The sequence below is a fragment of the Dendropsophus ebraccatus genome, chromosome 2 (assembly GCF_027789765.1).
Source record: "Dendropsophus ebraccatus isolate aDenEbr1 chromosome 2, aDenEbr1.pat, whole genome shotgun sequence".
Lineage (NCBI taxonomy): Eukaryota > Metazoa > Chordata > Amphibia > Anura > Hylidae > Dendropsophus > Dendropsophus ebraccatus.
The window spans coordinates 95,539,214-95,661,643 of NC_091455.1; the positions used below are offsets into that span (position 1 = coordinate 95,539,214).

The following is a 122,430-nucleotide window of genomic DNA, read 5'->3' on the forward strand; positions in this document are numbered from 1 at the left end:
AAATAGCATACAGGGACCAAATATGGAGAGCCAGCGGTCCAATAGCCTAACACATCAGCGTACGGCAGAGATGACTGTGTGTATAGCAATGGTGTTACCGTGATTCAGTAGTTCTCACTGGTCAGAGTTACCGGTCGGCGGACTAATCTTCTGCGTCCAACGCGTTTCCTGCATAAGCATTCATCAGGGACAAAGCTAGGAGCTGTGTGGACAATGGTGTCTGCATGGCTCTGATGGCGGCCATGTACTAATGTCAGTGGTACAGGTTTATATAGCCTGAGCGCGGCACGCAATCCGCCTATTCTGTGTGTCAGCTGATCCGAGAAGCCCGGTCACGTGATAGTGACGTATGAGGCTCCCGGTCATGTGCTTCTGACGTATGATGCAGGGGGCGGGCGGCCGGTCTCATAATGATGCAACTGGGATCGTGGGGAATCTACGCCCCGTTCCCGGCTAATGATATGGCAGAGTAAAATAAATGGCATCGGCATCGGTGAGTATGGTGTCTTGATAACGGCAAGTCTAGAATGCGCAGTGGTGGTAAATATATCGTAATGTTAACAGTGATCTGGAAGCAATCATGGGGATATAGCTAGGGGTATAGGGGAGTCACAGATATATAGCAACAAGGGAGCAAGTGCATGTAGTAAACAATGATACAAACGTATCTGTAGCTGACACATAGCAAATAAGTAGTGGCTGCGTACCACATATATAGCAATAGGTAGTGTCATGGTCTTACATAGGTCTATGGGCAGACATAGATATGCACAGTGGCAGCTGCGTAATCCATGTTAAGCAATAGGTGGTGACATGGTGGTACATAGGTCTATGTGCAGCCAGGCAGACCTACACATGCAAAGTGTGTATCCGTAGATCCACCCACGTACCCCGTGGGCAGTATAACGCCTACATGTCATAGTTGGTCAACGGGTTAATGTATCATAGTCTTTAACTATGCATGTATCCATGGGGCGATTGGGACCCTGCCATGGTCGGTTCTTGCCACTAGATATAGTCTGTGTGTCCAATTGTATATCAGCATATGTTTGCACACATAGTCATATGGTGTCCATCTAGTGGTTCTTGTTCATACGCGCTAAATGAAGCTGCTGTATTGAATATAGTCATTTAGTCCATGCGGTTTAAGAGATCTCATTTTAAATGTCCACTCAGCTTCTTTGCGCAGAATCAGATTTTCCCAGTCACCGCCTCTCACATTAGTTTTGATGACATCAAGGACCTGAAATGAGATATGTCTAGGGTCACAATTATGTACATCTTTGCAATGCAGCCCTATCGGGGTATCTCTCCCGTGTGTCACGTCACCCACATGCTCTCTCATCCTCTCTCTTAGGGGTCTGATCGTCTTCCCCACATAATTCAGGGGGCAAGAACATGTAAGTACGTATACTACCCCTCTCGTGGAGCAATTTGTGAACTCTTTTATGGGGTAATGGATGCCCGTGGCTGTGCTCACTACTATTTTGCTTTGGTTAACAAACTTGCACATAGAGCAATGCCCGCATCTAAATGTACCCGGTGTCTGTCTGTCTAGCCATGTGCCTGGCTTCTGAATAGGTGGTAGATAACTCGCAGTCAGTCTGTCCTTAAGGTTAGAGCCCTTCCTATATGTGATCTGCGGTTTAGATGAGATCATAGTAACTACGTCAGGGTCTCTTTGCAGGATATGCCAATATCTAGTGATGATATCTCGCACTTCATTGGCCTGGGCATCAAAGGTCCCAATAATCCTGCTGGGATTGTCATTGTTTATGTCACTCTTGGGGGTCAGGAGTGCCTGTCTGTCAGTCATGAGTGCCCTATTGTATGCTTGTCGTAAAGCTTTATTGGGGTATCCTCTGCTCTGTAGTTTAAGTCGGAGTTCGTGGGCCTGATCCCTAAAGTCTGTCAGATTGCTACAGTTCCGCCTTACTCTGAGATACTGTCCCGTGGGTATGCCCCTTTTAAGGGGGGTAGGGTGGCAGCTGTCCCACATAAGTAGTGTATTGGTGGCTGTAGCTTTTCTGTAGACTTTGGTCGCTAGGGTGCCTTCCTGATCTTTCCATATTTTAAGATCAAGGAATGTAATCTCTTGTTTGTCTGCCACATATGTGAAGTGGAGTCCAAGGTCATTAGTGTTAAGAATGCCCACGAATTCCCTGAAGAGGTCCATCGACGACGTCCATAGAATAAGGACGTCGTCGATGTACCTAAGCCAGAGCGGTATGTTTACCGTGAACCGGGATAAAACGTCATTGAAGACGATTTGGTCCTCCCACCACCCGAGGTACAAATTAGCATATGTGGGGGCACATGGGCTCCCCATAGCGGTACCCCGGCGCTGGTGGAAGGACCGCCCCTCAAATAGGAAGAAGTTGGAGGTCAGAGTGAATTCCAGTAGCTGAAGGAGGAAAGTGTTGTGAGGTTCGTACTGTCTCCCCCGTGTGCCTAGGAAGTGTTTGACAGCCAGAAGTCCCTTATCATGGGGTATAGATGAATATAATGCCTCAACGTCAAGACTAATGAGGAATGTTTCTCTATCAGACGTGATGCCGTCAATCCTTCTCAGAACGTCCATCGTGTCTCGGACATAGGACGGTAGACTCACCACAAATGGTCGCAATAACTGATCTATGTATATACTGACGTTTTGAGTGATATTATCAATCCCTGACACGATGGGACGTCCTTTTAATGGGTGTGTGCCTTTGTGGATTTTAGGTGTACAGTAGAAGACGGATGTACGTGGGTGTTCTGGGTCCATGAAGTCAAGTTCGTTGGTGCTAATCAATTTTTGTCGGTGTGCGTCGGTGAGTATCTTATGGAGTTGTTCCTGATATTTGCGTTTAGGATCAGTGGTAAGGGGGGTGTAGCAGTTTGTGTCATTAAGTATGTCAGTACACATTTTAACATACGTGTCCCTGTTCATGACTACAATGTTTCCCCCTTTGTCAGAGGGTTTGATGATAATAGATTTATCTCTTTCCAGTGACTGTAGGGCAAGTGATTCTGCGTATGTGATGTTATGTTCTATGTTTTTTCTCTCCCCTAGCATTCTCAATTCCTCTGTGACGGATTCAATGAACAGGTCTATCCTTGTGTAGTCGCCCATTGGAGGTGGCCTCCTACTCTTCGGTTTCAGGTGAGTAAATGGTCCTTCCCCCTCCGTCCTGTCCCCCTCTCTCGCTAGATCCTGCATGTCTTGAAGTAGCCCATAGTCCCTTTCCTCTATTCCCATGTCTGCACACTGTCTTCTACTCGTTTGGAGAAAATACTTTCTCCATTTAAGTTTCCTACCAAAAAGATTAATATCCTTGGTCCAGTTAAACGCATTAAATCTAACTGTGGGTATGTATGACAGCCCTTTTCTAAGGATACTCATCTCATTAATGGATAACATTCTCGAGGACAGATTGATGACCTGCATGTCGTCTGTTATTCGTCTTGTCTGTCTAGCCGGTTCCTGAGGGGGTATTGGGGTACTGTTTTGCCTAAAAAATTCTGATTGCCAGTCGTTCTTCCCTGGGTTCCTCTGCCTCTTCCCCTGGTGTATCCTCTATTCACGTTTTTGCCTCTCTGGTATGTAGTTGCCGGTCTCTCAGTATCGGAGGCTTCGTATTCAGATGAGGAAATATCGGTATCAGGGTTTTTCTTGCTCTGCTGTTGCTGTATACTCTCGTATACCCGTTTATCTTTAAAATCCTGTACGTCACGTTTGAATTGGTTGTGCTTCCTTTCCTTGATATGCGCAGTAAATCTGGTGATGGCGTCCTCCAGTAATTTTTCTTTTTTTGTATAGGAAGGGTCCTGTTTAAATTGGTTGGTCTGTTCAATAGCTTCGTTGAGCTGTGCTGTTAGTGTTTCAGACAGGACTTTTTCTTCCTCAAGAAGAATGTGCATCAGCCGCAAAGAGCCAGCAGTCGCCTCTTTCTCCCACCTCTCCTTAACTTTGGCGGTCCGTAGCCTTGAGGCGGGTACTAGTGGGTTCCTTAGTCCTCTTGGTACAATATTTTGTTTAATATAGTTTTCCAGACTCTGGATTTCCCAGTAGGAGCGTATATGTTCCTTATAGCATTTGGTGACTGTTTTAAATGCTGCTTTGCACGATGTAGTATTGGTACTAAAGGAGACTTCTTTTTCAGAGAACACCTCATTCACATCAGCCTGCCATTTAGTTGTATCCACTTTGCCAGTTAATAGCCCAGCCATGCCTTCCACAAAGGCGTATTAGACAGTCTAAATTAGAGTCTCTTTAATGTATATATTGGTTTTCATTTACTTCAAGCAGGTAAAGACAGTGGAACATGAAAACTGATATTTGCAAAAGTGTGAGTTTATTTACAGTGATAGAACGGTACACATTAGTATCGTACTGTACCAGTACAAAGTCCAGCCTATGACCAAATAGCATACAGGGACCAAATATGGAGAGCCAGCGGTCCAATAGCCTAACACATCAGCGTACGGCAGAGATGACTGTGTGTATAGCAATGGTGTTACCGTGATTCAGTAGTTCTCACTGGTCAGAGTTACCGGTCGGCGGACTAATCTCCTGCGTCCAACGCGTTTCCTGCATAAGCATTCATCAGGGACAAAGCTAGGAGCTGTGTGGAGAATGGTGTCTGCATGGCTCTGATGGCGGCCATGTACTAATGTCAGTGGTACAGGTTTATATAGCCTGAGCGCGGCACGCAATCCGCCTATTCTGTGTGTCAGCTGATCCGAGAAGCCCGGTCACGTGATAGTGACGTATGAGGCTCCCGGTCATGTGCTTCTGACGTATGATGCAGGGGGCGGGCGGCCGGTCTCATAATGATGCAACTGGGATCGTGGGGAATCTACGCCCCGTTCCCGGCTAATGATATGGCAGAGTAAAATAAATGGCATCGGCATCGGTGAGTATGGTGTCTTGATAACGGCAAGTCTAGAATGCGCAGTGGTGGTAAATATATCGTAATGTTAACAGTGATCTGGAAGCAGGAAACGCGTTGGACGCAGGAGATTAGTCCGCCGACCGGTAACTCTGACCAGTGAGGACCCTTATAATTACCCCGTGCACTAATTCCCGCTTTTGGACTAGCTCCTGTTGCCGAGATATCGTCGTCAGAAGCCGTGCGCACGCTCCCAAAGATGAGTCCGACGCTCATAGAAAATGACAATGACGGCTCCATTCATTCTCTGTGAGCATCGGACTCATCTCTTATCAGCGTGCGCTGGGATTCCGACGGCGATATCTCGGCAACGGGAGTGGGTCCAGAAGCGGGACCTAATGCACGGGGTAAGTATAAGGGTCTCCATCAGGTGGTCGGCCGGGATCTGCCCCGGCACGGGGGGTGACAGGTCCTCTTTAACTAAAAAAAGGAAGTTAAATTAAATTGGTAAATTGGATTGAAGACAATATCCCCCATTTCTTGTACTTAGAGCATGAATACCAATATCTTCTATTAAGGGAACATGAAATGTGCTACTATTGACAACACTATATGTGAATAAATATCCACATTTAGCCTTAAAAAGCAACTTTAGTGACAACTGATACTAGTGTGAATGGTACCATTATATAAAAAGTCTCATTTTGCTTTCAAATTTGTAAGCATTTGTAACTTTTTACCACCCATTTCATGGTGTGAAGTTAAACATCCAAATTCTTTACATAAGAGTAATTAGAGTATAACATCCATGTGACATGTACAAATCAAGTGGTTTACTATCTAAAAATCTAAATTGACAGAATAGTAAGATAAATATCAGAAAGCGGAAACTGCAGATCTGAGTGAGGCTATGTTCACACAATGTCAAAAATAGAGTAAAGGTGGCCGTTTTTGATATTTAAAATAACGTCCGTTATTGCCACCATTTACTGACTGGAATGGCAATGCATTGAAGTCAATGGGAAAACAGACATCCAATGCACACAATGTATTGAATAACGGATGTTTTTACCGCGGACGTCAAAATAATGAACATGATCATTATTTTCAGACGTCTTTTGCAAACAGCGGACTTTTTTTATTAGTTGTTCACACAGTTTTACTTTTGTCACCGTTCTTTCTCCATTTTTACTTTTAAATTCAATGGACTTTTCAATTAAGACACATCCAAAGGCCAATTAGTAACCCAAACTAGAATAATGTATTTATACATTATTTTAGACTCAAAATGACGGACGTCTTTTTAAATGGAGCAGAAAAAACATTGTGTGAACATAGCCTACGAGTGGCCCAGGATATAATTTTTAAGGGTAACTCAAGAGTTCCCTGATGGCGGACACTGGAAAAAAAGGAAGGATCTGACATGTTGCAGAGGCCATAAGTGAGTAAGAGTACTATGAATGATTGGCTTCACTCTGCAAAGATGGAGAGAAAAGATGTAGAGCCAAGATAGAGAGAATAAGGACAATCATTATTACAGGAGATGAGCGAACCGGGTTTGGGTTCGAGTCCATCCGAACCCGATCGTTCGGCATTTGATTAGCGGTGGCTGCTGAAGTTGGATAAAGCTCTAAGGTTGTCTGGAAAACATGGATACCGCCAATGACTATATCCATGTTTTTCACATAGCCTTAGGGCTTTATCCAACTTCAGCAGCCACCGCTAATCAAATGCCGAACGTTCGGGTTCGGATGGACTCGAGCATGCTCGAGGTTCGCTCATCTCTAATTATTACCAAAAATAGTTGTGTGGAGTTATAAGAAAACAATTACTGAAATGACAACTTTCTTAAAATGTATGGGATTAGTAAACATATAGGGGGGAATTTATGAAGACGGGCAGACAAGTACGCCGGTCTTATATTAAGCCCCGCCCCCTTTCACAGCAGCATTCACTAAGAGGCATAAACCTCTTAGTGAATCCTGACGGCCGGGCGCCTGAATCTGCGCCCGGCATACCAAATCTACGCCTGCTTCCAGCAAGTGTAGATTTGCGTCATGATTTGTGCCTGCGAGCACACGCCTCCTCCCTGCCTCATCACGCCCCCGCAAGCTCCGCTGGCCCGCCCATCAGGTGAGCGGGGCGCGGGAGGAGTACACCAGGGAGAAGGGGCAAATCTGCACCTTCTCCCTGGCGTACGCCTCTCGCGTAAGCTTCATAAATCCCCCCCGAAAGGTTTACCTGTAGTACATTCAATTTATCAATTAAATAGAACTCTTCAAAATTAGTTCAGTCCAAATCTCTACAAAACAATATTTGTGTTATATTAGGGTACAATATTTTATCCAGTCACTCGCTCTTGACTGTATTTGATGGCTTTGACACTTGCTCTTAACCTTTGCCTTTTCAAGCTCCCTAATTCAGATTCCTAGGTAATCATTTCTGATCTTTCAACACATATTTTCTCTTATTTGCACATTCTTTGAGTGGTTTCTAACTTTTCAAAAAAATAGTTTGATGAACTGATACCTGTGAAGTCATTATTAGAGTACCACTATACTCACAATTATCCTGCCCGTACATATAGCGGGAGTGTGCTGCACATAAAGTAGGGACAAGCACACAAAGTTTAACCATAAATTCTTGCAAAGGTTTTCGACCATACAGCTTGTAGCAATGAAGCACAATGAAACCATGTGCTTTATCTGTAAACGCTGCATGAGTAAAAATCACTTTCTCCAAAACCATGGCTAGTCACAGGAGAGCCCTGTGTGGCTGTGCAGCACATCGCCACAAACAGTAACGAAAGCCTTGTTCCAATGCTTGGGCATTTTGTACCAATAAAAACATCCAATTTTTATACACACAGCAAAGGGGTTTTCCAGGTAAAACTCATCGCTTTATTTTGCCCAGAAAAAAACTTTCATTTTATGGCCGTAAAATAAGTGTTATGGTATTTAGGTGTGTATTAAGGGCATTTTTGGGGCTATAACTTTTGCTATAGGGATTAAAAATACAACCAAAAATAGTAGCTCAACAATAGTTAAAAGAAATTTGCCAAAAAAAACAGCTTTTAAAAAAAACAAAACAAAATGGCTAAAAATGCAGTTGAAATTTCAGTTTTTTCTTTTTAGTTTAAAAATGCTTTTTTTTAAAGCAACTCTGTACCCACAATCTGACCCCCCAAAACGCTTGTTCCTTCGGATAGCAGCTTTTAATCCAATCATCTGCCAAATCAGGCAGATGTCTCCCTGTGTAATAGACACATCGATTAGCTTTTGAGCACAGTCTTTTAATCTGTCAAAAGATCATTGGCCTCTGCCCGCAAATAGCTCTGTGTAATAGGTGGCGCGCCGCCAACAGCTTAATAAAGCGAGGGCTTTAGAGATAGACATCACTAACAATGTCTGTGCAGCCATGCCTACACAAGTATAAAGCTGTGTAATAGGCAATTGGAATAAGTAATAGGATCTAGCAGATTGGCACCGACTGCGGGTCAGGCCTTCTAATATGCCCTGTCCATATTAAAAGTTTTAATCCCCCCCCCTATTTTATGAATAAAAATGAAATAAACATATTTGCTATAGCCACCAGTGGAATTGCCCGAAGTATTAACTTATCACATTCCTAAATAGTGTAAGCCCCAAAAAAAGGCAAAGTGCAACATTGCTGATTTTTGGTCACATCAAATCCCCAAAAAAATTGAATCAAAAGTGATCAAAAAGTCACACAAACGTAAGCAAGCTACCGATAGAGAGTACAAATCATGTGGCCCAATACACACAAAAAAAAAATTGAAGCCTTATAGGGATCAAAATAGAGCAATTTTAAACACATTTTTTTTTTTTTTTTAAGGTTTAAATTTTTAAAAGCCGTGACATAAAATAAGTAATATAAATTGTCTGTCCTTGTAATCTTAGTAATCTTACTGACTTGAGGAAGAAAGATAACATGACGGTTTTACCATAGGGTGAATTGTGTAAACACAAATGCCCTAAAATTTAAATTATTGCTTTTTTTTTCTCAATTTCACTATGCAAATAATTTTGTTTTGTTTTGCAGCATATTTGTGAGTGTTCCTTTTAGATCAATAGATGTTCACATATGAATATGCAACAAAACCAAGCCATGCACATTCAAATAACAATGGGAGAAGCTCCTTCAATACCAATAGTTACTGTATAAGTGCAAACTTAATGAGTGAAAAGCGCCACCTAGTGTCACTGACAATCATAGCTAGCAAAGTTTCCAAATGCGGTCAGACAAAAAAAAGAGAAAACATCAATTGTCCATAACTGTGTTTTCTGCTTGTTGTGAGGGTAAAAATCTAAAAATTCTAACAATTTCTATTTTTTGCCTTCAGGGTAACTAGCGCTTTAATAAATTTTCCAGGATAACTGTATTGTAAATAGCTATTAAAACAGAAGTCTGGTATTAATAAGGGCTGCAGAATCTGTTGGCGCTATACAAATAAATATTATTATTATATTATTATTAATATAAATGGTGTACAGATAAGATAACTGCATTCCTGTAATAGGTGAGGGTGGGTGCACTAGTGGCAAGACTTCACCCGCCTTAATAAAAAAACAAACAAAAAAAAACCAAAAACACACCAATAAAAATGCCATTCCCCCCTAACTAAAAAAAAAAAAAAGCCAGTGGACAGATGTTAGCTGGAACACAACGGAAGTTTATGATTTGCCTTACACGCCTGGCGGGTTTGGACTGAGGTATAGAATAAAGGTATCATGTCAGTTTCATGTAAGTGCATTACATAGACGTGGGAACCCCCCAAAAGTTCAATAATATTTTTGGGGTTCCATCATACATTTTATGGTATAAAAAATAAAACCAGTGTTAGAGTCACAATACGGCAATTTTAATCACAATTATTTGCAAACAAAAACAAAACAGTTTTACGATGAAAGTAAATAAATAGTGTAGGGATCTTCCCGGGGGATGGTGTGTTTGGACACAGTTCACAGCAGACTTGGACTTGTAAAATAACAGCTTGGCGTTTATTTGCAGCATAAACAGTCCATCAAACAGAAATACAGCATCACCGTGCTTTATCCCCTTCACGTCAGCCATCTGTATATATACGTTCCTTTTGCAAATGCCCCGTGCAGTAGGAATGTACATATACGTTCCGGCTTTGACGGGGCTTTGTGATGAGAACGGGATCGCTGCAGGGACAGCGATCCCGCTCTCATCTGTGTACAGCACCGGAGATAATGAGGATCAGCTGCGATTCCGCAGCTGACCCCCATTAACCCCTTAGTGACCGCCGAAACGGGGGTCACTAATGGGCCGGTGCCGCCGCTGTATTTCATCTCCCCCCACCGTGAATCCACGGTGGGGGGAGATGAAATATGTAAAAATCAGACCCCAGATCAGCCCCCTAGTGCCCCAGTCACTAACCCCCCCTCCCGCGGCGGCCATCGGATCCAAGATGGCCGCCGCGATCACTGTGAACAGACTAATGTCTGCTCACAGTGATCAAAAAAGAAAAATGAATGAAAACCCCATGCTCTCCGCCACCGGAGGTAGCGGAGAGCATGGGGCAGTCATCGGGACCCCCCCTATATACCGCTGATCGCTTGTGCCATGTGCCGCCGGCACTTTTTATCCCCTGTCACCATGAATGATTGGTGACAGGGGATAAAAAGTGATGTCCCCCCACCCCCCAAGTCGCCCCCCACCCCCCCCCTGTCACCCCCGTCCCTCAGTCACCCCCCCCCCCCTTCCCCATGTACTCACCGGATCCACGGAGCTCCTTCCTCCTCGGCGTCCTGGCTGGTTATGAAGTGCGCATGCGCTCTACAACCAGTCAAGCTCTGAAAATTTAAAGTGACAGAAACCAATTTGGTCTCTGGCACTGAACTATGATTACTGTGATAGAAAATATCACAGTAATCATAGTAATAAAGTGAAAATGAATGTATAAAGTACAAAAAGTGACAAACATACAAAAAAATAAAACACACACTTTTTATTATAGTAATAATTGCAGTTTACTCCCAAATTACCCCTAACCCCCCCCCCAGATTACCCGTAACCACCGCAGGTTGCCCGTAACCACCGCACGTTGCCCGTAACCACCCCAGGTTGTCCGTAATCACGTCAGATTGCACGTAACCCCCCAGATTACCCGTAACCACCGCACGTTGCCCATAACCACCGCACGTTGCCTGTAACCACCGCACGTTGCCCGTAACCACCGCACGTTGCCAGTGACCCCCTCCAGATTGTCCGTAATCACCCCAGATTGCCTGTAACCACCCCAAATTACATGTAACCACCCCAGATTAGCTATAAGCACTTCACTCTATCCGTAACAATTCTAGATTGTCTGTAACCCCTCCAGGTTGCCCCTAACCACCGCAGGTTGGGCATAACCACCCCAGATTGCCCGTAATCATGCCAGATTACATGTAACCCCCCAGATTGCACGCAACCACCGCAGGTTGCCTCTGACCACCGCACCTTGCCTCTGACCACTGCACGTCGCCTCTGACCACCGCACGTCGTCTCTGACCACCGCACGTCGCCTCTGACCACCGCACGTCGCCTCTGACCACCGCACCTTGCCTCTGACCACCGCACGTCGCCTATGACCACCGCACCTTGCATCTGACCACCGCACCTTGCCTCTGAACACTGCACCTTGCCTCTAACCACCCCAAATTGCCAGTGACCCCCTCCAGATTGCCCGTAACCACGCCAGATTACAGGTACCCACCTCAGATTACCTATTAGCACTTCAGTTTATCCGTAACCACAGCAGGTTGCCTGTAACCACCCCAGATTGTCCGCAACCACCCCAGATTGTCCGTAACCACAGCAGGTTGCCTGTAACCATACCAGATTGTCTGTAACCACAGCAGGTTGTCCGTATTCACCCCACGTTGCCCATAACCACCCCAGGTTGCCTCTAACCACCCCAGGTTGCCTCTAACCACACCAGGTTGCCTGTAACCACCCCAGGTTGCCGTAACCACAGCAGGTTGCCTGTGACCACCCCATGTTGACCGTATCCACCCCAGATTATCCGTAACCACCCCAGATTACCCGTAACCACCTCAGACTGTCCGTAACCACCCCAGACTGCCCGTAACCACCCCAGACTGCCCGTAACCACCCCAGACTGCCCGTAACCACCCCAGACTGCCCGTAACCACCCCAGACTGCCCGTAACCCCCTCAGACTGCCCGTAACCACCTCAGACTGCCCGTAACCACCTCTAGATTACCCGGAACCACCCCAGACTGTCCGTAACCACCCCACATTACCTGTAATCTAATTTTTTTTATTGTATTTTAGTAACTGCGCTATTCTAATAACTGTTACTAGCTGCGGTTTTGCTCCAGCAAATTGGCGCTCCTTCCCTTCTGAGCCCTGCTGTGTGCCCATACAGTGGTTTATGCCCACACCGTTGTACTCAGGAGAACCTGCGTTACAGATTTTGGGGTAGATTTTTTCTCCTGTTCCTTGTGAAATTTAGAAATTTCAAACTAAACCAACATATTATTGGAAAAATTCAAGTTTTTCATTTTTACTGGCCAATTTTGAATACTTTTCTCTAATACCTGTGGGGCCAAAATGCTCATCCTACCCCAAGATGAATTCTTTGAGGGGTGTACTTTCCGAAATGGAGTGACTTTTGGGGGATTCTATTCTGTAGACATTACAGGGGCTCTGCAAACGCACCTGGTGCTCAGAAACTTCTTCAGAAAAATCTGCAGAGAAAATGCTAATTGGCACTCCTTCCCTTCTGAGCCCGGCTGTGTGCCCATACAGTGGTTTATGCCCACATATGGAGTACCGTTCTACTCAGGAGACCCTGCGTTACAGATTTTGGGGTGAATTTCCTCTCCTGTTCCTCGTGAAATTGAGAAATTTCAAACTAAAGGAACATATTATTGGAAAAATTGGAAATGTCTACTTTTGAATACTTTCCTCTAATACCTGTGGGGTCAAAATGCTCACCACACACCAAGATGAATTCTTTGAGGGGTGCACTTTCCAAAATGGGGTGACTTATGGCGAGATTTTACTCTGCTGGCACTACAGGGGCACTGCAAACCCACCTGGCGCTCAGAAACTTCTTCAGCAAAATCTGCATTGAAAAAGCTAATTGGCGCTCCTTCCCTTCTGAGCCCTGATGTGTGCCCATACAGTGGTTTATACCGACATATGAGGTACCTTTTTACTCAGGTACTGGGGTACTTTTTTTCTCTTGTTTCTCGTGAAATTGAGACATTTCAAACTAAACGAACATATTATTGGAAAAATTTGAGTTTTTCATTTTTACTGTCTACTTTTGAATACTTTCCTCTAATACCTGTGGGGTCAAAATGCTCACCACACCCCAAAATGAATTCTTTGAGGGGTGCACTTTCCAAAATGGGGTGACTTATGGCGAGATTTTACTCCGCTGGCACTACAGGGGCTCTGCAAACACACCTGACGCTCGGAAACTTCTTCAGCAAAATCTGCATTGAAAAAGCTAATTGGCGCTCCTTCCCTTCTGAGCCCCGCTGTGTGCCCATGCAGTGGTTTATGCTCACATATGAGGTACCGTTATACTCAGGAGAACCTGCGTTACAAATTTTGGGGTACTTTTTTTCTCTTGTTCCTCGTGAAATTGAAAAATTTCAAACTAAAGGAACATATTATTGGAAAAAATTTGAGTTTTTCATTTTTACTGTCTAATTTTGAATACTTTCCTCTAACACCTGTGGGGTCAAATTGCTCATCCTACCCCAAGATGAATTCTTTGAGGGGTGTACTTTCCAAAATAGGGTGACTTTTGGTTTTTTTCTCTCTGCTGACACTACAGGGGCTCTGCAAATGCACCTGGTGCTCGGAAACTTCTTCAGCAAAATCTGCAATGGAAAAGCTAATTGGCGCTCCTTCCCTTCTGAGCCCCGCTGTGTGCCCATGCAGTGGTTTACGCCCACATATGGGGTACCGTAGTACTCAAGAGAACATGTGTTAAAAATTTTGGGGTGCTTTTTCTCTCATGTTCCTTTTGAAAATGAGAAACTTTAATCTAAATGTATATATTATTGGAAAATTTTAATTTTTCATTTTTGGTGAATACTTTCCTCCAGCCCCTGTAGGGTTAAAATGCTCATTATACCCCTAGATTAATTCTTTAAGGTGTCTAGTTTCCAAAATGGGGTCACTTATGGGGGTTTCCAGTATACAAACCTCCTAAATCAACTTAAAATAAGAACTGGTCCCTAAAAAAATCAGTTTTGGAAACTTTCACGAAAATGTGGTAATTTGCTGATACATTTCTAACCCCCGTAACACCCTAAAAAAGTAAAATATGTTTATGAAATGAAGCCAGAATAAAGAGGACATATTGGTAATGTGACTTAGTAACTAATTTATGTAATACAACTTTCTTTTTTTAGGAGCAGAGAATTTCAAAGTTCATAAAATGCAAATTTTTTAAATTTTTCATGATATTTTGATGTTTTTCACAAAAAACACACAAAGTAGTGACCAAATTTTGCCACTAATATAAAGTGCCATATGTGACGAAAAAACAATCTCAGAATCGCTAGCATACGTTAAAGCATCACTGAGCTATAAGCGCATAAAGTGAGACAGGTCAGATTTTGAAAAATGAGCCTGGTCTTTTAGGTGCAAATTGGCTTGGTCTTGAAGGGGTTAAGAATAAAACAAACAAAAAGGTCCTGCCCATCTGGGCACTTACTAACAAAACAGATCACCTATCTGTCACTTCGATAAACAATATCGCAGGGTATGAATAAGCCCCAGCAGCGGTGGTATCCCTTGCTCCCAGCAAACAGAGCATGCAGGCTGTTCACTCCTGGCTGAGAGCAAGGACCTGTACCCTCTGCAGGGCTTTTACCTTCTGAGGCTGATTAGGGTGAGATCTCACCTGATCCCAAAACCTGAACTGGATCAGGGGGAGGGAATGGCAAGTCCCACTACCAACCTACCCGCCATTCCAGTAAATCCAGGCCCGGTAACAATAAATAACACCTCAGCAGCATAATACTGCTGAGTAACAGATCTCTCCCAGATTTACCATCTCACACTAAGCAGTAACCTAGGTGAGATGTACCTCCCCTCGAACACTTTACCAGTGACATGTCCACAATAGTAAGAAATTAGAAGAGCTATAAAAACATGCATATCGCTAAATTCAGGCTGACCTATATATGATGTCAGTTTTACGTAAACACTGAAACCACCAAAAGTTAAAAAATATTATTTTTGGGGTTCTGTCGTACATTTTATGGTAGATTACAGAACACCACTTGTTTCTGGAAAAAAAACAAGCCCTCACATGGCCCGGTAGATGTGAATGTGCTATAGCTCTTAGAAGGAAGAGGAGGAGGAAGAAACAAAAATACAAAAATGAAAATTGGCCTGATCATTTATGCCATTTTGGGCTTGGTCACGAAAGGGTTAAAAAATGGGAAAGGGTGTAATTTTTTTAATTAGCTGATGGTTTATATTGTTTTACATTTTTAACCCTTTCAAGACAGCCAATTTTCATTTTTGCACTTTTGCTTTTCGCTCCTTTAAATGGCCATAGCATTTGCATTTTGTCACTTACAGACCCATATGACCCCTATTTTCGCATGAAATATGCTGTAAAACAAAACAAAATTTTTGAACAGCGAAATTGAAAAAAAAAAGTCCCCCCCAATTCTGGGGGTTTCGTCTTTATTTTGTTCACCCTGTGGTAAAACTGACATGCTATGTTCCTCAATACGTCAGTACAATTATCAATTATATAAGATGATCAATTTATATGTTTAATTTTATTTGACTGCTTTTAAAAAATTAAAACCCTTTTTTAAATAAACTAAAGGTGTTTAAAATTGCTCTATTACCCTCCTCATAACATATAATTTTAAGGTCTATGGGGCTGTGTGAGATGTCATTTTTTGACCCATGGTTAGTACTTTCTATCAGTAGCTTGCTTTCATATATGCAACTTTTTGTCCACTTTTTATTGAAAATTTTAAGGGCATTTAAATGTTGCTGTCAGTTTTGACAACAACATTTAATTGGTTAAAGTGACTGTTCAACCCGCCCTCCTCAAAACCCTAAACTAAAGTAATCTGTAAGTAGGATAAAGGATGCTGATTCCAAATCTGTAATTTGTAGCTTTCTTCTCCTTTGTATTTCCCTGATGTAAGCCTACAAGCTGGGCATGCTGATGCATAGAGAGGACTACTTAGCTCAAGAATATAATGGAGAGGACTACTTAGACTCCTTCATATGTGGGCTTATAGCAAAGGAATGCCAGAACATAGAAAGATAAAAATTGCATCAGCGGTGTATACTCTACTGACGTATTATCTACTGATAAGTTTAGTAGTTATTTTGGAGATGACAGAGTCTCTTTAAATAGCTGGCGCAAACGATGGGTTTGTGCCGGCTATTAGCCGCAGTCCCCAGCAATAAGTGATAACAGCCGACACCAAAAATGTATGAAGCAGGCTTAGTGACATGAAAAGGTTAAAAGGGTGTAAATTTTTATTTTGTATTCATCATTTATACTAAGCTGACATATTCTGTAGCACTAAACAGAGATTATCACATTGGACCCTGTCCCAACTGGGCATCATTTACAATGTAAGCTTGATATTTTTTATGTACTGTGGGACAAAACCAAAGTACCCAAAGGAACTCCATGCAAACATAGGGAGAACATACAATCTCTATGCAGCATCTTTATATATTTCATTGTATTCAATAAGGGTCTAACATTTTGTCCTCAGAATGAAGAAGATTGGTTGCAATTAGAATTGGACTTGAATGATTTGTAAAGATTGCTGAAACTTAAAGCGTGGTTCTCTGATAAGGAACAAATAGTCTTGACAAACACAAGTGAATTGTGTCTGGGGGATACATGGTTGCGTAGAAAATGTAATTTTACTCCACCTGTACATAATTCATGGATTTATAGTTTTGCCATTAATGTTAGCAAACAAATTGGTTGCCTTAAGGACTTTTACCAGAGAGATAAGCACACTAACTTGACTGTCATACATAGGGTTGCTCTACAAGGTCAACAGAACAAGTCCATCATTATTAAATGCATTGACAAGGGCCCTGCTTTGTTGGTGATGGACACTGCTTACTATTTAGAAGAAATTCAGAGACTTGTCACTGACACTGAGTTATATGATGTTTTAGACTCAGACCCAAAATCCAGAATTAAGAGATTGAGGGAATTGCAGAGGAGACATACCCACTTAATATCATTGATAACAACCTTAAAAGTAGCACACCCTATTACACCTGTTCTATACTGTCTCCCAAAAATTTATAATGACATGTCCAGACCCCCAGGATGACCGATTGTGTCCAGAGGGGGTTCTGTATTTGGTCCAAGTGCTATATACCTTGACATGGTTTTCAGAGGGTTTGTCACCTGTACACAATCATACACATGCCATCTCAACGTCAGTGAGCTAGCCAGACCTTCCCCAGTAGCCAGAATCCTACTCCACACTGATGAGGGGCAAATACCCCAAAACAGCTGTCTGTGGATGGATACCTTGCTTGGGTGGCTTCCTTGACTGGAGGCATTCCTTGGCTTGGTTGTTTCTTCCCAGAGGAAGGTCTGGCTAGCTCACTGACGTCGAGACATGTGATGGTGTCTCTGCAGTGTTTTTTGCACTCTGCCTCATCCTTTTGTACTGTTATCTCTTGTGCTCAACCTTGGACTGGACTCTGTTAACCCATTGCTTGCCTATTTTGATTTTGATGTTACCTCCTGTTGCAGACTCGGACTGCCTGACCTGTTTATAAATGTCTGTGTGTTCTGTTTACCACCCCGTGTCCCTAGTTAGGCTAGGGACTGTCAGCCAGTTGCTGCCCTTGGGTTAGCCTAGGGGGCAAGTAGGCAGAAACAGGGGTTTCGGGTCAAGAGAAGGGACTGCCATCTTCCCAGACCCCAGGACTCCCTAACACATAGCCTTTATACTGGTAATTCTCTTAACCCAATTTAGTGGCATATAGCACACATTTCCGCATCCTAAAGATGGTTCCCGTAACATCAGGGTATGTTCTGCACATGTGCCGGCCATTCGATATGATGGGCTACAGCATGCATGCCCGGCCAACCCACATTGACTTACTAGAGCACCATAACACAGGAGCATGATTCAAGGTTATCGTTGTTTAATTTTCACTGTATATCACGAGCACTGTCCTAATTTAGCACATAGTGACATAAATGCTTGGGAATATGTTATAATAGGGTTTGGCACTAACATACGGATCTTATATGATGCTTTATATATTATGATCCTTTATATATTATGACAGATTTTTCTTTAATTATTATATTTATCAAATATTTTGAACTAATTTGTTGTCTGAATTATTTTATTAATTTGTTTTCACCTGAAGTGCATTGCATTTATATTGGACTTTATCTGGACGGCTGGGTTCCGTTTGGTGAGGCGTGCACTCTTATATATACTTGGACATTGTCGCTAACCTGTGCTGTTCTAATCTGTGGATTGTCTTTATATATTTCATCACAAGGTTGGGCAGTAGGTAGAAAAAGTCTTTGCAATGCCTTATCACAAGAGTTAGTAAACAATACTATTATTTAGGCTATGTTCACACTACGTAAAATGCCTTATTTTCAATGGGATCCCGGACGGAGCGTATACATGTCACTTTTCTGCGGCCGCAATTCAATTAATTGCGGCCGTAGGAAACCCTGTCAGTTCACACAATAAAGCGAGCGGCTCCGGCCGCTTGCTTCATTGTGTGCCATGGGAAACTCTGATGCGGGCGCATGCTGATGCGCCCGCATCAGAGCTCTGTGGCCAGAAAGACCACCTGGCCGGTACAGGTACGGGCAGAGAATGGCCGTTCCGTGACCCGGCTGGGGTCACGGAGCGGCCGGTTGTTCACGTTGAGTCAACATAACCTCAAAGTGACTCTGTACCCACAATCTGACCCCCCAAACCACTTGTACCTTTGGATAGCTGCTTTTAATCCAAGATCTGTCCTGAGGTCCGTTCGGCAGGTGATGCAGTTATTGTTCTAAAAAACTACTTTTAAACTGGCAGCCCGTGCCCTACGGAGTGGCCTAGATTGTGTATGCATTAGGCTGGCACAACCTCTGTCCCTCCTCCCCGCCCTCCTCATCATTAGTAATGCATAGAGATACATAGCTTTCTTGATCTTAGGGTTCTACTACACGAAACGATTATTGGCCGTACGCTCAGACACTCTAAAGATCGACCGGGGGTGCAGGGAGCTGCAGGAGTGGCTGCCCAGATGATGTAAGGGTTCGATTACTGGCTGGCATGTTCTAAAATCATGATAGCCCGTTGCTCTGTGTAATAGAAGCAGCGGCAACAGACTGCTAATTTCTTTTATGGGCCACCTGGGCACTCTAAAGATCGAGCGGAGGGGTGGGGACAGGGGGGTGCAGGGAGCTGCAGGAGGGACTGCCCAGAAAATCTAAAGGTCCTATTACACAAGATGATTATTGGTCGTACTAGGCCGATTACCGGCCGTTCTGGCCAATAACTATTTTGAGTAATAGCACATAGTTAAAAGGCAACGATCAGCCAACGTACACAATCCGCCGGCCCCCGGTGTGAAGATCTCCCCTCTCCTCTGTTACACGGCTTCATTAATTCTAATGGAGCTATGTCACAGAGGGAAGGGGGTTTCGTCACACTGGGGTCAGTGGATTGTGTACTCAGGAGTGGGTGGGTGTTCGAGAATAGAAAGGCGTTGTGCGCGGGAAGCGGGGCGACAATTCAAAAAAAGGATCGCAGCCCCGGCATTAACGTGCCAGCACTGCTGTTAATTTAAAAAACTCAAAGCAATGTACTTGGTGGTATATTCGCTCAATGATTTACTTACTATCAGTAAAAATTCTAATCCTGAACCTAAGCAGCTACATCATGTTGCATGCCATGAATGCATTATTCACTAAAACTATCAATAATATATAAACTCATACAGCTTACAAGTTCATATATGTTTTTTTATGAGACTGATGAAATTATTTATTTCCCTTTCAATATGTGTCAGAATAGTGTACTTCAAAAAGTCACCTCCTATGATACAATTGTTTTAAGGATTGGGGCAGTTTTGAACTGCTTGAACTGCTCATGAAGTATTCTTCTAGTTCAATTTATAGATATACAAATGGAGATCACTTTGCATTGTATAATTACGATGCATGTTCAACATCATTGTGCTTCCTCAGGTGGTTGATATTTTACAAGTTTAATACATAATGACAACAAAGTATACTTAAAAGATGTTTTACTTAGATTTGTAACTAGCAATAATGAATCTCTGCTTTACATCACTTACACAATGATGTCACTTATTGCAGTGATGTCAATGGAGATAGATGAGCTGACTCCCAGATATTTTTGATGACTATTCCAGGTGTACAGCACTGAATAAGGTCAGAAAATTAATTATTCCTCATAAATGGTTTTATTAAAGGTGAGTGAACCTGCCAAAAGTTCAGGTTTGCATGAACCTGAATGATCTGCATTTGAATGCTGCTGCTTAGAGAAGGTGGACTCAGCCTGAAAAATAGCCTGGAAAACATGGATACAGCCTACGGCTGATGATCAGGAAAGACTTAAAGGGGTTATCGTAAAGGCAGTCTGTATCTTAAAGGAGAAGTCCGGCCAAAATTATTATTTTATATGTTATTACTTATGGAAAGTTATACAATTTTGTAATGTACATTAATTATGGAAATGTGCATATACTGCTATTTCCCTTAATTTAGTGTATCAGGAAGTGTTAGAATTCTCTCAGATCCAGTGACGTCACGACGAATGGTGTAATTCCTATGGAGTGTCCAGCAGGGGGCGCTCTCTATATAGAAGTCAATGAGTACCATTGACTTCTATATATAGTGCGCCCCTGCTGGACACTCCATAGGAATTAAAGTGTATGTGAATGTAATGTTATGTACTGTACTTTTGTGACTTCATGAATACATTTATGGAATACTTTGGGGAGCAAGTGTCCTTGCTCCCAAAAGTATCCCATAAATGTATTCAATGAATACATTTGCAGGGCACCGAGCAGGGAGGGAGAGAAGTGCCATCTACCTCCCCCCTCCCTGCTTGGTGCTGGGCACATATACAAAGTACTACTCCCCCATTATCTGCATATAATGGGGGAGTAGTACCTGTGCTATCCACATCACATTGCCGCCGCTCACACAGGGGCTGCTTTTCATGCCCCCCGCCGCTCCCCCTCCTCCTCCCGGCTTCCCACCGCCCGCGCCGCTCCTCACTATCCGGCCGGCCGCTGCCGGCCCTCCCGCCCCGTTCCTCACACTATCTGGCCGGCCGCCGCTCTCTGCTCTTGCATGCCGGCCGCGTCAGCCCGCCCCCACCCCGGCCGGGGACACCAGGACACTTCTCTCCCTTCCTGCTTGGTGCCCTGCAAATGTATTCAGTGAATACATTTATGGGATACTTTGGGGAGCAAGGACACTTGCTCCCCAAAGTATTCCATAAATGTATTCATGAAGTCACAAAAGTACAGTACATAACATTACATTCACATACACTGTAATTCCTATGGAGTGTCCAGCAGGGGCGCACTATATATAGAAGTCAATGGTACTCATTGACTTCTATATAGAGAGCGCCCCCTGCTGGACACTCCATAGGAATTACACCATTCGTTGTGACGTCACTGGATCTGAGAGAATTCTAACATTTCCTGATACACTAAATTAAGGGAAATAGCAGTATATGAGCATTTCCCATAATTAATGCACATTAGAAAATTGTATAACTTTCCATAAGTAATAACATATAAAATAATAATTTTAGCCGGACTTCTCCTTTAATGAAGTCTATTTATGAAGATACAGACTGCCTTTGCATTCTGTATCTTATGCCTTACCTACTCCTCTGTACCGATGCAGCAAGGCTGGCGCCGCCATCTTGATGACGTTACTTGCGTTCCAGCGCTGAAACGCAAGTTATGTCATCAAGATGGTGACGCCGGCCTTGCTGCACAGAACTGAGGAGTAGGTAAAGTAAAAGATACAGACTGCAAAGGCAGTCTGTATCTTTATGAATAGATAACAGGAACACTAGATAATACACAGCAATCGTGCGCTGTATAGCGCAAGATCACTGTGTATTGATGGAGCAGCGGGCAAAGGATCATGGTAACCTTTCCCGCCGCTCGGCATGATGGGAGTTTCCTGTCTCATGCCGGCTCTTTTGACAAGAGTTGGCGTAAGACCGTGAAGGAAAGGCAAATTAATTAAAAACGGGCCACAAAATGAATTAATTATATTTGTAGATGTTCATAAAAAAAAGAGATTTAAATTTAATGAAATAATAAAAAAATTTGAGAAATCTGCCGTGATTGCTTCTCTTTAAGCAAAATAGATGTTCAATAATCCCCCCCCCCCCCCCCAGAGACTAACAGTCTGTTGAATAATTATTAGCAAATTAGTCTTAAGAGTTCTGACTGACCTCCCTTCTACAGAAGACAGTGTTTGAGGATTCCTCTGTGTCCCACCATGAACTCCTTCTTCCCCCTCCCTTCGAGGACGCTCATGTGAACAGTTTCCCTGACTGGCTGTCTCTGCAATCTGTGATGCTGGCCAGTCACCGGCAACTTGACCCAGGAGGGGGCTGACCGCAATCACAGAGTGCTGAGACAGTTGGTAAATTTCCATATTGACATACGTACGGCAGAGGAGTAATGCTTTTCTCTGACCTGTTCGATCTGAGATTTTCTCATAGAGTGCCTCTATGTGTACACTGCTGATAATACTGAGCAATGCTATGCATGGTTGTTCATATAAGTCCTCTAGGGGATTATAAAGTAAAAAAAGTAATAATTTTGAAAATATTTTTTAAAAACCCTCCCCAATAAAAGTTTAAATCACTCCATTTTCCATTATACAAATAAAAAAAAGTAATAAAATAAAAATGAAAAATCAATAAAAAGCAAATAAAAAAATTTAATTTTCAAAAAAGCTGGTCACACCTAATGTAAAAAAAACACCAGAAACAATGCCAAGATAATCTTTGGCAGTTTTTCTGAAGACCAGAAAAACGCCACAAAAAAGCTGTCTGGGGGCATCCTTATTGCTCTTAGAAGGCGAGAAAGAACACTGATTCAGTGTGACCTGGACATTGGGGCATCAATGACCTTTGGTCATGAAGGGGTTAAACAACATTCACATGTCCCTAGGGAGGGGAGGCTGATGGTAGAAGTTAACATGTCTGTTTTGCAAGACTCCCTTCTTATTTAAAAAAAAAGCTGTGGATGACCCCCACTTCCAAATAAGTGGTGTGTGATGTGTTATTTTCCCAATAATGGGCATTCACTAGAGATGAGCGAGCCGGCATTTGAATCCTGCTGTTTTCCCGTTCTGTGGGGAAGGTGGAGACATCCTAAGTCCCACCAGGAAAATAGGAATACAACCTAGGTCATAGGCTGTATCCCTGTTTTCCAGGCGGGACTAAGGCTGTCTTCACCTTCCGCACGGAACAGGCATTCACAGATTTGTTATTAACCCCTTAAGGACAGAGCCTGAAATGGCCTTAATGACAGAGACAAATTTTATGAATATGACCAGTGTCACTTTAGTCATTAATAACTTCGGGATGCTTTTACCTATCCGGCTGATTCTGAGATTGTTTTCTCGTGACATATTGTACTTTACATTTCTGGTAAATTGGAGTCGATACTCATAACAAATCTTTATGAAAAAAACCCAAATAATGTGAAAAAATGTGAAAAAATGCATTTTTCCAACTTTGAAACTTCTTTGCGTATACAGAAAGTGGTTATACCACATAAATTATATATTAAATAGCATTAGCAACATGTCTACTTTATGTTGGCGGCATTTATTAAACTATCTTTCATTTTTTTTAGACGATAGGAAGCTTAAAACATTAGCAGCAAATTTCCAAATTTTCAGTAAAATTTCAAAATCAGATATTTTTAGGGACCTGTTCAGATATAAAGTGTATTTGAGGGGCCTGTATGTTAGAAAGCCCCACAAAGCACCCCATTTCAGAAACTGCACCCACCAAACTCTGCAAAAGCACATCCAGAAAGTGTTTTAACCCTTTAGGGGAGTCACAGAAATAAAAGCTAAGTGTGTAAGGAATTTGAAAATTTTAATTTTCTGTGCAGAGATTTTATTGTAATCCAATATTTTTCATAATTATAAACCTATTACCAGAGAAATGCACCCCAATAATTATTGCCCCGTTTCTGCAGTTTATAGAAATACCCCATATGTGGCCCTATTGCGCTATTTGACGCAACCACAAGCCTCAGATATAAGGGAGCGCCTAGTGAATTTCAACGCCTCCGTTATATTTGGTCATTTTTGACTGTACCACTTCAGGTTGGCAGAGGCTCTGGGGTGTCAAAACCTAAAAAACACCCCTAAAGGGACACCATTTAGAAAACTACACCCCTCAAGGAATGTAACAAGGGGTGCGGTGAGCATCTGGACCCCACAGGTGCTTCACAGATTTTCCGAACAATATGGCGTGAAAAAAGAAAAATTTATTTTTTACACTAAAACGTTGTTCTAGCCTTCAATTTTTCATTTTCTTAAAGGGATAAGAGGCAAAAAAAGACAAAAAATGTGTAGCGCAGTTTCTCCCGAGTACAGAAATACCCCACATGTGGCGATAGAGTGCCAAGGGGGCGCAGGACGAGCCTCCAAAGGGAAGGAGCGCCAATTGGCTTTTGGAAGCTGAATTTCACTGAAAGGATTTCAAGGGCCATGTCGCATTTACAGAGCCCTCGTGCTGCCAAGACACTGGAAACCCCCCACAAGTGATTCCATTCTGGAAACTACACCCCTCAAGGAATCTAACAAGGGGTGCAGTGAGCATATGGACCCCACTGGTGACGGGCACAAATGTGGAACAATGTGACGTGAAAGGGAAAAATTTCATTTTTTCACTTTCATGGCACAAATGTGCCCGTCATCAAGGGGTCCATATCCTCACTGCACCCCTTGTTAGATTCCTTGAGGGGTGCAGTTTCCAGAATGGGGGGTTTCCAGTGTTTTGGCAGCACGAGGGCTCTGTAAATGCGACATGGCGTTCATCATCCATTCTAGCCAAATCCAACCTCCAAAATCCAAATGGCGCTCCTTCCCTTCGGAGGCTTGCCCTGCGCCCACATGGCGCTTTATGTCCACATGTGGGGTATTTACGGACTCGGGGGAAATTGCTCTACACATATTGTGTGTTTTTTTCTCTTTTAACCCCTTGTGAAAATGATAAATTCAAGGCTAAACCAACATTATAGTGTAAAAAATGTAATATTTCATTTTCACGCCACATTGTTCCACATTTGTGCCCGTCACCAGTGGGGTCCATATGCTCACTACACCCCTTGTTACATTCCCTGAGGGGTGTAGTTTCCATAATGGGGTCACTTGTGGGGGGTTTCAACTGTCTTGGCAACACAGAGGCCTTTTGAATGCAACATGGCCCCTCAAAATCCATTCCATCTAAATCCAGCCTTCAAAAACGAAATGGCGCTCCTTCCCTTCGGAGGCTTGCCCTGCGCCCACATGGCGCTTTATGTCCACATGTGGGGTATTTACGGACTCGGGGGAAATTGCGCTACACATTTTGTTTTTTTTCTCCTCTTTTAACCCCTTGTGAAAATGATATATTCAAGGCTAAACCAACATTATAGTGTAAAAAATGTAATATTTCATTTTCACGCCACATTGTTCCACATTTGTGTCCGTCACCAGTGGGGTCCATATGCTCACTACACCCCTTGTTACATTCCTTGAGGGGTGCAGTTTCCATAATGGGGTCACTTGTGGGGGGTTTCAACTGTCTTGGCAAAACAGGGGCCTTTTGAATGCAACATGGCCCCTCGAAATCCATTCCATCCAAATCCAGCCTTCAAAAACCAAATGGCGCTTCTTCCCTTCGGAGGCTTTCCCTGCACCCGCATGGCGCTTTATGTCCACATGTGGGGTATTTCCGTACTCAGGGGAAATTGCGCTACACATTAAATGTTTTTTTTTATCTTTTAACCCCTTGTGAAAATGAAAAAACATGACAAGATTAATGATTTAGAGTAAAAATTTTACAAAAATTACACTAAATGTTGGTCTAGCCTTGATTTTTTTCCATTTCCACAAGGGGTTTAAAAAGAAAATGAACACAAAACGTGTAGGGTAGTTTCCCCTGAGTACGAAAATACCCCACATGTGGGCATAATGTGCCATATGGGCACAGGGCAAGTCACCAAAGGGACAGAGCGCCATTTAGAGGCTGGAATGGAGGATGGAGGCCATGTCGCAATTACAAAGCTCCTGTGCTGCCAGGACAGTAGAAATCCCCGACAAGTGACCCCATTCTGGAAACTACACCCCATAAGGAATCTAACAAGGGGTGCAGTGAGCATATGGACCCCACTGGTGACGGGCACTTACGTAGAACATGTGCCGAGAAAATAAAAAATACAATTTTTTTCATTTTCACGTCCCAAATGTGGCCGTCACCAGGGGGCCATATCCCCGCTGCCCCCCTTCTTAGATTCCTTATGGGGTGTAGTTTCCAGAATGGGGTCACTTGTGGGGGGTTTCTACTGTCCTGGCCGCACAGAGGCTTTGTAATTGCATCATGGCCTCCTCTAATGGGAATGGCGGCCATACCTACTTAGCTGGGGAAAAGGGACAATTCTAATTTATTTGGGGGTATTAGGCCAATTATTAGTTTATAAGGTTGAAAATGACAGGTGTCCATCAAATTCAACCTGTGTTGATCCAGAGGAAGGCAAAAACCCCTCGTGAGGCAGACGACAGTAGCCTCATCACAGGGGAAAATTCCTTCCCGACTCCATAATGGCGATCAGAATAATCCCTGGATCAACGTGACCCCTGAAATAGGAATAAGGGACAGAATTTAGATAATGTAGAACCCCAATGACGTGTGGTGCGCCTTGGAGCGATCCAGTATGCAGAGGCCGGGGTGATCAGGACAGGTGTCACACTGGAAAATGGTGTCCTTCCTGATCCCCCTGTTACCCCACACTCTGCACTTCTTCTGGGGTCTCCCTTTCTCCAGTGTGGGGGACGTCACCTGGAAAATGTTTCCCTGGTGCGATACGGGGTCCCTCATATCCAGAAGCGCTGGGTCCGCTCCATGGCTACTAAATATTAGGGCGCTATTACTGCTTCTGATATTTTCGGATCGTTCCGCAAGCTACAGTAGCTCGGGCAGCGAGGGACCAGAAGAGGGGGCGCTGGTATAAAAGTTATCCCCGTACAGGTGGTGACCTTTATCCAGCAGTGGGAAGATCAGTTCCCAAACGATCTCCCCACTAACTCCGAGGATCGGGGGGGAGGGGGCATCTGGGGGCTGCATTCGGGTGTCCCTTCCTACATACACTCTAAGGGTACGTGCACACTGCGGAATCGCGACAGATAACCCTTCGTGCATTCCACAGTTGGCACCCGCCGGCGGAGTGATGCAGGCGCACGTCTCCGTCCGTGTCATAGACTCCATTCTATGCACGGGCGGATTCCGCTCTCTGTCCAACGTGTTCGTTCTTTGAATGGACGACGGAATCCGCCCATGCATAACATGGAGTCTATGACACGGGTGGAGACACGCGCCCGCATCAGTCCGCCGGCGGGTGCCAGCTGCGGAATGCACAAAGGGTTATCCTTCGCCATTCCGCAGTGTGCACGTACCCGAAATCTGTAAGTGTACCCTGAGGTACTGTCACAGAGTGTGTAGAATTTCACACCATACCGTCATCTCTTATTGGGACGGTACTGGCGGAAAAGACGTGTCTGGGGGGCAGCGTACTCTACGCTACCCCCAGACACGTCACTGGATGATGAGGATGAATGGAGGAAAGAAGGATCCCCCCCATTTATCCTCACTGGCTGTTTCGGTGTCGGGGGTAATAATAACGTATCCCTCTGACGCCGAAAACACCCTGGGGGCCATTTGTATACGGGGATTGGTATATGGGGTATGTAGTGGTGTAGTGTCAAACTTTATTCAATGTAGTGTGGTGTAATGTAGTGTTTTTTTACATGTTTTTTTTACAGTAAGTATAAAAAAAAACCTACGCCAACAAAGGAGTTGCTGATAAATGCCGCACTTATGTGCGGCACTTATCAGCAGACCGTGGCAGTAGAATATAGAAAAAAAACACCCTACGCCAAAAAGGAGGAGTTGCTGATTAGCAGCGCACTTTCGTGCGATGCTGATCAACACTCAGCGGCGATAGGGTGCGGAAAATAGAAAAAAAAAAATTTGAAAAAAAAATAAATAAAATTTTTTTTCTACATTCTGAACCTGTAGCTGCTGATAAGTGTATTACACATATCAGCCGCTAGAGGGCAGCAGAGCGCAAAATACGGAAAGAGCCGACGCTGGAGCCGAAAATAGGCGAGAGAAGCCGAACGTGACGTCACGGAAGAAGCCGAAGACCCGAACGAAGACGAGGATGCCGCGAACCCGGAAGACGCCGATCAGGAGCCCGGGACAGGTGAGTAATGTACAAATACCTGCTCTGGACCCCTCGGCTACCTAGCTGAGGGGTCCAGGGCAGGTATTTACTATATTGTGGGACTCTGATCGCCGTGCCACCGGCCCGATCGCCGTGAACGGCCGGCCGGCCGTTCACGGCGATCGGGCCGGTGGCACGGCGATCACCATTCCTTTTTACAGTAATGGCGGTCGGTGCCGTCCTCGGACAGCACCGACCGCCATTTTTTCCTTTCGCCGATGACCCGGAAAGGTTCCGATCGCCGCTATTGGCTGATCTGAATTGATCAGCCTATAGCGGCGATCGTAAGCACGGGGGGTGTTAACCACCCCCCGTGCCGTGAAGCTAAGATGGCCTGCTATGATTTATAGCAGGCCATCTTCCCCGACCGCTGTGTGTGAACACGCAGCGATCGGGGAAACATCGGGCGTAAATTTACGCCCTGATGCGCCAAGTACCAGGGCGCGAGGGCGTAAGTTTACGCCCGATGTCGTTAAGGGGTTAAAGTTGCTCTTTATAGCATTGTTAAGGATGGGTCATGGTGTTTATGTCGTTTACATGGTCAGATTAGAAAAAATAACATGGTTTAGTTCTGGTTTTGTCTCTAATTAGTTAAAGAAAAATCTAGACAAATCATCCGCTTTTAAAAAGGTTTGTCACCACAAATGAGATTATTCCAGTTTCCTCAGTGTAAATAAACAAACTATTCAAAAAAAATAAATGAGGGAGGATTTGCAAATCGACATGTCAATTCTTTGAGTGGAAAGCCACAGAGAGCTCAGTATGAACAGGCCATAATGGTGGAGAAAATACAGCTCCAATCCTCCCAGCTTCTTCACCTACATTTACTTTTTCAGGCTTTGTTCATACTACGTAAAAGTACGGCCATTGTTGCCATCGGCAACAACGGCCGTACTTTGTACGGGGTGGAACACTGCCTATTCTTGTATGGGATCCCAGCCGGGGCGTAAACGCATCGTATACGGGATCCCATGCGGAGCTGCAAACAACTGACATGTCAGTTTTCTGCATCCGCAATTCAGTGAATTGCGGCCGCAGAAAGACCTGTCAGTTAACACAATGAAGCGAGCGGCTCCAGCTGTTTGCCTCATTGTGTGCTATGGGAAGTTCTGATGCAGGGGCGTGCTGATGCACCCGCATCTGAGCACTGCGGCCGGAAAGATGATCTTTGAAGAGACCGACCGTTCCATGACTCAGCCGGGTCACGGAACGGCCGGTCTCTTTTGAAGTGGGAACATAGCCTCACTTCTGTTGTTTTTTCCTGCTTACTGGTGTTTTTGCCTGGGTGAGGGAAATAAAATTTAATTCCGCTCAAACATAACTTTTGATATATTGCTGCCCATGGTGGGACTAACAATTTATTACATACTTCTTATTATATATTCAGTTTCCTTTCCCAGTTCTCAGCTGCAGTTTTCTGCTGAAATCACAAAAATCTGTGTGTGAGCTTTTTTTTCCGTCTCCCCCTACTCCCCCCTCCCTTCTGAGACAGCTGATATAAACACATGCCTGACTGGCTTATCTGCAACATTACAGCTTCTGCTGGGAGGGTTAATCACAGTGAGTTCATGAGCAATTTGACCTCAGACTAAGGGTGCCTTTACACAAAGAGATTTATCTGACAGATTTTAGAAGCCAAAGCCAGTAACAGACTACAAACAGAGAACAGGTCATAAAGGAAAGGCTGAAATTTCTGCTCTTTTCATATCCATTCCTCGTTTTGGCTTCGAAAATCTGTCAGATAAATCTCTCTGTGTAAAGGCACCCTAACCCTCCCAGCAATACAAAGAAGCTACAATATTGCAGATAAAGCCAGTCAGGCATTTGTTTACATCAGCTGTCTCAGAAGGAAGGGGAAAAAGGAGAAAGAGAGAAAAGCTCACACAGATTTTGTGATTTTAGCAGAAAGCAGCAGCTCAGTACTGGGGGAAGGAGAATGAATATATAATGATAAATATGGAATGGATTGTTAGGCTCACCATGGGCAGCAACATATCAAAAATTTTGTTTGAGTGGCATACCCCTTTAGGGTACCTTCACACGTACCGGATCTGCAGCGGATTTCACGCTGCAAGTTTGCAGCGAAATCCGCTGCGGATCCTGTTATAGTGAAGGCCTATAGGGTCAGATACCTGCAGCAATTTTCATTCAGTTGCAGATATGTGACCCGGCCCCTTTAACCCCCGGCCGCCTGCAGCATACATTACCTGCTCGGTGCTGTGGCTGTGTGAAGCTCCCGACTTCCCTCACTCCTCATCAGCCAATCAGTGCTGCCGTGCACTGATTGGCTGATGAGGAGCGACAAGAGCCGGGAGCTTCACACAGCCGTGGCGCAGAGCAGGTAATGTATGCTCTGGGCATTTATCACCTGCTCCTGCATGCTTTGGAGCCTCCTGGCATCTCCCGGCGGTCAGCCAATTGGTGCTCTGCGGCGGGGTAGCGCACTGATTGGCTGACCGCTGGGAGATGCTGGGAGGCCCCGAAGCAAGCAGGAGCCTGGAGCAGGTTATGTATACTCCAGGTCGGGGGCTGCGGGGGTTAAAGGAGCCGGGTTACATATCCGCAGCGGAATGAAAATGATATGTAACCCCATAGACCTTCACACTACCAGGATCCGCAGCAGATTTCGCTGCAAACTTGCAGCGTGAAATCCGCTGCGGATCCGGAACGTGCGAAGGTACCTATAATATGTATTACTAATTCACACATACTACTGATTTATGCAGGAAAATATACTGATTTATGCAGGAAAATATAATAGAATGTACAGGCCATACCTGGTTTATTAGCGTGTATACCACATGACCTTATAAACCATTTAACAGCTTTGAAAAGGATCCTGATATAGTTTCCATCACTTCTCAGAAAACTGAGGACATTAGATTGCACTTCCCAGACTCCATCCCACATTAGATTGATTCTGTCAATTCATAGAGTAAAGAAAGCAAATGAAAGCAATCTTAGAAGTGATTTCCGCTAAATGAGTTTCAAGCATACAAACATATTTTTCAACTACAAAGGGATAAAGGACTCCTAGAATGAAAAGCTTTTATGATGCAAGTTAGAGAACAAGTTTTAAGTGAACCATTTACAAAGAAATATTACTCTCAGCCATAGGAAAGAGCATTTTGTATATCATAAAAAGCCACCATAACCTGTAAAAGAAGTAACATGACAGGATAAGTGTGTACTTTTCCCTGGACACATACTTTCTTTTAACAAAGGATGTTTATGAATGTACAATAATACAATAAATAGAGCTATAACATGCTTTTTATGCTGGATGCCTAGAGCTCTTCATTTCAAGCAGAACTGTAGACCCTCAGCCATCATCCCTTGGGCCAAAGCAGGAACAATAGATAAAGTGCAGTTCCACAAACCATCTTGGTAACCATGTTTATATAATCCAACAGCTGGCTACAGGAAAAAATGTAAAACTCTGACCCTGATGTTATTTCCTTACTCTTTTTTAACCTCAAATGACTAAAAGACAACTCATTGACTGCATTTCACTTTTTCTGGCTGTGTTTTTTTTTTTTTTTTTGGGGGGGGGGGGGGGGTCATCTTATAAGTTTTATATAATTTTATCTTATTTGACTGCTTTGAAAAAATTTCTACTTTTTTGTTTAAAATTGCTGTATTATGATCCTTATAGCGCATTTATGTTTTGGTCTATTTGAAGTGTCATGTTTGTCGCCATGATTTGTACTTTTTTTATCAGCATGTTGCTCATGTATATGAAACTTTAGGATTACAGTTTTTCTGAATATGAAAAAATCTGCAACTTGGGGTGTTTTTTTTGTGCTTATGCCATTTGCCATGTTAGATCAGAAATATGATCATTTAATAGTCCAGGTAATTCTGCACTTGTTCATTTACCTATTTATAGGTGGTCTTTTATAGAAATAATTTAGTCAGCTTGTCATGATTTATATCCTCAGTGCACAGACCATAATCACAGAAGGCTGAGGGCCGGGAAGCCACAGAAGCCTGTAACTTGTTCCTACACTGCTCTGTTAGGTTATGTTCCCACATAGTAAACCAGGAGTGGTATGAAAACACAGAAAGGCTATATTCACACCCTGTTGAAATTTAGTGGATGGCCGCCATTTAATGGCAAATCTTGCAGATATCTAATCCACGCTTTGAAAAAGGTCTAAACATATTTTACTTTTTTAGCGTGTTAGGGTGCGTTCACACCTACAGGATCCGCAGCAGATCTGCAGCAGATTTGATGGTGCAGATTTGATGCTGTGTTCAGTTATTTAAATGAAATCTGCTGCGGATCCGCAGCAGAAAATATGCTGCGGATCCGGTAAGTGTGAACGTACCCTTACAGGGCTTAGAAATGTATCAACAAATTATCAAATTTTCATTAAAGTTTCCAAAACTGATTTGTTAGGAACCAGTTCATTTTTTAAATGGATTTAGGAGGCTTATATAATGGAAACACATAAATAGAAAATGTAAATTTTCCAATAATATATACGTTTAGATTAAAGTTTCTCATTTTTACAAGAAACATGAGAGAAAAGCACCCTAAAATTTGTAACGCAGGTTCTCTTGGGTACAACAGTACCCCATATGTGGGCATAAACCACTGTATGGGCACACAGAGCCAGGTGCATTTGCAGTGCCCCTGTAGTGCCAACAGAGTGAAACCCCCCAACAGTCATTCCATTTTGCGGGGGAAAGATCAGAAGCAATGTGAGAAAATATTATTTTACTGAAAGAGTAGTAGATACCTGGAACAAACTTCCAGCAGAAGTGGTTGGTAAATCTACAATAACAGAATTTAAACACGCCTGGGATAAACATACATCTATCCTAAGATAATAAGAAAGGGAATACTAAAAGGGCAGACTAGATGGACCCAGTGGTCTTTTTCTGCCGACAATCTTCTATGTTTCTAAGTACACCCCTCAAAGAATTCATCTTGGGGTGTGGTGAGCATTTTAGAGGAAAGTATTCAAAATTAGACAGTAAAAATAAAAAAGTTTTCCAATAATATGTTTGTTTAGTTAGAAATGTCTTAATTTAATGAGGAACAGGAGAGAAAAGGCACACCAAACTTTGTAACGCAGGTTCTCTTGAGTACAATGGTACCCCATATGTGGGCACAAACCACTGTATGGGCACACAGCCGGGCTCAGAAGGGAAGGAGCGTCATTTTGCTGGAGCAAAACTGCAGCTAGTAACCGTTATTAGAATAGCGCAGTTACTAAAAAAAAAAAATATATATATATATATATATATATATATATATATATTGTAAACATGTCACTGGAGATGTGTTCGAGGGGGTGTACATCTCACCTAGGCTGATGCATAGTGTGAGATGGTAAGTCCAGGAGGGATCTGTTGCTCAGCAGTGCTATGCTGCTGAGTTATTATTTATTTTTACCGGGCCTGGATTTACATGGAATGGCAGGTAGGTTTTGGTAGTGGGACTTGCCATTCTCTCCCCCCGATCCAGTTTGGGTTTTGCCATCAGGTGAGCAATCAGCCTGAGAAGGTAAGAGCTCCACAGAGATGCAGGTGGGGGCTCTCAGCCAGGGGTGAACAGCCTGCATGCTGGTTCTCCTGGGAGCAAGGAATACAGACGCTGCTGGAGCATATATATACCCTGCGGTATCCAGGTGAAAGACGCACTGTTTGTCTAGTGTCAGATAGGTGAAGAAACCTGTTAGTAAGCGCCCAGACGGGCAAGACCTTTTTGTTTGTTTTATTCTTAAAGCACGGTGCTGCTGGGTTTTGTTTGATGGACTGTTTATGCTGCAAATAAACGCCAAGCTGTTATTTTACAAGTCCAAGTCTGCTGTGAACTGTGTCCAAACACACCATCCCCCGGGAAGATCCCTACAATTGGTGCTGCGGAGCGGGCAAATCGGTTGCTAGGGGCAACGGTGTGCATCAACTTGGCTACAGCTGCTTATGTCCTGGGTGAAGGCTGCTGCTTCACTCCAAAAACAGACAAGCAACATGGAGGAGATGATGAAGCAGCTAATGCAAGTGAGTTTGCAACAACAACAGGCTCAGGCAGCCGCTAAACAGGATCAGGCGGCCGCTAACCTTCGCCATGAGCAGGCTAATAGGCTGCAACAACAGGCTCTGACAGATGCTAACCTGCGCCATGAACAGGCTCTGACCGCCGCTAACCTACGCCATGAACAGGCGATGGCTCAACAACAGAAACTTATTGAGCACTTGATAGCAAAGCAAGAGGCGTCTGCAGGTGCTAATCCCCAGCCGGTGGCAGCAGCCGCGCCAGAGACTTTGTCTATGAGAAGAGCTGTGCAGCGTGCGCTGTAAAAGATGACTGCTGATGACGATGTTGAGGCCTACTTAACTGTCTTTGAACGTGTGGCTGAGCGAGAAAAGCTACCCTCCACTGAGTGGGCAGAGGTCATTGCTCCCTATTTAACAGGTGAACCTCAAAAGGCCTACTATGACCTCAGTGAGCAAGAGGTCAAGGACTACCCTCGGCTAAGAGCAGAGATACTTGCCCGACTAGGAGTTACTGCTGCTGTCTGTGCCCGGAGGGTCCGCAACTGGAGCTACAGTCTGGACAAGTCAGCGAGGTCCCAGATGTATGACCTGATTCATCTGGCAAGAAAATGGTTGGAGCCAGACACCTCTACTCCTGCACAGATCCTAGAGAGGGTCGTGATGGATCGCTACCTCCGCGCACTTCCTGCGGATCTGCAACGCTTGGTGGGACAAGGCGACCTTAAGAGTGCCGACGAACTTGTCAACCTTGTGGAGAGGTTCCAGGCGACTGAGGACTACCTCCGTGATGTTCCTGCAGCACCTTCACCTCCCCGGAGTGCCAGACCTGTGCCATCAGCTGGTAAGAGACTTCCATCTATTGGGGGAGTGTGAAGGGGTGCTTATAGAGGGAAGAGCGCTCAGGAGGTGTCTCAGGGGCAAAAGACTGGTGATGGTCCCCGGTGGCTAAGTGGCCCTAAAAAGGACTCCCTGCCAAGGAGACCAGGCCCTATCCAGTGCTGGAGATGCCATGAGACGGGACATATGTCTGCCCATTGCCCTCTTACCACTGAGCCCATGGAGTGTGACTCTAGCTGGCGTCAGTCGCTATTTGCGGAACCGTCTTTTGTTGCGGTCACTGGACTAGAGACTGAACCGCAAGTCTGCCACATTACTGTCAATGACTTCCCTGTTAAGGCGTTGCTGGACTCAGGAAGCCTTGTCACCTTGGTGCATGCCAGTCTGGTGACTGGGGACTTTGTGTCCAACAAACATATGAGTGTGGTGTGCATACATGGTGATACAAAGGTTTACCCTATAGTACTGGCTAATGTCGGGACTGAACTAGGCGCTGTACAATATGAAATGGGTGTGGTTAAAAACCTTATGCATAATGTAATATTGGGGCGTGATTTTCCATTGTTCTGGGCTCTATGGGGAAAACAACAATCCCCTGAAAGGAGTGAGGAGACCCCTAAGTCTATTGCATTACCCACTGTAAATGATAAAAATGTACAGGATGAAAATGATACTTTTCCTTTGCAGGTCCTGGCTGGTGAGGAAGAGGCTCCTCCCACTGACCAGAATGTTCCAGACTTAGAGGTGTCTAGGGATAATTTTGGTACTGCACAGTTGCAGGACCCCACTCTCAGAAATGCGAGAGAGCAGGTCACTGTTATGAATGGGGTACCTCAGGAACCAGAAGCTGAGAAAAAGTTTCCACATTTTTCTGTGACTAACGATCTCTACTATAGAGTCACTAAGATTAATGATGAGGTTGTGGAACAGCTTCTGGTGCCTAAGTCGTACCGGCGTCAGGTACTTGACATGGCCCATAGTCATGTCCTTGGGGGCCACTTGGGGACGGATAAAACGCAGGAGAGAGTCCTCCAGAGGTTTTATTGGCCTGCGATTTACAATGACATAAAAAAATACTGTGAGTCGTGCCCCACATGTCAGCTTAGCGCTCCAGTGTCGCATTTCCGCAGTCCTTTGGTTTCGCTCCCCATCATAGAGGTACCTTTTGACCGGATCGCAATGGACTTGGTGGGTCCCATTGTAAAGTCGGCTAGGGGTCACCAGTACATTCTAGTTGTATTAGACTACGCGACCCGCTATCCTGAGGCTGTACCCCTAAAAAACACTGCCTCTAAAACAATTGCACGGGAATTGTTTTATATGTTTTCCAGGGTGGGGATCCCCAAGGAAATCTTGACTGACCAAGGTACACCATTTATGTCAAAGGTGATGAAAGAGCTATGCAAACTGTTTAAAATCTCACACCTACGTACCTCTGTATATCACCCACAGACAGACTGGTTAGTGGAGAGGTTTAATAAAACCCTGAAACATATGTTAAAGAAAGTGGTGGAAAAAGATGGGCGTGATTGGGATCACTTACTACCTTACCTGATGTTTTCTATTAGGGAAGTGCCCCAATCATCCACAGGGTTCTCTCCCTTCGAATTGGTCTATGGTCGTCACCCTAGGGGTTTATTGGATATAGCGAAAGAGACATGGGAAAGTGAGTCCACCCCATACAAGAGTGTTATAGAGCATGTAGCACAAATGCAGGACCGTATAGCCACTGTAATGCCCCTAGTAAGGGAACACCTCCAGAGGGCGCAAGAGGGCCAAAGCAGAATTTACAATCGTTCTGCAAGAATCAGGACATTTAGCCCAGGTGACCGGGTACTCATTCTTGTTCCCACGGTAGAAAGCAAATTCTTAGCAAAGTGGCAGGGTCCCTATGAAATTGTAGAGAAGGTCAGTGAGGTCAACTACAAGATACACCAACCAGGTAGAAGAAAGCCTTTCCAAGTTTATCACGTAAACTTGATCAAGCCCTGGAAAGACAGGGAATCCTTGGTGGCGACAAATCCTGTTGGTCATCTGTCACCACCAATCCCTCCGTTCAAGTCTGGTGACACCCTATCAGTGTCACAGAAGCAGGAAGCTAAGGAGTTCCTGCAGAAAAATAAAGACAAGTTTTCTGACCTCCCAGGGCGTACGCATCTCATTAGTCATCATATTGAAACTGAGCCTAGAAGCAGAGTAAACCTTAAGCCCTATAGGATACCAGAAGCACGGAGGGAGGCGGTATCATCCGAGGTAAAACGTATGCTTGACCTAGGAGTCATTGAGGTGTTCCAGGGCGAGTGGTCCAGCCCGATTGTGTTAATCCCAAAGCCCAATGGAACTTGGAGGTTCTGTAATGACTTTAGAAAGTTAAATGAGATCTCCAAGTTCGATGCCTACCCCATGCCCAGGGTAGATGAGTTGATAGAAAGGATGGGTAATGCCAGGTACATAACTACCCTTGATCTCACTAAGGGCTACTGGCAGATCCCCCTCACTCCTGAGGCTAAAGAGAAGACTGCATTCTCCACCCCTGATGGGCTCTTCCTATACGTAGTGATGCCATTCGGGTTACATGGAGCCCCTGCCACTTTTCAGAGGTTGATGGACTTGATCCTGCGACCACATCGGGATTACTCCGCTGCCTACCTAGATGATGTGGTCATTTTTAGCCCGGATTGGGAAAGTCACCTCTGTAAGGTCCAGGCGGTGTTAGATGCCATAAATGATGCGGGGTTAACCATCAATGCAGAGAAGTGTGCACTAGCCTTAGAGGAGGCCAAATACTTGGGCTACATTATTGGGAGGGGGTTAGTGAAACCACAACTAAATAAAATTGAGGCAATACAGAATTGGCCTCAACCCCTCACAAAGAGACAGGTCAGAGCTTTCCTGGGTATTTGCTTCAGTTGCAGCCCCGCTAACTGACCTGACAAAGGGTGCGAAGTCAGCAATGGTGACATGGACTCCAGAGGCTGAGAAGGCTTTTCAAAGCCTTAAGTCTGCCTTGTGCCAACAGCCTGTGCTAGTTACCCCTGACTTTAGGCGAGAGTTTCTAGTACAGACAGATGCCTCTAACACAGGGTTAGGTGCCGTCCTCTCACAGGTCGTGAATGGCGAGGAGCACCAGGGTGATGTACTTGAGTAGAAAGCTATCCCCGGCTGAGAAAAACTACGCCATTGTGGAGCGAGAATGTCTGGCAGTGAAGTGGGCCCTAGAGTCCCTGAGGTACTACTTACTAGGCAGGAAATTCAAGTTAGTGACAGACCATGCCCCCCTAACATGGATGAAGCTTAACAAAGAGAAAAACGCGAGGGTGACTAGATGGTTTCTGTCCCTACAAAACTTCAATTTCACTGTGGAACACCGGCCAGGGAAATTACAGGCGAATGCTGACGCCCTATCAAGGGTACACTGTCTGTGGGGACGAAACGCTCAGCCCTCCGGTCTGAAAAAGAGGGGGGGGATATGTAGACATGTCACTGGAGATGTGTTCGAGGGGGTGTACATCTCACCTAGGCTGATGCATAGTGTGAGATGGTAAGTCTAGGAGGGATCTGTTACTCAGCAGTGCTATGCTGCTGAGTTATTATTTATTTTTACCGGGCCTGGATTTACATGGAATGGCAGGTAGGTTTTGGTAGTGGGACTTGCCATTCCCTCCCCCCGATCCAGTTTGGGTTTTGCCATCAGGTGAGCAATCAGCCTGAGAAGGTAAGAGCTCCACAGAGATGCAGGTGGGGGCTCTCAGCCAGGGGTGAACAGCCTGCATGCTGGTTCTCCTGGGAGCAAGGAATACAGATGCTGCTGGAGCATATATATACCCTGCGGTATCCAGGTGAAAGACGCACTGTTTGTCTAGTGTCAGATAGGTGAAGAAACCTGTTAGTAAGCGCCCAGACGGGCAAGACCTTTTTGTTTGTTTTATTCTTAAAGCACGGTGCTGCTGGGTTTTGTTTGATGGACTGTTTATGCTGCAAATAAACGCCAAGCTGTTATTTTACAAGTCCAAGTCTGCTGTGAACTGTGTCCAAACACACCATCCCCCGGGAAGATCCCTACAATATATATATATATATATATATATATATATTATAGGTCAGGGGTCCTCAACTGGCGGACCGCGAAGGCCAGCTATCAAGACCCCTGCTGCAGCTCAGTATACCTGTACACTGAGCTGCGCTCTGCGCAGTAACGAGCGCTCATAGTTACCGTGCAGCAGCACTGCCAGAGAGGGAGCCATTGGCTCCCTCCCTGTCAGTCACTCTTGTGGCCGCAGCGGTCACAAGAGGCCACACTGTACCTCTGGTTTCGGCACTCGAGTGACGTCACTGGAGTGCTGATGCCAGGACAAGGGAAGAGCGGCCTCTAGTGACTGCTGCACTGTGGCCACAAGAGCAGAAGAAAATAGTTGACGCCCAGACCCAGGTGAGTATAAGTGTTTGTTTTTTTATGTTATACTATATGGGAGGGAGGGGGCGTACAGGAGGGCTTTATACTACTTGGGGAGCGCAGGGGGGGATATATACTACTGGGGGAGCGCACAGGGGGCTATATACTACTGGGGGGAGCTCACAGAAGGGCTATATACTACTGAGGGGGGCTATATACTACAGGGGGGGGAGCTCACAAGGGGCTATATACTACTGGGGGAAAGCTCACAGGGGGGCTATATACTACTGAGGGGGCTATATACTACTGGGGAGCGCACAGGGGGGCTATATACTACTGGGGGGGAGCGCACAGGGGGCTATATACTACTGGGGGAGCGCACGGGGGCTATATACTACTTGGGGGAGCTATATACTACTGGGGGGAGGTCACAGGGGGGCTATATACTACAGGGGGAGAGCGCACAGGGGGGCTATATACTACTGGTGGAGCGCACAGGGGGGCTATATACTACTGAAGGGGGCTATATACTACTGGGGGGAGTGCACAGGGGGGCTATATACTACTGGGGGGGAGCTCACAGGGGGGCTACATACTACTGGGGGAGCTCATTTTAGTGACGGGATCCAAATTGGTCCCTGTCACTTTGAAATTTCTGCCTCTGCAGTGCATGTACAGTCATGGCCAAAAGTTTTGAGAATAATACAAACATTCATTTTTAAGTCTACTGCTTCAGTTTTTAAAATGGTAATTTGCATATACTCCAGAATGTTATAAAGAGTGATCAGCTTAACAGCAATTATCAACCAAAGAAAAAATTGCAAAACTAATACATGAATAAAACATATTTCTTTATTTAAATCAATAATAAATTACATAATTATCACCATGAGATACACAGAAGTACAAAACTGGAGAGGGGAATGGATGTCAGTGGGGTATATGTGACTAAGGACAAATGATGAATAAGCAGTATAAAGGGGAACACCCTGTGTAAGGCACAGCTATATATATATATATATATCTCCTGTATGTGCAGGGCCAACACACAGGGCAAACACAAGTGTGTATAGTGGAACAAAGTAAACCCACTAATCTGCCCAGCAAACAATGATCTCCTGATGAAGTGAACGAAACGTACGTTGGGCTGTCTGTGCTCCAGAGTGGTAAGATGTCAGTGTGGTAACTGGTGCTCACCCCCCTCCTTTCTGTGTTTGACTATTTTATTTCTCACTTCTTCTGTCTATAATTTGGGCTTGTACTTATTGTTTGCTGGGCAGATTAGTGGGTTTACTTTGTTCCACTATACACTCTAGGGGGGACATTTATTAAGTCCGGCGTTTTTTACGCCGGACTTAAAAATGTCCCCGCATCTCCATCGCTACGGGGATTTATGTAGAGGCTGACTGCCTCTACATAAATCCCGTGTGCTCGGCCGAAAAGCTACGCCAGCTGAGGACTGGAGTAGGTTTTCTGCGTATCTTTTGGCGGAACGGATGGTGAATCGCACGGACTCTGAGTCCGCCCCCATTCGTTCCACCCCTTCACACCCCCTCCCGGCGGAAAGTGCCGATTTGCGAATATTTTAATTCGCAAATCGACCATTTGCGAATAAAATAATGCGCAAATCTTCACTTTCCGCCGAAAATAATCTGTACGCCGGATGATACATGTCCCCCTAGGTGTTTGCCCTGTGTGTTGGCCCTGCACATACAGGAGGTCATCTAATCTATATATATATAGCTGTGCCTTACACGGGGTGTTTCCCTTTACTGTTTATTTATCATTTGTCCGTAGTCACATATACCCCACTGACATCTATTCCCCTCTCCAGTTTTGTGCTTCTGTGTATCTCATGGTCATAATTATGTAATTTATTATTGATTTAAATAAAGAAATAAGTTTTATTAATGTATTAGTTCTTTTTCTTTGGTTGATATTTAATATTTGAATTGCAAACTTATTATTTTGTGGCAGACTTTTTTGGGCTTTCTGTCTTAACAGCAATTAATTGCAAAGTCAATATTTGCCTAGAAAATTAACTTCATCCCCCAAAACACATTTCAACATCATTGCAGCCCTGCCTTAAAAGGACCAGCTAACATTGTTTCAGTGATTGCTCCATTAACAAAGGTGTGGGTGTTGAGGAGGACAGGGCTGGAGATCAATCTGTCATGATTAAGTAAGAATGACACCACTGGACACTTTAAAAGGAGACTTGGCATCAATGTTTCTCTTCTGTTAACCATGGTTATCTCTAAAGAAACACATGCAGTCATCATTGCACTGCACAAAAATGGCCTAACAGGGAAGAGTATCGCAGCTAGAAAGATTGCACCTCAGTCAACAATCTATCGCATCATCAGGAACTTCAAGGAGAGAGGTTCCATTGTTGCCAAAAAGGCTCCAGGGCGCCCAAGAAAGACCAGCAAGCGCCAGGGCCGTCTCTTAAAAGTGTTTCAGCTGCGGGATCGGGCTACCAGCAGTGCAGAGCTTGCTCAGGAATAGATAAGAAGTGGAAGTCCACAGCTCAAAGTAAAATGTAAAGTCTTTATTTAGAAATCCTCTTAAAATCCAAACATAACAATAAAAAACACACCGACGCGTTTCAGGACACTGGTGCCTTAATCATGGCAAATTTATACTGAACATTACAGACTTTTATAAGAGGATATGACCAGTATGTTACAAGAAATACGCCCCCCAAAAGGGAGGAGAAAAACATCACATGATGCTAACAGGTGTTTGCTGATAGTTGAAATAAACACATTTATACACTTAACATATACAATATAAATATATACAAGAGTAAATTACAAATACAAAAAAGAAAAAGAAAAATAATCTAATGAATGAAGGAGAGATCATTTCTGTAATTAAGACCCTGGGGAATGTGCATAACCGCAAGATCCAAAACGCCTCTCGCTTTCTCAGTGTGTGAACAAGGTCCCCACCTCTCAAGGGTGGACGGACTTGCTCAATAGCACACATAGAGACATTATTGCACACGCCCCCATGCACTTCAGCAAAATGCTTGGACAAACCAGACATAGACTTACTGGATGTGCAAGTGTTTTATGTTCAGATTGTTGGCTGCCCCATGGGAGCTAAATTCTCCCCTTCGTTAGCCAATCTGTACATGTCCTACTGGGAGGAGGTCGTCATATACAATACCAACAATCCCTTTTTTACAGTATATCTCCTGGTACGGGAGGTATATAGACGACCACCTCCTAGTTTGGACAGGTACAGTTGGTGAGGCTCATGATTTTGTTACATTTCTTAATACCAACAGTTTGAATTTAAAGTTCACTTTTCAGTTTGATTCAGAAAAAAATTCTTTTTTGGATGTTCTGTTGTTTTTTTCAGGGAGGCAAGATACACAGTACCCTATATCGCAAACCCAGTGCAGGCAATGGCCTTTTGCATGCGTCTAGCCACCATCCACCCCATGTTGTTGAAAACTTACCCATTGGAGAATTTATAAGGACCATTCGGAGTTGCTCCGATCGTTCCTTATATGATTCAGCCTGTAGGGATCTTACGTATCGCCTCAAGTCCAGGGGTTACCCCATGTCTATTATAAATAGAGCTAAAACCATAGCTGAGAAAAACACCAGATCGTTTCATTTACAGGATAGAGCTACACGCAATAAACATCTTTCTAGCCCCTCCCATAATATACCCTCTTTGGTATTCTCTACACCATTTAGCCCACAATACAAAACTATTTGCAACATTGTTCGTAAATATATACCTTTGTTATATCAAGATGCTACATGCGAAACCATTCTATCCACAGGGATTAAATGTGTAGCTCGTAGAGGGGTTACTTTGGGCAATGTACTTTCGCCGAGTGTACTTCCAGAGAACAAGCCAGTCAGTCAAACATGGCTACATATTCTAGGCTGCCATAAGTGTGCTTTATCTCGTTGTCCCTTATGTCGTTTTATTACTAACCAGTCTGTTTTTTGTTCTACTGCAACCGGCATTTCTTACCCTATTAAATCCTTTCTCAATTGTAATTCTACCTTTGTAATTTATCTGGCGGAATGTAGACAATGCCGTTTGCAATATGTGGGTTCCACAAAACGTAAGCTCAAAACCAGATTTGCTGAACATCTTTCTGATGCGGTTTCTATACGTACCCGCACATCCAGCAAGTCTATGTCTGGTTTGTCCAAGCATTTTGCTGAAGTGCATGGGGGCGTGTGCAATAGTCTCTCTATGTGTGCTATTGAGCAAGTCCGTCCACCCTTGAGAGGTGGGGACCTTGTTCAGACACTGAGAAAGCGAGAGGCGTTTTGGATCTTGCGGTTATGCACACGCATTCCCCAGCGTCTTAATTACAGAAATGATCTCTCCTTCATTCATTAGATTCTTTTTCTTTTTTTGTATTTGTAATTTACTCTTGTATATATTTATCTATATCATAAAAATGAAAGTCTGTCTGTCCTTCTGTCTGTCTGTCCTCTATAGACTTCCAAACGCCTGAACCGTTTGACCCCAAATTTGGCACACAGATACATTGGGTGCCCGGGAAGGTTATTGCGAAGGTCCCGTCCCCGCCAGATGTACAGGAGAGGAGGGGGAGGGGAAAGAGCGGCGCCCCATAGAGATGAATGGGAAAATCTCCTCACTGCAAACACAGGTGATATAATTAGCTGCAGCAGACACAGCAGTTGGAGCCTTAGCAACCAATAGGATTACTGCTTTCATTTTCACAGGGAGCAATGGTTGCTAGGGAAGCTGCCTCACAACATCCACAGTAATAACTGGTAGACCCCCTACTCCATCTATACAGTACATGTATATACAGGACCCCCTACTCCATCTATACAGTACATGTATATACAGGACCCCCTACTCCATCTATACAGGACATGTATATACAGGGCCCCCTACTCCAACTATACAGTACATGTATAAACAGGGCCCCCTACTCCATCTATACAGTACATGTATATACAGGACCCCCTACTCCAACTATACAGTACATGTATATACAGGAGCCCCTACTCCATCTATACAGTACATGTATATACAGGAGCCCCTACTCCATCTATACAGTACATGTATATACAGGACCCCCTACTCCATCTATACAGTACATGTATATACAGGGCCCCCTACTCCATCCATACAGTACATGTATATACAGGGCCCCCTACTCCATCTATACAGTACATGTATATACAGGAGCCCCCTACTCCATCTATACAGTACATGTATATACAGGAGCCCCTACTCCATCTATACAGTACATGTATATACAGGAGCCCCTACTCCATCTATACAGTACATGTATATACAGGAGCCCCTACTCCATCTATACAGTACATGTATATACAGGAGCCCCTACTCCATCTATACAGTACATGTATATACAGGAGCCCCTACTCCATCTATACAGTACATGTATATACAGGGCACTACAGGTATACCAAACTGTGACTGGGTAACACCGCCACACCAGACCTGACCAATACCGCTATACTGTGCTGGATAACACCGTCATACCAGACCTGACCAATACCGCCATACTGTGACTGGATAACACCATCATACCAGACCTGACCAATACCGCCATACTGTGACTGGATAACACCATCATATCAGACCTGACCAATACCGCCATACTGTGACTGGATAACACTGCCACACCAGACCTGACCAATACCGGCAAACTGTGACTGGGTAACATCGCCACACCAGACCTGACCAATACCACCATACTGTGACTGGATAACACCATCATATCAGACCTGACCAATACTGCCATACTGTTACTGGATAACACCGCCATACCAGACCTGACCAATACCGCCATACTGTGACTGGATAACACCATCATATCAGACCTGACCAATACCGCCATACTGTGACTGGATAACACCGCCATACCAGACCTGACCAATACCACCATACCGTGACTGGATCACACCGCCACACCAGACCTGACCAATACCGCCATACCGTGACTGAATAACACCGCCACACCAGACCTGACCAATACCGCCGTACTGTGACTGGATAACACAGCCACACCAGACCTGACCAATACCGACACACTGTGACTGAATAACACTGCCATACGGGTAAATACAACCCTGCAGGTATACAAGACACTACAGGTATACAGGACCCCAAAACTATACACTACAGGTATACAGGACCTCCGCCAACTATATACTTCAGGTATACAGGACCTCCACCAACTATATACTACAGGTATACAGGACCCCAAACTATACACTACAGGTATACAGGACCCTAAAACTATACACTACAGGTATACAGGAACTCCACCAACTATATACTACAGGTATATAGGACTCCAAACTATACACTACAGGTATACAGGACCTCAAAACTATACACTACAGGTATACAGGACCTACACCAACTCTATAATACAGGTATACAGCACCTTCACCAGCTCTATACTACAAGTATACAGGACCCCAAAGCTGTATACTACAGGTATACAGGAACTCCACCAGCTATATACTACAGGTGTATAGGACCCCAAACTATACACTACAGGTATACAGGACCTCCACCAACTCTATACTATAGTTATACAGGACCTTCACCAACTGTACACTGCAGGTATACAGGACCTCCCTCAACTATACACTACAGGTATACAGCCCCCCCCAACTACACACTACAGGTATACAGGACCCCCCCCACCTATACACTATAGGTATACAGCCCCCCCAACTATGCACTACAGATATGCGAGACCACTAAAAACTATACATTGTGGGTATACAGAACCCCTCCAACTATGCACTACAGGTATACACTAATTCCACTGATTAACTCAGATGAAACAATACCTTTAGCTTGGCCTCCTGGGCACCTTAGAACAAATCTAATTAACACACTGACACTTTATACCCGGGCAGCGCCGGGTACATTTTCTAGTATTGTATATGTTAAGTGTATAAATGTGTTTATTTCAACTATCAGCACACACCTGTTAGCATCATGTGATGTTTTTCTCCTCCCTTTTGGGGGGCGTATTTCTTGTAACATACTGGTCATATCCTCTTATAAAAGTCTGTAATGTTCAGTATAAATTTGCCATGATTAAGGGACCAGTGTCCTGAAACGCGTCGGAGTGTTTTTTATTGTTATGTTTGGATTTTAAGAGGATTTCTAAATAAAGACTTTACATTTTACTCGGAGCTGTTGACTTCCACTTCTTATCTATTGCCACCGGAAAATGGCCCGGATTTCTGTTTCCTTCCACCTGCTCCAGACATAATTGAGGACCAGCACCACTGATTTTTGCACACATGGTGAGCTGATTTGCCTTTTACATTCCCATTGCTCAGGAATGGCAGCAGGCAGGTGTGAGTGCATCTGCACGCACTGTGAGGCGGAGACTCTTGGAGCAAGGCCTGGTCTCAAGGAGGGCAACAAATAAGCCACTTCTCTCCAGAAAACACATCAGGGAGACTGATATTCTGCAAAAGGTACAGGGAGTGGACTGCTGAGGACTGGGGTAAAGTCATTTTCTCTGATGAATTCCCTTTTTCATTGTTTGGGACATCTGGAAAACAGCTTTTTCGGAGAAGACGAGGTGAGCGCTACAACCAGTCTTGTCTCATGCCAACTGTACAGCATCCTGAAACCATTCATGTGTGGGGTTGCTTCTTAACCAAGGGAATCGTCTCTCTCACAGTCTTGTCTAAAAACACAGCCATGAATAAAGAATGGTACCAGAATGTCCTCCAAGAGCAACTTCTCCCAACCGTCCAAGAGCAGTTTGGCGATCAACAATGCCTTTTCCAGCATGATGGAGCACCTTGCCATAAAGCAAAGGTGAAAACTAAATGGCTCAGGAAACAAAACATAGATATTTTGGGTCCATGGCCTGGAAACTCCCCAGATCCTAATCCCATTGAGAACTTGTGGTCAATCATCAAGAGACGGTTGGACGAACAAAAACCAACAAGTTCTGACAAAATGCAAGCATTAATTGTGCAAGAATGGACTGCTATCAGTCATGATTTGGTCCAGAAGTTGATTCAGAGCATGCCAGGGAGAATTGCAGAGGTCCTGAAGAAGACTTGCTGCATTAACTCATTCTAACTGTCAATATAAGCTTTTGTTACTCATAATATGATGGCAATTATATTTCTGTATGTGATAAAAACATCTGACAAACACACAAAAACCAGAGGGCAGCAGATCATGTGAAAATATTATATTTGTGTCACTCTCAAAACTTTTGGCCATGACTGTACACTTCAGAGGCAGTCTGGTTGCAGAAGAGGAAGGCTCTCACTGCTCCAGGGGGATCTGTTGAGCATCTCCTCTGGGGGAATGGGGGGCAACTTGGGGGGATGGAGGAACAACGCTGAGGGGGGGGGGGGGGGGGGCACTTTTTTTTCCTCGTCACCAATGATTTATGGTGACAGGGGATAAAAAGTACCAGGCAGCACTTGGAACAAGCCATCAGTGGTATACCGCTGATCGCTTGTACCAGGACCATCAGGAATTGACGTGACAATTCTTTCGGCGGAATGCGGAATCAGTCGGCCCATAGAATGGTGTCTATGGAGCTGGCAGGAAAAGCGCGCGGCCGTGAGCGTGTACAGGCGACGAAATTCCGCTGAATTTATCCGCGAGAATTATGTAGTCTGAACCCGCCCTTAGACTGTGTTCACACTCAGGGGCGGAGTAAGGGTACCATGGGCCCCGGGCAGTTCAGAAATTGTGGGCCCTCTGTTAGCCACGCCCCAACTGAGGAAAAATGGCAAATGTCCTCTGCAGTGAATTATTATCTCTCATCTATCTACAGTATAGCCCTGTAGACAATCCCTCTGTAGCAAGCCCCCTTCCCTGAAAGCAATGCCCCCTCCCAATAGGTGATGCTCACTGTACGCCTTCCCTGTCATGTAGATATCTATCCCCCTATAAGTAATTTCCCCCATGCAGTAAGCCTCCCCCACCTCAGTCCCAATAACCATGTAAAACAGATAGAAAAAAACAAACATACATACTAAGCTGACTCCTGAGCCGGCTGACCACCTCATCTTCTCCTTCCTCTTTCTGCACTAGTAGCACGTCACACGTGTACTGGGGAGCTGAGGGAGGGAGCGGCCTCTTGTGGCTGGAGGTATATTGCTGCCTCCGGTCACAAGAGTTACTGGCTGAGTAAAGGGCCAATCGTAACCCTTAGCTGCACCAGGACGTTACTGAACGTCCTGGTGCCACTAGAGGATTTTGGAGGGGGGTCGTGCAGCAATTAGTAGGCACGGTCCGATCGCCGTGCCCGCTAATAAAGTATTTAGATGCAGCTGTCAAAGTTGACAGCTGCATCCAAATACTTACTGTCCCCCTTCCCTGCTGGCCGTAATGGCGCTGATCCCAGCTCAACACCCTATTGCTGTGTTCGCACACTCTGTATGCGAACTGCTAGGCTTTGTGCTCCACCTTAATGCCTTCCAGTGGTACTGTCAGCGGCCTGGAACGGCCATGGGGACGCCGGTAGCCCCAGCTTTTGCAAATTTATTTCTGGTGGAGTTTGAGGATGATGTCACTTTTACAACACTAAATAGCTTTATGTCTAAAATTAAGTTATATCGATGATATCCTCATTGTTTGGTCAGGTGCTGAGATGGAGTTACAGCAGTTAGTATATTACATTAACAACAATAACTATGGTATGCGCTTTACATCCCACTTTGGAAATGATCAATTAGACTTCATAGATGCCCATTTAGAAATTGTTTCAGGTAAATTGGAGTTAGGAGGCTTTCGTAAGCCCACATCCACGTACATGCGCCTAAATTATGCAAGCTACCATGCAGCTCTTGTTAAGAGCGATGTGCAGTACGGCTAGTTCGTGCGGCTTAGGCGTATTAACAGTAATGATGTAGGCTTTGAAACTCAGGCTCTCGAGCTGAGTGGTTGCTTGCAAGAGCGGGGCTATCCACAGGATTTAATTCATCAATCTTGACTGTAATCAGTTAATACGAAAAAATAAGAAAAAAACGCATGGAGAGTCTAAGGGCCCTATTCCACGGGACGATTATTGTTCGCATGATCGTTAACGATAAACGACCATGCCCCTCCCCCACTCAGTACAGGGAGCTCTTAAACCAAAGCAAAGTTCTTACACCAAGTTACAATTTTGAAAATCTGTGAGCTCTTAAACCAAGGTAGCACTGTAAATGTTTTTTTATTAATAAAAAAAACCCTCCCCTAATAAAAGTCAGAATCACCCCCCTTCCCCATTTTATAAATAAAAATATATAAATAAACAAACATGTTTGGTATCGCATTATCTCATTCCCAATCTCGCACGGTAAACGGCATAAGCCCAAAAAAATCCAAAGTGCAAAATTGTGCATTTTTGGTTGCATCAAATGTAGAAAAATTGTACTAAAAAACTATCAAAAAGTCGCATATATGCAAACAAGGTACGGATAGAAAGTACAGATCATGGCGCAAAAAATGACACCTCACACAGCCCCATAGACCAAAGGATAAAAACGTTATAATCCTGGGAATAGAGCGATTTTAAAGGGGTAGTGCAGCGTTTAACTTTTATTCACTAAATAACACACATTACAACGTTATACAACTTTGTAACGTGTGTTATGTAAGTGAATGGCCCTCTTCCCCGTTTTCCCCCCATCCCGGAAGTAGTGATGTCACGATACCAGAATTTTGAGTTCGATACCAATACTAATTTTTTATTTCGATACTCGATACCAATTCGATACCAAAGTATGAGAAAAAGCTACACCCCCAACTGTTTTTACGCTGTTAAGGTCTTCAGGTCTGCACTATTATGGTGACATCAGGTTATGGGCTTTTTATTTTATTTTACTATCTTAGAAATAGTTTACATTTTTTTAAAATAAAATAGCTTAAAAGTTGTCCTACTCTGACATCTGTGACTACTCTAACCTTTCATGTTTTGCCCTGTATGGCTGTGGTGTGCGGGATTATTTTCTGCACTGTGATCTGCAGTTTTATTTGGTATCATGTTTGTATATATGTGACCTTTTGATCACTTAATGAATTTTTTGGGGGGGTGTGATGTGACCAAAAATCATAGTAAAAATATAGTAACCTATATGTAGCTATCCCTCTCGTAGGTAGCCCACAGAGTAGTCAGCTCCCTGTAGTAAGCACCCCCTCTATAGTCAATCCCCCTGTAGTGCTGCAGACTGGAGAGGTGATTCTGCTGAGGGTTGTAGTACATCAGACAGGAAGTATTCACAATGCTGGGAGTGATGGTGCTTGTAATATTCTGTTAGTTAAGATCCAGATGTCTACAGGTTAGTGTTCCCCAAACAGGAAACATTATGGTGGGAATGTTAGTGTCCCAAGCAGGACTGATTATCTGCTGAGACTTGTGGTGCCCCCAGCAGAGGAGACCCCTTTAATAACATGTCAGGTAGAAGAGGTTAAAAAAAAGATAAAAAGAAGAACAAAGTGGGCCCCACAGGTATACACAATAATAAGAAAGGGTGCTACCGTGTACCCTATAGACTAATACCAATGGAACAAAACAAAAAATGACAGAGAAATATAGGATATATAAATCACAGTGCACACCAATGAAATATAATTAAAATAGCTTTATTAAGCCGGCTAATGGTGCGTTTACACAGACAGATTTATCTGACAGATTTTTTAAGCCAAAGCCAGAAACAGACTATAAACAGGAGACGGGTCATAAAGGAAAGACTAAGATTTCTCCTCTTTTCAAATCCATTCCTGGCTTTGGCTTCCAGAATCTGTCAGATAAATCTCTCTGTGTGCAGGCACCATTACAAAAGAAATGATAAAAGCAATTAAAATGGTATGAATGGCAGCAGCCTCATAATGCAGGCTGTGCTACACTACTACAAGTCTTGCCACATGCAAGCCTTTACCTAAGAGGACGATAGAGCAAATCGTCAGAAAATGCATAATGGTATATAACAATGGTATATAACAAAAAAATTCAAATGATATCACATGCAATACTGACAAAATACCACCTGCTAAGTCTATGTCCCCATGTAGTAGTGGAGGAGAAAACTGAACGGGTATCGACACCACGTCCTGACGAAGCCATAATATGGTGGCGATACCCTAGAGTTTTTCCTCCACTACTACATGGGGACATAGGCTTAGCAGGTGGTATTTTGTCAGTATTGCATGTGATATCAATTGAATTTTTTTGTTATATACCATTATGCATTTTCTGACGATTTGCTCCTCTTAGGTAAAGGCTCTTAGGTAAAGGCTTGCATGTGGCAAGACTTGTAGTAGTGTAGCACAGCCTGCATTATGAGGCTGCTGCCGTTCATACCATTTTAATTGCTTTTATCAGGTAGGAGAGATCATATATAGGGGAGGTGGGAGGGGTGACACAATGCTGTCAGGACGGCCCTGGCCCGTCTTCCTGCTCTGATGAACCTTGGACACACACACCGGAGTCCTTGCCGGCAGAATGGAGAAAGGAGGCTATCATTACAGGAGCCGATAGGGTTAAAGACCAAAACACAAGACATGTGTGCCTTATCACCCCCTGCACTGATAACCTCTGACCTCCATTCTGAGGCTGCCGGGAAGCTGCGGGACCCTGGCAGGGGCGCCGCAATAATGAGGCGACCTGAATCGTCTGCCTCAGGCGGCGCCACCAGCTATCTTCATGGGGGCGGCATTCAGTGGCAGATTATAATATGAGCGGTTCGGGCGGCCGCCCACATTATAATCCGCCACTGACTGTACCCAGGGCCGCTTTAACCAGAGGGCACATGGTGCACGTGCACCGGGCCCACTGGTTAAAGGGGCCCCCCCGAGCAGGCCGGCCGTTGCTATGTGCGACCAGTGCGGTCGCACAGGGCTCCGGCCACCAGCCTGTCAGGGGGGAGCGCCATGGATGGGTAATCTACTTACCCCTCCATGGCGCCCCCTGCAGGGCCCCCCCGTCCGCCGCTGCCCCCGTCCGCTGCTGCTGCGGCGCTTCAGCGCTGCAGCAGCAGCGACACTGACAGAGAGAGAGCCATTGGCTCCCTCCCTGTCACTCACTCTTGTGGCCGCACTTCCTGTGGTCACAAGAGGCCGCACTCTCCCTCTAGCGCCCGACGTCACTGGAGCGTCGGCGCGAGGGTAAGGGGAGTGCAGCCTCTTGTGACCGCAGGAAGTGCGGCCACAGGAGGGAAGAGAAGAGGATCGCCTGGACCCAGGTGAGTAACAGTTTGTTTTTTTCAATGTTATATGGGAGGGGGAGCTATATACTATTGGGGAGCACAGGGGGCTATATACTATGGAGGGGGCACAGGGGGGCTATATACTATGGGGGAGAACGGGGGCTATATACTATTGGGGAGCACAGGGGGGCTATATACTATGGGGGAGAACGGGGGCTATATACTATTGGGGAGCACAGGGGGGCTATATACTATGGGGGAGCACAGGGGAGCTATATACTATTGGGAAGCACAGGGGGCTATATACTATTGGGGAGCACAGGGGAGTTATATACTATGGGGGATCACAGGGGAGCTATATACTTTGGGGGAGCACAGGGGGCTATATACTATGGGGGAGCACAGGGGGCTATATACTATGGGGGAGCACAGGGGAGCTATATACTATGGGGGAGCACAGGGGGCTATACACTATGGGGGAGAACGGGGGCTATATACTATTGGGGAGCACAGGGGGCTATATACTATGGGGGAGCACAGGGGGCTATATACTATGGGGGAGCACAGGGGGCTATATACTATGGGGGAGCACAGGGGAGCTATATACTATGGGGGAGCACAGGGGGCTATACACTATGGGGGAGCACAGGGGAGCTATATACTATTGGGGAGCACAGGGGAGCTATATACTATTGGGAAGCACAGGGGGCTATATACTATTGGGGAGCACAGGGGAGCTATATACTATGGGGGAGCACAGGGGAGCTATATACTTTGGGGGAGCACAGGGGGCTATATACTATGGGGGAGCACAGGGGGCTATATACTATGGGGGAGCACAGGGGAGCTATATACTATGGGGGAGCACAGGGGAGCTATATACTATGGGGAGCACAGGGGGCTATATACTACTGGGGAGCACAGGGGGCTATATACTATGGGGGAGCACAGGGGGCTATATACTATGGGGGAGCACAGGGGGTTATATACTATTGGGGAGCACAGGTTAGCTATATACTATTGGGGAGCACAGGGGCTATATACTATTGGGGAGCACAGGGGAGCTATATACTATTGGGGAGCACAGGGGTCTATATACTATGGGGGAGAGCACAGGGGGCTATATATTATGGAGAGCACAGGGGGGCTATATACTATTGAGGGGGAGCACAGGGGGGCTATATACTATTGGGGGAGAGCACAGGGGGGCTATATACTATTGTGGGAGAGCACAGGGGGGCTATATACTATTGTGGGAGAGCACAGGGGGCTATATACTATTGTGGGAGAGCACAGGGGGGCTATATACTATTGTGGGAGAGCACAGGGGGGCTATATACTATTGTGGGAGAGCATAGGGGGGCTATATACTATTGGGGGAGAGCACAGGGGGGCTATATACTATTGTGGGTGAGCACAGGGGGCTATATACTACTGGGGAGAGTGCACAGGGGGGCTATATACTAATGGGGGAGCGCACAGGAGGGCTGTATATAACTGGAGGAGCACATGAGGGTCTATATACTACAGGGACACCTTAAAACTATGGAGGCACAGAGGGGTGTAACTATGTAGGAGTACAGAGGGGTGTAACTACTGTATAGGGGTACAAGGGACCTAACTACTGTATGTGTTGGAGCCTAAAATATTTGTCTGGCAGATTCTGGAGAGAAGATTCACAGCCAGGAGAAGACTTCAAGGTGGCCCACGCTGGATGGAGAGAAAAAGAAAAGGTGACAGACTCTGATCGGAGAAGACGCCCCCGGTGAGTCACTGGATGTAACTTCACTCTGTTATAGGCTTGTACTGATAGGGGTCATGGTGTGGCGGTATTATGTAATGGTATCAATGGTGATATCTTTCTGTTTTGTTTAGTGCAGTTTTTATGTAATATGTAATCACTGTATGGTGGAAATAGTGTTATAAGGTAACTACTGTATGTATTGGGGCTCTTGATACAGTGTGGGGGCAAATTCAGTACATTATACAATGTGCAGAAAGGTAAGGGGGGGCCCACTCTTGAGGGCTGTGCACTGGGCCCACCAATGTATTAAAACAGCCCTGACTGTACCATGTACTGGAGCCCCCCCGCCCCCGGGCAGTATCTGTAATGAGATGCTGTGAGCGGGGGAGACTGTATTCATAAGCGCCGCGCTGTACTAAATCAGCCGCGCGGTGCTGATACTACAGCGCGGCGCTTATGAATACAGTCTCCCCCGCTCACAGCATCTCATTACAGATACTTCCCGGGGGCGGGGGGGCTCCAGTACATGCATTCCACGTCCGTGATCCGTCAGGATCACGGAACGTGGGAATGCAGCCTTAGTCCCCCGGCTGATGTGCGGCTGCCCGGGGTGTCCCGTCCTGTCCCCGGCAGCGCGCGCATCAGAGAGCTCCCCGTGCGCCGGAAGTCACAGGCACAGGCGCACGGGGAGCTCTGTGATGCGCGCGCTGCCGGGGACAGGACGGGACACCCCGGGCAGCCGCACATCAGCCGGGACCAGACCAGAGAGGCTCGACGGGGGAACGGAGGGCAGGTGAGTTGTGTGCTGTTTTTTGTTTTTGTTTTATCTGCTGTGCAGGGGGGGGGGGGGAGAGGGGGACCATCTATAAGGTAGGGGGGGGGAAGGGGGCCATCTATAAGGGAGGGGGGAAAGAGGGGGACGATCTATAAGGGAGGGGGGAAAGAGGGGGACGATCTATAAGGGGGGGGGGACCATCTATAAGGGAGGGGGAGAGGGAAGAGGGGGACCATCTATAGGGGGGGGCCATCTATAAGGAAGGGGGGAAAGAGGGGGACCATCTATAAGGGGGGGGGGCCATCTATAAGGGAGGGGGGAAAGAGGGGGACCATCTATAAGGGGGGACCATCTATAAGGGAGGGGCGGGAGGGGGACCGTCTATAAGGGGGGGGAAGAGGGGGACCATGTATAAGGGGGAGAGGGGGACCATCTATAAGGGAGGGGGAAAGAGGGGGACCATCTATAAGGGGGCATCTATAAGGGAGGGGGGAGAGGGGGACCATGTATAAGGGGGGGAGGGGGACCATCTATAAGGGAGAGGGGACCATCTATAAGGGAGGGGGAGAGAGGGAAGAGGGGGACCATCTATAAAGGGGGGGGAAGAGGGGGACCATCTATAAGGGGGGGGGAGAGGGGGACCATCTATAAGGGGGGGAGAGAGGGAAGAGGGGGACCAACTATAAGGGGGGGGGGAAGAGGGGGACCATCTATAAGGGGGGAAGAGGGGGACCATCTATAAGGGAGGGGAAAGAGGGGGACCATCTATAAGGGAGGGGGGAGAGGGGGACCATCTATAAGGGAGGGGGGAGAGGGGGACCATCTATAAGGGGGGGAGAGGGGGACCATCTATAAGGGAGAGGGGACCATCTATAAGGGGGGGAAGAGGGGGACCATCTATAAGGGGGGAAGAGGGGGACCATCTATAAGGGGGGAAGAGGGGGACCATCTCCTAAAAGATCAGCACCCTCCTCTCCTGACATCCTCTGTGCTGCTGGGACTTCTCCTATAGGATTAGCACCCTCCTCTCCTGACATCCTCTGTGCTGCTGGGACCTCTCCTATAGGATTAGCACCCTCATCTCCTGACATCCTCTGTGCTGCTGGGACCTCTCCTATAGGATTAGCCCCCTCCTCTCGTGACATCCTCTGTGCTGCTGGGACCTCTCCTATAAAGTCAGCCTCCTCCTCTCCTGACATCCTCTGTGCAGCAAGGGACCAAACATTATGTTTATTGGGGACAGCAGTGGGGGGGGGGGGGCGTCATTCTATAGTTCGCCTCGGGCAGCAGAGAGGCTAGAATCACCCCTGGACCCTGGTGTGTGTGTGTCCGAGGGTCATCACTACAACAAGACTGTCCCTCCACCCGCGGACCCCCTCACCCTGCGGCAGGCTGCAGTCATTAGCGGAGGGGATCTGCTACACATAGTAGCCGACCTCCACTGCTTCTGGAACGGGTCAGATGCTGCTGTCAGTGGGACACCGTCAGCTACAGCTACATAGGCGGCACATGCGATCGCTATGTGCCGGCTATAGCTTATCACTGCTGTGAGCGGAGGGAGGGGAGTTGACGGAGGAGGTGACACCAGGGGGCAGCACCCAGAGAACATGGCCAGCGCTCAGTTAGCCGCCGGCCATGTTCTCTGCTTTCGATACCAGGAAATCCTGGTACCAAATCAAATTTTTGCCCGAAATATCGATAGTAGTATCGATATTTCGGTGCATCGTGCATCCCTACCCGGAAGTGTTGGTGCATTATACTTGCGTGTTCGCTGTCAAACCTGGCCGCCATCTTGTGTCGACGACGTCATCTTCGGGAGGCCAATTGCGGCTGAGCAGCTGATGACGCAGCAGAGGGGGGGCCCGCATGAGGGACGGCTGGAGCTGTTTGTTCGGCCTTCCGAAGAGGACAACGTCGACACAAGATGGCAAAAATTACGTCTTCCATTGCACAGTACAATTAGTGACGCTAAAAATAAGGGCTCATCTGGGTCTCTAGGTGGAAAAATGCAACTGCTATGGGCTTATATACACAATAAAAAAGAAAAACGGAAGCGCAAAAATGAAAACTGGCTGTGTCCCCTATGGGTTAACAACGGACCGGAGCACAGGGCAGCGGCGGGTGACTGCGGGATTATAATGGGTGTAATCTCCCTGGGCCCCCCCTGGAGCTGGGGTGGTCGCCCAGATTGCCCACATTATAATCCTCCTATGTTCACACTAAGGGTAAGTTCACACTACGTCAATTCTCTGGGCAGACGGCGGAATCCACAGGCAAATATCATTGGGTCTATGGAACGAATAAAATAGGACCAAGTGCTAAGGCCCAAGCGTAGAGCAGGACTCGAGCTTGGACACCAGGATGTAGGTCAGTACACTCGGATGTAGGTCAGCACACCAGGATGTAGGTCAGCACACCATGATGTAGGTCAGCACACCATGATGTAGGTCAGCAAACCAGGATGTAGGTCAGCACACCAGGATGTGTCAGCACACCATGATGTAGGTCAGTACACCATGATGTAGGTCAGCACACCAGGATGTAGGTCAGCACACCAGGATGTAGGTCAGCACACCAGGATGTAGGTCAGCACACCATGATGTAGGTCAGCACACCATGATGTAGGTCAGCACACCATGATGTAGGTCAGTACACCATGATGTAGGTCAGTACACCAGGATGTAGGTCCGCACAGCTCTCTGCCAATGCTTCTAGGAGCCAATATGGGCCCTGGCTGTAGTGATTACACTGCCGCCCAGCCACACACAGCTAGATTGGCTGCCTCGGCGTATGAGAACCGCCACGGAGATCCGCAGAAGTCAGTACAGACGACCCCAATATTAGCCCTGCGCCACCCCGACACTCTCTGCACTTGAGAGGAGCGCTCGTCCTTTCTGTCACAGCTTTGGCTCTTGCCGAAAACGCAACGGTGCCGCCTCCTGACAGACCTAACTGGTTTTAATACCTTTGCCAATCAGCCGCGTTTATCCCGCCCCCACCATATATGGAGCTATGTATGGACGTCATTCTCTGCACTTCGCGCTCTGTCCCGCCCACGTAATGCTGGCTGCTGTTACCAAGGAGACGAGTCTCACACACTTCCAGAAACCGGGGAGCAGAGGGGCGAATCACGTGACTCCGCGGCTGAAACCCCCGAACAGGTGAGAATAAGAGGAGACTCTGCGCGTGCATGCTCCGAACTAGAGCGCCTGTTCACACACTGGACAGGTCTCACCTCCGGCTTTCTGCCTGTGAACATTCACAGAGAAAGACGCCAGATGTCTGTTCAGCCGATGTGTTGAATGCGCCTCACTTTATCCGAGTTAAATTTGCGCAGGTAGCGGCGTTTATTAAGTAAGAGAGGAACTACAAGTCCCAGCATGCCCAGTGTGCTTATTACTGGCAGGACGTATTGGAAAATCATTGTCACTGCTGCAAAGAGGCTGAAGGACGGGGAATACAACTACCCAGACATGTCCCATCCATCTGTCTGCTCAATTATCTATCTATCTATCTATCTATCTATCTATCTATCTATCTCCTATCTATCTATGGTTTATCTATCTATCTATCTATCTATCTATCTATCTATCTATCTATCTATCTATCTCCTATCTATCTATGGTTTATCTATCTATCTATCTTCTATCTATCTATCTCCTATCTATCTATCTATCTATCTATCTATGGTTTATCTATCTCCTATCTATCTATCTATCTATCTATCTATCTATCTATCTATCTCCTATCTATCTATCTATCTATCTTCTATCTATCTATCTATCTATCTATCTATGGTTTATCTATCTCCTATCTATCTATCTATCTATCTATCTATCTTCTATCTATCTATCTATCTATCTATCTATGGTTTATCTATCTCCTATCTATCTATCTATCTATCTATCTATCTATCTATCTATCTATCTATCTATCTCCTATCTATCTATCTATCTATCTATGGTTTATCTATCTCCTATCTATCTATCTATCTATCTATCTATCTATCTATCTATCTATCTATCTATCTATCTATCCCCTATCCATCTATCTATCTATCTATCTCCTATCTGTCTGTCTATTATCTATCTATCTCCTATCTATCTATCTATCTATCTATCTATCTATCTATCTATCTATCTATCTCCTATCTATCTATCTATCTATCTATCTATCTATGGTTTATCTATCTCCTATCTATCTATCTCCTATCTATCTATCTTCTATCTATCTATCTATCTATCTATCTATGGTTTATCTATCTCCTATCTATCTATCTCCTATCTATCTATCTCCTATCTATCTAGCTAGCTATCTATGGTTTCTCTATCTCTACCTGATCCAGCACTGATGCTCTGTTTGGCCCAGATATGTAATTATTTCGTATTCACAATTAATATTGCATGTTATTGTAAAATAAATGAATAGATATGAGATAGGCCGCTCAGCCAATCACTGGCCGGGACCGCCGTGGCCAATGATTGCCTTAGTGGCCTGTCTGCTGGGACAGGCTGCTCTGAAGCTGGAGCGTGCGGGACCCAGGGAGAAGCACAGAACAAGAGGAGCCCTGCAGCCTGACAGGGAATGTATAAAGTATTAAAAAGGGCTGCAAGGACATTGGTAATGATGTTCCTGCAGCCCTTCTTAAACGATTATCGGGCCATGTAATAGGCCCAGTAAACGAGCGCCGTTCTAGCAGATCAGCGCTTGTTTACATTTATTATCGGGCCTTCATCGGCCCGTGTAATACTACCCTAATTTATATGTGGATGTATATCAGCATACCTTATATGTGGATGTGTACATTTTGGATGTATATCAGCATACATTATATATGTGGATGTATATCAGCTTACGTGATACGTGGATGTATATCAGCATACACTATACATGTGGATGTATATCAGCATATGTTATACGTGGATGTATATCAGCATATGTTATACGTGGATGTATATCAGCATACACTATACATGTGGATGTATATCAGCATATGTTATATGTGTATGTATATCAGCATACGTTATAGGTGGATGTATATCAGCATACATTATATGTGTATGTATATCAGCATACGTTATAGGTGTATGTATATCAGCATATGTTATATGTGTATGTATATCAGCATATGTTATATGTGTATGTATATCAGCATACGTTATATGTGTATGTATATCAGCATACATTATATGTGGAAGTATATCAGCATACGTTATATGTGTATGTATATCAGCATACGTTATATGTGTATGTATATCAGCATACGTTATATGTGTATGTATATCAGCATACGTTATATGTGTATGTATATCAGCATACATTATATGTGGAAGTATATCAGCATACGTTATATATGTGGATGTATATCAGCATACATTATATGTGGGTGTATATCAGCATACGTTATATATGTGGATGTATATTAGCATACGTTATATGTGGAGGTATATCAGCATAGGTTATATATGTGGATGTATATCAGCATACATTATATGTGGATGTATACATTTTGGATGTATATTAGCATATGTTAGGTCTATAGAAATCAATGGGATACAGCCCTATATAGTTTTACTTTTGTAGAAAAAGGGGTGTGGCATACACACATATATACACTGTATATAGCATCCTTGTTTTACCATACAATGTTTTCTTATTAGGGGTACAAACCCACACACCGTATACGCAGCAGATAAGCAACAAATACGCAGCAGATTTGATGGTACAGATTTGATGCTGTGTTCAGTTATTTAGATCTAATCTGCTGCGTATTTGCTGCGTTTCTGCTGCGTATTTGCTGCGTATCGCAGCAGTAAATACGCTGCGTATACGGTGTGTGGGTTTATACCCTAGAAAACAAATACAGGTTACATTTTGGTCACCCATAAGCCATTCTTCCCACATTTGGCCACTAAACAATTTGTTCAGGGATGTAAAATTACATAGTGGAAAGAGGTGATGTAAAAAGAACCCTAGTGTATGTAGGTAGAACAAAACTGACAAAAGCCATCTTATTGGTTGCTTTAGTGAACTCTTCTACTTTTCCTTTGCACCATCTTTGTGTGGACAGCTCCTGCTTAGCAGAGTCCAGTACAGGTAGGAGTTTCTATATTAATAACAGACTGAGTGGATCAGAGCCTGGTGACAGCAGCTTGTTAAGCTGATCATAGATGGCTGGCAGCATCGCCAACACCAGCTGTCACAGAGACTTGTGCCCGCCTCTGACACCTGCTGCTAGTTGGCAGGAGCCTAGGGTTTTTTCATTCATCACTTGTTAGTTACTGTGTTCTGTACATTTCTGTTTAGAAAAATGGTGTTTCTGTTCAGTAAAATCGACCCGTCTATTGAATATGTGCACTCTCTGCTTTATGGCAACAATCTACTGCTTCTGGAAGCTGTCACACACCTAAAACACTGTTGTTTTTTAGAGCTTTAATTATAAAAAAAATTATCAAAAAATACTTACTTGAATACTATATACTGACATGTTCTTTTACATATCGGTTACATGAGAATAACCATTAGCTGGTAGAATTTGTTATATTGAAATTACATTCAGATGTCACCTATATTTATAATGCTTTCCAAGACATGACGTGCATGTAAGGGGGGGGGGGGGGGGGGGGGGGGGGGGAAGCCTACAGCTGGCTATAGCCATAACACTATTGTTTGGCCAACTACCCCATAACAGATGTTTTTTTACAGCGAAAGGAGATAAGTGACTGCCAGACGCATGATGGCAATTTTCTCAGAAAGCAGTAGGATCAGACAGGGTGAAATCCAGCCTGTCCAATCCCTTTTCCACTTGTGGTTGACCTCACAGGGTAGTCACGCCTAGGGATGTCACGATACCATAATTTTGAGTTCGATACCGATACCAGCTTTTTTTTATTTCCATACTCGATACCAATTCGATACTTTATGAAGTTTGGGAAAAAAAGCTTAAAAATACAAATATAATGCCCCTCTGCCCAGATGGCAGATATAATGCCCCCTATGTAGCATATTTTTATTTATGTGACTTTTAAATCACTTTTTTTATATATTTTACAGTATGGAAAATTATTTATGTAATGATGCCAAATAGGTTTCATTTTTTTTTTTTTACTTTTTTGAAAAAAGGGAAAAGGGCGGGAGATTATTAGAACTTTTATTATGAATTTCTTAAAATTTTAAACACTTTTTTTCCACAATTTTTAATTCCCCTCTACCTCCCAGCATAACTCCTTGTGCACGAGAAAGTATGCTTGGAGTTGTAGTGCCTAAGGAGGTATGCTGGAAATTGCTGTGCACAAGGAGGTATGCTGGGAGTAGTTGTTGTGTCAGTTAGCTGCTGCTGCTGCACAACTGACACTACCAGCATATCTGCTTGGGCACTACAACTCCTCCCAGCATACCTCCTTGTGCAAAAGGAATTATGTTAGGAGTTGTACTGCTCAAGAAGGCATTGCACTGTATCTTATTTGCCCATATCAGATGGTTATTTGCTGATAGTTTCCCTATAATTATGGATGAATGGACCTGCTGGGAGTAGTAGTATTACCTCAGCCTGACCCTTAGCACTCCAGGAGCCATATAGAGTCTCTCCAGTCTGGTTCTAGCCAGCACTCCCCCTGGTAGAGCCTTGGGGCCTGTGTGGCCCTTGCACACCAGCAGCTCCAGCACCATAGGAGCCTTGTGCACACTCCTCTTCCACAGTCTCTGTTACAGCTTCTCCATGACTGAGGGGGACAAGCTCCATAGCAGCCCCATGGGCAGCACTCCTGTGTAGTCACCCCCCAGGGCCGCATCCCTCTGCACATCTACAGTGCCGCAGCTGTCAGCCCTTAAAGGGGTAGTGCACCGAAATGTTTTTTCTTTCAAATCAACTGCTGCCATGAAGTGCCAGAGATTTGTAATTTACTTCTATTAAAAAATCTCAAGCCTTCCAGTATTTATCAGCTGCTGTGTGTCCAGCAGGAAGTGGTGTTTTCTTTCCTGTCTGACACAGTGCTCTCTGTTGCCTCCTCTGTCCATGTCAGGAACTGTCCAGAGAAGGAGCAAATCCCCATAGAAAACCTCTCCTGCTCTCCAGACTGGAAATAATACCACTTCCTGCTGGGCATACAGCAGCTGATAAGTACTGGAAGGCTTGAGATTTTTTAATAGAAGTAAATTACAAATCTCTGGCACTTCATGGCAGCAGTTGATTTGAAAGAAATTTTTTTTTGGTGCACTACCCCTTTAAGTGTGCACAGGAACCAAAAAGGCAGCCCTGCTCTTCCCCCACCACGGCCCTCAGCTTTACCGGCTCCCTAGGACTCAGCCCCTGGACTCGGACGTGCAGTTTCCCATCCCCCAGTGAGGCGGCACTGACAGGTATACTGGGCGGTGTACACTATGTACAGTCCGTGCTCTCCACAGCCCTGCCGCAGCACAGCGACCTGCTACTAAACTAAGCGTCACTCTGCATGAACTAGCTGCACCGGGGGTGGGTTGGGGGGTGGGTATTGCGGTGGTTCAGGCGTCATTGTATGGGAATGCTTAAATGCCTGCTGCCCACGGGATCGGCTCAGGAGGACGGCATGTACACAGTAAAATAGCCGGCAATAGCAATCGCTAAGTGCCGTCTATTTGAATTTGGCGCCGCCGGGCGTGGAGGGTGGGCGGTCAGCAGAGGTGACACTAGGGGTCAGTGGGCGCAGAGAACATGGCTGGCGCTCAGATGGCTGCCTGCTGTGTTCTCTGCGCTATACTTTATGTTAAACTGCGTTATTAGGCAGTTTAACATAAAGTATCGATAGCAGGAAATCCTGGTACCGAACCGTTTTTATGCCCGGAATATCGATAGTAGTATCGATATTTCGGTGCATCGTGCATTACTAGTCACGCCATTCATATAGACATAATGGTGGAATGTGCCATTCACATGCCTGGAGCATGCTAGGGAAAAGGCACAGATTTGGTTTGCACTGAAATCTGTGCCTTTTCCTTGAAGTATGCCATGTTTTCCTGATCAGTGGGTGGGGGTGAGCAGGGCCGGCTTTAGGATATATGGCGCCCTGTGCGAAACTTTCTTTCGGCGCCCCCCCCCTTCTTGATACCCCCTAATAGTGACAGACTAAATCCACAGCCTCCCACCCCTCCAGACAACCCCCACCCCTCCAGACAACCCCCACAATCAAACCAGGCTGAGGCTGAAGGATTTAGATATGATCCTAAATCCTACTACAACGAGCGCCACCCCCAAACCCCAGCCCCCTAAACCACACGACTCCTGATAAAGGTACTTACCAGCACAGAGGGGGACAGGTGCCTCCGTGGCGGTCCGTGGCCTTCCTGATTGGCGCTCCTGCAGACATCTGTACGCAGGGGCGTAGCTAGGGGTTCAGCCTAGGGGAGGGGCGAGCAAGTCTGAGTGGGCCCCCAACCAATTATGTTACCCATAGGGAACATAAGCAGGTTACAATGCCTATCTATCTATCTATCTAGCTGGGTGACCTCCATCATACTGACTTCTATACAAGATGCTGAAAAAGCCGGGTGACCTCCATTATACTGACTACTATACAGGATGCTAGGAAAGCTGGGTGACCTCCATATACTGATTACTATACACGATGCTGGGAAAGCTGGGTGACCGCCATTATACTGACTACTATACAGGATGCTGGAAGAGCTGGGTGACCTCCATTAGACACTGACATACAGGATGCTGGGAGAGCTGGTTAATCACCATTATACTGCCATACAGGATGCTGGGAGAGCTGGGTGACCTCCATTACACTGACATACACGATGCTGGGAGAGCTGGATGACCTTTATTACACTGACATACAGGATGCTGGGAGAGCTGGGTGAACTCCATTACACTCACATACAGAATGCTGGGAAAGCTGGGTGACCTCCATTACACTGACATACAGGATGCTGGGAGACCTCCATTACACTGACATACAGGATGCTGGGAAAGCTGGGTGACCATCATACTAGCTACAATAAATCATTGCTAAATAAATCATTCCCAATCACAAATGCCATATAATTTTAGTAGCCCAGGAAAGAATCCGAACTGGAGAGAATGGAACGGCTGCACATCCCATCTATGGCTGATACTAATGCCGCTAGACCTATATTAAAAATCAACACCAGAGTGTCTTATATGAATTGATCAAGCCATATTGCCCCGTGTACCACCGCGCAGGTCCTCTGGTCCACACGGGTCCCTACGCTAACTCCACACCGTGTCGGTCAGCGACCACCAACCCCACAAAGCGTGCACGTGCAGGGGAGGGAGGCCATGGAACGGCTCTGCAACCCCAATGTCACAGGACCAGACCCAAAAAGCCCCACCAAAACCCAGCCAGCACGACCGGCGGGGAAGGCTGCCCCCAAACGACACAAGTATGGATATGGTATTACACTTACCATTGCTGCTCTCACAGAATGGGGAAGACATAGGGTCCAGACATGTGAGCACAGGCATATCCTGCCAATTTTGGTCATGTGGGTCTTATAAAGGAGTGCGAGCTGTTCAGAGAGGGAGAACTGTAAAACACGAACTGGAGAGAATGGAACCGCTGCACATCCCATCTATGGCTGATACTAATGCCGCTAGGCCTATATTAAAAATCAACACCAGAGTGTCTGTATATGAATTGATCAAGCCATATTGCCCCGTGTACCACCGCGCAGGTCCTCTGGTCCACACGGGTCCCTACGCTAACTCCACACCGTGTCGGTCAGCGACCGCCAACCCCGCAAAGCGTGCACGTGCAGGGAAGGGAGGCCATGGAACGGCCCTGCAACCCCAATGTCACAGGACCAGACCCAAAAAGCCCCACCAAAACCCAGCCAGCACCACCAGGAAAGAATCCTTCAGCCAGCAGCATAGTGCAGTAGTATCAGTGCTGAGTACAGGCTGCTGCTGCAGATCAATATCCTGTTCCCAGCACAATGAGGGGTGTGGCTGCTGCTATCTCCCTTTGCTATTCTCACTGCCCCCTCCCTCCTATATCTCCCCCAGTAGTGGATTATAATAGGGGCGTTTTGGGCGGCAGCCCAGGGCCCTGAGCTCCTGGGGGGCCCATGACCACCCAAAAAGACTTATACTTTCAATGGTGTACTGTCTCCTGGCTACACTTCTGCCATGATTTGCAAAAAATCACTGTTTTTTATGGCAATTTTGCACAAATCAGGACATCATGACATTATCTATCCTGTACTATGAACGCCAGGCTAGTGCTTCCATAGTTACCGTGGGGTGGGGGGGCCCAGGCTTGGTGAACAGCCCGGGGCCTATGGTAAAGTTAATCCGCCCCTGATCTCCCCCCCCCCACTTACTTGCTGCTTCTCAGCAGGATAGTGAAAGGGGTTATCCAGCGCTACAAAAACATGGCCACTTTTCCCCCTACTGTTGTCTCCAGTTCAGGTGCGGTTTGCAATTAAGCTCCATTTACTTCAATGTAACTGAGTTTCAAAACTCCACCCAGACTGAAGACAACAGTAGGGGGAAAGTGGCCATGTTTTTGTAGCGCTGGATAACCCCTTGAAGGCTCTGTACACTCAGTGTCCCACTCGCGGTCAGCACAGAGGGCGGGGCTTGTCGGCAGGAGGCGGGGCCTACCGTGACATACCCGGAACAGTAATTTGCCAGGTCCCCAGCAAGCTCGGTGGGCGGGAGCGCCTCCCTACTGGCTGCACATCTAACTTAAACAGGAATCTCTAAGCTAGATGTGCTGCCTGTGTGTCCCGCAGACACACAGCACATCTAACCTAGAGATTCCTATGTCTAAGTTAGATGGGCAGCTCTCTGTCTGCCAGAGCGCCCCCTAGCTTGCCAGGAGTGATGCGCCCTGTGCAATTGCACAGGTCGCACACCCCAAAGGCCGGCCCTGGGGGTTAGGTATTGATACAAGGCAAAGAGGAGATGTGACCTACTCCTGCACCTGATTTACATAAATCATTGCAGAAATCTACGCCTGCTTCAGAGCCGGTGTTGATTGCTGCACTTCCGAACATCTGCCAGATTTACCAAGAGGCGTGCGCCTCTTAGTAAATCCAGAGGGGTGCATGAGGGTGAGGCTGCATCCAACCTCTTCAGCCACTGGTGATCAAATGCTGAGAGTTCAGGTTTGGAAGAACTCAAACATACTCAAAGTTCGCTTATTTCTAGTACCCTGTTGTGTTAAGGGTCCCATTACTGTGTCAGATTTGAAGACCCTGGGAAGACTCTTGGTACTCTGCTTGGTCAGTCCAGCCCTCACTTAGCATGTCAGCCAAGGTTTTACCTGCTTTGCATTTTGGCAGTGTCTTGACTGTTAAACATTTCGGCCGAGCCCGTGCCCGCATAGCATTATAGCAGGTATTGACCACTTTGTGTTTTGGTTCATGGTTTCTTAGCACTTTAGCTCCTTCTTTCCTTAGGGTACTATTACACGGAAGTATAATCGGCCGAATTGGGACGATTTGGCCGATTATCGCTCCATGTACTAAATACAACGATTAGCCGATGACAACGATCATCGGCTGATCGTTGATATAGGTTTGGACCTATTTTCGTCAGGCGCCGACCGTGCACCGCTACGTGTAATAGCGGTGCGCGGCCGGTGACTGGCGATATACATTACCTATCCACGTTCCAGGGCTGCTGCTGCGGTCTTCTTCTCCCCGGGTCCTGCGCGCTCTAGCTTCAGAGTGGCCTGTCAGCTGACAGTTAGAGCGCGCGGGACCCGTGGAGAAGAAGAGCGCAGCAGCAGCCCTGGAACGTGGATAGGTAATGTATAGTTAAGCAAGGGCTGCAAGGACATCGGTAACTATGTCCCTGCAGCCCTTGTTTACAGATTATCGGGCCGTGTTATAGGTTAAGTAAACGAGCAACGATCTAGCAGATCGCTGCTCGTTTACAGGTATTATCGGGCCCCCATCGGCACGTGTAATACCACCCTTATGCTACGTTTACACGGAGCGATTATCGGGCGAATTTTCGCAATAACGATCGAATTCGAACGATAATCGTACGTGTAAACGTGGCGAACGATCGAAAAATCGTTTAATTTGATCTTTTAACATGTTCATAAATCGTCGTTCGTAGTTCGCAAAAAAAAAAATCGCCGATCGTTCCGTGTAAACAGTCGTCGCGCAATAGTCCGGCCGCCCCGGAAATTCCCGGCTCATCTCTTCAGCCAATCAATGCGCTGAAGAGGGGAGCCGGGGATCTCGAAGACCTGCTGCGCGGAGCAGGTATTGTATGCTCTTGGCCGTGGCGGCGATCGGAGCAGCGGCGGCGATCGGAGCGGCGGGGGGGGGGTTGGGGTTTTCGATCGGAGCGGCAGCGGGGGTGGCGGTTGAGTGGGGGGCGGGCTGCGGGCCGGGCTGCGGGCGTGCAATCGCAAAAAGATTTTTCCGTACGATATATCGGACCATCTAAACGCTGATCGTTATAAAAAAAAATTGTTACTTCGAAATCGTTAATCGTGCGATCGGGCCAATTATCGCTCCGTGTAAACTTAGCATTATGGTTCGTTTACACAGAAAGATTTATCTGACAGATTTTGGAAGCCAAAACCAGGAACGGATTTGAAAAGAGGAGAAATCCCAGTCTTTCCATTATGACCTGATCCCTGTTTATAGTCTGTGCCTGGTTTGGGCTTCAAAGATCTGTCAGATAAATCTGTCTGTGTAAATGCACCATTAGGCCTTATGCACACGTTCAGTGTTTTTTTCTGGTCCTGAAACAACCCCTGAGAAATTGCGGATTGGACATCCGTATTCCATCCGTTGCTGGACCAGACTTCAGAAGGGTGAGAGATGTCTAATATGCATGCTGCTTAGTGAATCCCTGTGGAGAGCTACAGCGTTTTTCTCAAATGACATGCACTGTATCGACCATCGAGATATAAATAAAGAATACAGTGCTGTCACAAACTGCTGTTATCACATAATTCATCACCAAACGCTGCCAATTACCAAACAGTATCCAAAGCTGCCAATCATCTATTATTGTTAAGTATCTAATGCCGATCATCACCAAATGCTGCTGAGTATCCAATGATGCTAATCATCTATTGCTGCTAATTATCTAATGCTGCTAATGATCTTATAAATACACAATTATGCATATCGGATGAATGTGATAAAAACCTATGAACTGCTATTAACTGATATGAACTATTTTTAACCTTTTTTAAGCTTCCTTACTATTTATTTTCGGACCTATTACATATCCATGAACATGGGAGAGGGAGAGGTATATACAGGAGGATCGCATAGGATAAGAAGGAGATCGCTTTAGAGAGCCATAGGGCTGTGTTAGTAGGAAATCTCTGCATCTTTTCCTACACAATGTTAGGACAAGGCTCAGTGGTAAGATAAGACAATAGTTTGGGAGAAAAATTAAGGTGTTTTTTCTTTGTGAACATTACAGGTGATCATCAGAAGTAGCAAATATCACCTGAATATGTCTAGATCTGTTCCCACACACAAAAAAACACCTTAATTTTTCTCCAAAACTATTGTCTTATGTTACCACAGAGCCTTGTCCTAAAGTATGAATGAATCAATTAAGAGTTACTGAGCAGTGAATGAATGTTAGAGAGAGTGAGATCGACACAGGACAAGAAGGAGATCGCATCAAAGGCCATAGGGCTGTGTAAGTAGCAAATCTCTGCATCTTTTCTTACACAATGTTAGGACAAGGCTCTGTGGTAAGATAAGACAATAGTTTGGGAGAAAAATTGAGGTTTTTTTTTCTTTGAGAACAGATTTACAGATTCCCACACACAAAAAACACCTTTACTTTTCTCTAAAAATATACACAGACGTTTTACATTATTTCAGGCACGGGGTAGGGGGGGGGGGTCTAAGGTGCTGGGAACAGCTTTCATACAGTACTGGTGGTTGGGGGAATATCAGGTCTGCATATGGGACTGACATCTACTACATTGTCTGATATTACTGTGTTATCTGTGGTGTTACATAGGACTGCAGGTGACAGAGCAAGAATGTGGCAATACAGTGGAGTAGTTGATGGCAGAAGTTACAAAAATTAGGGAGGTGCAGCTCACTATCAAGAAGATCGTTCCTGAAACTGTGTCATCATTGAAAGGGTGAGAGGTGCCACCGGCAGTGTTTTTTCCAACTATCTCTCCCCAGATCTTAGAGCAGGCACCCTGGTTTTCACCTTGTGGAGTACTACAGATCCCAGCTCTGATTATATAATTACCAACACTGCCTCTAACCATAGGCAATAAAACCCACATTCGTCTACTGTAACTAGAATTCTGCTACAATCGGCACACAATACTGTAACTAGGATTCTGATACAATCGGCACACGATGTGCAGCAACTTCTCATCCATCCATTTCTGCTACTGATAGTGTGAATAGGACAATGGACATCAATGTGCACTAACTCGGATCTGTAATTACTGGACGTGTGAATAAGGCCTTAGTCCTTAGTGTTGTACCATTCCTCTGCTACCATTCCCTTGTCAGTAGGGTATATGCCCACATACTAAGGCCTTATCCACGCATCAACAAAATCTGTCCGCAATTGAATGGGTCCATGCATTGCAGACAACTAGGGATGTACATCTGTAGTGCTTTCTGTAGCTACCGGTCCACAGCCACGCACAGCACTACGGATGTGTGAATGAGGCCCAAGACCTGTTTCACACAGGAGTAGTTTGTGTCCATATGATATCCATGTTTTAAAGAACTGCAATACAGAACTTATATTAATCTATGGGGCTGTTCACATGGGTGTATAAACCAACACATACTCTATATGGAGGGATGTTTTTAGATTTGATCTGTATTGCATCCATATCTCATCAGCATTTTCATATACTGTGTATCCATTTTCGACGTGTAATTTAATTTCCATTCTAGAAGACAGTCCATCAGTATTTACTTTACAGAATATATAGTCCCAGTACTGAAACAATACTGATGGCATTTCATCCACAACACATCTATATTTCAGAGGAATCCCAATACATCTGTGTCAGACAGGCCAAATAGTGCTGACAATGTCAGATCCTGTAGGGACATACACTGTTGACAAGGGAAAACAGTAACGCCCACTTGTCACTTTATTCTTGTATTTCCTGGAAGGTCACAGTACAGTACTGTAATAAGGTGCCCAGGAATAATTTTTTGTGAAAATACAAGCATTTACTCAATAATGAAAGCTCATGTGTGCCCTTTTAAAACCTAAAGGAAGTATTGCTCTTCCACACAGCATAGTTGGTTCTCCTGGTCACATATGTCGGCAGTGTAACAGTAACAGACCTCAGTTGTCAAACAGCGAGAACGTTAGAACAAGGCTTTTTTTTTTGCATTAATGATGTGATTTTGCCATGATTTGAATGCTATTTTGCAGTGAATAAAATAGCACAATGTTTGCCAAAATAGCATTATTTTACTCTATAATTGTGCAGTTTTTGACAAAATGGCATCAATATCGCAGCAAAAATGCATCATTAACACAGAATACATGCCAAGTGTGAACACAACCTCAAGGTGGCCATACACCTTCAATAACCGATGGCTGAATGATCTCTATATCTCTCCTGTCTTCCCCATATACAGGAACATTCAGCATGGGGAGGGGTGGGTTAAGCCGCAGCCGGCTTATCTCTACCAGAGCAAAGGCGTTGAGATGTGATTTTTCATGATGCTGGACCGCTATCACCACTGACATCATCTATCGATAGTCGGTCAGGAACAACTCATACAGCTTATATTGGAGGCAGGTACTGTGTAAGGCTATGTTCACATGTACAAATAACACGTTATTATAGAGGCAGACACCGCATTGTTTTTCATCCCTTAAAACAAGTGTTTTAACGCTTTTAACCGGCTCTTATCAAGAACTCTTAAAAGAAGCATCATTTATAGCTTAGGCTAGGGTCACAATTTTGCAGTCCGTCTCACTGTATTTGTTTTAGAAAATGTGCAGAAAAACATGGTCAACGCTGTTTTTGTGTACGTTACAAGATGAAAAAACAAAACTGATCCGTCTTGATCAATTTTTTTTTTTTTTTATACTGTAAGTCAATGGAAAACGTATCAAAAGATATGGCATACAACAGCATCCATTTTTACTATATGTTTTTTATTTCATAGAACGGATACATTAAATGGATAGCAAAATAGTTATGTGAACTTAGCATAAAAAAAAAGTAGTGACAGAGTATTTCTGTCGTTTTTCCTCCTACTTAAATGTGAGGTTCGGTGCAGGGCAAAACAAATGATTTTGGGCTGGGGGTGGGAGAAGATAAAAAGGTCACATTCTCCTGTCCTGCGCAGCGCCACATCCCGCTCCTGGACCCTAGTCACCTGTCTTCTTAGCTCCCCTCTGGCTACCTTAAAATGTTTCAGCTGGGTCATGACATACCCAGAACCTAGGAGAAAATGACACCGGCTGGGGTAGGGGAGCCTGGTCATGCGGCACAACACAGGCTCGTTATAAATCATCAAAAAACTAACTTTAACAGGAAAAAAAAAAGACATTGTGGAAACCTAGCCATACAGAGGCAGTTTTTTGAAGTTACTTTTCTCCATTTGTGAATGTACCCCTAGAGGATTACTGGGTACCCTGGAGTCCTGTAAAATACCAACCCACTGCCATTGTTTCCAGGCTCTAGCAGACTGTAGTATCAGCTATTCTCCGCCATTTTATTGTTACTTGAATTTTTCATTATTTTGAATTATGTTAAGTGTGTGTGTGTGTGTGTGTGTGTGAACAAATGGCACTCTGTCCTCTGTGTGTCCTCTGGAATAAGTCTTTTGTAATCTTATGTAAAGCGATTACCATTTAGTGTGTCAGTAAGACTGACGACAGTCTGTTCACAATTGGATTTTCTCCAGCTAACAAGGCTCCTACTATTACTAATATATCCTTCTTTGCACTCATGTGATGTAGTCATAGTCACATGACTGTACTGTCCCTAACTCCTAGCAATACACATATACTGCTATGTATGCTCAGATATATTTGGGCTGCTGTATTGTAACAGAGGATATAAATAACAAGTAACACTGTGACATCTGTATGCCTGAAGGTTTTCTATTCAGTTGCTGCTCTTAAGGCAATTGTTCACACACTGTCTTTTTCGCTAAAATAGCGACCACCAATTTTATTTAAAATATTGGCTGTTGTTTTCAATCTTCAATGATTCCCATTAAAGTCTATGCAAACAATGGCTGCCAGTTTACACAATATATAGAATAAAGGGAATTGTTTGAATCGACCATCAAATTATTGTTCATGAGATATGTACACATCATGGCACAAAAAATGGCACCTCACACAGTCCTATAGACCAAAGGATAAAAGCATTAGAAGGTTGGTAATAAAGCAATTTTAAGAACATTTATTGATTTTAAAGGTTTTAATTTTTTAAAAGCTGTCAGATAAAATAAAAGTTATATAAGTTGCATATCGTAATCGTACCGACTTGAGGGCATAGATAACATGTCAGTTTTACCATAAACACCGTAAACACAAAACCCCCAAAATAAAAACTAATTTCACTGCACAAATAATTTTTCCTCGGTTTCACTGCATATTTTGGTGTCGCAACAAATAAGGGCTCATGTGGGTCTGTAGGTGAAAAAAATGCAAGCGCCATGGCCTTTTAAACACGTGGAGGAAAAAACAAAAGTGACAAAATAAGTAGCCCGGGAGGGAAGGGGTTAAGGACACATGACCTACCTGTACGACATGTGGTCCCTAAGGGGGGACAAGACTCTGCTCTGTACTGTGCCGCTCCCAGCTGCTATTAACCATTTATCTTATAGATTTTAAGCCCTCGCGGGCAGGGTTCTCTTCCCCCATGTGCCAGCCTGTCTTTTGCCTTCATGTAATGTTTCCTGATCTTGTACTGTTCTTGTTACCCCTATCTGTTGTATAGCGCTCTGGAATTAAGGGCGCTTTATAAATAAATAAATAATAAAAATAAATAAATGCCCTTAAAACAGGATCCCCAGTGGTCTAGTGGAAGATTGACCCCCTTCCCCATGATGCGATTGCGAGGGGGTGATCCTTCTTACTTGTTGGGCTGGGCCTCAGCGATGTAAAGATCTTGTATGGTATGCTACAGTGCAAAATTGCTGTTTTTGGTCACATCAAATCTGGAAAAATGTTAATAAAAGTGATCAAAAAGTCATATTTACTCAAGCAAGCTACAGATTGAAGGGACCCGTTGGCCAAATGTAAAGGAGAGGCAATTGTCAAAACCTAGTCGAAAAATTGGATGCACCACATTATGTGGCCAGCCACCCATGAGTAAATCCATTGCCATCAGGGTACATAAAAAGAGTACAGTGGTGCCTTGGATTACGAGCATAATTCGTTTCGGGACCGTGCTTGTAATCCAAATCCACTCCTAAACCAAAGCATAGTTTCCCATAAGAAATCATAGAAATGCAGACAATTGGTTCCACACTTTAAAAATAATGATTTATTATTCTGAATAACATGTAAAACAAATAAAACAAACAATGAGAAACAGCAGAATATGTGATATTATAAGTAACTGTACAGTAATGGAGAGGATGGGGGAACACAAGGACTGACAGAGACTGCAGGGAGCATGTAGGAATGACCGGGCATATGTGAGCACAGTATAGTAGCACTCTCTGTCCGGGGAGAGAGGGGTTACAGCTATATAAAGATTACCTCCACAGTCCTGTCCCCTGATGTAAGCCCCAGCCTGAAGTGGATGTGCTATGATTTGGAAGGTGAGGGAGACTTCCTGGGTCAGAGTACAGTGCTGTAGACCCCGCTGTGCAGACCATGCCCCTCCTAGACTTGCGCTCCCACCCAATACAGGGAGCTCTTAAACCAAGTCACAATTCTGAAAAACTGTGAGCTCTTAAACTATAAGGCTCTTAAGCCAAGTTACTCTTAAACCAAGGTACCACTGTATATGCGAAATAAGCAGGCATAGTGGTGCCACTAGTAACTGAAGCTGTTTTAAACATACAGTTGATGTAGAGAGAACCACTGCAGTATCCTCTAACAGTGGGACATGACACAAGATGCCGTATGTGAGTAGGAACTCTCATGGTTTAATATTATATTCTGTGCTCTAAGATGGTAAAGCAAGATGCCCACCACCCAGATACAGGTAGAGGGAACAATATTGCTTGTCTGAAGGACAGTATCCTTACGTGTAAGGGTTATCTTTGTCTGATTATCTGGATGTCGGGTTACTCAGGGTAGCAACAAAGAAGAGATATTGGCGTATAATGTATCTTTGTCTAGTCAGTCTAGGTGCATTAACTGAAATGTGAGATAACGCAAGTAGGTCATAGCTGGCACTGTACATTGAGGGCTGAGCAACACGTTGTATCCTACAGAACTGACCCTTTAAGGTGATGCCACAACAACACAGTGAACTTCATGTAAGGACTTTGAATGGACTACACCAAGACTTCATATAAAATGTGTCTTTTCAGTCATTTAGAGGTGAATTTTGCCCTGTCCTTTAGTTCGTTGTCATGCTGCATTACTCAGTTGTGCTTAGGTTGCAGCTTGTTGTCATCAGGATTTTATACTAGACAGTAAAATGAATGTCTCATGATAAGACATCTCCACATCATCATATACCCTCCCCATGTCTAGCTGGTGCTATGTAACTCACATGGATACATTTTGTGCCCTGTCTATTTCTAAGGGCTCGTTCCCACTGAGGAAAGGTAGCGGAATTCCGCGACGGAATTGTCCGCCGCGGAATGCCGTTAGCCTCCCGCTCATAATGGGAGTCTATGGGAGGCGCGCGCTCCTGCCCTGTCCGCGCTGAAGAATGAACATGTTCATTCTTCAGCGCGGACAGGGCAGGAGCGCGCGCCTCCCATAGACTCCCATTATGAGCGGGAGGCTAACGGCATTCCGCGGCGGACAATTCCGTCGCGGAATTCCGCTACCTTTCCTCAGTGGGAACGAGCCCTAAGGGTGAAATCATAAATAGTGAAACAAGGGGAACAAAGATTCAGCTCTTCAGATTTTTGAGTTATTTTTTATTGTATCAAAAATCCTGCAGGAGAATGCTGGTGGTCAGTCCTCGATCTAATGGTTTGTTTACACTGACAGATTATTGAAGACAAAGCCAGGAATGAATTTGAAAAGAGGAGACATCTCAATCTTTCCTTTATGACCTGTTCTCTGTTTATAGTCTGTTCCTGGCTTTGGCTTCAATAATTTGTCAGTTAAATCTCTGTGTGTAAATGCACCATAGCCCAAAAGCAAATCCACCTCTGAATGCTTAAAGGTAACCCGTCATCATGAAAATGCCACCAAAGGGTCCTTTTACACAGAGAGATTATTTGACAGATTTTTGAATCCAAAGCTAGGAACAGACTATAAACAGAGAACAGGTCATAAAGGAAAGACTAAGATTTCTCCTCTTTTCAAATTCATTCCTGGCTTTGGCTTCAAAGATTTGTCAGATAATCTGTCAGATATGTGTGTGTGTAAAAGGACCCTAAACTATTGGCATAATGTTATAGAGCAGAAGAAGCTGAGCGGATTTATATATATCTTTATGGGAAAAGATTCAGTATAACTCCTAATTTATTGATTGAAATCTCTGATGTTTCCAGGCAAAAGAGTCCAGCCCTTTGAGAGACACTGTACACTAGACTCCTTAGCACAGAATGGTCAGGGAATTCAGTCAACATGTTACAAGTTATAAGAAATATATTGATCGGTGTAGCTCTTACTGCTCTATAACATGATGGTGACAGATTAGATAGCATTGACTTGGTGACAGTCTTTGTGTATCTTTTAAAAACCCCTTAGTGGGTTTATAGTGTGCCCTGCAGCATAAGCTGCACCCCTATACACTGCTGTTTCACTTATGGATTATCTCCTCTACGTGGTAATTTTAGACAATGGTAAAGCTATTGTTTGGGTATTATGAAGCATGTTGTTTATATGGTGTGTTTTCTCTGCTTGTGGATCTGTAAGCAATTATGTAAATTTCACATTTGCGGCAGATGGTAGTGTTGCTAAGTTTCATGGTTTGTTTGTCTATTTATGACGTCATGACATCACGTGCTAGAAGGGCAAGTTCTCTCTGTGGTCGGCATGAGATCAGTAAAACATAGTAGAGGATAGGTAAGAGTTTAAACACACCATTCACATAGTAACAAATGGGCTTGGAAGAATTTGGGAAATTTGGGAACAGATTGATGATAAATTTAACACCATTTAAACTAATTTTTTTGTAAATAAGTAAATGAAATATGACTAAATTTACCCAAATGGAGCCACCTTTTACATTGAAAGTAGTTAAAATGATAAAAAAAAATCAATCAATGTATGCCATAGAGATCTATAGACACCACATTAGAGCTCCATACAACAGGTATTAGAAAATTGTATTTAAGGCTAGACTCACACGTAACTGATCCACAGCGGATTTCACTTCATAAAATGCGGATCCCTTCCCCAGTCATTTTTAATGAGAAGACATACTCGCATGTAAGTGAGAGCGCTGTTAACGCCCTGCCGGTCGGAGCATACTTAACCTGGAAAAAAAAGACAAATTTGGTCAGCTCTCCTAGAACACCATTGACACTAGGCAGGAGCACATTGCAAAAACTTACCGCAATAGCAAGATACAGACCCACTACAGACATGAAAATAGTTAAAAGCAGCCCCCCCAACTGCCAAAAAAAAAATTCCCACAAAAATAATGAGGCTCTTAGTTACTATTTGCAAACAGTGTAAACTAGCCCACAACGTTGAGGTGGCCTCATATCGGGGCAGACCCTACACTGTACTAAGGCCTCTCCATGGCATGTAATATGCCTATGCTCTGGGCATGCAAGATCCGTCTTATACCTGCAAAAATAATTGCAGCACCTGGGTGGGATTGGTGGAGTGCACGACCAAGTAGAGGCAGCCACTCCCCCAACTGGAACACAGAAAAAAAAGACAAATTTGGTCAGCTCTCCTAGAACACCATTCACACTAGGCAGGAGCACGTTGCAACAGCTCACCGCAATAGCAAGATACAGACCCACTACAGACATGAAAATAGTTAAAAGAACAAAAATAATGAGGCTCTTGGTCACTAGAGTATTTCATGCCATGGAGAGGCCTTAGTAGTGTAGGGCCTGCCCCAATATGAGGCCACCTTAATGTGGTGAGGTAGTTTACACTGTTTGCAAATAGTAACCAAGAGCCGCATTATTTTTGTGGACATTTTTTTGGGCAGCTGGGAGGGCTGCTATTAACTATTTTCATGTCTGTAGTGGGTCTGTATCTTGCTATTGAGCTGTTGCATTTTTCTGTGTTTTTGCATATTTAACCTCCTCCACGTTCCGGCTTGCTACGGGGGCTCCCAGCGTCTGGGCAACTCGCTCAGCCAATCAGTGACTGTGGCAGGGCAGCGCACTGATTGGCTGAGCAGGACGTCCAGCCGGGGAACCCTGGAGCAAGCCAGAGTGTGGAGCATGTAATGTATGCTCCGCCTGGCGAGGGGTTAACGGGGCTGTCACTTACATACTTGCAGCAGGATGTCAATCCCACTGTGAGTATAGAATCACATTCAAAATGACCAGCAAGGGATCCGCAGTGGATTTCGCTGCGAATTTCCAGTATAAAATGCGCTGCGGTTCGTTACGTGTAAATCTAGCCTCAAGCGACATAACTTTCACCAGCAGAGAAAAGCAGAAGCTTGGCTTATCCATGGTGGCTCAGTGGTTATCAATGTAGCCTTGCAGCGCTGGGGTTCTGGGTTCAAATCTCACAAAGGGCAACATCTGCAAAGAGGTTGTATGTTCTCTCTGCATTAATATTATTATCCCTGATGGTTCTAGCGATCTGTGGGGGTGCCAGTACCCCACTGATAGTAAACTTTTAACATTTTTCAAGTTTTCTTAAAATGATGGCTACACTTTAAGGCCAGTTTTACATAGAATGAAATTGCAGCGGATTTCACGCTTGTAAGTTTGCAGTGAAATCCACTGCAATTCCTCTACTGTCAGTTTCAATAGGTTTACATACTCGCAGTGGAATCCCTGGCTCCTTGCTCCAGTCTCCTCCTGTGGCTCCTAGCATCCTGATGTCCTGCTGGCGGGAGCCACAAGAGGAGGCCAGAGCGCGGACCAGGTAATGTATGCACCGGGACCCACAGGTTAAGGGGACCAGTGTTTACATACTCTCAGCAGGATGAAAATTCCATTGCAAGTATTTAAACCTATTGAAACTGAATAGCAGCGGATTTCTTTGCAATCCCGTGTGAAAGCGGGAAATCCGTTGAGATTCCGTTCTGTGTAAAACTGGCCTATACTAATAATAATTGCTGGAGTGCTTTGTATGAACTACTAGTAATAGGGGGGTTCGCTGATTAAAACTTACTTGCTCCACAGATGATGAATACAGCACATGCCAACCTACGGCTCTATTCAAAACAAAGGAGCTAGGGGCTGATCTGCAGATCGCTGGGGGCACGGAGGTGGAATCCCCAGCAATATCTTACTAGTAAGTTTTAATTGGAAAACCCTTTCAAGGATTCCAATGATAGAGAAAGAGTAAGGGACACATTTATCAAGCACTGCCCCTAGTGTACACCAGGAAAATTGTGCAAAAAAAAAAAACAAACAAAAAAAAAAACGCCACCAAAGACCTCATTAGCATATGAAATAACCTGAAAACAGCCAAGGTAAGAGAACTCATCCTCAGTGGCCCATGCACTGTAGGGACATATCAGCAGGTTAGATGCTTCTGATCTGCTCGTAGTTTCACTTTAAAGCGAAGGTACATTCGCTTTAACAGAACGGCGCCGGTGCCACAGCCCCATTAGAATCAATGGAGCAAAGTCATACAGGGGCGGAGGTTTCCTCCCACTGGGGGAGTACTTCACCCACGGCCCGGTACCCGTGGACTGGACTGCGGCATCGGCGTCGTTCTATTCATGGGTAATATTAAAGCTGATCTACCTGATGGTACATTCACTTTAAGTGGGCACTGTCATTACCAATAAATAATGTTAAATCAGCAGGGGAGGTGATATACTACATCTTTGCAATTTACTTAATTTTACCTTTTTTTAAATCTGTTTTCTACACTCACCGGCCACTTTATTAGGTACACCTGTCCAACTGCACGTTACCACTTAATTTCTAATCAGCCAATCACATGGCGGCAACTCAGTGCATTTAGGCATGTAGACATGGTCAAGACAATCTCCTGCAGTTCAAACCGAGCATCAGTATGGGGAAGAAAGGTGATTTGAGTGCCTTTGAACGTGGCATGGTTGTTGGTGCCAGAAGGGCTGGTCTGAGTATTTCAGAAACTGCTGATCTACTGGGATTTTCACACACATCCATCTCTAGGGTTTACGGAGAATGGTCCGAAAAAGAAAAAACATCCAGTGAGCGGCAGTTCTGTGGGCGGAAATGCCTTGTTGATGCCAGAGGTCAGAGGAGAATGGGCAGACTGGTTCGAGCTGATAGAAAGGCAACAGTGACTCAAATAGCCAACCGTTACAACGAAGGTAGGCAGAAGAGCATCTCTGAACGCACAGTACGTCGAACTGTGAGGCAGATGGGCTACAGCAGCAGAAGACCACACCGGGTGCCACTCCTTTCAGCTAAGAACAGGAAACTGAGGCTAAAATTTGCAAAAGCTCATCGAAATTGGACAGTAGAAGATTGGAAAAACGTTGCCTGGTCTGATGAGTCTCGATTTCTGCTGCGACATTCGGATGGTAGGGTCAGAATTTGGCGTCAACAACATGAAAGCAAGGATCCATCCTGCCTTGAATCAACGGTTCAGGCTGGTGGTGGTGGTGTCATGGTGTGGGGAATATTTTCTTGGCACTCTTTGGGCCCCTTGGTACCAATTGAGCATTGTTGCAACGCCACAGCCTACCTATTGTTGCTGACCATGTCCATCCCTTTATGACCACAATGTACCCAACATCTGATGGCTACTTTCAGCAGGATAATGCACCATGTCATAAAGCTAGAATCATCTCAGACTGGTTTCTTGAACATGACAATGAGTTCACTGTACTCAAATGGCCTCCACAGTCACCAGATCTCAATCCAATAGAGCATCTTTGGGATGTGGTGGAACGGGAGATTCGCATCATGGATGTGCAGCCGAGAAATCTGCGGCAACTGTGTGATGCCATCATGTCAATATGGACCAAAATCTCTGAGGAATGCTTCCAGCACCTTGTTGAATCTATGCCACGAAGAATTGAGGCAGTTCTGAAGGCAAAAGGGGGTCCAACCCGTTACTAGCATGGTATACCTAATAAAGTGGCCGGTGAGTGTATAAAAAATACAGTGTTATAAAATCATCCACTAGGTGTCTCACTTACTGGAAAACTCTTACCTTGACTCTCAGGCCTTAATAGTAGTAAAATGGAATTACCAGTATTTGTATGTCTCCACCTATTATTTTATAAGGAATAAATTACCTGCTATTGGAGATGGTGATTACAAGCTAGTACTTTCTTTTTAGAGAAGTCAGTGTTTTAATGGTAGAATTGATACTTCATGTGTACACTGACAGCATTTCTGGTCACCTTTTAGGATTCCTTTGGAATGGCAACATCGGGGGGCTTCTCATACTTATCATCTTAACAAGTCAGCAGTCAAAAAACAACTCAGATGCATATCCTATCAATACTATTCTAAAGATATATCATCACTTCTTCTCAACGGCTACATTTTGTACACCGTTCTTTGGCCAACCCTTGAAATAACAGATTGAAGAGATGAACCGATACACTACATTTAAGCAACTTGGAGATGGCACATATGGGAGTGTGCTAATGGGAAAAAGCAATGAGTCTGGAGAACTTGTAGCTATTAAAAGGTAAGTTTACAACACAAAATAAGGATTCCAGTTTAAGTAAAAGATAGTAAGTAATTGTGAACCTGTGGTAGGGGTATTAGTTTCTGCCATCACTTAAACTGTGTAACATAGAAAATGATGTTTTACTGTTACTTTCCTACAGGATGAAACGAAAGTTCTATTCTTGGGAAGAATGCATGAACTTAAGAGAAGTAAAGGTAATGTTCAAATGGAACCGAAATGTCATAGGAGCCACTGTGCGCCTTAGTGACAATGTTAAAGGTTTTAAACCCAAGGCAAAGCGTTATTCTATTTCAAAAAGTTAGTTTTTCATATTTCTAGTTGCCCAGGGTAAAAATTGGCATTTCTTCCACATCAATAGAAATACAATCAGAAACTGTGGACTTCGTAAAAGAAATATTCTGATTGAGATTCTGGTAGTCTTATCTGCCAAAATAATTTCCAGTCCATTCTAATTTGCATACCCATTTTACATTTGCCCCTGGTCATTATCTGAAACTTGTTGTTACATAAAGATGCGATTAAAGAAGAGCCGTTGCCACATGAACATGTTTATTGTAATAAATACTTTTATTTCACATAATATAAGATTTCTGAAGCATAACTGAATTGTGCCAGGCCTCTGTTATTCTTCTTAAATATTAAGAGGGTATTTATCTCTCTACTAAACTTGTATTGAATATTGAATCAAACTGAATATTTTTGTAAATACATTCATTTAGCAGTCTGGTCTGGCTGAAATACATATACAGATATAAGCCCAAATTTATCTAATGTGGAGAGCAAGCGGGCGCCAACCTGTCAGGTCAGCGCTCGCTTACTGCTCGTTCCCACGCCCGCTGCTGGCGCTATTATAGGAGCCGGGGGGGGGGGGGGGGGGGGGGGGTGCTCGGGTGATCGTCAGATCGTCCGGGCAGCCCGTAGGAGATGGCGGCAGTCTGATGCTGACGCTCCTATTGCACGGAGCGATGGCAGCAGATCTTTAACAGGCTAATCGTTGGTGTTCCATCCTTTCGAAAGACAACGTGACATCATGCATGTTGGCTGATCATTGTCTTCTATTGCACAAAGCGATTATCAGCCAACGGGCGGTATCGGCCAAATACGGCTGATAATCGCTTAGTGTAATAGGGCCTTAAAGGACAAGTGCCATGAAAAACTTTTTCCCAGTAATTGAAGCACACTTCAAAGTTATATAACTTTGTAATGTGCTTCAATCACCTATCTGCCTCCCTTCCCTGCCTTTTCCCCCCTCCACCCCCCACCAGGAAGTGTCCTAACTCACATAGACCTGATTACTGTCGTCACCGTCACCAAACTCTTCTCTCAGCTCCTTCTCCTGTTACACTAGCCTCCCCCCTCCCCTGCCTTGTCAGGTGACAGGCTTGCTCAGCTCCCATTGGCTGAACAACTGCAAGCCATCACTTGTCACATCTCACTTGCTTATCTTCCCTCAGACTGACTCCGGCACATAGGCAGCTCCCCCTCCCCTCATACCTCTCTCCTGCTGCCGTGGACTCAGTGAAGGAGTCATGTCACTAGAGAAGATAAGCTGAGCAAGCAGTCACCTGACAAGGAGGGGGAGGGGGAGGCTGGTGTAACAGGACCTAGAGCAGCCCTCCTGCTGATGACTCATCCTCACAAGAAGGAGCTGCCTGGTGACGGTGACGACAGTAATCAGGTCTGTGTGAGTCAGGACACTTCCTGGTGGGGGGTGGAGGGGGGAAAAGACAGGGAAGGGAGGCAGATAGGTGATTGAAGCATATTACACAGTTATATAACTTTGTAGTGTGCTTCAATTACTGGGAAAAAGTTTTTCATGGCACTTGTCCTTTAAGGCCCCCTTCTCACACATCCGTGTCAGTTTTTACTGTCAGGAAATCCTGATCAGGAGGCACCAAAAGGCTTCAGAAAAGTATCAGGATTCCCTGACAGTAATCAGTTTTTACCTTCAGAAGACCATCAGAAATTGCATTTACGATTTCCTCATCAGGAAAAAAAAAGTGTTTTTAATATGGTCTAGTATGCCAACATACAGTATACTGCACATACATCACATGTACCCACATGGCCCCTAGTTTACTGTGCCACCTCTCCCCCTTGTGTTGTGTTATCCTCTAATCTGTTGCAGAACTACAACTCCCATTATGTGATGTAGTCCTGCATCCTTACTTCCTGATTAGAAATCCGGACAGATTTTCCGACCGTGTGAAGGGGGGCTAAGTGTAAATTGTTCATGGAAACCAATCAAAGCTCAGCTTTTAGTGTTAATAAAATGGAAGCTGAGCTGTGATTGGTTGCTAAGTGCAGTTTACACCAGTTTCTATTTTAAACACGATAAATCAGGGTCAGGGCCGACTCGTCTCCGATCTTCAGTCAGCAATGTCGTCTTCGGCCGAATCCCTCGAGCGTCCTAAGTGCCGGCCGCCCTCTGCCGCGTCATCGGCTGCTCAGCCGCGATTGGCTGAGCATAACTGTGCTCAGCCAATCGCGGCTAAGCAGCCGATGACGCGGCCGCGTCATCAGCTTCTCATCCGCGATTGGCTGAGCCAAACTGTGCTCAGCCAATCGCGGCTGAGCATCTGATGACGCTGAAGAGGGCGGCCAGCACTCAGGACGCTCGGAGGGTTTCGGCCGAAGACGACATCGCTGACTGAAGATCGGAGACGAGTCGGCACGTAACAGGTATGTATAGCGCACCACACTTCCGGGTACACGGGTGGGGGTGATGGGACACGGGGAAGGGGGCCATTCACAGACATGACATACATTACAAAGTTGTATAACCTTTTAATGTGTGTTATTCTGTGAATAATTGTTTACCGCCGCACTACCCCTTTAATGAATAAATAAACTTACTTGCATAGCCATTTCCTATTTCAGAGGTATGTACCCATGCACAGTCTGCCATTGTCAGTGCTGATTGGTCAGAGGCAGTGTTAGGGCATACTCCTAACTGGTAACACTGAGTTGTCTGTTTATACATTTTTAGACGGAATGAGAGAAAAATTATAATTTTTTTGAACAATTCACGTATTTACTAGAATAGACACCATCATTAGATCTGACTCTGTAGGCTCTGTTACTTACCTACAGTATGCTTCATTCATATTGTCATATTTCATTCATATTTTTTTCTAGTCTTTGAAAAAGCTTAATCATGCCAATGTGATCAAGCTAAAGGAGGTGATCAGAGAAAATGACCAGCTGTATTTTGTATTTGAATATATGAAAGAAAATCTTTATCAACTAATGAAAGACAGGTATGATCTTATGCCATGCAAATACATTTTAACACATTTGTTGTTATGTTTACATGAAGGGAAACACATTGGCATTTTTCATTGATCTAGTGCAGAAGGTACTGTGTTTTAAGTATTGTGTTTTCCAACAGGCCAAGCACATTTTTTAGAAAAAACAAGCAAACTCAAAACACTTTTCAGATTTTAATAAGCCATCAATTTAAAGAACTAAAAAAATATGGAAATCAAGAAAGAGCCTGCACCTTGGCCAGCAAATTCCAGCTGTAATGAATAGTCCCTCTGTAATGGCTTAGATGAAAGTAACCCCAGTCCTGACTGCTTAACTACTTAGATGCTGCAGTCAATAGTGATCATAGTGCCTAAATGGTTAGAGTGAGGGAGCTTCCACTGTCACCCTATTGGCACCTTGCAACATGCTTGTGGGATGCCAGTAACATGACAGCAGCATATTCACTTATTAGGGGGCAACCTGTTTCATGGACGGTATGTGCACACTACAGAATCCGTGTGGATAACCCGCCACTCGTCTCCGCGCATCTCCACCTGTGCCATAGACTCTGTTCTATGCACAGGTGGATTCCACTACCCGCCTAAACAATGAATTAGCATATAGTGCAAAAATGGTAAAATATGCATATTTGATCACACCTCTGCCTTTTGGATAAGATCGTGTGTAATATCTGTTCTTATCAGTTTAATATCTGATATGTCCCCTATCTGGGGACCATACAGTGGTACCTCGGTTCTTGAACTTAATTGGTTCCAGAAGGCAGTTTGTGAAGCGAGCAGTGTCTTCCCATACGAAATAATGTAAATATGTTTAATTGGTTCCAGCACCGACCAATAGTTACCTACAGTACCCATATATTACATTGAAAAGTGCCCAGTTTAATCTTTACAGGACATTACAGAACAGCACTATAATGTACAGTGCATTATACACAAGAAACATTCAACAAGACCAGCAATTATAGGAGATGGTGGTGCACTGACTGTACTACTACTGTACTGTATATGCACTCCAACAGTCTTATACAGTACTGTACAGGATGGGAGATGGTGGTGCACTGACTGTACTACTACTACTGTACTGTATATGCACTCCAGCAGTCTTATACAGTACAGGATGGGAGATGGTGGTGCACTGACTGTACTACTACTGTACTGTATATGCACTCCAGCAGTACTGTACTGTGTGAGAAGCCACACCAGTGCTATACTCACAAGGTACAACCCACCATCCATGCTCGCAAAAACATTCAGATACCGAGTACTTTAAGACTGGGTGCCCGAAAAGTGTTTGAGAACCAAAAAAGAGTTCGAGAATCAAAGCAAACTTTCCTTGAAAGTACAGTTTGAGCAGTTTGAGAACCGAGGTACCCACTGTATATTAAATGGATTTTTAGAACAGGGAGATGGAAAAAGAGCTTGCTCTGTCCTCTTCAGACATTGACCTGGTATTGCAGTGCTTCCAGGTTCAGTGCTCTAAAAAAAAAAAAAAAGGTTTAGTTTTTTTACTGCAATTGTAAATACTTAATTATAATAAAGTTACAATGTTATTTATTCTGCATGTGAGTAGCATAAAACAGGTTCTAAAAACATGGAGGAATTGCAGTTTTTTTTTTACCATTTACACCACAAAAAAATTATAAATGCTATTATAAGTTTTGTGTAGTCAAAATTGGTATAACCGAATAATCTAACCTGCTCAGCAAATAATAAAGGTACATTTCACTCATACAAGTGAATTGGGTCTCATTGCCACCCAAGGGGGCCACGACCCAGCAGTCACAAAATATCTGATGTACATGGATCTTTTGCAACTGCTCAACGCAACCCCATTCACTTGTATAAGTAAAGGAGTTATGCTACCAGGCAGTATGACACAGTGGTACCTAGGTACGCGACCAGGAATCTGTATGTGGCCTCAGACTGGAAATCTACATACAGATTTTGATGTAGTTTTTAAAGTTGTATCTTTAAGTAGATTTATCAGGAAGGAGAAGTATAGTCCCTTTATTTCTATTTCCTCTCCCCCTTAAATCTTCTTATTGTTTTGCCTCAAACAACTGCATCAAAAACTGCCAGTGTGATTCCAGTACCAACAGTTATAATGCGCAATATAGATTACAAATGTGGCTGTAATATGCCTGTATGAACTCCGGCCTTAGTTGATTATTAGAGATGAGCGAACCGGGATTGGGTTCAAGTCCATCCGAACCCGATCGTTCGGTATTTGATTAGCTGGGGCTGCTGAACTTGGATAAAGCTCTAAGGTTGTCTGGAAAACGTGGATACAGCCAATGACTATATCCATGATTTCCACATAGCCTTAGGGCTTTATCCAACTTCAGCAGCCACCGCTAATCAAATGTCGAAAGTTCGGGTTTGGATGGACTCGAGCATGCTCGAGGTTCACTCATCTCTATTGATTATATGTCAATACAATGAAACCTCTTTGAAATGACCTCCCAAAATTGCACTGAAAAATGCCCTTAAATAAGATTAGTATACTGGGCATATGATGGAACTGGTAATCAGGGATCGTTTGAAGTAGTCCCACTTATAGGCAGCAGGGGCGGATTACCTTAACCGTAGGCCCTAGTCTGTTCACCAGGCCTGGGCCCCCCAATCCCACTGTAACTATGGCAGCATTACCGTGGTGCTCATAGTACAAGATAGATAATGTCATGATGCCCTGATTTGTGCAAAACTGCATTAAAAAGCTGTGATTTTTTGCAAATCATGGCAGAACTGTAGCCAGGAGACAATACACCACTAAAAGTATGTCTTTTTGGGTGGCCATGGGCCCCCTAGGAACTCAGGGCCCCAGGCTACCGCCCAAAACGGACCTATTGTAATCCACTACTGATAAGCAGAATACATGTGCTGAATGTTGTGCTGTGTCATTATAATTTTAAATACAAAGCACTATTAGATATGTAAATGTTTTTTTAATTACAGTAAAGCAATGTTCTACTAGGCAAACAGAGCAAAATTACAAAAACATACATAATAATGGGTACAGTATGTAGATATATATACACTTCATGTATGTGTGAAGTCAGGATCCAGTTTTCACCGTATTTAAAGCACTGCTTGAACTGTTTAATTTATCTCTTCACAGAAATAAGTTGTTTCCTGAATCAGTCATCAGAAATATAATGTATCAAATATTACAGGGGCTAGCCTTTATCCATAAACACGGTAGGTTCTTTAAGAGAGTCATGCACAAGCTTTGCAATGTCCTCTAGGTGGTAAATGTCTTCATTGTAGGGGCGGCTGCTCAAGCCTAGAAGATCTTAGAGGCAGCCATGGACATAAGGCACCATGCAAAGGTGGCTGATTCCTTTAATGCAAAGACAAATGATTACATATGCCTTATATTAATAATATGACTGTCATCTTCCTAAAGGGATTTTCTAAGAGAATTCAAAATGAGCTGAAATGACTAAAAAAACAAACAAAGCTCATGTTTCCTAATGGAGATTCTAAGGGCCCTATTCCACCGGACGATTATCGTTTGCATAATTGTTAACAATTAACGATCTCAAATGACCGCTATTGCGAAAGACCTGAAAACGTTCACTCATTTCCATGGAATGATAATCGTTACTTATGACCGAACGATGTCTTATTCAATGCGAACGTTTTGCGAACGAGCAACAATAAAAATAGGTCCAGGTCTTATAAAGCGATCAACGATTTCTCGTTCGGTCGTTAATCGTTAACTGCATTTCAACCGAATGATTATTGTTTAGATTCAAACAATTTAACGATAATCGTCCGGTGGAATAGGGCCCTAATACTGTTCATTCTGAGCTCTTCTCTCAAGCTGCAGGAGGAGGGTGAATTCCCCCCCCCCCTTTTGCTATTCACAAATCTGGTGCTCATTTATTTCATTTAATCTTATATCCTCTAAGAAAACCCCATTTTAAGGCAAGGATATATCATGCATGACATACAAATACCACTTGTCTTTCTTTGTGCATTTTAACAATACTTTTGTTTGCACATGCCACCTTTTTAAAGAGGTTCACTGATACCATTTGATAAAGGCAGAATATACACACACTTGCTACTACCTTGCTATACCTGCTCCACTATACAAATATATCTAGCCAGCCAGAGGCTTTCAGTAGATGGCCTGCAGCAGCGGTGGACTGTGCTTGGTTCCCCTTCTATCACCTAAAGGCCCTATTCCACCAAGAGATCTGACGACAGATTATCTGCCAAAGATTTGAAGCCAAACCCAGGAACAGACTATAAACAGAGAACAGGTCATAAAGGAAGATAATCTGCCATCAGATCTGTTGGTGGAATAGGGCCTTAAGAACAGAGATGTAAGGCTACAGGGGACACAAACTGATCAAGACTAGATAGGTGAAGATTGCAGAAAAGAAGATTGCATTGCCTGACAAGTCTCGGCTTCTGCTGCACCAAGTAGATGAATAGGTTAGAACCTGGTGTCCATCGGAGTCTATCGATCCACCTTGGCTTGTGTCTTTCTATATTACAACCTGAGTGTTGTTGATGACCATGGCCATACCTTTACAAACTACTTTTCAGAGAAACAGCTCTTGTTACAAAGCTGGTTCAAGAAAGATGGCGCTGACTGACAAAAAACCTTAACTTCTTTACAATGAAATTGAAATTATACAAAGTAATAGATGGGTGTATGTAATAAAGGGCCACTGAGTGTGTATTATGCATTGTTCTCATTGATCACCGGATGGACATTTACCAAAGTAGTACAAATACAGTGAAGCCTCTATATGATGACCACCCCAACTGCGTTGGAAAGTGGTCTTCCAAGAGGGTGGTCCTCTTAAAAATCTGATCGGCATAACAAGGGGTGTTCCCCTTAAAGGGATGGTAGTTTTGAGAGGTTTCACTGATAATTCACCTATTTATGGTCAGGTGAAGCCTTTGAAATGGTATCAAGTGTCTTTAAAGTAGATTCTCTTTTCTTTACATATCTTTTCGTTCTGTCTTCTTTGCTTTCCTACTCCTGCCTCCTGCCAGAGAGAATAAGATGTTCACTGAGAATGAAATAAGGAACATTATGTTTCAGGTGCTTTCTGGTTTAGCCTTTGTACACAAACATGGTAAGCGCTTTCATTCCCATCCTGATTTAGCTGTTTTGCCAAATTATCATAATGGCTTATAATGACCTGCACTACTCAACAGCCGTATAGTACATTGCCTGTATACTGTGCATACATGCCTTTTCCCATGCATATATATGGGATGTGTTCAATACATAGAACTTTAGAAATGTAATCCTGTTATCCAGACCTCTAGTATCTAGAGACCATCAGTATGTGGCTTGTGTGTGAAAAGTAAGCTAACTTTTACATTTTCTGAGCACATATTTTCAATATTGTAAAAATGTTACTTTAAAACTCACTTTTAAAAGGCAACTTTGTAGTTCCATGCATTGATGAGTACCGGTGTGACGTCACTGCAGAGCGCTGCCCCAATATTTTAGAAGAGTAGCAGGCTGGGTGGGGCAGATCTGTGCACTGATGGCTGTAGTTTCCCTTTAAGCAACAGTAACAGTGATGTATCCTGCAGTATCCTGTGCGTTCTACCTGATAATTAGCTTTTCCTGTGGTTCCTCCTACCCTGGCTGTGTTTTACTGTATCTGCTTATAACTAGACCATATTGCATTTCATGTCATTACTGTTTCATTTATCTATTGTCCATTGAAGAAGTAAAGTCATGTACTGACACTGTTCTCCTAAACTTTAATTAGGGTTTTTTCATCGAGACATGAAACCAGAAAACCTTCTATGTATGGGTCCAGAGCTTGTAAAAATTGCTGATTTTGGATTAGTACGGGAGCTGCGATCTCAACCTCCTTATACAGATTATGTGTCTACCCGATGGTATGATCTACAAATCCACTTATTTTGAAATCATTGATAGTTCCACCACAAAGTTATACAAAAGAGAATGTGCTATTGTTTTTTCAGACTTGTTGTAATGACATTAAAAGTTTTGATCACTGGGGATCTGGGTACTGAGACAATCACTGGTCGCTAAAATAAAGGGGCATAAGCGCTCAGCCAAGTCCTGTTCCTGTTTGGCTTTGTCCACACATCGGTGTGCAAGACCGTAATGCACAGCTTGTGATTGCGGGTTGCCCACTGATGTGACACAATTGTTGTCTGCAAATTAGGGGTGTGTGGATAAGGAGAGCTGACCAAGATGGACTCCAAGGGTAAGTCTGTGGGGCTGTCTCATTTCCAGTACACAGAGAGCAGGGGGAGAAGTGCCCTGCAGCAAGCTTCTCCCCCTTGTGCTATTGGTTGGGGTCTGAACATCAAATCTTGACCAATAAAAACTTTGACATGTCTCTACAATGTCAAATGTTTTAAATTGACAGTTATGACAGGTTGCATTGTCATACTACACATGTATAATTTTGCAATTTATTAGTGCAGCTAATTATATATGTATATATTTACAGGTACAGAGCTCCTGAAGTGCTACTAAGATCATTGTTGTACAGCTCTCCGATAGACATTTGGGCAGTTGGCAGCATTATGGCTGAGTTGTATACACTTAGACCACTTTTCCCAGGGACAAGTGAGGTTGATGAAATCTTCAAAATTTGCCAGGTTCTAGGTACACCAAAGAAAGTAAGTAGATTTCCATGTTTAATGATTTACCAAATATAACTATGAGACACCTTCTTGGTGTGAATTGTGACAAAAAGTAGTGCACTGCATTTCAGACAACTTATCTAGATTTTACATGAGAAAGAATGCACACTTAAGTACACTTATTATGAAATTGGTATAAACAGTTTGTACAATTTCATAGAATTGTGGCGCTGATAAGACACTCATAAGATTTATGACGCCTCACCGATTTTTTACGTGCCCTTTACCAGAATAATAAATATGTCTAATACAAAGACAGACAGCCTTAAAGTGGTATTCCGGATACCAAAAATTATGTATATTTGTGAGCAGTATATCATGTAATGCTGGATGTCAATGACTCACTCCTCTGAAGTGTGTGAAACGCTGCAGTGTCATATCCTCGTCTTCTCCAGCTCACTCGCTATCACTGCCTTTGAAGACATGGGCCGTATGCAGCCCATCCTTATTAGGGGCCTTGCCTGCTGTAGCATCTGCTTGCGAGTCCGGCCCCTTACTCACAGCTACAAGCTAGGCCCATTTTGTGAGAAGGTAGACAGATTAGGAGGATACTTGCCAGTTTAAGTGTAGCCACAACAACTGCTGGGAAGTGTAGTCTCAAAGCGGACCCTGGCAGCAAGTTCAGGGGAAGTAAATAGTGCGGCAAGATCAAAGCACTGGCACATTGGGTGTTCCATTATACATGCTAGGGGGGGATTTCAAGTAAGATCCACGCCATGTAAAGTATCTGTTTGTTTTTTTAAGAAAGGCAGTGCAAGGATAGACACAGTTGATAAATTTCCCCAATTGTGAATAGAGCCTGAATGAGAAAACTTCAAATCAACCTTAAATGTTATTCCCACCTTAGACATTTGTGACATACCTACTCTGCACCTTTGTCAGGACTGGAGTTATCCGGCATACTTGGCGGCTTCTGTAACTTCTACATACATGCATGGCCACTTTTTTAGCCATACAAATGATTGTGTAAGATGTAAGCTTGTTAGATAACCTGTTTCCCTTACACCTTAGAGTGACTGGCCTGAAGGATATCAGCTTGCAGCTGCCATGAATTTCCGCTTCCCTCAGTGTGTGCCTATAAACTTGAAAACTCTCATCCCAAATGCCAGTGAAGAGGCATTAACTCTGATGAGAGACATGCTGCAGTGGGATCCCAAGAGACGTCCCACAGCCTCTCAGGTACAGAGCTTCCTCTTTTGAGTTTCAAGTTATAACAGTTTGATTGTAAAGACATTAGTTCTGTGGATTTATCTATAGTAATTTGTGTTATTTCTATGAACTTCATAGAATATAAATACTTGAGTCTGAGATAGCTCAAAGCAAGAGAGGAAGTAGCAGTTCTTCAGACCACCTTGAGAGGGCAGTTATGATCTAGGGGAATGTATAATTTAGTTTAATATGTTATAAATGGTATCATATTATCTTCTGAAGTCTACATTACTTCTATTATTAGGGTATAAACCCACACACCGTATATGCAGCAGATATGCAACAAATACGCAGCAGATTTGTTGGTACAGATTTGATGCTGTGTTCAGTTATTTAGATCTAATCTGCTGCGATTTTGCTGCGAGTTTGCTGCGAGTTTGCTGCGTATCGCAGCAGTAAATACGCTGCATATACGGTGTGTGGGTTTATACCCTTAAACATGCATTCTACTACTTCTTGAGAACTCTTGGGGGCTTTAATCTATAGTTATGTTATTTTCTATATATTACAAAAAAGAAAAAAGCTAATGTTTTATCATGTGGAAGCTAACCATACAAATGTTTGTCTCATGGAAAGATTTGAAGTAAAATTGTAATCCATTTGTTCACTTATCAAGGCTTTGAGGTACCCTTATTTTCAAGTTGGTCAAGCACTTGGTCCTCCAGCACAAGTGGAGCAGAAAAAGCCTGTAGATAAACCGGTGCACATCAATGAACCACAGGTATTATCTGAGATAAAAAAGAAACCCTCTCCGCCAACTGAAGCACCAGAGAAGACATTACCGAGTGATTCACCTGCCTCTCACAGACCACTGCAGCAAATACAGCTGCCGCAAAACACAACTAACAACAAGCTGCCATCCAAAGCTTCCCAAGTGGCACTTCCCAACATCAGCAGAGCCATGTCTCCTGTAAGTATTAGTAGAGAAATATAACTTATTACCATTATAGACATACCATACATATACTGTAGATCAACAATATACATTTTATCACACTATTAATGTAAAGCTGTTGATACACTCAAATCAACCAAATGTAAAGGGGTTATCTGGAAAGAAGAAAAGGTCCTACCTCTTCTAAGCAGATGACAGCAGGGCAGGAGCATGTTGCGGACACTGCCGCCATTGCATGCAGGTGAAACCAAGCCTGAACACAAAGACCAATAGCTGCTGTGACATTGGTAACATGGGACAGCTAGCAGTCATTGTCCGCAACTTGCTTCCCCCCCCCCCCCCCATCTGCGGAAATTATCAGCACAGACTGGCATATGGAAAAGTAACGCGCTGGAGACCAGAGGAGGTAAGACCTTTTCTGCTCCCAGATAACCCCTTTAACCATTTAGACAGGAAAAGGCTTACGATATGTTGTGTATAGTGGCCATTCATCACTATTCCCCATTATCTGCCATTGGGTAATGGGTCAGGTTGGAGTTAATTTTGCCTAATTCTTTGCTTCTGTGGAAGATAAGCTGCCACTAGAGGTGTCTGGCAGCAGCCATGTTCTCACTCATCACTGAAATAAACATGTAAGTAGGGCTGGGTGGTATACCGCAAAAATACCGATACCGTCACTGGCGTCGGTTAACCGACCTCAACTCTGCCAGGACGGTATTTGCGGTATTTTTCCCCCACACCCGGCGGCCGCATGCTCTGGTGCAAGGAGAGAGAGAGGGGTGCCGGGTGGAGAGACGGAGGCTGGAAAGCTTATGCTCCGATTCAACTTCCGAGCCAGGACGCACATATACTGCTGCAGGACAAGGGATCCTGCTGTGGGGGCTGAAGAAAAAGGCCGGAGATGTGACAGGCTGCACACAGACGGCAGCGTCCCCTCCAGTGTGAGCTCAGCGCTGCTGCCGGGCGGCTCTCTCCTCCTAACTTCTCTGTAAGCTGCACGGTGAGCCCTGCCCCCCCTCTCCCGCATATATAGTTGGGGTCAGGTATGGGTCGGCACCTTCATGCTTCACTGGCCACCGCACTCTGTCCCGCACAGGAATCCTCGGAGCCCCGTTATGTTTTGTTAGTGCTGGAAGCGGCCGTGTGTGACGCTCAGTCCGGGACACAGATACATGTGCTACAGCACCGAGTGACAGGGGCCGAGGATTCCTGTGCGGGAGAGAGAGAGCGGTGCCCGGGGGAGCAAGGAGGTGTCCACCTATACCTGACCCCCTGCAGCAACTGAGTGAGAGAGAGAAAGATAGAGAGAGAGAGAAAGATAGAGAGAGAGAAAGAGAGAGAAAGAGAGAGAGATAGAGAGAGAAAGATAGAGAGAGAGAGATAGAGATATAGAGCAATCAGAAAATCCACAGCACTCCAGCAGTAAAGGTATAGGGTGCCACCCCGCACTAAGTATCCTTCGTGCACATATACAGACTAAAAAATAGGGTTCCGGCACTCCAATAGGGAAGAAAAGTGTAGTTTATTTGCTCAAAGGAACATGCAGCAGCAACGTTTCGATGCCACAATCAGCACTGTTTTCAAGCTGGAACCCTATTTTTTGGTCTATAGATAGATAGAGGAGATAGATAGAGAGATAGATAGATAGATAGATAGACAGACAGACAGACAGACAGACAGACAGACAGACAGATAGATAGATAGAGGAGATAGATAGAGGAGATAGATAGAGGAGATAGATAGATAGAGGAGATAGATAGATATATAGATAGGAGATAGATAGATAGGAGATAGATAGATAGATAGATAGATAGATAGATAGATAGATAGGAGATAGATAGATAGGAGATAGAAAGATAGAAAGAAAGATAGAGAGATAGGAGATAGATAGATAGATAGATAGATAGATAGATAGATAGATAGATAGATAGATAGATAGATAGATAGATAGAGGAGATAGATATATACATAGATAGATAGATAGATAGATAGATAGATAGATAGATAGATATGAGATAGAAAGATAGAAAGAAAGATAGAGAGATAGGAGATAGATAGATAGAGGAGATAGATAGATAGATAGATAGATAGATAGATAGATAAATAGATAGGAGATAGATAGATAGATAGATAGGAGATAGGAGATAGATAGATAGATAGAGGAGATAGATAGAGGAGATAGATAGATAATAGATAGAGGAGATAGATATATACATAGATAGATAGAGCAAACAATATAGGCAGCACACTAAACGAACTGTGGAGGCCAGCAGTCGAATACCAAGTGGGCTAGTAAAAATACTCTGCAGCTCTCTGATGTGATACAAACGTGAATTTATTCCATATAACAATGTGCAGCAAACTTCACAAGTAATATACGATGTTTTGGCGTCTCTTATGCCATTCTTAAGTGGCACTTGAAAATGGTGTAGGAGACGCCAAAACATTGTGTATTACTTGTGAAGTTTGCTGCACATTGTGATATGGAATAAATTCACGTTTGTATTACCATCTAAAAATGGGGTTTTCAAAAGGGGTGTGGCCTTTAAAAGGGGCGTGTCATAATTATCGTTCAATTTATCGTTACCGCGGCTACATGTACGATAAACCGCGATATTGATTTAGGCCATTATCGCCCAGCCCTACATGTAAGCTTGGCCAAGTCAAGTGTGTAGGTTTGTGGTGTTCCCTTACAGAAGGGAAGGATCTGGTTAATGACTAGCCCGACTTTTGGGCTGAAGACCTGAAATGACAGCTGTCTGTTTGGGTCAACAGACCCCCTAAGTAGGCCACGACTTATGGCAGCAATATGGAAGTTAAAATATGTTTATATTAAACTAGTGTGACCCAGCCCATTTCTCACCCACTTATGGTAACAGAGCATTGACTTAGATATCTTATGGCGTCTGTTAGTGCTGTGTCTTCCTATTTACTGTCTGAAAAGTAAAGCAATACCCTAACCTTACACAGCTTCTGTAATTCAACCAGTATTGTTATCTGAACAAAAGATACTCAGGCCTTTTTCCCATTATAACACAGAAGCCAGTAACCAATGGTCCACAGAACAGTGCTGTCAAACATGGAAGACGACGCTGGGGCCAGTCCGTTTTGAAAGACAGCTGGGATGATTTTGATACAGACTTTGGTATCTCATTTTCTAAGAAGCCCACCATGACTATGGTTAAGGAAAACAAAAATGATGAAACTTCATATGGGTAAGGTTCATACATAAGTCATGACCATAAACTGAATGAGATAAATGCCTACATATCTGTATATGATGCAAAGGATTTAGCCTTGTAAATGGTTTAAGGGGGTAATCCAGCAAGAAACATTTGTTTATATGAAGCAGAAATGTGTGTTCTCACCTACAGCTCCATAAAAACTCCTCTTCATAGAGTATTCCTGGAGGTACATTCAATGGTGAAGCCACATGAGCAGCTGGCCACAGCGGTTTAAACCATGCCCTAATGCAGTGGTCATTAAATTGTGCAGCCACTGGCCACCATATGGGAGCATGGACTTGCTTTATGTGGCCAGCTGCTTGCGTGGCTTCATCCTTAGGCTACGTTCACACATAGCAAAAGTGTCCGAATTCCGCAGCGGAATGCCGCCAGCCTCCCTGTCATAATGGGGGGGGGGGGGGGGGGGGGCTGCAAAACAGCTTTTTAAGTAACATAACTCTTTTGCTTAATTAATGACAGTTACACTTTAAGTCCTCATCTGATAGCAACATCTAAAAGTATGGCTATTGGAGGGTATCAATGAAAAATATGGGGGAAAAAGATTACCCTAATGAAGAACAAAACCGGCTACGGTGGCAAGGTGTTAAAATTGTGAAATACAATACAAACTACTGTTTTATTTTTAGTTTTACAGATCCTGTTTCCACTGGAGAATTAAATAAAGGTTCATCAAATATGGGTATTATAAGAACAGACTCTGCACTGACAACATCTGCTAAACAACACTATCTTAGACAGTCGAGATACCTACCAGGTAACTCATCTTATGGTAAGGTGACTCCTTCATACAATGGATTCATTTGAAACCTGCCTTATGGAGCTTTTTTGTATACAGCTCCCATGATCAGCTTTTATAGGAAGTGGGGCTTATTTTGCTTTTTGTGTGGCAATATGTCATAATAAGTTATCTGAAAGCAGGAACCCTGTTTTAGGTCTGTTTAGGCCAGGCTCTGCAAAGGTGTTTTTTTAAAGAAGAAAAAAAAAAAAAACTAAAACATTATTGTAATGCTGATAGTCTGCTTCTGTTGTTGCTCTCAACACTGCCAGCTGCTGGTCTGTTCTTTGGCTGCTTCATCTGTCTGCCACAAAACTCCCTGTTTTTATTTTTTAAAAGAGACAATGCACACATCTAAAGATGATCTAATTTACAGTACAAAGCAAAGTGCTTCTTTAGCTTGGCAATCTGCTTATCAGCTGGCTGCTTTTGAACTCTGCCGCTCCACGCACCTGGAAAAGCTGGATCCAGTCTTGTGAAACTGGAAGACATTTCTAAGGAGAGGATCCAGCTTTTCCAGTCACCTGGAGCGTAATGGAGTTCAAAGACAGCAGGCCGACAAGACGTTTGCTGAGCTAACCAAGCGTTTAGTTTTGTTTGTACTGTAAATTTGCCCAACTCTACACACATCCCTAATCTTTTTCCCCATCTATCTATGCTCAACATTCCCTATATAAGGGGCGTCCACCCAACATCCTGTGCCTGTGCAAGAGTTTGGTTTGTACAGTTTCAAGCAAACGGATGCTGTTTCTGATCCTAATATCTGTGTATGACTAGTGCCTGTTTTCCTGACTCCACTCGACTTTTGGCCCTGAATGTTGACCATAAACCTATGCCACCTGCCACCACTCATTGTCTGCTCTTGACTATGCAATTTTGCTGTCTGCCCATGACCAACCTAGACTCAGACTTGCCTTGCCTGACACCTTGGTGTCTTACACTGGTGTCTTCTTGTCTTCGGGGTCAGCTACCCACATTGGGACCATTCTTGGTTACCTGGTAGCCTCTAGCAGCAGAAATCGAGATTCTGTATCCTGGGGTGGGATAAAGGGTGAAAATTTACTACACTCTTGCTTCTGCCTCATTACAATAGTATCCTGAGAGAATTACATCTGTATGTTATATGGACTTTAAACACTAGAAAACTAGCTGTCATTCCAGTAGCTTGTGGTAGGATGGCACATCCTGTGCTGGGGTCACTGGGGGCTGTATAAGTGAAGGAAAGCCTAACCGTGACTATTAAAAATAGCACTAAAGCATATGCAAGTACCTGTTATGGCCTGTCTTGGCATTAGGCTTACTGTTTAATGAAGATATTTGTAAGATGTGAACCCATACCTTCAGTGGCTAAGACCTTTGTTCCTCCTAAGCACCTGCTGGAACACCTCAGATCCACCAATCTCAAGGAAAGCTGGAACACTTGTTTTTCCATGGATCCTATTCAATTTATTCCTGAAATATACTATACCTACCTACTCTTTTACCTTGTTAGTACTAACTTGTGATTTTTTTTCAACTACATTAAGGTATGAACCCGAAGAATGTAGGACTCGTATCTGCTATTAAAGAAGAAAAACATTCTGCCTGGGGAAGTGCATTATCCACTAAACCACTAGCTCCTATAGGTGGAATTACATTTAATAGGAACAATGCAGGTATGTTTTCGCATAGGATGACAAAAGACATTATTTTATATTACATGTTTCTGAACCCCAGAATCGCAATATGGAGGCAATATGGTCTCTGCATTTACAGGGATTCTAGAAACAAACCTTGCTCATACTAAGCTGTTAGTATGAGCAGATCAGCACTGTGATACTGAGATAAATCCTGTGTGCCTTTTGTAAACCAATAGTCCTGTTCCCGCAATATTATAATATGCAAATGAGATTTCTTGGTGCACTTGAAGTGTTCCTAATGCACTAATGACACCACTTCATGTCATGTGATATCGCTCCCAGCCTGGAATATCGTGAATATTGATGAAGGCTAGTCATCGGCAGGCTAGGAAAGCGGTATGCTGTGGGTACCAAGGAAGCTAGCTCATTTGCATATGAGGTTTTAGGGCAACAGGTTAATATGGGCAAGGTTTCAGCTAGATTCCCATTAAGAACATACTGAACCTTTGCTCTTGCAATTGGTGGCTACCACAGGGGTTAAGGCTCTGTTTACATTAGCATAACTGCTTCTCCACTCTTAATGGAGCTATGACTAGTATACTAGATCTAGTTTGCCTTATACTAGGGTTAGTCAGGTTTCTATGGCAAGAATAACACACATTTTACTTGCCATATTCCTCAATAGATTTACTACCAGTAATACCTACAGTACAAAAAGAGGCCTAGAGACCATTACAAAAATCCCAGTAAGGTGTTCTAGAGGTGCATGCTAATATACTTGTGCATCTGCAATAATAATGAAAAAAGCCAACTATAGTGCATTGATTTTCTTCCCAGTATCAACAACCAGATTCTCAACCAGAACTCTCCACTGACTAACATGTTCTTTTATTGTCTACTGCTGTCTGCAGGAAATGTAGGGGGGTTTGTAGGCCCTTCATACAACACAACAGGAGGATACCTCCCTTCATTTCATAAGAAGGAAGTTGGATCAGCCGGACAGAGGATACAACTTGCACCAATTGGGCCAGCAATAAGTAAGACACCTACAAAGATATTTTGTTATTGTCTTTATAACCAGGTTTTACTAACTTTTTACTTGAATTCAAAATCCATTCTGAAAATCTTATAACAATTCTTATAAGTGTTTACATGTAAATATGTACATGTTAACATCCATTTACAGCAAAGGCAAAGTCCAAGGATAATAACCTGTCATATTTACCCTAAAGCTGTGTTCACATTGGCGCTATTTGGTCAAAATTGCACAGTTCACGATAAAATATTGCTATTTTTTCTGCAATTCCATCAAAATTGCGGCAAAAATATTGCTATTTTACTGTGAATTTGTGGCAAAATAGCGCTAATTAAACACGCATCAAATGCTATTTTTGAACATAGCCTAAAGGGGAAATTCATTTTTAACAACCAAGATCCATTATACTGAACATGCAACGTGGTGCAGTAAATAAAAAGGTTTTAGGTACTAATAAGTAAATTTTTACAATAGCTTTTGAATGAAGGAGTTTGCTGTATCAAAAATGGCATTAAATAGCATGGCTCATTAACACTTTTTTCCCGCTTGCATGCTGGATGGACTTTCTATTTTCAAGTTAAATTTGAATAAATATACAGTTTTTATGAAAAAGAACCTGACCAATAAGGCATCATCACACCGTTCCCTTTGGGGCTTCATATAATCCACTACACTACAGTGTAATATTGTCTGCTGCAGGGATTTACTATGAGAATATAGCCCATGACTAAAATCAGTCTGTAAGAGCAGATCCCAAGCACCGCTGCCCCATGATGTGAGGACCAAGTTAAGAAGTCTTGCTCTCAGAAACTTTTAGCATTCAAAGTGCTCTGTTTAACAATGGGTCGTGGTTGTGGACACTAAATCATAACAAAGGCCCAGATTTATTGTAGGGTGTAAAATATACACTGGTGTAAACTGCCCACAGCAACCAATCACAGCTTTTATTTTACCAGCGCTGATAGCTGATCTGTGATTGGTTGCTGTAGGTAGTTTACACCACTGTCTATTTTACACCCTTTGATATATCTCCCCCAAACTGTGCAGAGACAACCTGCTTTCTGATACTATACTTGTTCTGTATCCTACACTGTCCTGTTGCTTTCTTCTCTTTATTCCTTTTCTGCTTCTCTCTCCATTCTTTCTCTGTCAGCTTTGCCTGCCAGCAGTGATGCTGTGAACAGTAAACCAAAAATTATCAAACCAAAACCCACCTGCCAAAAGGCAGTTCTTGAGAATATCCCAGGTAATCTCTATGTGCATGGACTGTGTCTGCCACATGTTTTTACAGCCTCTCTCGGTTCTTAGTTCCCTTATAACCTTCCTTTTGTTCTTTCCTCCTTGTTACAGTTTTAGGCCATGTTTACACTATGTAAAAGCAACAGCCATATTTCACAACGGTATTTGCACTACAACAGCCGTTGTTATGAAATACAGACAGTAGGGGAGATTTATCAAGCATGGTGTAAAGTGAATCTGAATCAGTTTCCCCTAGCAACCAATCAGATTTTACCTTTCATTTTCCAAAGAGTCTGTGAGGAATGAAAAGTGGAATCTGATTGGTTGCTAGGGGTTTCACTTTACACCATGCATGATAAATCTCCCCCACTGTTTTTACATAGTGTGAACATATGTTTATACACTGTCATTTTGTGGCTGTATTTTGGAACATACATCATTTTGAGGCCAAAATGTTATGTTCACACATTATGTTCAGTATTTTGCAACCAAAACCAGGAGTGGATTGAAAACACAGAAAGGTTATGTTCACACACTGTTGAAATTTAGCGGATGGCCGCCATTTAATGTCAAGTAATTGCTGTTATTTTAAAACAATGGCCATTGTTTTGAAATGTTTGTGAATGTACTAACCAGAGAAGGGGATACAGATAGACTTGTATGCTCTGTGCTTGGCTGGCTTTGTTTGTGAAAAACTGTGAATGGGCCATCAAGGGTTTTTTTCCTAAAAAAAATAAAAACTCTTAAAAAGCAGGAAAGGCTAGATAAAGGCAGCTGAGCTTACCTAAACACACGCACAACACACAGCATGTGTTCCAGCCATTTCCTATTGTCATACAATCACATAAAATGTACTGAAAATTTAATTTAGGCACTGGCACATGGTTTTTATGTATATAATATATACTGTTTCTGTTTTAGATTATGACACATGGAAAACAAAAGCTGTGCGTTCTCAGTTCCCTGCTCCGGCTTATAAACCAGCAACGAAAAATGTAGTGTTAAACCGCCAACAGCCAATCCAGCCGATCAACGGACGAACAGACTGGGTTGCCAAATATGGAGGTCATCGCTAGAAGATTTAATGGACATATTTATTATTCATATAGGAGACTTTTGTGTATAAGATTCCATAATATACCTGCCAAAATGCCACAGAAGTAATGCATCATTAATGTCATAGGCGTTGTGTAAAAAAATGCAACACAGATGATGCATTGTTTTATGTTCTGATTTTGGTCTACATAAGTTCCTTCCTTCACGTGAATAATAATAACCCCCGTGCAAGACAGCAATCTGTTAAAAGCTTTCATCTTACCGTCCCCCCCAATAGGTATTTTACAGTTGAGTTTACGGTTTAAGCGAAGTTTTAGAGATGGCAGTCCCTTTATGGGAGTGTTCACATGTATGAATGCTGAAACATACAGAGCATCTTAACAGTCTAACTTTGTAAGGTTTGGTCCCCATACAGGGTCCAAAAACACATGCTATGGGATATGTTTTTATATAGTGTTAATAATTGTTTGATATTTACAGTAATACTTGTTACCTTATTGCAGAAAAATAGGTTCCAACAGTGTTTCTACAAAAGAAAACCCCACTTGAAGACCAAAGGCCAAAAAAAAACAGGCCAGGCATAGTGGAAACATTGATGATTTCTTTTTACAGTGCTGAAATATTCTATAGTGCACAACACTGTTGTACAGGAGAGGCTCACTGCATCACTCACACATGGTAGCCAAGTTTGATAGAATGCCAGCTAACCCATGCACCAGTTTACGCCAGTAGATTTTTAACTTTGTGAACAACCCACATAGTGTTTCTGGAATGTGGGAGAAAACCCTTAGGTTTTATTCATACAGAAAAAAGTTTTAATTTTAATGTAAATCTGTTTTCCCTTAGTCCTATATGCAGCACAACATATGGGGAAAATTAATAGACACCTATATAGGGTGTGTATTTTTAACGTTTATTCGCAGACTGACTAAAACATTATAGAAAGGGAGCCTTATGCTACAGATTTACATTAAAAAAAATCAAACTTCCCTTACCTCCCTGAGCAGAACAGCATGGGGATTTATTGTTAGGGAAGGACCTCCTGCAGAGATCCTAAAATTGTGAGAGATTTTCAGAAGAGACTACATTTACTTCAACTACCTGACCTGGCAAGCCTGGAGGGCTTTGTCAGGTAGAAGTATAAAGACACACGTGACCTGCAGGGGGTATCTGACCTCCCTAATGTATATTTCTATAAATAGCTTCAGCTTCACAAATCTGAACACTCTGCTCTTTTAATGTTACATTCGAAATAAGCTTGAAAAAGATAAGAATCCATGAAGTTCAACCTATAACCCTATTGTGGTAATCCAGAGGAAGACAAAAAACCCTTATGAGGCAGATGCCAATTACCCCATAGCAAGGAGAAAAATTCCTCCCTGTCTGCAAATATGGCATTCAGAACAAACCCTTGGATTAACATCCTATCACATGAAAGCTAGTCGCTTTAACTTGCAATAATTTTATCTTCAGAACAGACCCTTGTGGCACACTACTTGTAACCTGTGTCTGCTCAAAATACACCCTATTAACAACAACCCTCTGATATTTATCCTTCAGCCAATTAGGTCAGGACCTAATAGACAAAACGATTTTTCGTTTTCGATGATTAACAATAAACAATAGCAAATAGGCGTTTTTGGGAACAACCTGACATTGTTCACCAAAACACACAGAATGCTAGTCGTTAGTTACGATCGATACTAAGATTGTTACTCAGATCGTTTACTCCTTCTGATCACAGCAAAAAGAAGGAACATAGGGGGGAGATTTATCAAACTGGTTTAATGTAGAATCATCTCAGTTGCCCCTAGCAACCAATCAGATTCCACTTTTCATTCCTCACAGATTCTTTAAAAATTAAAAGGTGGACACCAGTTTCATAAATCTCCCCCAATGTGTACATACATGGAAGATTAGTGAATATTTAAAAGATGCAATCAATGACACACAAACAATGTTTCAATCATTGGCTGCGTATACATGGAACGATTATCATTAAAAAATTCGAAGAATATAATGATTTTTGGGGGCCCAATTTTCTCTAACTTCTCTATCAGCACTTTATGGGGAACTGTATTGAAGGCTTAGCTGAAGTCCAGATGGACAATATTTCCAGCGCCACCTTCATCCAGCACTTTTGTGACATAATCAGAGAAATCAATGAGATTAGTCTGACATGATCAACTCGCAGTAAAGTCATGCTGGTTTGGATCCATCAAATTGTTGATTCTCGCGTGATTTTTACTACTACAGATGTTAAGCTAACTGGCCTGTAGTTACTGGGCTCTTCTCTACTCCCCTTCTTGTGGATGGGTGTAATATTGGCCATTCTCCAGTCATTAGGGACATCTTCTGTTAGCAGGGACTGGTTATACAGATCTGTCAGGGGGGCAGCAATCACAGAATTGAGTACTATAAGAACAGTTGGGTGGACACCATCTGGACCCATCGCCTTATTTAACTTTAAACGGGCAAGTTCTTCTGAAACAATGGCCTCTAAAAACACTGGAGCTGAAGCCTTGCAACTGGAGGCAATGCTATGTCCAGCCATTCTGTGACTCTGAAGGCCTTCTTCAGAAAACACTGAGCAGAAATAGCTATTCAAATGGTCAATGATGTCATTTTCTCTGTTAATAGATATCTTGTCCCCATTACTTGAGTTAGTTATGCTGCAGTCCTTCTTCCTGTCACTTATATATCTGAAGGTTTTATTTTCCTAACACAAAACTCTGCACAGCAAAATCCTGTAATCCTGATATATTTTGCTTTTAGAGCAATCATTGCCTGTATGTACATTCCCTTTGAATTCCATGGCACTAGTGTAACAGGACACAGCACCTCATAGGGGTGAAGGTCATTTCTAAGTGTTTACCAAAAGTCACATTTGGCCCCATGGCAACACGGATAAGAGAATTGGCTCAAATGCAAAATGATGTTCTGTAAATTCAACAGGTCATCAGAAGGATATTCTTGTGCAACTCTTCATCTTCACTCCACTTGAAGCAACAAGTTCAGCTCGGGCAAAGATGGATGAGGAAGGACATAAAATGATATGCGTATTGATAGTCTTCATTTGCTGCTGCACAGTTTTTTTTCCAGAAGTCTGGCGTGTTATTGTAACCTGCACTTTGTTACACTCCCAGATATCTTGTTGTTTACCATGAACATATATTTTGTGTATTTAAATGTAGCACCATCTGTGTATTTGTACTGTGAATAAGCACACTTCTGCCTACAGGTCCATGTTTATTAGTTTACATTAATAAGTATTGTGCAAGCTCTGAAAATATTTACGCTAGCGTAAACCTGTTCCCGTCACCAGCTTTTTAATGCCTAAACTAAAGGCACTTTACAACAGGGCTTCCTGCTTGTCTCCCAGAAGCCTTATACTGTCATTTGTGCTTATTCGCTTTGCCCTGTGCGGGTTGTCCCTATTGGCAGTCAGGACTCACAGTCACAAGCTCTATTGTGCCTTTGGTTTAGGCACTAAAGAGCTGCTGACAGGTAATACCTTACATAGGGGCTGGGAAAACATGATGAATTGTTATCTTATAGTGCACCCTTGTGGTCATTCTGTAGAGTGCAACTCAAAACAGAACTCACATTTTTATTTTTACAGGAAAACCCATTTTTAAAGGGAATCTGTCACCCTGTGGCCCCAGGCAGCAACATACAGGGACATAAAGCTCATTATACTTACCACATCAGTCTCGGTCCCATCGCCGAATCTTATTCTCGTGCCCATTATGGTAATGAGCAAAGATGAGTCCAACGTCCATAGGAATCGACAGATGAGTCCAGCTTATTCATGAGGTCCTCTTCTCATTGCCGCCCATCCACGCCTCCTGGAACTTGATTGACGTCTTCAGTCTTCTCACGAATTCCGTGCAGGCGCCGTTGCGGAGGTCCCCCCACTTCTGCGCATGCGCGGTAAGTGAAGTTGTGGAGCGGCTTCAATTGTGAACTGCACATACGCCAAAAACGTCTGTCACGGCACCTGCGCGGGATGCGGCGAGAAGAAAGAAGACAAGGAGGAAGAAGACCGGCGTCAATCAACAGTCGGAGGCGTGGAGAAGGCTGGACTTCGGGCCCAGCGGCGCTCATTACCATAATGGGCGCGAGAAGAAGAATCAGTGATTTCTCCGGGTCAACAGCGGGATCCGGGATGGGACCGGGACCGATGTGGTAAGTATATTGAGCTTTATGTCCCTGTATGTCAGTTGCTGCCTGGGGCCACGGGGTGACAGGTTCCCTTTAATACCTTCATAGGCATTCTCAGGGGTTTTATGGGTTTTCAAATTTAGCCTAAAACTGCTTAATTACAGTCATTGCATCTTTGCAGTATACATTAGCCACTGCACCTGTCTCCCCCAACCTAACCACTGACTACATCAAGTAAATTCACATAAAGCAGATGTGTTGCCACAGTTTCAGCCATTGTGCCATTTGTGCTGGAAGAAAACATCCTTGGATAAATGGCATTGACCTTTCAGTTGCAGAACGTTTTGTAACATATCTACCATGTGATTTACTCTCTAGCTGCAATGGTGACATCACTGAGGAAAAAGGTCGGCCAAGTCTCCCTACAGTTTACAGACAAATCTCTGGGGGGTCCCATTAATTAATTTCAGGGGACCCTTTCAAAAGTTGGATTTTTAAAACTTGAAAAAACACATTGCTTGCATCTTATTTAATCAGTTTAATCCATATTAGTGTAGTCCAGACGTAATCTTCACTGATAAAGTGGAATATATGGGAACATCCCCAGTGTCATAATTTACTCCAGCTGCTTGGCTTAACCCTTCATTACCAACTGATTCTTATATGTACCTTGAGTAAATATATTTATTTAAACATATTTTAACATATTTTGGCTGTTTTCTTTTTATTTTTTTGCAACAGATGGCAAGTATTTATCTTAATACATTACAAAACAAAATAAGGTCATGTTTACACACCACATTACTGGCTGATACTAGCCATAAAACAGTGTTTTTAGGTTTAAAAATAAAATATGGTAATAATCTGAAGAGGTTATAGCCATTTACAAAAATTATTGCTTTTTTTTTTTTTTTTTTTTAAAGCTTCATAAAATGGTCAAGAAAATTGTGTTTAAACATATCCTTGCAAGGTTTTCAGAATTTACCCTTTAAATCAACGGTATTAGTTTATGGCTATGTTCACTTGGGGGGACTTGGAGAAAAAAAAAAAAAAAAAAGTAAAAATGTTTTTAAAAATACCCCCAAACCCCTCCCCCATTAAAAATTAAAATCACCCCCTATCCCATAGTATAAACACAACATATTAAAATAAACATATTAACTGTAGCGTGTGTAATTGTCCGATTAAAATATAACAATTGTCACCGCGAATGACGAAAACGGAAAAAAAAGTGCCAGGATTAACGATTTTTTGTTACATTATATAAAACAAAATTAATAAAAAGTGATCAAAAAGTCTGATCTACACAAATACAGTATTAATAAAAAACTAGAGATCATGGTGCAAAAAAAAATGACACCCAATACCATTATAAGCCCCAGTGTCATAATTTACTCCAGCTGCTTGGCTTAACCCTTCATTACCAACAGATTCTTATATGTACCTTGAGTAAATAAAAAAATAAAACAGTTTAAAATCACACCTATCCTACATCAGTATGCTAGAAGGGAAAATTGGAAATATATTTAACCATATCCCCACAGACTTGGATAACAGCACTGTTGACTGTGTTTTGTCTCCTATACACTTGCATGCGATTTTTTTGTGTTATAGAAAACGCCTGCTCATCACCCTTTTCTTTACCCCGGAAATTGTTTACAAACAATTTTTTCCCATTGAAATGTGGAAGATATTAAAAGGAATTATAATATATGTAAAAAAACATTCCATTTTTTTAATAGTCCTGCCTTTCTCCCTCCCTGCCAACCCCCCCCCTTTCTGCACACCAGCATTTTAATGCTTTTAGCTCTGATTATGTTAAATCAACGTCATCCACGTCATCACCCTGCGACGCAGCCTCGCCGAACCTCCAGCCACACGTCTAGGACCGCTACCTGGTCCAGCCATCCGGTGCCTCATCCCCCACATGTACTGTGTGGAAACCATCAACACACCCGGATTCGCTTCTCCAGGCAGGCGCAGCCCTGCCAGCACATCCACATCTACAGCCCCTGTTGATACCCATTATACAGACTCCTAGAGAAAGGTGCCTCCACCGAAACGTCGGATTATGTCTGTGTTTACCAATGTTACAAAATAAATGATGCACAAAAAGCACTTGCAATTGAATACTCAAGACTACTTTGTCCTTAATCTTCTATAAGGGAACCGGAGGATTACTATCTATACTAGATATACTCATTTCCACCTAGAATATATTACTGAGTGATACTCCTTCCTCCCACAAATGTTAAATCAACAGATTTATTTCCTCTCACTATTTTTCCATCTCTCTCTATCTTTCTATATATGTAAGTATGTGTTTTTTCCCCCACCTCAGTTATGTGTGGATTTCTTTCTATATGCTGGGGAAACGTTGGGCCTCTGCAAACTGAAAGTTGTGCCGTCAGTGGTGCTTGGGGGAAACGTTCTCTAGCACATAGATATAGTACATCAATATCAAAATAAGTATATTAAAAGTTTACATTAAAAGTATATAGATGTATAAAACAATTTTATTATTAAGGACCACAAGAGACATAAACTAGTAGATAAAGTCAGTCACAGTTGGGCAAGTGCTTTAAAGCAAAAAGTCTGGTGACCAATTCTCTATTGAAAAGACCTAAAAATAAAAAATACGACCATTACATGTGACATTAGTGTGTGAACCTTATTGCAAACCCAAGTGTAGAAAGGACATCAAGATATGAAAACATATACAGTGCCCCTGACAGTTTCCAGCTGTCATGTCTGCAAAGGGTTGCATTGAAGTTGGAAATGTGTCACATGCACTAGTTCTGTCTTGATCTCCTTTCTAAACTCGGATTTTAAGGAATTTACTAAAGTAAGAAGCTTTTTACTGGCTGAATACTACAGATGAGCTAACTGAATCTTGTACACACTATGTAATGTATACCAATATAGCCCAGAACTAATATAGATGTGGAAAATTAGATTACACCTAAGCATCGACTACACCATACAAAAAAAAAAAAAAAAGAGAATGCTGTGGGAGACCAAGAAAATGATGATTTAGGGTACAAACCCACACACCATATGCGCAGCAGATACGCAACAAATACGCAGCAGATTTGATGGTGCAGATTTGATGCTGTGTTCAGTTATTTAGATCTAATCTGCTGCGTATCGCAGCAGTAAATACGCTGCGTATACGGTGTGTGGGTTTATACCCTTAAAATCAGTAAGGATCACCTGATTTGAAGCTCTGAACCCCCCCCCCCCCCTCCCCAAAAAAAAATAAATAAATAAATAAATAAAATGTCCCACAATAACAAAGCTTCATTAAAAAGGAAGAACTTTTTTTGGCTTTAAGGAAGCTATAAAGAAAAATCTGGGTTATTAAATATCTTAAAAAATGCCTTTCCTGTGATAATACCATATGCCAGCGTAGGTTTCGCCTGCACTGAACATTTCCATCAGATACAGCACAATTATTGTAACTTACACTTGTACAAATGACAGTTCACTTTATCACTTTGTAATGTGTTTTACTTAGAAAATTTATTATCTTTACATTACACGTCACATGTACTGTACCAGACACTGAATGCATACAAAGGTTTGGTGATTGGTTTACATCAAGGGTCATGAGGCTTCTGTAACATCTTGAGTCCCAGTCTTCCAAGCATTAATAGGCTGTATAAAAACACATACATTAAGCTAAACATTGCAGCTGTTGTTGGTATGTATGTATCAGCTATAGTCCAATATTTACATATTAGCAACCTGCATACATTCTAATATCCTATATAGATCTATTAAACAAATTGCAGGAGTTGTCACAACCTGGTAACGTGCCTTTATAACTTATTACAGAAGTGACAAAGTGGTGCACCACTCCACAGCTGCTTCTGTAAATGCATGGCTACATAACAGGGACAAAATTTTGAATTTTTTTTTGTCAAAACTACGAAAAATTATAGGGTAATATCATTCCTGTGCGTTCCTAGTTTACTCTTGTCATAGGCAGAAAATATAGATCCTCATCGCATCAATGGCCACATCCCTACCTACTCTGAGCAGTGATTGGCTGCAGCAGTGATGTGGGTATGGTGGGGAGGAACCACAGAAACTACACTGGAAGCAGCAGAGGGGTTAAGCTGGCGAGTATAGCTTATTTTCTATGTTAACTTGGAAAACCCATTTGAAGTGTCACGGTCATTAAAACTTTCAAAATCTAAATCAAAAGTAGATGTGATATAAAGCAAGTTTGCAGTTTACATTCATTATTTTTTAGTTATCATGGAAAACACGGCACTTCCTGTTTTCTGACTCATTTTTTTTTAAAAAAGGAAACGGTCAGAAAACAGAAAGTCCTCTGTATCCTAGTTCATCTGAGCGCTCAGAGAGAGAAGGCAGTCACGTGACTGATGGACACATTGAGCTGTGACTCTCTGTACTGGCCGGAACTCCTGTGTTTAGTCTGTTTTTTCATCCAGCACAAGTCAGAAAACCTGCCTTCAGGAGACTGGACCTGGATTTCTGGTAAGTTCAGCTTTGCTTTACAGCATGATAACAACAAAAGAAATAATGACTGTATATTGCAAAGTTCCTTTATATCTACTGTTGATTTACATTCTAAAAGTTATAACGACAGTGACACTTTAAAGGGGTAGTTCACCCCAAATTTTTTTCTTTCAAATCAACTACTGCCAAGAAGTGCCAGAGATTTGTAATTTACTTCTATTAAAAAATCTCAAGCCTTCCAGTACTTATCAGCTGCTGTATGCCCAACATGAAGTTGTATTATTTCTAGTCTGGAGAGCAGGAGAGGTTTTCTATGGGGATTTGCTCCTGCTTTGGACAGTTCCTGACATGGACAGAGGTGGCAGCAGAGAGCAATGTGTCAGACTGGAAAGAAAACACCACTTCCTGCAGGACATACAGCAGCTGATAAGCACTGGAAGACTTAAGATTTTTTAATAGAAGTGAATTACAAATCCCTGGCACTTCATGGCACCAGTTGATTTGAAAGAATTTTTTTTTGGGTGGACTACCCCTTTAAGTAAAAGGGTAGAATAAACTGGTCACCAAGTACATACACGTTATATACTAAATAATACAATTCATAATAGATAAGTAACATGTTTAAAGCGCCAAATGCAGCAGGGTGTGGTAGTCCAGCACAAAAACAGCTTGTTGGATTGTGATAGTAACACAGTATAGATAAGCAGAAGCCGGCTTCATTTACTCCTATCAAGTTAGAAAAAACCCGACTCACACTTTCCAGATTACAAAAATGTCCATAAAGTTAAATAGACCAACATCTACTTTGCTAGTACACTTCAATGGATGACAGATGCCATCGTACGGAATCCATCACAAACATCTGTTATATGGATTGTTCAGCAGTTTTTAGCTGTTAGGGGACTTATTGTTAAAAAAAGAGCTCATAAGAACAGCCCCTTACATGACACGGACACTTAAACATAGTGGGGGAGATTTATGAAAAGGCGTAAATATACACCTGGTGTAAACTGCCCACAGCAACCAATCACAGCCCCTCTTTTATTCTACCAGAGCTGAAAGCTGAGCTGTGATTGGTTGCTGTGGGCAGTTTACACCAGGTGTATATTTACACCTTTTCATTAATCTCCCCCTGTGCCTCTATGGTGTTAAGATTTAGCTTGTTAGCCTAAAAGGATTTTTCTGGAACTAAAATACTGATGGTCTACCCTTAGAATAGCCAACATAAGAACAGTGGTGCACAGATCTCCAACACCCCCACCAGGCCGCACTTCAGCAAGCATTGGTTCCCTTTTATTGTTTGCCAAAAACATCTCTGTCCCCTCATGGCTGTACCTAGTACTAAAGGTCAGTCCCATTTACCTGAATACATTCAGCTGTAGTACCAGGCATTTATGGCTACATGTAATAGACTGCAAGGATCTGTACACCAGTGCCCTAGGCATATGGTCTGGATGTCTTCCGGTCATTCAGACTGGACTTGTGTAAAGAGTTTATTTACATGGATTTACATGTCCTCGCTTACATCAAACCATACTAAGCCAGCAGGGCTGTACTCACCTGGCACCAGCAATTAATCCAGCGGGCATGAACTTTCCAGAGTTGTAGAATCGGTATCCCATCACTCCTGCCAATGTTCCTGAGGCAACTTAAATATATGTAGATAGAAGAGGGGTGGATTACATTAAGCATGTACATTCCAATAGGCATTGCCGTGTTCACTCTTATCTCACCCAACTATACTGCAATGGATTTTAGTACTAAATTGAAATGCCATGAGAGGCTCCGAACAGACTATATTACACAGCGCTGAGATATACAAAACACATAAGCATATACATAACACAATACAACTATAACCAATGATGTAACTATGCTTGAAAACCACTACTTGTTTATCCTGCAGATAAGAGTCCAATAAAGTTAATAATAATACAGCACTCTGTTTCTTCCCTGAACCGAAAGTTAATAATATATCTTCAGAGACAGAAGTTCAACCAAATTTTATCTGTATAAAAATCTGACCAATACTGCAAATATATAAGAGCTTTCCTCGTTGATGCTGCCATCAAAGTGTCAGTCCAGCCTTAAGATCAAAAGAATCATGACTGACCATCTGTCGGCAAAGGATATACAACCTAAGCAGAATAACCCCTCCTCAACAGACAGCGCCTAGTGATAAGGTAATAGCAGTGGGTAAACACAGGCAGCCACTGCACAAAGCAGAGGACCATGCCCTTTACTTCCTAGGCCAATACCCATCATGCCCTGACAGCCTGCATGAAGGGAGCTGGAGTTCTGCAACAGCTGGTAAACCATAGCATAGGGAACAATGCTCTAGGAACTAAACTTGTGCACATATATAACCCAGGAGGTATATGCCATGTACGGCTTTAAAAAGTACCTGTCATGCAAAATAACTTTTGACATGTTATCAGACATGTCAAAAGTTATTAATCACGGCGGGTCTCACTGCAGAGACCCTATGTGATCAGCAGATATAGCTGGGAAAAGAGCGCAGCAACCGTACCATCCACTCCCTGGCTAACCACTAATTCCAACAATGTAGTCTCATAGACATTCATTGTCAGAGTTTGCTGTTACAAAGATATGGCCAGGGAGTGGTTCGCAATGCTGCCACACACTCCCTGGCAGTGAGACCCGCTGTGAGCAATAACTTTTGACATGCCTGAGGACATATCAAAGGTAACTTTTCAGGACAGGTACTCTTTAATGTTTTATTGTACAGCCTAATCTATGATCAGTGCCTTGGGGCTACACGAATGAAATGTATTTGGGGGGTATAGGGTATATGACTTATAAACAAAGAAAATTTAGTCCATTGAGGCTCCTAGCAAGGGAGACAACATGTCCAGCCCAGGGACCCCTCTGTGATGGTATATGCACAAGTAAGACATCTGAAAAGGCTTGCTGTGGAAGGATTGTTTCCCTTTTTGCTCCTGTATAACCATGCTAGTGTAAAAACATTTTATAATTTGAGACTAAAACATATTTTTTAAGGTACTTACTCAGTGAAAGTAAGACATTCCTTGAGTCTTGTGACATCTGATAGGCCCCTAGGCCAGCCAAACTTCCAAAAAAAAGACCGGCAGCAAGAGATGGCACACTACCTGAGGAAAGCAGAAAAAAAACCACTCAGATATTTACTTATTACATGGTGAATGAGCAGCAAGGATCTAAGTTGTTTGCACAGGGATCCTGATCCCTTAAAGAGGACGGGGTGACAGGCTCCCGACCCCCCTATACTCACCTAATCCCGCCGGGTCCCGCTTCTGGAGATGGTCGGGTCACAGAGATATCGGCGTCCGAAGCCCGGCGCGTGCGCTCCTCAGATGAGTCCAACGCTCATAGAGAATGACGGAGCGCTGGACTCTCCTGTCATTCTCTATGAGTGTTGGACTCATCTGAGGAGCGCACGCGCCGGGCTTCGGACGCCGATATCTCTGTGACCCGACCATCTCCAGAAGCGGGACCCTGCGGGATTAGGTGAGTATAGGGGGCTCTAACGGCGGTCGGGAGCCTGTCACCCCGGCACGGGGGGTGACAGGTTCCCTTTAAGCTTACATGTAATTTAAAGTGTCACTGTCGTGAATTTTTTTTTTGCAGAAATCAATAGTCCAGGCGATTTTAAGAAACTTTGTAATTGGGTTTATTATCCGAAAAATGCATTTTTATCATAAAAAAAGCAGTTTGAAGCTCTCCCCCCTGTCTTCATTGTTCTCCTATGGAGAGAGCTAAAGAAAAGACCAAAACAGGACAACAAAGAGTTAATCTACAAATCCCTCAGGGGATATCTCCTGTGACAGTCGCCAGTGACCTGTCTGAGCTCGGATTACAGCTGTCACCCAGCTCCGTGCCTGTAATCCTCTGTTATCTGCTTTCTGCTGCCGGCTAACTCCCTCCTTCCTCCTCCCCCCTCCCCTCTCCCTAGAACAGACAGGGGACGTCTCCTGCAACAAGTCACAATTTTCAGATTTTTCAGAGTGGATGAAAAAGAGGAAGGAGGGGGGGACCTGGGAAAAGGCTTTTTACATGCAGATAATGGCAGATTTGGCTAATAAACCCAATTACAAAGTTTCTTAAAATCGCCTGGACTATTGATTTCTGCAAAAAAAAAAAAAAATACGACAGTGACTCTTTAAGTAATAACTGCAGCTTTCTACTAGATCATAAAGTAATTGTAGGGTTAATACTTGTACAACAAAAAATTGGGAACCTACACTAGTACCTCCAATTGTCTGACTTCCATGTAACTAGATGGCCAACACTGCTAGTTAGGCATTCGACCAGATAGTAGTACAACATAAATGATGGGGCTGGGTTCACTCACCGTAAGACAGCGGCCGTGTCACAGAACAGCCGGTGTCAGTGGAGTTTATCTCGGCTGGTACTGCAGCACTGACTTTTCTGGTGAATTGGGATGCGGGCGCATCTATGTGCGCCCGCATCCCAATTCTCCATCGCACACAATGGAGAGAGCAGTCAAAGCTGCACTCTCCACTGTGTGAACTGGCAGTTCTGTGCAGCCGCTATTCAGTGAATAGTGGCCGCACAAAACTGACCTGTCAGTTTTCGCTGCAACCGCTAGTTTTTGAATTAATCATAGCAAAGATGCTTGATTACAAAAGATTTTTCATGCCAGTCAAGATTACTTTGCCACTGAGGACTGCCCACACGCCTACAACAAATTTGTAATGTTGTTTTTCGGGGACTATGAGAGAAGCTGACAGCTATCAATGACATGTTTGGAAACAGTGCCTGGGGTTTTATAACAATGTATGTGGGTGTGCAGCTGACAATGATGGAAGTTAAAGTGACTGTACCACCAGGCCCAGGCTGAAGCACTGGAGGTGTCCGACCCACCCTTAGTGGGAGGAAACCCCTGCCCCTCTATCATAGGGTTCCATGGATTCTAATTGAGTCACGTCATGGAGGGGCTGGGGTTTCTTCCCACTAAGGGTGGGTCGGCCGCCTCCAGTGCTTCAGCCTGGGCCTGGTGGTACAGTCACTTTAAGGACACTCTCAGACGCGCCATTGTTCCCTCTTTAGAATCGGTACCTAGACATCACTCTTTCAACAGTGACCACATGCCACCTGCAGTTCCCAGCATATCGCAAGTGCTAGTGGCCGGACACAGTCAGTACTGCCATATGCAAGATCACCCTAACAGAAACAAAGTACAAGTGCCAATCTAGTAGATAGGCACAGGTAGTCTATTGAAGGCTGCGTTCACACAGTATATTTATGCGGCAATTTTTCCAATACAACAGCAAAAATGGTGCTATTTTACAGCAATTCTCCAGATCATGGTAAAACAATGCATCACCACCAACAACTTGTGGAAAGTGGAAACCTCACAATTATTCATTTTCAACAGGTTTTGCCAGCTTCCAACCAGTCATTACAGTGAGCCGAGTTCCTCTTTCTGTATACACTGGTGTCACACACCATACCCATATGGTGCCTGTAAGTTGTCCAGCTAAGCAGAACTTTCTGCAGGACTTGCTGGTTTATCATGCTATTGTGACCGCAGCGGACGGAATAACGGAATACAGCGAGAAATATAAACTCACTAAGGGGGGTTAGTAACATGGCTCAGTCGTCGGCCGGTCAATAACCAGCTTAGGTGTATAATGATGTTAAAGAGGACCTGTCACCCCCCGTGCCGGGGTGACAGGCTCCTGACCCCCTGCTAGATCCCCCTATATTCACCTAATCGCACCGGGTCCAGCTTCCTGAGTCGGTCGGGTCACGGAGATATCAGCTCCCGAAGCCCGGCGCGTGAGCACACAGCAGAGTCCGACGCTCATAGAGAATGAATGGGGAGTCCGATGCTCCGTCATTCTCTATGGGCATCGGACTCTCCTGTCAGCGCGTGCGCCAGACTTCGGGAGCTGAAATCTTCGTGACTCGACCGCATCAGGAAGCGGGACCCGGCGCGATTAGGTAAGTATAGGGCGCTCTAATGGGGGGTCGGGAGCCTGTCACCCCGGCACGGGGGGTGACAGGTATCCTTTAAATTGTCAGGTATGTAAAATTTCTGGTAAAGGAAAACTTTAAGGGTTTATTTCCAACTTTTGTCTGGTGACTAGAGAGTTAATAGCTGATCCTGTGTCAATGGCACAAGCAAGGTTTCCATACTTCTAAACCCAAGGCAATATACACTGGGGAACGTACCTGCTTTTACATAGCCGATGACCCCTCCTGAGGCGACCAGGGCCGCATAGCCAAAGCCAAACCACTCCACGCCCATCCTGCAATAGAAGACATCATTAGAAGTAAGCAGGGCTATGGGATTGTAGGGTCTCACACACAACTCACACACAACTCCCTATTCCACTAATGGGATGTGTCAGATTCTAGTAGGAGCGCCCCCCATCCCTCCAGGACTAGTCAGTGACTATACTGCTCACCCCACTGGCTGCCTGTTATTAGAGGAGCATTCCCAGCAGGATAACCGTCCCATATCACAGGAGCTCCCCTATAAAGGATACAGCACTGGTCGCCGTATAATGTTACATGTATAGAGAGCTCTACCTGCCTTGTGTAGAGTGCTGATGGTAACCGCAGCCTCACGTGCTAATGTGTGTGCCGTCCTGTGTGCATAGAGCTGCGGCTGTCTCTCCTTCCCGGCTGCTGTCAGGGCCCGGTCAGGTGACCAATGGGCGGGGCGGTCAGGAGGTGGGGGGGGAGGGGTGACCAGGAGAAGTTACCTGTAAAGTTATTGAAGAGGCAGAACCGCGTATTGGAGGCTCCGGTACACCGGGATCCGCACGGAGGACAGAGCAAAGCCAGCGGCCTCTAGAACTGGGGGCGGCGGCTCCTGGTCACGTGATCTCTGTCAGGCGCACGTGTGGTCTGTAAGGACCCGCCCCACAGGCAGAGCGAAGCGGGGAGCCCGGATCTCCTGTAGGGACCACGGGGGAGATCCAGGAACAGCCGCGCCCTACCTAGCAGCATTAGTGATCAGTCCTCGGAAAGATGAAAGCTGTAGAGCACTGTATCTCTTCACGCGTTATGATAGACCCTTCCCAGAGGATGTCCCATTGTCACGGTCTGCTACACCTGGGGCTGCCGGTGAGAAGCACAATGCTGACATGGTCCCATCCTGGACTCACCTGTAGCTGTGTCCACAACTCCATGCTGAATAACAAGCAGGGCAGGGGCCTAGCTAGGATTTATGGGGCCCTATAGCAAAAAAACTGTACGGGGCCCATCAATCCTGTAGGTCCCCACCCCCCATAGACAACTCTTAGACACACACAATGACGCACATATACACACAGAGGCACCATTTACATATATACAGATACACCACTGACATACACACATTTACACTGGAATGTGATGACACTAGTGATAACATATACACCATGAATAGATCATATACAGGGAAAGAACCAGAAATAATATGTCCAGCATTTTCTTTTAGTGGTGGGTTCTTTTATTAGAGCCCAGCATTAGGAGAAACTGCTGCAGAACATCTTTGGGAGCAAACCTGTCAATCACTTGAGACACTGCTGACAGACACACACACACACAATGTTACAGACACTAGGGCTGTGAGGTCAGTAAGCTGCAGCTCCGACTCTTGCATCATTTCAGGTCCGACTCCTGCTCCTTTATAAATGGCCAGTCATATACCAGGGGAGTTATTTATCACACTGGCTCAGCAGCTTCTCCCTAATGTCCTACATGATCCTGGGGCGACTTCTGAGTGAATAAAGGAATACTGTATATAAAGCAGATTCTCCTCTGTGTGCAGTGGATGCAGCCAGTCTCCAGCTTCCATGTCCTGAACTACTCACAACTAGACTAGATGGAGCAGATGGTCTTTTCCTGCTGACAGTCTTCTATGTTTCTAACTAAATATTCACCATACTTAAAGGGGTTGTCCGGCGATAAAAAATTATTCACAGAATAACACACATTACAAAGTTATACAACTTTGTAATGTATGTTATGTCTGTGAATGGCCCCCTTCCCCGTGTTTCCCCCCACCCACGCTAGACCCGGAAGTGTGGTGCATTATACTCACCGCATGTCGTGTCGTCTACGGTCTCCGATCGTCAGCAGTGACGTCTTCTTCGGGAGCTTGGCGGATCTTCCCGAGTGCCGGCCACCCTCTGCAGCGTCATCCGAAGCTCAGCCGCGATTGGCTGAGCATAACTGTGCTCAGCCAATCGCGGCTGAGCGGCTGATGACGCGGCCACGTCATCAGCTGCTCAGCCGCGATTGGCTGAGCACAGTTATGCTCAGCCAATCGCGGCTGAGCTTCGGATGACGCTGCAGAGGGCGGCCGGCACTCGGGAAGATCCGCCAAGCTCCCGAAGAAGACGTCACTGCTGACGATCGGAGACCGTGGTCGGCACGCGACAGGTAATGTATAGCGCACCACACTTCCGGGTACACGGGTGGGGGTGGTGGGACACGGGGAAGGGGGCCATTCACAGACATAACATACATTACAAAGTTGTATAACTTTGTAATGTGTGTTATTCTGTGAATAATTTTTTATCGCCGGACAACCCCTTTAAAGAAACACTGCTAACAATGCCAGATCCCTGATATAGAGGTCAGCCATAGAGATATACAGGGGGTCACACAGTGATATAGGTCACTGTGGGGGCAAGCAATAGCACGCACGCGCGCACACACACAGCTTGCTGCAGCCATAGCGGACACCACACACAAACTCAGCTTGCTGCAGCCATAGCACACATACACACAGCCTGCTGCAGCTATAGCACACATACACACAGCTTGCTACAGCCATAGCGCCCCCCCCCACACACACACATTAGGCTTGCTGCGGCCATAGCACACATACACACAACCTGCTGCAGCCATAGTGCACACACACAGCTTGCTGCAGCCATAGCGCACACCACACACACACACACTCAGCTTGCTGCGGCCATAGCACACGCACGCACACACAGCTTGCTGCAGCCATAGCGCACCCCCCCCCCACACACACACACACACTCGGCCTTCTGCGGCCATAGCACACATACACACAACCTGCTGCAGCCATAGTGCACAAAGCTTGCTGCAGCCATAGCACACATACACACAGCCTGCTGCAGCCATATCATACACACACAGCCTGCTGCAGCCATAGCGCAGACACACACAGCTTGCTGCAGCCATAGCACACATACACACAGCCTGCTGCAGCCATAGCACACATACACACAGCCTGCTGCAGCCATAGCACACATACACACACAGCTGAAGCCATAGAACACTGAAGAAAAACACAATCTTCTCCCAGAGAGAAAAACACCACACTGAGGACAGAGGTTACTGCTACCCTACTTATGTCTTCTCCTCCTCCTCTATATTACATAGGATATCTTCATATTACACTGCTGCTCATATACAGTCATCCAGCATCCAGGAAGAGAACAGCACAGATCTCCCCCCACACAATGAACTCTTCCAGCTCAGAAACAAACTGCCAAATAGTGACCGACAACTTTTCCATGACCACCCTTGAAGTTCTTGATGATGCGATAGATTGTTGACTGGGGTGCAATCTTTTAAGCTGCGATACTCTTCCCTGTTAGGCCATTTTTGTGCAGTGTAATGATGACTGCACGTGTTTCTTTAGAGATAACCATGCATAACAAGAGAAACAATGATGCCAAGCACCAGCCTCCTTTTAAAGTGTCCAGTGGTGTCATTCTTACTTAATCATGACAGATTAATCTCCAGCCCTGTCCTCATCAACACCCACACCTGTGTTAACGGAGCAATCACTGAAACGATGTTAGCTGGTCCTTTTAAGGCAGGGCTGCAATGATGTTGAAATGTGTTTTGGTGGATAAAGTTCATTTTCTAGGCAAATATTGACTTTGCAAGTAACTGCTCTTAAAGGACAACTCCCGCGGGACCCCCCAAAAAAAACAAAACACAGACACACACAGACACCATACTCACCATCCCTCCGGTGACGATCGCCACTCCATTCGCCCGCCGTCCGCCTCACCGTCACCGCCGTCTGCCGTCCAGCGATGTCTCTGATTTCCGGGTCCTGGGGATGGAAAAGGCTGCCAGTGCGCTTGCTTGGAGCGCATCACATGGCTTCCAGCAACCTCAGCCAATCAGGGCTGACGAAGCTGGAAGCCATGTGATGCGCTCCAGCCAATGAAAAGGCTGCTGGTGCGCATGTGCACCAGCAGCCTTTTCCGTCCCATTCACTCTCTATGAAGACGCCGAGAAGGAAGAAGACCTGGACCGCCCCCCGGCTCTGACGTCGTCGTCACCAGATGCCGCCCGGGAGAAGAGGACCGTGACGATCGTAATAGGTAATGTATATATTCTTTAACTTCCGGGCGGGGGGGTCGGGGGTCCGAAAGTGGGGGAAGGGGGCCAGACCGGGTATTTAACCACATTACAAAGTTATATAACTTTGTAATGTGTGTTAAATAAGCTAAAAAAAATTTTCGTGGGAGTTGTCCTTTCACTGTCCTGATCACTCTTTATAACATTCTGGAGTATTTGCAAATTGCCATTTTAAAAACTGAAGCAG

General features: G+C 44.0%; 2 protein-coding genes and 2 pseudogenes across 11 annotated transcripts; 3 read left to right on the forward strand and 1 right to left on the reverse strand.

Moving 5' to 3' along the window:
- Positions 1 to 35,220: 35,220 nt before the first annotated feature.
- MAK (male germ cell associated kinase) lies at positions 35,221 to 106,887 on the forward strand. Of its 7 annotated transcripts, none has more exons than XM_069958027.1 (14): positions 35,221 to 35,298; positions 81,926 to 82,211; positions 82,354 to 82,408; positions 85,353 to 85,474; positions 88,602 to 88,681; positions 91,234 to 91,366; positions 91,951 to 92,122; positions 93,158 to 93,325; positions 93,972 to 94,265; positions 97,290 to 97,465; positions 98,122 to 98,264; positions 99,797 to 99,925; positions 100,801 to 100,926; positions 103,086 to 106,887. In XM_069958027.1, exons 2-14 carry the CDS (start codon positions 82,111 to 82,113, stop codon positions 103,238 to 103,240), a joined length of 1,854 nt encoding a protein of 617 aa, XP_069814128.1. In that variant the 5' UTR covers positions 35,221 to 35,298; positions 81,926 to 82,110; the 3' UTR covers positions 103,241 to 106,887. The 7 variants fall into 7 exon arrangements, with proteins under 7 accessions (XP_069814128.1, XP_069814126.1, XP_069814129.1 ...); XM_069958025.1 differs by lacking the exon at positions 35,221 to 35,298 and adding an exon at positions 58,454 to 58,542; XM_069958028.1 differs by lacking the exon at positions 35,221 to 35,298 and adding an exon at positions 58,454 to 58,542 and having other exon boundaries at positions 98,122 to 98,249.
- On the forward strand, positions 86,116 to 86,284 carry LOC138784996 (U2 spliceosomal RNA; annotated as a pseudogene).
- On the forward strand, positions 86,861 to 86,958 carry LOC138785009 (U2 spliceosomal RNA; annotated as a pseudogene).
- Positions 106,888 to 110,872: 3,985 nt separating the features above from the next.
- TMEM14C (transmembrane protein 14C) lies at positions 110,873 to 118,730 on the reverse strand. 4 transcript variants are annotated; one of them, XM_069960178.1, is made up of 5 exons: positions 118,607 to 118,730; positions 118,071 to 118,147; positions 114,902 to 115,003; positions 113,433 to 113,520; positions 110,873 to 111,041 (listed from the first exon to the last, which is right to left on the reverse strand). In XM_069960178.1, the coding sequence occupies exons 2-5, from the start codon at positions 118,144 to 118,146 to the stop codon at positions 110,984 to 110,986; spliced, it is 324 nt and encodes a 107-aa protein (XP_069816279.1). In that variant the 5' UTR covers position 118,147; positions 118,607 to 118,730; the 3' UTR covers positions 110,873 to 110,983. The 4 variants fall into 4 exon arrangements, with proteins under 4 accessions (XP_069816279.1, XP_069816280.1, XP_069816281.1 ...); XM_069960179.1 differs by lacking the exon at positions 118,607 to 118,730 and adding an exon at positions 118,435 to 118,542; XM_069960180.1 differs by lacking the exon at positions 118,607 to 118,730 and adding an exon at positions 118,431 to 118,536.
- Between the last annotated feature and the right edge of the window lie 3,700 nt (positions 118,731 to 122,430).

Bases quoted from the DNA above. Each gene is read 5' to 3' on its own strand.
- MAK (XM_069958027.1), top strand. From the start codon at position 82,111: ATGAACCGATACACTACATTTAAGCAACTTGGAGATGGCACATATGGG. The intron at 92,123-93,157 runs GTAAGTAGATTT...CTTACACCTTAG, and splicing joins TTCTAGGTACACCAAAGAAA to AGTGACTGGCCTGAAGGATA. The intron at 98,265-99,796 runs GTAAGGTGACTC...AACTACATTAAG, and splicing joins ACCAGGTAACTCATCTTATG to GTATGAACCCGAAGAATGTA.
- TMEM14C (XM_069960177.1), bottom strand. From the start codon at position 118,359: ATGGGACGGTTATCCTGCTGGGAATGCTCCTCTAATAACAGGCAGCCA. The intron at 115,004-118,070 runs GTACGTTCCCCA...TGCTTTCCTCAG, and splicing joins CATCGGCTATGTAAAAGCAG to GTAGTGTGCCATCTCTTGCT. The intron at 113,521-114,901 runs GTAAGTACCTTA...CATATATTTAAG, and splicing joins GAATGTCTTACTTTCACTGA to TTGCCTCAGGAACATTGGCA.